Consider the following 114,722-nt stretch of genomic DNA (forward strand, 5'->3'; position numbering starts at 1 on the left):
ACGTTCTTTGTTAGGGTCAATCGTATGACACCTAAAACCTGTCGGTCAAGGAGCTCCCAATCATCATCCTCCATCTTTTCCGGTTTCTTTCCTGATAGAGGTTGATGCAGCTTCTTACTGTACAGATAATCTCTTATCTGTAACCGTCAGAACGAAAAATCTGTACCGTCGAACTTGTTGATTCCCGGTCCCGATCCATCATCTCCGGCCATCACTTCTCTAGCCTTAGCAAAAAATCTAAAAAATCTTTTCTGATGTGGAAGATCAGACAAAGCTGCAACCACAGAGCATACTCAGAATTCTTAAGAATTTTCACAACAAGACTCTGATACCAGTTGTTGGGGAATTACACCGAAGCGATGCCGATCAAGATGATAATAGTATCCCAAAACTTGCGGAATAAAATAACCAACAAGAACACAAAGATTTACGTGGTTTACCCAATATAGGCTACGTCCACGGAGCACTGCAACTTTTATAACTGGAAGAAATATTACAACAAGTGTATACACCAATACACTCAATATTTCTCACACTCTCAACCCGAGTATACCGAGAAAATAATTTCTCTAACTCACACAAGAGAATTCCCGCACTCAAGAATAAAATACACACTTTTTTTCTATGCACTCTCTATTTATCAAAGCTAAAAAGCTTTTGATTTGGGATACAATAACTGAAGGAATCGAGTTCTATTTATAACTAAGTTCTTCCTGCAGTTTTTGTAAACCTTCCGATGTGGGATAAAATATTCTGAATATTTTATTTGCGTGGGTCCCTCCATTTGCCTAACGAACAGTGGTGCGGAGCAAGGTTTGTTGGGTCGAGTCCATGTGGACCACCAAAGTTGCCCATTCCAACAAGAGCTCCGAATTGGATGGGAAATTACCCTAATTGAAACAATTGTAACCATAATTTATATAAAAAAATATATAATTTTAATATGTTGTCCATCAATCGTGTTTACCTCTTTGTTCATCTTATACTACATATACATGTACATCCACAAAGTGAGCATAGTTGGTTATACATACATACATACACACACGTATATAAATGTGTGTGTGTGGCCTTGGTACTGAAATAGCACAATCAATTTTGTTTATTTGAGTAAATAAATTAAAATAAAACGTGTAATAATTATGAAAAAAAACATGCTAAATATAACAAACATCTCATGGCTCTATCTGAGATTATTATAATGTGATTAAATATTAATTCTTAAATTATCTACTTATTCCTCAACTTTTAAAAAAATATGAGAAATTCACAAAAAACACTCCACGTAACATAAACTAACTTCATTTTTTGTTCAAAATATAAGGATTCCACCCTTTTTAACATAAATTCTTAAAACTGACACGAATGATGTCTCCATGAATCTCGGGGGTCGGCGAAAAACCCGTCACAAATATGTTCAACAAAACACAATGGAAGATTTATAATTAAAAAATCATGAAACAAAAAACAAAATTTGGTCTGGAATAGTATAGATGGCCATAAAGAAAGGAAAATACATAGCAAGACAACAAAGGTATGGTACACATTACCAGACCCACTACTTACAAAACTAAATGTGGAATGACAAAATCTACTTAACTCTCTCTTCTAGATAAAAAAAAATGGAAATTCCAAAAGCTTCAAGATAGACAGTGTAATACACATATGCTGCGGCAGCATGCTTAGAAGTTAGAACCCGTAGAAAAGAGACCAAAGTAACCTGCACATAGTAGAAAATGACAGTGTAAAATGTCGAGATATTGCCATCAAATTAAGAAGCAGAAATGGTCGTCTATCCACACGAAATGCTGGATATGGTTTCATAGTAATGACAGAAAAACGAGGTAACACTAGTTGATGAGAGTGAAATGGTTTAATATATTCATGACCTTTACAGTGAAAAGCACAGGACGCAGCACGCACACATATGATGACATGGGAATGTTGAATACAAAATTGCAACTTTAGGTTCACTTGACGCTTAAGCAGGCGCACCTGGAATTAAGTAAAACGGAGTGTTTTAACTCGTCATTCATCTGAGTGTACACGTTTAATGGGTTGTTTTAACTCATCACTCATCTGAGTGTCCACGTTCGAGTGTCCACGTTTAGCCTTCCTACGTGAATGTTTGGAGTTACCATTGTGAATAGGCTTCCTCCTCTTGTTGCTGCAATCAAAAGATTATTTCATAATCACAAAAAAAACAGGCGTTGGATAAGTAAATTTTAAGAAACAAGTTCCACACATAGAGACTCAAAAAAAACATATGCTCAAATATCAAAAGAGAAAATAAAGCACGATTCGTGGACCAGATGACTAACCAGAAAATGGCTGAACATATTTTCCACATAAAAAAGATGGGCAGAGCCAGTAGTGCAGAGGCCTACATTATTAAAGGTCAATTTAACAGTACTGAGCAACATTTTTGGCTTTTGCACTAAAATATTGGAAACATAGACACAAAAGTCTTGTCAAATTCTTACAAGAAACCAAATCAACTCTTTAGTCGCAAGAGGTTTAGTAAGCTCGTGACTCTTCAGTCTCTCTTGTACTGTATCTTGAACCTTCATCACAGATGAGAAATATATGTCGAGATCATGAACCAAATGTAGTATATCTATGGATAAAGAAAACAGTTAATAATCCATTCAATTTTGGAGGAGTCCCCTACCATTAACGAGCCACAAGAAAAAAGGCTCTTGTATGGTTCAACTATGCCCATCATCGACGAAAACACTCAATAATCCTCTCATCGTGGCAACTGCAGAACGCATAACTTGAAGGGAATAAATTTACATACCTGATGATGGTAAGTTGTTGCTGACTCGAGGAATTTCCCATAGGCAAGAATCGCCTCCTTAGTATAAAGCTTCAGCATAACACGTACGTTATCAACATAAGGTCTAGTAGCAGTGGCAGCCTGATCAATATACGGTTTGCTGAATTTCTTCAATTCCTGCATGGTAAGCATATGATTGTGTCACACTGCAGAAATAGAAAAAGATAGCAAGAAAAATAATTGAACCATCTCACCTGAAAATAGGGATTCGTAAGCTCCTGAACTTTAATGACATGGGGAGTAACAGCAACCCTAGAAGCTTCATATATTTCAATACTTTTTTCAGTTATTGATTTGAAATGCGGTTCAACATTGGTAGATATCACCACCCACTGTTCCTTTACCGCTGGTACCCATTTCTTCATAAGATGATACAAAATAGAATAAACAACAAGTTACAATTAATCTAAGAAACAATATAGGTAAAGCATAACAATAAACCAAGACATAAATAAACAAATTGCACCACTATTAACAGTACACAATGCTGAAAGGAATTGAAAACAAAATAGGTCTCCCAGACCACAAAATACAATTCAAAGTAAAATACAATTCAAAGTATATAAAACACACAGCAGATAATCATCAATTTAGGATTGAAACAAGTATATATAAGAAAAAAGTTTCATTAAAATTTAATCACATGAAGGTCAACTTCCCTTTCCCGCCTGAAAAACCGATCAGAACGAATCAAACAGGATATATGAGTGCCTGTGAGACTTACAGTTTTAATTGTTTCCACATGTGGTGCAGCCCATTCTTCAGCTTGTGTCTTCTTCTCTACAGCCTGAGTTGAGAAAAAAGGGTGAAAGCTGAATTCCAAATGTTCCCAAAGAAGAGCACGAGCCATCACATATGTCACATCAATGCCTACAAATAAGAATATGCCGTTCAAAAAACAATGACCTTCTGCATCATCATTTCCAGAGCAGGCTTCCCATGCAGTTTCCAGTTCTTCTCCAAACGTGACTGGAAATAGAAAGTCAGTCAACTACATAAATAGATAGAGCACATATATCGGGGTGATTATAGAAACAATACAAACAAATACCTGATATTGAATTAAATGTTCTGCGAGCCAAGGTGGAAACCACAAACCACGAGCCTGATGACAGTTCAGATATTGAAGAGGTATATAGTATGAAATAAATCCCCAAATTGGTTTTTACTTGCTATGAAATGAAAATACATGAAATTTATTCAAAATACAAACTAAAAGAAAAATAGCAGGAATGTGAATTACACGCTCTTTCCCTTTTTTCCAGCAGATCATTCAATTTGGTCAAATTAATTGTCAGAAGTAATACTGATGAGAACTGAATATGAAGTTCATTGCTGTTTTTACCATAATTCAAATTCCCTTGAGCGGCTTGTAATTCTAAATCAAGTTGTCCAGTATCTATATCCTATGCATTTCACAACTTATCTGATTGGTGACAATTATCAATCATAAATAATCCAAATGGTGTTAGCTGGAGAAGGACTTAAAACAACTCTGTTACAACACGATACTACAATAAATTGATAATTAAAAGATTGGAACTAAAATAACAAATCATATAGTCCATTTTCCACTAGATAATTATTGTGTGTGCGATATTAAGTCAATCTTGTTTTAGAACATATTTACTACATAAAAATGTGTTCAATGGGACAACAATTACCCTCCTCTAATGATTAAATAAACAGTTAAGGACTTCATCAATGAATGCATTTGCTAGTATGTCAGGCTTGGGTATTACATATTTGTCACTTCTGAATATATGCAGGACTTCGATACACAACTACATTCGATAGAAGAAATCTCAAGTGTTTTTAGTGAATATAAAAAATAACACTTAACAAATATATGGATGTGCATCACGAAATTAGAGTGCATATCATTAATTAAATATTCACGTCCAGAGCTGTACAAACAGAAAATATTACAATTAAACTATACCTCCATCAACTCCTTGGTTCTGGATGTAGCTTCAAACTTTGCCGTCATCATTTCTTCCTATACACATTTGATACAGAAAAAATCAGTATTCAGTCATACGAATTAATTCGTTATATTTAACGCCTTATTATATTGTCAACTCGATACCTCAGCAATTTGACGAGCTCGTTCTGTTTTGTGCAACTTTGTTTTCTGTTCTTCATAAATCTTTTGAAGCTATAAAGACAAAAAAAGTCACGGAAATAACAAATTATAAACAGAATGTTATTATATTCTAACCATATTAATTAGAAAATTACATTAATTTTTTTTTGATAACTCATGAAATGCAATAAATAACTATCGTTAAGTCCATGCACTTCTCAAGGCTCAACACTTATCCACGAAGATTCAGGTTGAGCACATGACTGCCCAAGATGCAGCTATCAGGAGGCAAAAAACATGAAAATTCTCAAATAGTTTCAACTTTATACACATATGTAACTCTTCGGATACATGTGACTTACATTCTCAACTTTAGAATTCAATTCTGATGCCTTCTTTTCAGCTTCGGCAGTCCGGGTTTCCAATAGATCTTTTTCCTTATTTCTCAAAGCAATATCGGTTTTGAGTTTCTCCACCTCCTTCTCCAATTCATCAGCTTTTGCATGTGCCTTCCCCATTTGTTCTGCAACATCTAACTTTCCCTTTTTCTAAGAAGTAAAAAAAGCACCTTAGATACATAAAGCTTGTACCCAACCATTTCTTGAGATGGTAGTTCATCCAATATATTAAGCTTTATACATAATGACTCACCTGTAGAGAAGAAATTTCTCTCTCCAATGATGCAATGCTATCTAATTTTTCTTTTATTATCTTCTCCTTCACAGCAATCACCTCATCCTTGAGTTTGGTTTCTCGAGCTTTCTCATCAACAAGGAACTCTAGATACCAAACGAACGTAAGCTAACAGAATACAGTGACCAAAATAGCAAATAAAACAGAAATATGTTATTTTGCTCCATTTATGGCAGGAGAAGGCAGTAAGAAGGGTTATACACTTGTCTGTTCTAAAAAATTGAATAAAGGAATAAATTATAAACTTTGCAACTATGCGCACGAGATGAAGAGAGGGATCACAAAAATCCTGATGGGTTTTACATTCTAACGGGATATTTAATTAGCCTTCATTCACCAAGGCCTGTAGCAATAGTGATATCCTATGAATCTAACAGGTACTAAATTTCACTTTCAAGAATCATGAATCTGACTAAATGATAAATGTATGCGCTATGCGTACTTGGCATTGGTAAGGGAGTTCTTTTAAACAAAAACTACTATATTTCACAAAATTAAAATTTCAGAGAAACCAGCCAAATCTGATTGCCTGCTGACGCAACCCCTGCCACTACCACAAAAAATTCAAACATATAAAATTCCATTCATTCAAACTAGCATTTGCCGTTAGTTTTAGTTTAATACACAATTGAACGCAAACAAGGAGAAATAAGGCCAGTTACACAAAGCATTCCACCAAGTTACACAATTTTCCAAAGAATCTGCATGAATGCTCTTCAAATGGATAATTTCATATGTTGCAAAATATACGGAAGGTAATAGCCGAAACCGAATATTTCTTTCATACCTTCCAAAAATTATAATTATTTTTCTAAGGTTTTCTTTTCATTAGTAAAACAATCGTGGCTCTAAACATAAGGTTCCACAGTAAGGACGAAGGAATAACATAGTCTGCTCTTCTTCTTTATCATTCATGCTTCCTTTTGCGTTAAATAAAAACTTGAAAATAATCTTTAACCACCACGAAATATAAAGACTAGATCCAAAATCATCCCGATAAAACAGGTCAAAATCAAGGGCTTTCCACGTTGAACGATAAAACTAACCAAGAGCATGGATCTTGGACTTGAAATGCTCTACGACATCTGATTCATGGCCGTCCGATCTAGAAACGCCATCGGCGTCCGAAATCGGCACATCAGCATCGGCAGCGATGCGGCCAACAATCAGCGAAAGAAATACGGTAAATATGAGCATATTTAACACCGCCATAGAGCCACAAGTCCAGGCTACGGCGCTCCGGTGACTGAATATCGAGCAATTTATTCGTTTGTTTCGAAATCTAAGACGATTTGTCTTCAGTCTGTCGTGTGTTGTGTCTGTTGACGATGGGCACGAGGAAGTCTTTCATCATATTTTATAAACTTTAAATATCTTTCTCAACGATTAATTTCTGAGCTAATTGACACTAATGCCCTTGGCGGCAAACAATACCTGAAATACCATGTTTGCCCTTTATAGTTGCAGCGATATCTCGTGGCCTGAATTTGAACAACGAGATGTTGCTGTTAAGAACAATAAAATTTGTAAGCTCCAAATTTATAATTGATAGAGTTGGTTATAATTATTATATATATATATATATATATCTATATCTTTCAAGATTTTAGACATTTTAAATTCAAAATCTCATATTACTCACATGTCTTTTGTCTAAATGCTGATGATATTTATATTGTTGCTATTAACTTTTTTTATGAAATTAGAACTCGCACATGTTATTTTTCGATGTGTAATGAGTAAGCTTTGAAATAACACGATAATCTGAAAACCAAGTTAGTCGGGTAAACCATGTTGAACAAGTCATGTATAATAAGCTCATTAAAAAAAATATTGATATGGATAATCGAACTCCTGAATATTAATTAAAAACTAACATCCATCACCAACTCTTACCCCCTTTGAAAATATATTATTAATATTATTGATACTATTGTCATTATATATACACGTTTATAGAAAATATATTGATTTATTTTTGTATTACGGATCAAAGAAAATGGGACGTGACAATTTAGTCAATTTATGTGCAAGGAGACGTGTCCTTTTGGGTTTTCTATTAAAATTAATGTATAATACTTTTTGGTAAATAAATAAATTAATCATTTATGTGGTGGTAGGGGTTGTTGGCTTCCACGTGTCGTTTTGCTTTGGCATCAAAGACCCAAACTCCACCTGGACTTTCTGGTGTACAACTATTGCAGCAAAATGTATAATCGCTACACGATGTAATAATATAATATATCCAGTCTTTTAATTTATTTTTATTTTTTTTGTAGAATTGGCTTAATTTGACGTATTATACACCAAAAGTATGTATTTTTGTAGAAAAGATGAAAGATATTTTCAGATTTAAAGTGCCATAACATGAATCTATTGTGCATCACTTGCGGAATGTGCGTAAAAGATCGTAATTTTGAGTTTTGTGTTTTCTCGAATTTTCGATTTATATTCATAAAATGAGATAAATCACATTCAAATTTTTTGAACCTTGAAATTGAGACATACACCAAGGAGAGATGGTCAACAAAGTAGAAAAATATTAAAGGTCAAAAGTCACAAAGCGTGTAAATCTCTTACTTTTCTTTCCAAAATTTGAAATAAAAAAGATAGGAAAGCAACAAAGTTTTGTTTTTGAAAGAAAAAAAAACATTTAACACAAAATTAAGTCTAGCTATTTTTTTTTTATAAATCTCATTTATTTATTTATTTATTTTAGTATAAATCTCATTTAAATATCTTATACAAAGTAATAAAAACAAAAAAGCTTTTATTATGGTTCAAGAAAAGGTATATATAACTTTTTTTTTTAATCAACCATGCTCATCATATAACAATATAATATACATTTTTTAAAATTAATTAATTAATTATACAACCCAGATTATAATTCGAGGTTACACACTTTGTTCCAAAGGTACCCATCATGACAGCATTGGACTCCATTAATAATACATGGATGATTCTAGACATTATTAACGGGTCGGTTTCGACTTATAACTGGATCGGAATCGACCCATTAAACCTAGAATTGGAACATGTTTCAATCCATTAATGAATGGATTAGTGTGGTTTTTCATGTATAGAACCGAAACCTATTTGGACCAGTTCTTACATGTTCCGACACCGTTAGATCCGGAATATGCATGCCGCCTAGATGATTCCGTCAAAAAAAATATGTTGAATTATGACTATTTGTCGGTCAATAAACCATGTTCCCAAAGCAAATATATTGTTGTTTGATGTAGCTTTGATAATTGCTTTGTGTAATAAATGTCAATAATTATTATATGTAAAAAAAAGTAGTCTTGGAAGGTGCGGAGCTATTAACGACATCCTTTAATGAGATCTCATTGAGGGGGGCTGTAGACGAATTCAGGCAAGGTCTGGTAGGAAAATTAAGATATAGGTGTAGTCTGGGTTCCTAGGAGCTGGGATATAAGTTGTTAATCGAACGAACTGAATCAAACTGCATCATTATATCTGATATTTTTTTAAAAAAAATAAACCATAATTTTGAATATTTCTGCTTCACAGAGTTTGAATTCATAGTTGATTATTTTGCTAATAGTTGTTTTGGATGCACTTTGATCTTTTGATGTATTAAGAGAACTAGTTTTTAGCAGTCACTAGTATTGTTTTTGTGTAAACTGAAAGTATTTTTTCTAGTGTTTTGTCAGGAGACAACGCACAAGTTTGTTCACTTAGACATAATTATTTGTGTTTTGATTTATTGACGTAAAGTTTTGTTTGTTGAATTATTGCACTTACATATTGTGTTAAATGTTATAATATTATAGACAACACTTATTTTTGAAATACACCTTGTGAATCTTTTGGGCGATTTGGCTTGAGAAGTGGGTTTGGCAGAGGGAAGAAAAAGGTTTGCTGTGGTACGAGAAAAAATAATGGTCCAAGTTATGGATCATTTCGTCGGATTTGTTGGGATTTCGAAGCAGACGGAATTCATTGGTCGTTGAGAAGGTGATGCCTGGGTGTGTGAACTGTATGCTAACGTGGCGTTTTGCTAGCCATTGAGAGTTTGGGCTGATCAATTTTGGGATTTGTGGTCTGAATCTGGAAATTAGCAAATTAATTAAAATTTCTTATGTTGTGATGCAAATGGGTCCTTAAACAAGTTTATACATACAGTTGACAAATTTAAAATTAAATTTATCAAAGAAACATTAATTGATTTATATAAAATTAAAGTCATAAATTATTATGTTATCTATTTATAAATTTATATTATATCATCTTATTATTTAAAAATTCATCGATCTAAATACAATTTTAGTATATCGAGTTTTAGAGTAGAAAATACCCTTTTTTATTGGGAAAATTTGTAAAATAACTTCGATAAATTATGACATACAAGATCATTTCCTTAATTAAATTAAATAGTTGATCGAGGTTAAAAAAACAAAATAGTCCTGATTTATTTTATGAAAGCAAAAACAGAATTAATTTTAATAGGGGAGCTCCGAATTTGCAGGAGGCGAGAACTCTTAGTCGTCATTGTCATCCATGACCAACGTCTTCGTCTACGGCAGCCTCATCTCGGACGACGTCGTATCCGCGCTATTGAGTCGCGTCCCTCCTTCTCACCCTGCTATCCTACCCAACTAGTCAGTCTCTGTCAATATCTTACTGCAAACATATACACACATCTGTCCGTGTGCTTATTTCTCGTAGTTAGCTATTGCTTTTGTTTTTCTGATCTGGGTTGTTTCTGTTTTTTGTGGAGATTTAGTGGATGGTGATCAACTCAGCTTCTGATGCATGATTTATATTATATCCTATTAGAAATTTTGAATAATTATTATGTTGTGATGATGAAAGTGAAGGAATATATAATTCAGAAATTTTGTGTCTCTGTTCTGGATGTTTGAATTGTTTCTTGATGTTAACTTGCATAATTCTGTCATTTTTGTTTCCTTGTCTGTATTTTGAATAGCCATAGGTTTAGCATCAAGGAGCGGGTTTACCCTGCAATCATTCCTGTCGAAAATAACAAAGTTGTCGGGAAGGTACTGTGTTGTTGCGTATTACATATTCAATCTTTGGAACTTTCTTTGTTGTAGCATATTTTGTAATACCTGGTCTCCAGGTGCTCGTGCATTTTCTAATGACTGCAAATTGGTTACAGGTACTCATTGGCATCACCCCACCTGAACTTTATATTTTCGATACATTTGAGGATGCCGAATATGAGAGGAAGACTGTCGATGTTTTCTTGATTGTAAGTCACCTTGTCTGGGATCTTTATCATCTTGTTCTATATTAGTGGTTAATTCGATGGCTTGAGCTTTCAAACTTTTGCGACCGAAAGACATTAATTTGCTTTTCTCCCTGACTTGGGACCTTTACATTCTGACAAGTTCAAAAGTAGAAGAAGGATTAAGAGAATAGGCTCGTGCCTTTTGGGGAGAAGTTTCAGCTTGCTATACTGTAGTTATGTGCATATCTATGCAGCTATCGCATACTGCAATTTATGGCACTTACATATAGAACGGCTTTTGGTTGCCAAAAAAAAGTTAGGAACTTGATATAAATGTTCTTTGGCTGCTCAACTTTTAATGTGTTACATGTGTGTGTATTCTAAACTTTGCTGATTTCTTGAATCTGCAGGATAGCTCTGAGAAGTTGCAAGTGGAAACATATGTTTGGCAAAATAAAACGGATCCAAACCTCTATGGCGAGTGGGATTTTGAGGTAACTCTTTGTATTTCTTTCAAACACAAATAGGAATTTTGCTAAGTAATCAAGCCAAGTTTGAATTCAAAGCACATAATTTTTTAATTATAAACACGTGTTGAGTTGTCAAAAATTGTTAGGTTTGATTATGCATGCAATTATGTATATTTTTTTTTGTTTTCTTATCTAAATTTCACCTATAAATACTCATTCGTTCTGCATTCCAAAATTACACCAAAACACAAAAATCATCTCATCTAATGAATGTTTTATCCTTGGAAGGAATATGATTAATAGAGAGAAAGTTAGTGTTAAAATCAGAGTGTTCTGAGTGAAATAGTTTGTATTCTTAATTCTCTTGTCTTTTTTGTTATTAATAAAAGAGTGATCTCCTTGAGAGGTTTAGAGTGAACGTAGTCCAATTTTGGTGTAAAGCACTATAAATATTGGTGTTCATCTTATTCAATTGTTGATATTACTTGTGATGTTCCGAGGAGATGTTACCTCGTTTATTTCCCTATATCCCAATAACTATCAGAGCAAGGTTCTCAAATACAATAGAAAGTCTTCGTATGCTCTGTGATTGCAGTTTAGTCTGAATTTCCACATCAGAAAAGGTTTTACAGACATTATGAGGGAATCAATTCTTTTGTGTTCAGGCTTTGACGATTAATTCGTTGGTAGCAATCATAAAATATGGAGGTGCGTACAAGTAAGATTATTAGTCTTAATGGCTCTAATTATCAACTTTGGAAAAATAAGATGAATGATCTTATATTCATCACGAAGATGCACTTACCAGTGTTCACGAGTCTAAACCAGAAGATAAATCAGATGTTGAATGGAACTTTGAGCACTAGCAAGTTTGCGGGTAACATCCGAAAATTTGTCAATGACAATGTGTATAATCACATTTGTAATGAGACACATGCTCGTACATTTTGGACGAAGTTGGAGACACTGTTTACCTCCAAAAACGGCAACAACAAATTGTTCTATTTGAGCAAGCTTGTTCATGTTTGATACAAAGAATGAACTTTGATCGCAGATCATCTGAACGAGATTCAAGGATTGGTGGAACTGTTATCAAGTATGAGCATAAAACTTGATGACGAGGTGATAGGTCTGATTGTGCTAACTTCATTACCAAAGTCTTGGGAGATTCTGAAGATATCACTCATGAACACAACATTAGGAGGAGTCGTGAGTACGAACTTCATCAAGAGTGACATCTTGAATGAAGAGATGAGGCGGAGATCTCGAGGAGCCTCTATTTAACAGTCAGATGCTTTGGCTGCTGAGTCAGGGGGGAAGCAAGATTAAGAAAAATACAAATGAGAAGCCAAGGAGAAGCAAGTCATCGGAGAGATATGCCAACATAAAGTGTTATCACTGTGGAGAAAAAAAACATATTTAAAATACTATCGGCAGCAGAAGTACAAACATGAAACCGGTAATGAGCTAACAAATGCCATTGACAAATTCAATATCGTTCACGAGCCAGAGCAGGAGTCCGTAAATTTGACAACTCAAGGAACTATTGGTTGATCAATAGTGGAACAACAATCCACGTCACATCTCGAAGCGAATGCTTTACATCCTACACATAAGGGGACTTTGGTGAGCCCAAGATAGGAATAACAACTTTGGAGATGTGAGCATGACTACCGTGGATGGCTCTACACTGATCTTGAAAGACTTCAGGCATGTGCCAGATATGCGTCTGAGTCTGATATCAGTCGAAAGGCTCGATGAAGAAGGTTTTTTCACAACCTTCCGAAATTGGGTTTGTAAGATTTCAAGAGGATCATTTGTGGTGGCAAAGGGATTAAAGAAGGCGAAGATGTATATAGTTCAGGAAAATCATTTTGAAGGTGTGTACTACGCATAGGAAGAAAACTCAAGAGAGTTGTGGCACCAACGTCTTTGCCACATAAGTGAAAGAAATCTTACACGCTTGTGAGAAAACAAGTTCTACTAGATATAAAGCGGGTTCATATAAAACAATGTACAAACTACTTAGTTGGAAAACAAAATAGGATATCATTCAAAAGTTCACCTCTTAGTAGAGTCGATAAAATTCTAGATCTGGTGTACTCAGATCTATATGGGCCGATGTCATTGTGGCTCGGTGGAGAAATGTAGTAATTTTTATTGATGATCATTCTCGGAAAATTTGGGTATGGACACTCAAAATCAAGGACCAAGTAGCGGAAATATTCGACAATTTTCTAAACTTTATTGAACACAAACATGTATAAAACTCAAATGTATCCGGACAGATAATGGAGGAGAATACATTGGATCCTTTGATGAGATATGCAAAATGAATAAAATTAGACATCAAACGACACCACAACTCAATACATTAGCTGAGAGGAAGAATAAAACTTTGGCAGAAAGAGTTAGAAGCATGCTCTCACATGCAAAGCCGACTAAAGAATTTTGGGGTGAGGTCGTGGTTGCTACTGCATATATATTGAATTGATCACCTTGTGTTCCTCTCAATTATGATGTCCCAGAGAAGGTGTGGTAAACTAAAGAAGTTTTCTATTATCATTTATGGGTATTTGAGTGTGTTTATTATGTTCACATACAAAGGATGAAAAACAGAAGTTGGATGTCAAAACAAGAAAATGCATATATATATATATATATATATATATATAGGTTATGACGAGGATCAACTCGGTTACAATTTTTATAATATAGATTGTTGTGTATTTTCCGCTCGCAAGCGCACGGTTGTCAAGTTTTAATATACGAGAGTAAAATAGCGTTCTCACGAGGAGTGTGTATGTAAAAATATATTAGTGCTTGTAATTAAAATAGCTATGACTTTATTTAGAAAAATCAATAAATGATTTGGTTTACTTAGAACGAATAAATTGCAAATAAATATTAATTTAATCACCGAGTTGAGAAAATATCTAGATGATTGATTTCACTTAGTTTACACGATAACTATTCCCGGTTGCATCTATATTTATGAATTCCACTCATTTAATTGCCAAGAACACTTAATTGTTCTATTTCCCCTTTCCCAAATGACGAATAAATTATATCATTCAAACTTCGATTCAAACGTTCCTAATAAAAATCTAAGTTTAAATGATATATGCAGACGATGATTTTACCTAGGTCTCGCTAAAGTTATACGCCTTCCGAATGATATAAACATTCAACGACGTGTCTCTAATGATCTATAATCTTAGTCTCTCTCCCGAGTTGTAGAGTTAATCAGATAACAATCAATTTATGGTCAGTAAATTGAAATCGAATAAAAACTAGAAAAGACAATTAAACCAAAGGGAATTCAATCATATGCACAATTGAGTCATAATTATCATGTCAACAAAGCTATGTCATCATCTAGAATGGAACATTTAGTTCACAACGAAATCTAAACGAAAACAAAGGATGTTTGAAAGTCTACACATCTCAACACAAGAAATAAAAAGGGCGAAAGATTAGATGACAAATCAGAAGTGGCGTCTCTGTCTCTAGATTCGTCGTTCTTCGTTGTTGCGAGCAAGTCTTGCTCATAAATTCTTTGTCTCGTCTGTGTGCTCTCGTCTCTCGCTCTTTTTCTCTCCAAAATGGTTTTCCCCTTCTGAAAACCAATTTTTCCTTTTTATATTTCGTCCGAGCCCGTCTATGAAAGCCCAATTGTTGAGTCTTCGTAGGTACTAGCGCCACGGCGCTGCTCAGACGCCTGCTTGGTCGAGAGTTAGTGTCGCGGCGCTTCTTTGTGGCGCTAGTGGTTCGAATGTCCTGGCGCTGCGGCTCTAGTTCATCAACATTTCGCAATAAAAAAATGTCCTTAATCGTCATCAATCCTCCAGTAGTTGTTCATTTCCTGCACTACATAAAAACAACAAATATCAAGTATAATTTTGTCCAAAACTAACGCAATTCAAATGGATTCTCGTATAAAATAAGTGCAATACTTGCACTTATCATAGATCTAAAAAAGTCTATAAGAAGTCGTGATGCCATATTTCAAGAGAATGATTCTTGGAGACTGTGGGAAAGGAAAATTTTGGATCTGAACAAGATCTGAAATGTTGGCATTCAATGCTAAATCCACAACCAGTTGAATATGAAGAATTACAGAGCAATAAAGAGGATGATGATGAGATCCATGTTCCCTGTGAACCACCAGCAGAAATTTCTCGTGGTATGATGACCACACGTTCTAAAAGAGAATTGTGACCCTCATCCAGATATTCCTCAAATGAATATATCCTGCTAACTTATGGGAGAAAACCAGAGAGCTTCAAGGAAGCTATTTTAATGAACAAAAGTATGAGTGGATGGAGGCCATGCAAAATGAAATGCAATCTTTGCATGAGAATGAGACATTTGACCTGGTGGAGTTGCCGAAAAGCAAGAAAGTTTTGAAGAATAAGTGAGTGTTTAGGTTGAAGTACGAAGAAAACAGTAGTCAACCAAGATTCAAATATAGGATTGTCGTCAAAGGTTTTAGACATAAACATGGGGTCGACTTTGATGAAATATTTTCACCTCTGGCGAAGATGACATCTATCCGGATTGTGCTAGGATTAGCAGCTGAACTTGAACTAGAGGTGGAACAAATGGATGTCAAGACTGCATTCCTTCGTGGGTATTTGAAGGAAGAAATATACCTGGAGCAACCAGAGGGGGTTTGTAGAGAAGATGAAAGAGAACCTCATGTGCAGATTAAAGAAGATTTTGTACGGTCTCAAACAAGAACCAAGACATGAGTACAAGCACTTTGAATATGTAATAATTCAACAAGGATTCAAGAAAACCACAGCAGAACATTGAGTGTTTGTCATGAATACCTCTGATGATGATTTGATGGCGCTTATGCTCTATGTAAATGATATGTTGATTGTTCGAAAAGATGCTTCTGAAATCAAAGCCTTAAAGAAGCAACGAAGAGAGACTTTTTCTATGAAAGACTTGGTGCCAACAAAAAGAGTTATTGGCATGGAAATCCATTAAGACTGGTATTCCAAAAAGACCATGTTGTTGGAGGAGAAGTTTATTGAGAAGGTACTTCAAAGGTTCAACATAGACCATGCCAAAACGGTTGGATTTCCTCTTCCTAACAACTTCAAGTTGAATCCAAAGCAGAATCTTATTACGGAAGACGAGGAAGAAGAAATGAAAAATGTTCCATATGCTTCAGCTATTGGAATTCTGATGTATGTCGTGGTATGTAATCGGCCGGATTTAGCTCATTCTGTAGGTATAGTGAGTAGATTCTTTTCAAAACGGGGAAATGAACATTGGACTGCTGTAAAATGGATATACAGATATCTATGAGGTACATGTAAACATAGAATAAATTTTGGAAGATACAGACTTGAGCTTGTAGGCTACGCAGATGCAGTTATGACAGAAGATGTTGATTTCTGAAAATCCACATCAGGATACATGATTACATTTTCAGGGGAGCTGTGTCATATAAGTCAAATTTGCAAAAATGTGTAATATTGTCAACCACTAAAACGGAGTTCATTATTGCAAATGAGGCATGCAAGGAGTTGTTATAAATAAAAAGGTTCTTAGAGGAATTAAGTTTTGTGCAAGATTAAAAAAAAACTATTTCGTGACAGTCAAAGTGCAATTCATCTTAGGAATAATCATTCAATACATTCAAGATCTAAGCATATTGATATTCGCTATAATTGGATATGAGAAGTATTGGAGAAAAACTTGTTAAATCTCGAAAATATTCACACAAATGAAAATGAATCTGATATGATGACAAGGACATTGCCGAAATGGAAGCTGAAATACTGTAGAGTTGTTGCTGCTTTGATTGAATTCATAAAATGAGTTTGAAGGGAGAATCGCTAAGTAATCAAGTGAATTTTGAATTCAAAACAAGCCTAATTTTAATTCAAAGCACACCATTTTTGAATTATAAACACGTGTTGAGTTAGTAAAAAATTGTTGGGTTTGATCACGTATGCAGTTATATATAATTTTTTGCTTTCTTCCATGAACTTCACATGTAAATATTCATCCCATGTTCATTCCGAAATCACACCAGAATACAAAATCATACCATCTACAATCACAATGTAGAAGTGAAATAGAGGACTTAGTGTGAGAGTTCTTGAGGAGTATTATTTTATCATTGGAAAGAATATGATTAGTACATAAAAAACGATTATTAAAATCAAAGTGTTCTGAGTGAAAACTTTATATTCTCAATTATCTTGTTTCTTTGCTATTAATTAATAATTGATCTCCTTGAGAGGTTTAGAATATACGTAGCCTAATTTTTGGGTAAATCACTATAAATATTGGTCTTATTCAATTTTTAATATTATTTGTGATGTTCAGCTACGATGTACATCATTTATTTTCCTGATATCCCAAAAAATTTCACTTCATATCACGCTGCACACATTTAAAAAAATTTGTTGTATCACAAAAGAAACTTTTTGTATGATGATTATCTGCTCAAGACTTGAATGGGGACGACATATCTTGAATAATTGTTATGACCTCAATTCCTATCCTCATCACAGGCATGGAAGCAACTGCACTTGAAAGACTTCTTGAAGATGACGACAGAATTCAAGGAAGAAATGGAGCTACCCGATTCAAAGACAAGGGTTGCAACTTATTAATCCTCAAACATTGAAGCAGATGCATAGCTAATCTATGAACGACTTGATTATATTTGTATGGAAGTCATTTCCTCTTATGCCCGTGGTGTAAAAGACTCACTTTTATGGCTTAAAAGAAAAGGTCACTTTTACGCACCTTATTTGTGAAGCCAGTTAGGTCATCCAAAGAAAAGTTGGTTAGGTAGGCAGGGAAAGAAAAAGTAAAAAAAAAATTTACGAAAGAAGGAAAAAAAAAAAAGGCAAAAACTTGTGTGAGACGGTCTCACGGCTCGTATTTTGTGAGACGGATCTCTTATTTGGGTCATCCATGAAAAAATATTACTTTTTATGCTAAGAGTAATATTTTTTATTGTAAATATCGGTAGGGTTGATTCGTCTCACATATAAAGATTCGTGAGACCGTCTTACAAGAGACCTATTCGAAAGAAAATTAGTAGAAATCTTTTTTTATCCCTTCTTTCCCTTGGCCAATTAGAGAGGTGAGCAGACATAATTTCATTATTTTTTTAAATGGAAAATAATGCATTTTTAAAAAGTTAAATGACGTTTCATTTAATTTTCAGACCATATTTTCGAAGTTCCAAAAGTATAAAAGATACTCCTATCTTATTTAGGTTTCTTTCGCTTGAAATGCTCCTTTACTAACAAATTTTCATGTCATAACCATCCGGGTAAAAACAAAAATTTCTCATTCAAAACAAAAGAAAATATATGTTATGTTTTATTACTCAATTTTCTAATATATCTTTAAAAAATACTCTATTATAAAACTGAGAAAGAAAAAGAAAATAAAACATGCACAACCATAAATTTATGGATGAGTGTATGTTATACCGAAAATTCTACTTTCAGTGTATTTGTATAAGGTGATTGATCAACCATCTCACTGTAAAATAAAAAAATATTGATATACTCACGTTAAGTTTATATATAAGATTTAAAATATATCATATAATTATTTTATATTGATACACCAAATCATGATTATTTCTTAGTCAAGAATTAAAAATGTATATATTAAAATGTTGATTGTCACAAGTCACAAATGTGTGATGATACATACATTTGGAAAAACCAATTAGACTTTTGAAGGAATCTATGGGTTTGGTCTTTATACGGCAGCCATATAGACCCTAGACTTAGAGGCTATGATGTCCAAATATGTTCGAATATTTTCAAGTCGAACTGGAACTTGCTCGCGTGTTTTAATATTGACATAATATAATTATTTATTAAATAAATATAGTTCAAGTCTTTATTTTCAAGTAGTTCTCAAATATGTTCGAATAGTTCGAGTCGAACTTGAGTCTTGGTTCTAACCAAATCCTGGCAAAAAAAATTAATATTTTGGAGCTTTGAATCAAATTCAAGCTTTAAAGTTTTCTTCGTATTCAGCTCGATTCGATTCATTTATACGTCTAATTTTAATTTGGCTTTATATTCCGTAATATAACAATCCTAAAATATATTATGGAACTTTTGTACATAAGAAACTCTTAATATGCAAAAAGAAGTTGATTGATTCAATAAACACATTACCAATAACTTGTTAAAAATGTCCAAATAAACACATTATCAATAACTTGTTAAAAATAGTATAATTATATATACTTATAGATATTAAGCAAAGTTTTTTTTTGGTATTTGGTAACTTGCATCCTCTAATCTAATCATTTTGGCACACTCCACTATTAAATTATATTTTTGACAAATCACACCCTCAAATCAAATTAAAACAATACATTTATACCTTTTTATATTTTCAATTGAAACAATTCACATAATAATAAAATTTAAAAAATTGTTACTTTTAGAGTAATAGAAATAAATAAATATAAGTGTGTAGAACGTATTTTTTAATTCTTAAATCAATGGTAAAAAATATAATTAAAAAGTATCCGTTATTATTAAAGTTATTTTCAGTCATAATTAAAATATGATTTATTTGTGCTAGATTATTAAACTCTTAAAGATAATAAATTCAAATATAATATGAAAATTTTATAGAACAATTATTTAAGAATGAATATTATGATTCCGTAGAAAAAAGTTTTAATTTTCACATAGAATAAGGGAAATTAACTTTTTTTTATAAAAAATAAATAAATATCATATTTTTTTACAAGTTGCTTTCGTTTTTAGTAACTTTTTAAAACAGATTTCACTGTTTGTCTTTAATTAAATTTAACGTAGTAAATTAGTTGTATTTAAATTAATATGTTTTCCCTTCTATTAAATTTTTTAAAATTTCACGTCTTACTATTTTATTATTATTATTATCTATAAATGTGTGCTAGTACATAAATTTCAATTTTACATTAGATATTATATGAAACATTATATTCCACAAATAAATTCAAATTTAATATTTTATTTTTTGAATTCTTAGAACAATCGCCTCATTATTGGTTAAATTTTTAAAATTTAAAATTTTAACATCATTTCTCTAAATATGTAATCTCAAATATTTTTTCTAAATTGTTTTCAAATTTTATTCAAAGTAATTGTCCTTTTTAATTTTTCTTATCTCCAATACATTATATTTTTAATGTTTGAAAATAACTTTAATAATAATATATGTTTTTAAAATATATTTTCAAATATTTTTACTATTAATTTAATAATAAAAATATATCATACAATTTGTTGGGTCGTATAAACGCTAGCAATCTTGATTTTTATAATAACAAAACTTCTTATTATGTTTCTAATATATTTACTCAAACGTGAAGTTGTTAGTTCAAGTTGGAAGCTGAAACTCTAACTTAGCAAATAGCTAGACTATGACGAGCTGCATTGTTTTGATGATATCTCACAAACTAGTTATCTAAATGACAATCCGCCAAAATCCAACTCAATTTTCAACAAGTCATATTCAGTCAGTCAGATTAGTTCGGACATTATCTATACTAATTGAACGTCTCAATGTCCAGCTGAAGGTCACATATATTGCAAACGGCTAGACTTGAGCAGTAATGATATTTTAGTCATATCTCTTATCTCAATTATTGTAATAGAATGATTAAGCATGTATTAGAAATCTAAAACAATGATATACAAATCACATTTCAAAGTCAAAGTCTGAATCGAAGCTTAAAAAGATAATAAATTTTGATGAAGTTGATGGTTCTGCAACACGGATACAGCTGTCGGCTAAACATGAGCAGTTATGGTATTTTGAGCACAACGCTCTTATAAAAACTTAGAATTGAGTTATTATTAATTCCATGAAAAGATTAAAAAAAAAAGAGCTACAACTTTTAAGTTTATCGCTTTGCCCAACAATCGATGAACCAATAGTTATAATCAAGAGAACTGGCCAGCTAGACTTGCACTAGCTTGTATATATTTTGGTATTTTGAGCATATCTCTATCATAAAAAATTGAAATCCATTGATTCTTAATTCTTGGGAAATATAAAAGAAAGAACTACAACTTTCATATTTATCATTTTACACATAAAATCGACGAATTAAGAGTTGTAGTCAAGAAAAGAGACCAGCTAGAGTCGGTGACCAGCTAGAGTCGGACCACCAACTCTAGCCATTAAACTTCGAATTTACTTACTTTTGATATTTTTTTAAGATGTATTGTTGTTACATTTTATGTATTCTTTAAGTACTAATATATTGCATACATAGTTTTTGATAAAATGTTCCAACCAAACCGTTTTTATATATCAACTTGCATATATTTAAATACTTTTCAAAATATTTAATCCGTTTTAGAGATATTATTGTGAGTGTATTCCATTTGGTTTGAAACCAAACTCGATTTAATTATCGGTGTTCAGTTCGTTTTTAAACATTTCAACAACGGGCTATTGGAGCTCTTTAATCAGAAAATATTTTTAAAGTGTTTATTCACTCTCATCTAAACTCTAACCCGATCCCAACAAGTGGTATCAGAGCGGGTTGTTCTTGAAAGAGTATTTGAAGCTGATTTTGATATTTAAAAATTGAATTTTAAGATTTTTTTTAACACATATATGTATAGTTGAAAATTCTGGTAGCTTGCAACAAACTTGGAAAAAATGGCACAACTCCTTGCTCAATTATCAAAATGACAAACCACTTTTTCATGACAAAGTAGATTTTGTAGAGGATCGCAGTGGTATAAAATTTTCAGCATGTTCAAGCATGAAAAAACATAGTTTATTTGTTGATTTGAACTATATGTGATACATCATAAATTAGGGCACTGACAAAGTTGTTGTTTTTGTCAAGAAGTTCAAAGACGTTGCAATCATCAATGAAATAATAAAAAAAATTTTCAAATTTAAGTCACACATCATCAAGAAAACTCGATACACTCGTTCTAAAACTTTCATTAAATTTGCAATAAGTACTTGATTTTGTTGCCAATATGATATACTTTATGTTAGCATCGCTTTGGGTGTTTAGAAAAATCTCTTATATTTATGATTGTGCTTAGTATTTAACAAAAAAAATCTCTGAAGTGTTTAATGCATATTTGAGTGGCAAATATATCTTGATTTGTGTTCTTTGAAATTTTGAGTTAATATTGTATATTTTTGGTGAAACCTGTTTACTCAAACTGATATATTTATGTGTCAAATTTATTTCAATTTGAGTTGAGATTGGATATTTTGTGCTATTATTTGAGCATTTCATATTTTGAAATTTTAGTATTGGTTAGTCACCCTCAACTTTTATCAATTTCAAACTTTAAAAAATATAAGGAGAGAGCTAATTATGATTATAAGAGGGAGTTGATTTTAAATCTTGAAGGGGAGAAAATTTTTGTGCTTAATTTGTTTAAAATATTTTTTTTATTCACACAAAAAAAGAAGAAATATGTTGGATAAAATTCTTTTTATCCAAGTTTTGTGATCATTAAAAAAGGGAGATTGTTGAGTCGCCTAAATGTTAATAATTTTGATTTTGATGATAAAAAAATTTGTTATTGTATTTCTAACATATTTACTCTAGTATGGAGTTGTTAGTTCAAGTTGGAAGCTTAAACTCGAATTTAGCAAACACCTAGACTCTGACGAGCAGCAGTGTTTTGATGATATCTCACAAACCAGTAATCAAAATGACAATCCGCCAAAACGGTTGGAAAGCCAACTCATATTTATAGTCGTACAATGGCTGGTCAAGTTATTTCGTACAATATCTTGCTAAATGGAAGCCATAATGTACAGCTGGAGGTCACAAATGCAACAAACGGCTAGACTTGAATAGTTTTGATATTTTGGACACTTCTCTCAAATCAATTATCATAATCATTAGAAATGTAAGACAATGATATATTGTCCAAAGTCAAATTCTCAATCAGAGTTTAAAAAGCTAATAAATCGCGATGATTTTGTTGGTTATGCAACACAAATACATCTGCTGGCTAGACATGAGTAGTTATGATATTTCGAGCATAACTCTCCATATGGACTCGGAATTGAGTGATTCTTGATTATGTGGAAATATAAGAAAAACGGATAAAACTTTTATGTTCGTTACCTATCCCAGAAATCGATGAACCAAGAGCTATAACGAAGAGAACTGTCCAGTTATACTTTCATCAGCTTGTATATAGTATGATATTTTGAGCATATCTCTCTCATATAAACTTGAAAATCAAGTGTTTTTTGAATTTTTTGGAAAGCTAACAGAAAGATCTACAACTTTTATGTTTATTACTTTGCTTAGAAATCGACGAATCAAGAGAAAAGACCAGCTAGAGTTATACCGCCATCTCCAGCCGTTGAAATCCAGCTGCTACACATCAGACTGCCAACTCTAGTCGCTCCAAAACAGCCCGATATCAGAAAATTGCCACCAAGTAAAATATGACCGTTTTAATGTCAGAAACAATATAATACCTTTCCAAACGGTCGCATTATTATTTTAAATATTCATTTCATTCTTGAAGACCATAAATATAACACTTTAAAAAATAAACAACTTTGATGAAGATTAAAAACATCTGCATATTATACAAGAAAAATAAGCTAGAATGAGAGCAGTTGTAACAAAGGAAGTCTAAATAGATATATTAGTTTAGTGAGAGTTATCCCCTATGTGTAACGATATATTTGAGAGATAAATACACTATAAATTATTAAATCCTCATACACACAATTACTCATATATATACATGAGAGTTGAGCTTCAAAGTTTAGATAATTGATAGTATTTATGCAAAGCCATAAAACATTATCTTTGTTGTCTTGACATAAGAGATGATAAATATGCAAATTGTGAGGTTACGGTTTACAATCGATAATGTGTTAGGAGTTTCGATTAGGCAAGAGATAAGTCCTAAGTCGAAATAAGTTTGTACAAACGATCGTATAAATCAAAGTCTTCTAGTGAATCCTTCATAAGTGGAAGAAGATGTGATGTAGGAGTTATTAATCTCCGAACATCAATAAACAAATTTTTATATATTTATTTATGTCATTTACTTAGTATTACTATTGTTTTTAAGATGCATTGTTGAAACATTCTAAGTGTAATTCAAATACCAAAATATTGCATACAAAATATTTGATAAAATGCTTCAATCAAATCATTTTTATATATTCAACTTGCATATATTTTAAATATTTTTCAAGATGTTTAATCAAATTTTAGAAATATTATTTTTGTTGTCTTTAACTTGGCTTCGAACCAAACTCGATTTAATTTATCGGTGCTCGGTTAATTTTTGAACATTTCAAAAACGAGCTATTATGGCTCTTTTAATCGCAAAATATTTTTTAATTATTTATTCACCTCGTTCTAAACACAATTTCGATCCCAACACAAGTTTATACATATATATATATATGCATTACTTCAAAATTTAGACAATGAAAACCAATTTTATTAAATAATTTATTTTCATTGAAAAAATTACTCATTTAATTTCGATTCGGAGGAAATATTTCGATTGAAAATATAAAATTATCTTAAATTTTGATATTTGAGGAAAATATTTATATCGAAAATATAAAAATGTGCAAAGTGATTGTTTTAATATTTGAGGAATGTAATCTGTCGAAAAAATAATTTAATTGTTAAGTGTACCAAAAAAATTATAAAGACGGGCGCAGATTTTCAAATACCTTTTTTTAAAACTAAAATTCTTAATACAATTTTTTATCTATCAAGAAATATGTGAGTAAGAGATACTTGAGTTTATCGCAATTATTTTTTTCATAAATAAATTATTCAGAGACAGTAAAATTTAAACTAGGTAATACAATCATGGTCCAGATGGTAATTTCAATTGTTTGAAGGGTATGGAAGTGAATTCACAGTCATAGGCTCATAGCTCCAGCTAGGGGTGTTCAAACTTCGGATAAAAAACGAACACTGAATCGAACCGAAAATCGAATTTTATAATTCGAATATAAATTTTCAAACCGAAATTTATTTGGTTCGGTTTCGGATTATATATGTCAAAATCGAACCGATCGAAAAAACCAAAATTTCATTAAATTAATACTTTTATTTTTATTATATATTTTTTGATATGATATAAGTGAATGTTGAATTATTTTGAATAATATTTAGCTGATTGTTGTTTATGTAATTCATTCAAATTTTATATTTAAATGTTTTATTAAGAAATCCGGTAAAAAGATATTATATTATATTTTACAATATATTTATCTTATTAATTTAAATAATTATATCAAAACCGAAATAATCGACTGAAATAACCGAATACTTTCGGTAGAAAACAGAAACGAACAGAAGAAAAATAGTTCAGATATCAGATTATATATTTATAAAATCGAAAACCGAAAAAATCGAAATAAAAAATCGACAATCGAACCAAACTGACGGATGAACACCCTAGTTCCAAAGGTTAGGTGTTCATGAATAATGCAAATGATTCTTCGGCTTTTTCATCAATCCAAAAGCCACTTTGGCTTCTTGTTCCTCTTCACTTCAGTTCACCTAAATTCCGATTATATATATATAACTCAAATCCCACGCGTAATCCTTCCCTCTCCTCTCTCTTCTCCACCCACAGGTTTTTATTAGCTCAGAATAAATTTAAAAAAATCAAGAAATCTGCAAATGGAAAGTAATAAACCAGTCTTTAATGGTGGTTCTGTCTTTGGAGGTTGCAGTAACATGAAAAAAAGCGATTCTTTATTGGCGCTTCGGGAGCTCTTTGTATTAGAAGATGAGAAGAAAATACCCCACAAAGTTGGGATCTTTGGAGGGTCGGATCACGGTTTCTTTGATATGGAAAATACTGACCATAACATCCCGCTTCCTTTCCGGAGTTCGGTAATCAGTCGCACATAAATTCCTTTCATTTATGATATAGTTCTTGTGCCTTTCTTTTTATTAATCGGCTTATATGATCCCTGTTTCTTGGCATATTTGGGTGGAATTTATTGCAGTTTGCTTTCGTTTCAGCTAGTTTTTTTTAGTTTTGCTGTTGCAGATTTGATGAATTTATTTGGTGACTCTATATTATATGTTCTTTGGATTGAATTATTGAAGAAGTAATGTTAAAGTAAATATTGCTGTTTTCTTTTTGGTGAAAATGTTAAAAGTTAGCTGTAACGAGGGGGTCTGCTATATGATGTTTTTGTCTTATAGTTTGGTTCTTGGAAAGCTAAAATGTTTATTTACATGAGGGGGCAGACCCAATATTTGTGAGAGGTGGCGAGGTGTAGGTGCCAGGGATGATTATTTTTGAGCCAATCCGGCTGTTACATAAAATTTAAAAAAATAACTATGAATTTCGGTTATTTATTGTTTTAGGTGGTCATTAGTTCTTTGCTTGCTCACACCAAAAGATCGCTAAGATCCTCTTTGCTTGCTGATATAACATATATACCAAAATAATGTCAGTTTGAATTGTAATATTTAGCATTTCTTTGAACCACGATTATGTTGGAATATAAACTCTTCTAGGCATTTCCTTTTGTTGAAAGTGGATTTCGCATAAAGTTTCATGGAGTTTTGATCTTGAGGTGATTCTTCAACTAAAGAAATGCAGATGTAGCGTAAAGGTGCTTTAGTAAATGCCACTGCTTTATTCATCACCTTGAAATATTTTGTGGCTTTATTCTCCTATTGCTTCTTGTTTCATAGTGTTTGTGATATTTGTGACTGGGTGTGTATATTTCGATCCAATTTGAAACATGTAAGAAACAAGCTAGGCGTTTGGCAGAAATGATTATTATACCCGCCATGTATCAAATAGATTTCATTCGAAATGTTCTAGTCATACTGTTTCTTTATTAACCAGGTGCACTAGTTTTTGTCACAAATTTCTTGTTGCTAAATCTTTGCAGAAGCGGGCGAGGAGTTTGCTGGCAGAAAAATGGTTGCCCCGTTCCTCATTATTTTTCAGTAGATATTTATGGCTTTTATATCCATGATTTAAAAACATGATTTGACTCCCCGGAGGATGTAAAGAAAGGTCTTTGATCATTTCGCCCCCTATCCACTATTCTGCCTCCACCATTGGCTTTTGGTCTAAATGAGATCTGTTTAAGTATTAGTCGTTGGAAACTGGCAATCAGTGTTGTAACATGGTTTGAGCGACAAGAATTGTAATGACATGTTAGAAATACTGAGTAATCATAATAACCAATATTAATACAGGAATTTGCCATGGCAAAATCAGCTTCTCCCGTGTGATCTTTCCTTTTTGGTGTTTTCTCTTCCGGGGCCTGCATCTAGTAAACAAGTTTCACGTATGGATCACTGAATTTCTTGAGAAAAAGTTGTGGATATTTGAAGTTGGTAGAATATCTTCTTATCAAGTTAAAACCTTTTCCTTCTGTATCCTTACTGTCTACCTTTATCATTTTTGAACTTCAGGAAATTTTAAGGGAGTTCTCAGGTTCCAACTCTTTGGCAGACACCTCGTTCTGGTCTCAGAATCTTTATCCTAACCCGTCTAATGCTTCAGCAACAATTGACTCCAAGTCAGCATATAGTAAGTGAATCCCATGAAATTCCAACCAATTCGGAGCCCAGTCTTTTATATTTGCATATAGCTACTAGTCATCAAATTCTATGCAAGTTTGTTAAATTTATATACGTAAAAATTTGTAAAATTCGATGAATAAATTTTCTGGTAATTTCCAGTTGATAGTCCATTATCCGCCAGTAATCCCAAGGGTGGGGGTAATGAAGCAGTTGGACCAAGCAGTGGTTCCTCACATGAGCAATCGGATGACGATGATCTAGAGACAGAAGCTGGACCTTGTGTACAAAGCACGGATCATGTAGACATTAAGCGCATGAAAAGGTATATATACTTCACTTCAGAAATTGTGGGAAGAAAAGTAGAGCATCGAAGCTAATCTAATCTGAGTTGAGAATGTGATTTCAGGATGGTTTCCAACAGGGAATCAGCTCAGCGTTCTAGAAAAAGAAAGCAAGCTCATTTATCCGAGCTTGAACAACAGGTAGATGTATATGTTTCTCTCAAGTTAAGAATCACCTCTGAGTTTCTCTCAATGCTAATTGGGCTTTATTCACGCAGGTCGAACAACTGCGAGGTGAGAAATCGTCTTTGTTCAAACAACTGGCAGATGCTTCTCAGGAGTTTAAAGACTCCACCACAAACAATCGAGTGCTTAAATCCGATGTAGAAGCTCTAAGAGCAAAGGTATAAGTTCTAAGTGCTTAAATCCTCGCTTCCTTGCTGGATACCCGCGGATAGATTAGAATTTCAAAGTTTTATTTTATTTCGTATTTGCTAGTATATTGAACCGAATTCTACCTCCAATCTAGGTGAAACTAGCCGAAGATCTTGTTGCTCGAGGCTCGCTGACCTCAAGTTTAAGCCATCTTCTTCAAAATTATCTGAACGCTACGCCACAAGGATATGTCCACAACCACATGAATCGGATGGATAACCTCTCCTCAATACTGACTGCTAGTGGAGAAGAAAATTCTCATTACAGAACCATTACAGATTCACACATTGGGTTCGAAAATGCTGAGACGCTCAGCGCAAATACCACCAATGGAGTCATCGGGGACCCTGCTAGCCATGTGCCGGATATATGGTCTTGGCCATCTCATGTTGTTCCAGTGTCTAAATGAGGAATTGATGTTGTTTTAGACCCTTTTGTTTATTGGATGTGATAATTTTCTTCTCTCTGTACTAAGATTATTGTGTCTCATATTGAATTCTTGTTAAGGTTTCTCGATGCCTTCTTTGTTTTACCATAATGGAAATTTAGTTTCAAAACACTGTCAACTTTGTGTCGGGTGGGCTTGAGGTTGCCCCCATTCGTTGCGCACAAGTAAATGTTTACGATCATTAAAAATTTGTGTGAGACGGTATTACGGATCATATTTTGTAAGACGAATCTCTTATTTGGGTCATCCATGAAAAAATATTACTTTTTATGTTAAGAGTATTACTTTTTATTGTGAATATCGGTAGGGTTAAGATTCGTGAGACTGTCTCACAAGAGACCTACTCAAAAAGCTATTATTGGCTTTTGATTTTAAAAAACTAGTTTTGTATGTTAAAGTTAGATTCTACTTTAGCTTTTGTTTAATGCATAATTTAATTTGATAGGTCTCATGTGAGACCGACGGGTCAACCCTATCCATATTCACAATAAAAAGTAATACGTTTAGCATAAAAAGTAATACATTTTCATGGATGACCCAAATAAGGGATCCGTCTCACAAATACGACCCGTGAGACCGTCTCACACAAGTTTTTGCCATTTAATTTAATTTAAAAAATTGTTGGGATGTTAGATTCTTTTTCTACAAAAATGATTCTAATAACAAATTAATATTATAATCAATTACTTCGTAACTTATAAATTTAATAACTTCTTTAAAAACATAATCAATTGCAAACACTCCTTAATAATGTTACTAAGTTGAATATTTAGTCAGACTAATATAAGTTCATATTGTATTTTTAAGTCGCGCATATACATATATATGTAAAGCTCGACCAAATGAAATGAGTAACCTTTTCTGAATTCCATGAAATGAAGATTTGTCTAACTATTCAAATGATAGTTCTTTTAACTCACTCACCCTTTATACAATTTCAAACTGAGAAGATATATATTTTGGCAGTAACTTGTTCGTTTTTCATTTTTGTCATTTCTTCGGTTAATTTACGATGTTATGTCCATTAATTTGCACGGTTTTTTATTTTAATTATTTTGTAAAATTGAAAATTTGTTCAAATTAATAGGTTAAGATAGTAAATTAATGAACACAATAAAAATGAAAAAAAAAAAAAAAAAAAAAAAAAAAAAAAAAAAAAAAAAAAAAAATAAAAAAAAAAAAAAAAAAAGGTGAGTCACAAGAAAGAAAATATAGTTTTCCACCATTCAATGGGTGGGTGATGATTAGATTGTGGGGAGGAGGAATTGACCTCTTAATTACTAAACCTATTTAACTTAATTCAAAATCTTTATTTGAGAGAGTGTTTGCAATCACTAATGACTTTTGGCTTAAAAAAATCAACTTTTATGTTTCTTACATTCAGATTATGAGTTAGCTTCTGTTTAGCTTAATTGAAATCCATAAGATAGTGATCAGATGTTGATTTTGCTTCTAAAAAGTGAGTTGGTGTTATAATCAATTATTAATCAAACACTACCACTTTTGATTTCCAGCTTTTCAATTTTATTTTCAAACACTACTCACTTCTGATTTTTCTTCATTTCACTATGATCTATAAATTTAGAGATTGTATTAGTTGCAAATATTTGAAGAAATTTTTTAAATAAGACTTATGCGAAGTCGATATATTTCTACTGGTTTTTGTAGAATCTCACATAATTCTATAATTTTTCACAAAATCTTGTTTTTTTATTTTGCTGGAGTTTTATTGACATTTGTAGACTTTTCATAGAACTCCATGAATTTTGTAATTTATGATTGTACTTTTTAAAATAGCAATAAGCATGAATAAATTTTATTTATTTAAAATCCATCAATACAAATATTTTTTTACTTATAGATTTAATTTAAGAAAAAAGATAAATAAGTCAGTATTAAATTTATTAAAATTAAAATTAAATTATTCAAATCAATTCAACATGTTTGTCTAATTAATAATTATTTTAAAAAAAATACGTAACAATAATTTTTTGTATTAATAAATAAGAAAACTTAAAAAATCCTTCATTTAAAGCAAATTTGTATGAAAAATTTATAAATATTATTGGACAATATGTCTAACAAAAAAATAAATANAGAAAAATAATACATGATATACCGAACGGTGCAGATCCTGATTCGAGTGAAAATAAATAGACGGCCTAGATCTCAAGGCGGCTCGGTTTCCGAGGTGATTGTACGTCTCCTCAAGAAAATCCAGACCCTTGATTTCATGTTGATAGTACGAATATCATGAAATTTCTCCCAGTATAAATAGAAGAATATTTTCCCCTTATTCTTATGTTTATTCTCTTTGAGTCGCTATTCTATCAAAATTCCGAGAGCTTTCCTGGATAGCATGACTCACTCCTGATCACTAAACCTCCGACCCTCCTATGTAAGTTCATTCGCTCTAACTAGACCTAAGCCTTAGGATGTCTTCTCCTGATGAATCTGTCGTACAAGAATTACTGGATTATTTATATGAGACCATGTCCCGAGCAGATGAGCCCGGATCTTTCAGAGCCGAACAGGGCCCTTCCGAGCCCTTTTAACCTGAAATCGAAATTTGGCTAAGTAATTAGATAAAAACTCGAACCGGATGGCTGTCCGAGCCCTTTTAACTTGAAACCCAAATTTGGCCAAGTAATGAAATAAAAACCCGAACGAGATGGCTATCCAAGCCCTTTTAACTTGAAACTAAAATTTTGCTAAGTAATTAGATAAAAACCTAAACACGATGGCTGTCTGATCCCTTTTAACTTGAAATCCAAATTTGGCTAAGTAATGAAATAAAAACTCGAACCAGATAGCTGTCCGAGCTCTTTTAACTTGAAACCAAAATTTGGCTAAATAGTTAGATAAAAAGCTCGAACAGGATGGCTATCCGAGCCCTTTTACTTTGAAACCCAGATTTGGATAAATAGTGAAATAAAAACCCAAACCAAATGGCTGTCCGAGCCCTTTTAACTTGAAACCAAAATTTGGTTAAGTAATTAGATAAAAACCCGAACAGAATGGCTGTCTGAGCCCTTTTAACTTGAAACCAAAATTTGGCTAAGTAATTAGATAAAAACCCGAACAAGATGGTTGTCCGAGCCCTTTCACTTGCAACCAAAATTTTGGGCTTTGTTTTTATAAAGGCTACATTCGTGAGCTTACATATGCCGAGCTATATTTCTTTTTTTTAGATGCATGCCATGTTCGCGGGTTTTGCTTTTATGAATGGCACATTCGTGTGCTTACATAGTGCCGAGCTGGTGGTCAGGCTTTTAGATGCATACCACCTTTGTGGTCTTACATAGTATCGAGCTGGGGTCGGGCTTTTGAATGTGTATCACATTCGTGGGATTTGTCGTTATGAATGCTACATTCGTGGTTTTACTTAGTGCCGAGCTGGGGTCAGGCTTTTGGATGTGTGCCACATTCGTGGGCTTTGTCGTTATGAATGCCACGTTCGTTGTCTTACATAGGGCCGAGCTAAGGTCTGACTTTTGGATGTGTGTCACATTCGTGGGCTTTGTCATTATAAATATCACATTCATGGTTTTACATTGTGCTGAACTGATTTCGGGCTTTTGGATGTGTACCACATTCGTGGGCTTTGTTGTTATGAATGTCCACATTCGTGGTCTTACATAGTGTCGAGCTGGGGTCGGGCTTTGATAAATGCCACATTCGTGGACTGTTGGGAGTTTTTCTGTCCGGATACGTCTTTGTAAGATGACCAAACAATGTTGGGCTTACATTTTAAGTTGTTGGATGACTTTCCCACATCAGACGTTTAAAAAATAATTGTATGACCAATGTAATAAAGTATATTGATGAGAGAGATCTTAAGGAATATTGTCTTTTGAAAGTGATAAGGATCGGCTCTTACAAGGGTAACCATGATGAGCCCTTCAAGATTTGCCTTTGCGGGAAAGACCAGAATGTGCTCTTCCGTGGAAGAGCATGATGAGATGTTCGGAGTAAGACCATGATGTGCTCTTCCAAAGAAGACAAAGATGTGATCTTCCCTGGAAAACCAGGATGTGCTCTTTTGGGTTAGACCAGAATGCGCTCTTATGGGTAAGACCAAAATGTGACCTTATGAGCTGTTCGGAGGAAGACCAAAGGCCCTTCCATTGAAGATAAAAAGCACTCTCGAGAAAAATAAGGGTTTTTCCGTAGAATACCAGGGTGTGCTCGGAAGCAGACCAAAGGCTTTTTCGAGGAAGGCTCTTCCCAAGAAGACCAGAAACTATTTCAGGGAAGAATAGGGGCTCTTCCATGAAAGACCAGAAATTGTTCGAACGAAAACCAAGGGCTCTTCTGCGGAAGACCAAGATGCACTCTTGTGTGGAAGAGAATAAAATGTTAGGATGACTCGGTTCCCCAGGAGAATGTTCTTCATGGTATTTCTCTTCGTGGTGCTTATCCTCACGATTCTCATTTCCTAGGTTCTCTCGACGATGAAACGTATTTCTTCTTCCTTTTTGATTTACCATCTTATCTCTTTTACTTCAGTTTCTCATAGATGGCGCCAATTGAAGATACCAAAATTTTAACTCGAGTTCGGTCTGGAGAACGGATCTTCAAATCTTCACAGCTGATTGGGGTCGGGTCGGAACTCTGAGTTCTGCACAGACAGAAATAGGGTTAGGGGGCGCCAGAGAGTTTTCCGGCGTGACACCTCCGATGCTTAAGTCAGTCCGAAGAGAAAAATTAAGAGAGATATATATTAATGCTAAATGAACAAGAGAAAGTGAGAACTAAATCTGTGACCAATACCTGGTATTTATATAAAGTAAAAATTAGGTATCTTTTTGGAGTAGGACTCTTGCTGTTATAGAATCATACCTGAGATAGGAGACCTCAAACATCAGGACTCTGTGACCATGGCGGCTGAGATTCTTACATTATCTTGATTAGATCTAACCGAATCCTGCATTTATCGGAACACTTTATCTATGAGAATGTCTTCACCTTCCTGACCCTTTTGTGAGCTAGGATTTGTAATTTTATGGCTCTTTGGTGGGTTTGGATTTCCCAGCCCTTGGTGGGCTTGGACTTCTAACTGTATGATCCTTTGGTGGGTTCGGATTTTGAAACCCTTTGGTGGGCTCGAACTTCTATCAGTATGGCCCTTTGATGGACTCGGATTTTCCAGCTTCTTGGTAGGCTCGGATTTCAAACTGTATGGCTTCTTGGTGAGCTCGGATTTCCTGGCCCCTTGGTGGGCTCAGACTTCTAGCTATATGTCCCCTTGGTTGGCTCAGATTTCTGATAGTGCTAGGGTTGTGAGCTTGGACTCCTGATAAGGCGAGGGATTGTCTTGATATGGGCTCGGATCCGCCCACGTGTACCAAATTGAGAGGGCATCAACCACTAAACTTTTATAGAGTCTAAATTGAATATTTTTAAAGTTTTAAACTTCATAAAAATAATTAAAAATATAGAAACAATACATTCCCTTTAAAAAAGAATCATTTGCAAACAAACATGATTTAGGGAGACGGTAATAATGAAATGATGATTATGCTAATCACTTGGAANTCTAGACTTTAGAAAATGTGAAAAAAAATTTACATGGGAATTTTGTTCAGTATCTGTTATATTATTTGGCAATGGTTGTGTTGTGGTGTCATATTGTGGGAGTACACACACACACTTTTTCTAGCTTTATCGTATCTCGAATCATCTAATGTCCAATGATTGGCTATTTATTTATTTATATTATTTATTGTCGTGTCCATTAGATTTATTCGTCTGTTTATGTAGTGCACTTCGAGTCGGGAAAGCACTAAAACAAATTTCTCAACTTTATATTATAAAATTGTAATTTAGCTTTCTAAGTTGGTTTATTTTATATATTAATTATGTATGTGATTTTTAAATTTTTTTTTTTCATTAAATTTATTGAATATTTTTTATTTAGTATTGATGCTCTCATATATAACTCATATAATGAGAACAAACATATATTGTACATATTAAAATATATCTAAGAAAAAAATAAGGGAAGACAACAAGCTTTTTTTTACCATTTTAAAATTTTGTTTCGTTTTTTTTTTATTTTTCTATTTAGATTTATTTTAATGTGTATACTATATTTTTGGTCTAGCTACATGAACTACGTGAGAGAGCATCAATGTCAAATAAATAATATTTGACGAGATTAGTGGCTTTTCGCGAAAAAAACCGAAGAAAAAAAATTCAAATTACTGGATGAAAATCAAATATTGACAAACTAACTAAAATCGTAATTTTTTATTTTAAAATAAAAGTTTGAGGATAACCTATTATTTATTTTCTTTTTTTCCCCATCGGCTCAAGCACACAAAACCACAAGGCTTGTTTAAAAACCGCCAAAGTAGTTTTTGGTTTTGATTTATTTTATATTACCTTCACTCAATTACATTAATAGAAAGATCTCTTCCTTCTCATGCACCGATTCGGACGTGATGAGATTCGAGGGGAAAATTACAATTTTAGTTTTGTAATTTGGTTTATTTTGAGTTTTAGCAATGTAACTTGTCAATATTTTGTTTTTATCCACTATTCATTAATTTTTTTTAAATCTTTTTTGGGCCAAAAGTCACAACTCATTCGAATATTATTTATCCGACGTCGATGCTCTTCTACGTAACTCATATAACAAGAATAAAACCATATTACACACATCAAAATAAACCTAAACAAAAACAAAAGGGAAATTTAAAGAGTAGGTCTCTTGTGAGACGGTCTCACGAATCTTTATATCTGAGACATGTCAACCCTACCGATATTCATAATAAAAAATAATATCTTAGCATAAAAAGTAATACTTTTTCATGGATGACCCAAATAAGAGATCCATCTCACAAAATATGACTCGTGAGACCGTCTCACACAAGTTTTTGGCAAAAAAAAAAACAACACCCAATAATTCAAAATGAGAGAAAAAATTATATTTTCCTTTTATTTTTGCTTAGTTATATTTTAATATGTATAATATATATTTTCTCCTTGCTATATATGAATAGGCAATATTTATAGATTTAGTGATTTCGGGTGGCAAAAAAATCAAGTTAACGAATGAAAATCAAACATTGACAAGTTACAAGAGTATTAAAACAAAAAACAGACCAATTTATAATATTAAAATTGCAATTTTTCTGGATTCGAACAATAGAAAATATTTTAAAAAATATTTTTTTTAATCTCTTAAAGTATCAATTAATCTCCAGAATACAAATTCTTTTCATTTAATTTGTCATTTTAATGTTATGAAATTTATCATTTAGCAATATGAATTTTGTTCTTAATATTTTCTGTTTTAAATGCTTTCATGTAGTGAAATTTTTTTAGGTTCATTTGGATATGAGGATTTGAAATTGATTGATATTTGAACGGAGAATTTGAAATAACTGTATAAAATAAATAGTTATGATTTGAAATTAATTGTCAAATGAATTTTGACAGACAAACGAATGAATTTCTTATGTTGGATTTAAAATCTCTAACCTCAAATCCATCTTCAGATATTCATGAATGATATTGTATCAAAATAAAATTAGTAAAATATATATGTACCATCAAGCACATTAAAAAATCTAAGACTTATGATCATGCAAGATCTGCTCCAGATGCATGGCTATTCCCGTTCTCAGCCCCAAATTTTCTCTTCTCGCCGGAGAACACAAAATCCAAATTATACAGCACCGGCACCATGGTCACTGAGCACAAGAAAACCAGAACGGGCCCAAAAATCCACAAAAGAAGGGGCAACGCGGCGTAGAACAACCTGTTACCCACCGTGTTCAGCAGGAAGCCCCTCTCCAGCAACTCCGACACGTACCCTGCCGTCACTATGCCGCCGCTCTCGTTCCCTGGAGGGCAATTGATGAGGAAGTTGACCTGGTTGATGAAGCGTATGGAGAGGGAGTGGCATAGGAAGGAGAAGAGGAGGATGAGGAGTAGGGTGACGTATTTTAAGGCCACCATGAACTCGCCGTGGGCGCCGTAGACGACGTCGTTTAAGGGTTTTTTGATGCTGTAAGTGCTGCTGATCACCGCGGCTAGGCCAGAGCAGAGGAGGATGGAGGTGGTGGCCATCAGGGTGGCGCCCATGATCGTGTTCCGGAGGGTTTGGACGGCCAGGATGTTTTTCTTCTCATTGTCCTGGATCAATCAATTCAAAATATTATTATAAATCAAAATGAAGAAATTACATTATAATTAATTGTCAAATAAGTTAGTTATTTAGTCCGTAGGTCTTTTGTGAGACGTGTCAGCCTTTTCTTCATATTTCCATGAGTGACCTAAATAGCAAATCCACCTCACAAAATTGAATCGTGAGACAGTCTCACAAATTTTTGTATGTTAATTCAAATTCAAACTCCTAGAATCTTGCTCAACTTTGATAAATATTTCTCTACGGTCAAGAAAATTCTTATCCGTTAATTTATATGTGCATTAAGTTGAAATGAATTAGGGTATTTATAAATTTGAGAAGAATCGAATTAACTTAATTATTTATATAGTAGATTAATTTCATGCATGTTGCTCCTCCTGATTATATAATATTAATTACGATCAGGTTACGACTAGTAACATACATGAATCTTTAATAATAAACAAATTAGGTTTTTTTTTTAAAAAAAAAAAACCGACAAATTAAGTCATCATTCAATGATTGTGGAACAAATCGTCATAACGCAGTCATGCAAAATTTGTGGAGGAAGTGCATGGAAACAATTTGCATTAAAAAAAATTAAATAGATAATCAATTCAATTTACAAAATATTGAATTTTATACCATAATTCAAATTATGAATTATATTTTATACTTATAAAAAAAATTTTAAAAAGTAAAATGATGCAGCATACTACGTTGTCCCATAAAAGGAATATGCCTCGAATGAATCAGTTTTGCACACATTATTAGGACATACTATTTAAGGAAACGGGAAGCGACATTAGTTGTTGGCACACATGAAACGCATTAAGAGACTTTTTTTCCCTCCTTTGCGTGTCAAATTCATGTAGGAAATAAAAGTGACTTTTCGATTTTGGTGGATTATTAGGTATCACCATTAATTATTTTTATATATATAAATACATACATACATACATATATATATATATATATATATATATATTCTTTTTTATATAAATATTATATCCTTTAATGGAATAAAAAGGAAGCGTGAGTTAACAAAAAATCGTATGGTTGTTTACATAAATTAATTTCCTTAAACCAATCAAATCCAAGATCGAACTTTCCGCCTCTTGTCCAACTTCTAATGTTGAGAAATTATTTATTTTTAGATTATTAATTATAAGAATATTAGGCATAAAATAACAAAATATCGATACTTAATTACTCTAGAAATATTTCTAAATAAATCTAGTTTTTTTTTTCAAAACTCTTAGTTCTTTTTTTAAAAGATTTTTGGGATTGGAACTACCTCCTAATGCAATATATAAAATCTGATTATAAGGTGTCAATTGGCGACATTTCAAAGATTTAATACATGTGTTTTTTTTTTTTTTTTTTTTGTAAAACAAGAACACTATATATGAGAAAATCAATGTACATATGATAAAACGTGCTTACCTTCATGATGGAGGCGACCCAAAATCTCCGGCCACGGGCATTAGTTCCGATGATTGTCGAAAAGGGTTGAGTCCGAACCATATGCCATAGCCATACATGATAAGATATGGATACTAGCAACCCTAATGGAACAAGAATCACATCCAAATAGCACTTCTTCCACTCCATTTTCTTTGGTGTGTTATTAACGTGTTTGATGGTTTGTTTTCTTTCTTAATTCATGCTAGATAGCTAGCTGAATAAGTAGTACCGGATAGCACTTATATATAGGGAGAAGCGTGTGTATGGCCAAAATGAAATGAACAGACTTGTTTGCATGCAAAATGCGACTTCTCAACAAATTCAAAGCCCAAAAAAGCGAGTTCCGCACTTTGTGATAAAATAAAAAAATAAAAAAACAGATATTTTATGTAATGTGGGTCTGTTCATGTGGGAGTTATGTGCAGTTTGTTTCCCTTGTTTTTCATTTTTTGATTGGTGTGAACGTATACATACACATAAGAACATCTGTAAATTAATGATATTGAGATAATAAAATTTCATTAATTTAAAAAGGTATTAATTAATCAAGAAATTAAAATTTATTATTCGAAAGAGTATTTTTTTTATCCAACCAACATAAATTTAATTACATAAAATAAACGCTTGTATCATATAATATTCATTGGATTGATATATAAAAATTTCATTATACATATATATATTTATAAAAAAAGTAAGTAATATATTCATTTATTTTATAATTAAATAATATTCATTTTATTAATTAATAAAATAGAATTCACCATATAAACAAAATCAAAAATTGAAATATTTACGTAAAAACAAGATGTTCTAATAATTTTTAGGCTGTTAAAATAAGTATCCTTGAACGACTAGCTTCACTGGATCACATAAAAGTGAAAAGTTCGAAACGGTCCGACTAAGCTAGTGATAAGATATATATACATTATAGACATCAGTTAATAATGAACTGCTGGAAAATGAAAGGAGTGAGAAACGTAAATGTTTCAAGTAAATAACACATGGATTTTATAGATGTTCGGAGACAAAAACTCCTATTTCTCCCCTTTTTCCAATTTAAAAAGAAAATGTTTCAAGTAAATAACACATGGATTTTATGGATATTCGGAGACAAAAACTCCAATGTCTCCCCTTTTTCCAATTAAAAAATATTTCACTAAAAGATTTTGGTTTTACAATTGTTTGCAAACACTCACTATAACAAAGATTTATATATGCCTAAGTTATAACTTTTAGTGATCACTTTACAAATTTGGCTTGTTTATGAACCCTTGATTCACCAGACAACACAACCTTGTAACGGTTTAAGTTGGTGAAGTAGCACAAAGATGATCCTTGATGATCATATATGAACTTTAAGGCGTGTGCTTGATGAGCAGCTTGAAGTTAGAAAGATTTGAACTCTCAAAGATCTTGGAATGCAGATTGAAATGTGCAGAGTTTCAGTAGTTCTTCATTCTTGAATCTTCATATTCATAGGTGAAAAGGTCTCAACGGTTGGAATAACTTTTCAACAACCATCTGTACTTGTATCCGATATAATGACATTCTCTCTCATCCATCGTATACTCATCATTAAATGCCTACTTGATTTTTTAGCTTTAATCTCTGCCGCTTCTGAAAATTTGCTTAACTTAGGACATTTTAGGATGCATTTCTATCACATCAGTTGTAGGTAGATTACTGTGCCATGCATTTATTTGATTTGCTTGAGTTTGAAAGTTTCCTTTATTTTGCTCTTATCTGACCGATGCAGAACAGTTGGATAATAAATTTTGATCACGTGTCCTGCATTAACTTTTTTGAACCGATCAGAAGACATATGATCTTTGTGACTTGGAATCTTATATGTCTTGAGCGGTCAGACTTTGATTCAGCTGTCAGAGAAACCTGAAAAACAAAGAGAAACAGTTGGATCTTTTGACAGCTCGATGCTGTTAATTTGTCAATGACCAAAACTTAGGGTAATTGAAATATTCTAATAATTTCTCCTTCTTTGGTGCTGACAAAACCGAGCTATAACTTTATACACAGTATTACATGAAAGCGGTTAAAACGAGATAGAATAAAAGAATGAATTTCAAGGATCGTATTCCCCCTCTAAACTCTATTTCAAGGAAAAACCCGCTCTGATACCATTTGTTTTGAGTGAAATAGAGTTTAGAGGGGGGGATACGATCTTGAAAATATTTATGTAGAAGAGTTGTTCTAACAATTTTTAGACTGCTAAAACAAGTATCTGACTAGCTTCGCTGGACCACTTAAAAGTGAACAAGTACAAAAACAGTCCGGCTAAGTTAGTGATAAGATATATATTCAATAAAGACAACAATTAATAGTGAAATGCTGGAAAAAGAAATGAGTAAGAAAAGTAAATTCTTCAAGTAAATAACACAGAGATTTTATGAATATTTGAAGATTAAAGCTCATATGTCACCCCTTATTCTACTTAAAAATGATTCCACTAAAATACTTTGGTTTTAAAATTTCTTATAAATGCCCACTATAGCCGGGACTTATAAATGCTTAAGTTGTAATTTGTAATGATCACTTTACAATTCTAGCTTGTTTAAAAATCATTGGTTTACTAGACAACACAACCAATAAACAACGCTTATCTTGTAACAGCTTGAGTTAGTAAAGTAGCACAAAGATGATCCTTGATGATCAGATATAAACTGTAATACGTGTACTTGATGAGCAGCTTGAAGTTAGAAATATTTGAGTTCTCAAAGATATTGTAATGCAGATTGTAATGTGCAGAGTTTCGGTAGTTCTTCATTCTTGAATTTGCATATTTATAGGTTAAAAAGCCTCAACAATAGAAAATTACTTTTCAACAATCATCTATACTTGTATCCGGCATAATGACATTCTCTCTCATCCATCGTATCGTCATTAAATGTCACTTAACATCTCCTTAATTTTTCTAGCTTTAGTCCCTTTAGCTTCTAAAAATTTGGGTAACTTAGGATATTTTAGGAAGCATTTCTATCACATCAACGGTAGGTTGGATACCTATCCATGAATTTTATCTGATTTCTTGAGTTTGAAATCATCCCTTGTTTTTCTATTATCTGACATGTGCAGAACAGTTGGATAATAACTTTTGATTACGTGTCATGTATTTACTTCTTGGGATATGTCAGAAGACATATGATCTTTGCGGCTTAGAATATGATATGTCATGAGCGGTCAGACTTTGATCCAGCTGTCCGAGAAACCAAAAATACAAAGAGCAAGTGGTTGGATCATGTAATAGCTCGATGTTATTACCAAAACTTACGGTAATAGAAATATTCTAACAAAACATACCTAGATTTCCTGAAAAACAAACAATAATAGAATCATATTGTACTATGAGAGTGTTTGCAACATCTAAAAATAAGTGATCATATATTCTTTTTTACCCAAACACTCCCTAAATTGTCCTAGTTATGTATTTGATGCATGTAATTTTAGATAATTATTATACTTCATGATATTGATGGTAGCATAATTTTATCCAAAGTTTTTTCGAAAAATTATTATCTTATTAATTTATCTAAATATTAATTTAGCACATTGACCCAAATATGAACTGACAAATATAATCTCAGATGATATGATATTAATTTATCGAGCAGTAGTTTATAGAGGTTATATATATACACACACGTGTATACCTTGTTTTTTATAACAGAAATTGATTCATCTTAATATATCAAATTAAGCAGTGTTTGAATCGCTTTACTACTACAAAATGGCAAACGACGTAGCCATTTTAAAACTGTTGTAACTGAGGGGGTTGTTGAAAGTCCGTTCAACGACAACGGTTTTTATCCGTTGTGGTTGATCAAATTTGCGACGGATTTTAAAAACCGTCGCAAATAAAAATAGCGACGGGTTTGAATAAAACCGTCGCTAATTCAAATTTAGTGACGGTTACATAAACCGTCGCTAGTTCAAATTAGCGACGATTGATTAATTTTAATGAAGTCCGTCGCTAATAATAGCGACGGTCAGTAATCAAGATTTCCGTCGCTAATTTGTTTCGAAAAATAAAAAAAATACTTTTAATAATTTAATAAATCTAAAAAAAACTAATAATCCAAACTAAAATCGTGTAAAAGAAAAAAAATTTAAGTGTTGTGAAGTAGAAAAATCGTGTAAAAGAGAAAAATTTTAAGTGTTATGAAGTGGTTAGAAAAATTTTACGTGTTGTATGAAATTGATAAAATTGCGTAAGAGAGAAAAATTTTAAATGTTGTGTGAAGTGATAAAATTGTGTAAGAGAGAAAAATTTTAAGTGTTGTGTGAAGTGATAAAATGGTGTAAGAGAAAAAAATTTTAAGTGTTATGAAGTGGTGAGAAAAATTTTAAATGTTGTGTGAAGTGATAAAATGGTGTAAAAGAGAAAAAATTTAAGTGTTGGGGAGGAAAATGGATCGAAAATAGAGATATTTATAGACAGTTTGAGACGGGTTTTGGTTAAACAGTCGCTATTGGTGACGGTAAATGTTAAACCGTCACATTTTTTTTATTTGGCAACGGTTTGGATTTAAACCGTCGCTAAAATTAGCGACGGTTGTAAAACAATGTCGCTAATTTTAGCGACGGTTTTTATTAAACCGTCGCGAAATTTAAAGATGCGACGGGTTTTTTTAAAACAGTCGCTAAAATTAGCGACGGTTATTTCAAAACCGTCGCTAATTTAAAATTAGCGACGGTTTTGATAAACTGTCAACCGTCGCTAAATATTGCAACGTTTTCCAAAACCGTTGTTGTTTGTCAAAAAACCACGCTAATCGACAACGATTTCTTCAAACCGTTGTCAATTGTCCAAAAAAACGCGCTAATAGACAACGGTCGTTGACCCTAAAAAAACGCTCAATGACAACGGTTTTAGATCCCAAAAATCGTTGTCTTTGACCCCAAAAAGACAACGGTTTTTAAAAACCGTTGTCTTTGCCCCCCAAAACACAACGGTTTTCGATAAAACCGTTGTTAAAAAACATACGACAAAGGTTTTTGTGAAAAACCGTTGTCGTATGTGCGTTGTTGTATGCAGAATTTCTTGTTGTGCTTAGATCTATTTCCACAATAATAGCAATTGTGATATGTGAGCTAGGAACGATGAAAATGTGATTGTTTAATTAACGCTCGATTATATATACAAGCTTGGAGGAGGCATGGGAATGCTTAGACCACCTAAGCCATGAGAACCTCCACCGTCGTCGCGAGAACGAAAATTTCACAAAAAGGACTAAAGAGGAACTGCAGTGCCTAGAAGACAGTTTTGAAGCTATGAAGGCTAAAGTCGTTTTTCAATTATTAGGATCGGAGGAGCGTAGACGAAGTGAACTCCTCCGGTCAATTCTTTGCTTTCTTACACTCCTCGATATTGGAAATCGGGCAACTAAAAAGCAAGGTTATCCGCCTTTTCTATACTTTATTTTCTCCATGGCTAACACCACAAGTAGCAGGAAAACAGAATTATAAGGAATCCAAAAATGAAAAAAAAAAATTGATCTATCAAACAATTATTCAACGTGTGATTAATGAATAATCTTAAAATATCACAAGAATAGTACAAAAGGTAAGGGAAAAAAAGTAAATATAATATAAAAACAGCCAAATATATATTTCTTCCACTTATTTAAATACACCCTACTAGCTAGTAACAAGTAAAGATAGTCAATTTTTACTCAATTAAAACTATTTGAAACCTTACTTAAAAACGTGTATATTAATATAGATCGCCTAAAGATCATTATTTTACTTAAATATTGAATATTTTTTGACAATATAAATGGAAAGTTTGGGTAATGTGCATTAAATATTTGGCCAAATTATTTATTTAGATTGCTTAATCTAATGGTAGTCCCAATTTCTACATTTAGTAGTGGTGGTGCTTTAGAGATCATTTCCCACTATAAAAATTTAAATACTAAATAAATATATGGTAGCTAGCTTATTGAATTGATTTTATTTAATTCTGAAATTAGATTAAAGATTGAGTGGGGAAAAAGTTATTTATTATTTTTTTGTCCTAATTTGAACCATTAAATATTTTGACTCACCATCATAGAAATGCAAAATGGTCGGCAATGGAAGCCACCTTATTTGGTTGTGCCTATTAATTAATTGGATTAAAAATCTATGAATTAAATAATAAATTTTAAAAATAAATCGTTTGCATAAGAAATATTAATAATGATAAATGTATTCACTTATTCTAATTCTTTTTTCTATTCATTTCTATATATTCAATAAAAATTTATGGTTTTTTCGTGATTGACCCAAATAAAATATTTAGGGTCACATAACTGACTCATGAAACTATTTCACATAAATTTTTATAAATAAATAAATATATAATTGCGCCGTAATTGTACCAACAGCAATGTGGGTTGGTGGGGGTGAGAAAAAGTAAATTATCTCTCAATCTTTAAAATATATTAGTGTTATGGTGCAAGCGTAGTATGTTTGTACATTATTTTTTAATTAATTTGATTTATATTAAAATATGAGTAATATCATAATTGTAAAAATTGATAATGTGTCATACTACAGTTTCTGAACGTGATCACACCAACCTACAAATTATTTTTTGTCTCTATTCAGCTAATTCTTTGAACGACAAATACGTAATGTGTATGAAAAATAATGATTATTACATATATAAATCATGATCATGATTAATAGATCGAGTTGATTCATAAAATTTTGTTATCGTTTTATTATATTTAGATAAAATAATACAATTATATTAAATATGTAGATATAATAATATATATAAAATAACATAGTGAGAATCTGAGTGTACATTTGTTCTGGGACAAATCTTTTAGGTCTAGCTCATGCTTCAACATAATTTATTCACTTTTATGTAGCATAACTTTTGTGAAGTATATGTTATGTGTATATATAATCTGATCTAGCATTTTCTTTTTTCATGGACAAATTTTATTATATTATAATAAATAAAATGTGTGAGAAATATTTAAAATGATTATAGAAAAAAAAATATGTATTATCAACCGACCAATCGCATATAATATAAATAATATAGCAAAATAAAAAATCAGAAGAATCTGAAAGGCCAAATAATGTAATTGGTATTTGGTGGCCAACAAAGAATAAACGGACATGCATTCCTCATGACTCATGACCCAACAACTTTCTTTAGCAGCAAACACCACACGATAATTAATACTGTAAATTCAATTTTCATACAATATTAAATAAAAAATGGGGGAGCGCAAACATAAATTATGAATAAAATCCAAAAAAATCAAAGTTCGCACAGCCAAGTCGAGTCGAATGGTACTATTAATCGGTAAATACGGAAGGAAAATAAAATTTCTGTATTAAATTTATTTTTTAAGATTAATTTACTTAAAGTCAATTTGTATTACAAACTTATATATGTGTAACATTTCACGTAACACTTAATTTTGGTAAACACAAATTTATAGTCACATACAATCTTACTTGTTTTGCTGTTAAACAAAATACATCTCATATCTTACAAATACGTTCTTTAATTTGAATGTTGTGTACCCAACTGAATGACAACTTGCTCCTAGATAATCTTAAATATACATTTTATGCGATGCTTCGATAGGAAAATACGTGATTTTCCCCCTTTAAATTGTTTTTAGGAGTTGTCCCCCACCGCATGCATTTCATGACTTGTAAGTGTACCATACGTGGTTTCAACTAAATTCTATTAATAATCAAAACACCCACTAATTTGTCTCTATCATACTCAAATCTTAATATATAGTGTAAGATACTAAAAAATCAAATAAAGGATATTTTAAGCAAGACACTAATCTTAGCTAGTATGTAGTATAAGAGAGATTTGATACGTCGACAGTGCACAATTATATTAATTAGCATTGATGCAGTGACACTCATTTTATCGATGTAATTAAACATCTCATCGGTACTCACATAAGATTGCATGGTAAGTATGCGTCGTATCAAAAATGTAGTATAAGATATCAAAAAAAAAAAGAAGAAATAAATGCTCTTTTAGAATTCTAAAAAATATAGCAAGACACTATAATCTTAGTATACAGTATAGGATACTAAAAAAGAAATAAAGGATATTAGAATTCTAAAAAATATAGCAAGACACTAGTTTGTCTTGATTAGATGAAACCTTATATAGTATAAGATACTAAAAAAAGAAACAATGGATATTTAAAAAAGTTAAAAATTTGTATGAGACGGTCTCACGGATCGTATTTTGTGAGACATGTATCTTATTTGGGTCATCCATGAAAAATTATTAATTTTTATTCTAAATATCAATAGAGTTGACCGGTCTCACAGATAAAGATTCGTGAGACTGTCTCACTAGAGAACTACTCTTTGAAAAAAATATATTAAGACACTAATTTGTCTCTAATAGGATCAACCGTAGTATGTAGTACTAACACTTACATAGTATAGAGAAGATATCTTACAAAACCAGAGAATAATTTTTTTAATTTAGATAATTTCATACTGTAAAAAATTTAATCCGGGTATTAAGATAATTAAATTTTAAGATAATTAAATTTTAGAAAATGACTAACTATAACATATTAAATTGATTTTGTTTAAATTTGAATATAATATGGTTATATATTCAAATTCATTTATTTTAATTTAATGAATCTAAACACTACAAAAAAAAAGGGGGATTAGCGACGGTTGTCGCTAAAAGAGTAAGGCGACGGTTGTAGCGACGGTTTGAAGATCCGTAACAGGAGGTCGCGTCGCTATCTATCAGCGACGGTTTCTCAAAAACCGTCGCTATATTATTGAACAAGACCGTCGCTATTTTAGCGACGGTTAACGAAGAAACCGTCGCCACTTTAGCGACGGTTATAAACACACCGTCGCTAATATAACCGTCGCTGCATAAAAGCGACGGGTTTCGAAAAAACCGCGCTATATGAAGCGACGGTTTAAAAATCGTTGCTATATTAAGCAACGGTTTTTAAAAAAACCGTAGCTTAATGAAGCGACGGTTTTTGGTAGATAAGAAATTAAAATTAATCAAAATACTACACCAAATTTCATAGATACAATACACCGAAAAAATTAAAATTAAATATTAAGTTTTCTGTAAAAAAACGCTTTAAAAACTTAACTCGCGTGAAGATATGCAGATCCACGTAACGCTGGAAGATCACACCGACGAACAAATCTACGAAATTAATTAATACAAAAATATGCTAGTACAAAGTAAAAAAAACCGATAATGCGAAAAAATCGATAGACTTTCGCTATAAAGTAAAAAAAACCGAAAAGGCGAAAATCGCTGAAGTAAAAATGTTCGAGAACTTCGGTTTATAAAGAATCATAACGACGGTTATTGAAACAACCGTTGCCATTAGCAACGGTGTTGAGTTAACGCGACGGTTTTGTGAAAAACCGTCGCCGATCTAGATCGGCGACGGTTGTTGTTCAAATGTTGCTATTAGCGACGGACAAGAATAACCGTCGCCACATATGGCGACGGTTTTTTATTATACCATCGTTCATATAATATGAAACGTCCTGCCCTTTTTATTGCTTTAAAAGTGCTAGAAATTTTTTTTTTAAAACCCTTACATAGCATCGGCCGAATCATACACATTAGCATAAAAATATTTTAGAACCATTTTAAAATTAAAACAACCAACTATATATTTGAGAAATACAGCTCATACTATAATTCTCTCAAAAAATCATTCAAAGCATAAATAAAAAGCGTAAAAATCTTTAACATAAATCATAAACATAATTGCTGAAAGCTAGAAGCGCCGGTCCTCGGGTCGTGTGCACCTTCAGTCCAGTCAAGTCAACCATCCAGACCTCCATAAACATTATTATCATAATCACCTGCATCAATCACACCTAGTAAGTCTAAAGACTCAACACGTCATATTCTTGATAACAAGTAATACGTATAAAACCACAAGCAACAATGAAAAATACTTGTACTTAAAATATCGTTGTCATGAAGATGCATAAACTTCAAACATGACATTTTCGTAAACATTTTCATGATGCATAAAATTTAAATAAAAACATTTTCATGACATGCATAACATAAACCTTAACATTTTCCTTTTTCCTCAACATGACATAACATAAAACATTTTTCATGATCATAAACATTTTTCCTTTTCCTTTTCCTTTGTTGAATTCAGATCGTAATTGTGACTTTCCTGACATGGCATGACATGACGATGGATCCATCTATAAATAACCACAGTACTGGGCGGCGGAGGACACCAGCAACACTCTCACCGGTCAACTGGGCCCTTGGCCTATCATGATCGAATAGAAATACGATCGTCGGGGCTCCCTCTGGGGCCTTTTCCCATAAATGGGCTCCCTCTGGGGCCTTTTCCCCTCACGATATTCCCATTCTTCCGTTACCACAAAACCGTTACCACATAACCGTTACCACATATTCGCAATGATGGAAACACGATCGTCGGGCTCCCACTGGGACCATAACCCTCACGACGTCGCCAACATTAACGAATTAGTCACAATCACTTCACATCCTTCAACATTTTTCATTCACATCACTTTAGAAAAATCCTGAATAATATTTACATTTTCCATTTTGAAACCAAGCATGCAACATGTATTTTAAATGTCTTCCTTAAATCATAAAAATCAAATAGACATTTAAAAATCATCATTTAATCATGAACATTTCATAATCAATTAAAAATAATCATAATATCATAAAAATAGCATTTAGGGCACTGCCATGACCTTTACTAATTTTTAGGTGTAAAAAGACCGTTTTACCCCTAGACGTAAAATTTTACGTTTTTGACGTTTTCTTGAATTCATTGACTCTAACATGTCCCAAATAATTATTTAAGCCTACATGAATTTTCTCAAATTTTTATTTAGCCTAAAACGAGGACTTTTAAATTAATCTTTAAATGTGACGTATTAAAGCGTTTAAATCCCGAATTAAACCAAACCTTAATATAAAATTACCAAATTAAAAACTTAGACTTATAATAATTATTTAAGCTTAAACCTAATTTTTCATAATTTTATAAAGCTTGAAACTAGGCGTTTTCATTAACTCGTTAATTAGCGTTTCGTGTGGCGATTAAATCCCGAATAAATCCAAAACTCATTATTTTGATCCCAAATTTTAAACATAACATTTTTATGATTTATTCTACCCTTCCAAGTCATGAGCCATACCCGTGGACCCTTGGATCAATTTTTAGCTTTATAAATTTCGTTTTTGACACCTTATCGAACACACCGAACCATCTCCTAATTTACCCGAGCCACCTTGAACCAAAACTTAGCCAAACCATCTAGGGACCCTACTGTGCAAGCCCAGGCCAAATAACATGACCCTAACCCCCTCAAAAAGCCTACTGAACTTGACCCAATTCTGCACTATCCTAGAACTCGCGCCTATAGATTCCTAGTGACACTAGGACACCTCCAGTCGAGCCACCACCGATCCCAGCACACCCTGACCTTCCCTGGACCAAGCCCAGACCCTGCCCAGACCAGCCCAAGCCCCTGGACCCCGCGCCCGAGCCACCTGAACAACACAGCAGCCTCAGGCGATTGTGATGCTTCCCTCACGATTTCCACTTCCAGCAGAGCCAGCACCAAACCCAGCCGCACCAAGCCCTGGCCCGACCCATGCCCATCTCCCTTGGACCCTAACAGACCACTCTGGCTCGCCACCAGGCCAGCTGCAAGCCCCCTAGCCGTGACTCTTTTGCTCGCGCATGGGGAAGAGTCCCAACTCCCATGGACTCTTCCCTAGCGTTTTCCGTCGACCCTAGCCGCCCTAGGACCCTGCCTAGCCTTCGACCCTGACCCCGGCCGAGCCCCCTACCAGTCCTGGCCAGCCCCTAGACCCCATGCAAAGAAGACGAGCCACGTGAATATACATAACTTACGTTTCCTTGTCCTGGCTATTCCCTCGTTTTCCAGCTTTGGTATAACAGGTTGTGCAGCATGTTTCGTGTTTTCTAAGGCCTCTAAATTTGTGTAAAACTATCCCTTTTCAATTCCTAATCATGGCAGCCTCTTATATACATGTAAATCATGATTTTTGGATCAAATTACATGTTTTTAAAACCATATAATATACATATACGAAAATAATAAGGTTGTGCCTTGTTTTTCATGCAAAACAATTTTTAATGATTACTATGGTATGAAAGATGAGAAAAAGAAGAAATATAGTGTGCCTTTGCGTTTTAAATGCACGATTATTTGTTGACGATTGACGAAGAACGGGGCAAGAACCTCGGCTTGAACTCTACCTTGAAATTCTCGATTTTCTTCTTTAAATTGTGGTGTGTGTGAGCCGTGCACTTTGAGGAGTTTTGGGAGAGAAAAATATAAGATTTGAGGCGTGTAGCAAAGTGTAGGGTTGGGGTGATTATCTTATTTAAATACTAATTAATTCTCTAAATAAGGATTAGGCCTATTAAGCTAATAAATTAGGCCCAATAGTAATTAATTAAAATATTTAAAAGATTTAAAAATAATTTTGATTAATAAACCTTGTGAATTTATTAGCCGGGTTGTCAAAACGTTCGTATTTTTGTTGAAAATCCAACACCGATAAAAATTACGGCCCGGCGTATAAAATCACCTAAAAACCCCTTATTTTCAAAAATAAGAAAAAGTATCACCCATATTTTAAATAATTTAAAACAATTATTTAATAAAATCATTTCTATTTTTCAGCCATCGGTCTCCGTTCCTCGATCGCAACTTGAATATTTCTTAAAAAATACATTTTAATACAACCATGTAAAAAATATAATTTTAAACATGTCAAAATGCAAAACATAATTAATTAATGCAATTAAAACATTTAATTAAAATAAAAGAATTTAATAATTCAAATGCATGTGGTTTGCGTGGACCTTAAAATTTTCGGGGCGTTACATAATATGTGACGACGGTTTTTTATTATACCGTCGTTCATATAACCCGTCGCACAAAATAGCGACGGGTTTTGACAAATGGTCGCTAATATAGCGACGGTTAATGTCAAACCATCGCTACAATAGCGACCGTTTTTGATAAACTGTCGCATACTTTTGTAGGCGACGATTTAATGAAACACCGTCGCTATTATAGCGCGGTGTATCAAAAACCGTCGCCATATAAGCGACGGTTTTTGTAGCGACGGTTTATCTAAAACCGTCGCTATATCAAGGGAGCGACGGAACCGTCACTATTCTCACTTTTTTTTTGTAGTGAAATTTTATTTCAGTATAACATTAATTTTTTAAGATTTTATTCTTCATGTGAATATGTAAAAAATAAGTCATTAGGGTTTTGATTATTTTATCTAAAATGAAATTACGAAATGATTAAAATTCCATTTATTCCGACAAATGAACGACACACAAGTGCGGGGTGTCTGTATATTTTAATTCACTATTTTATTGATTGTGAGACCTTAGTGGTATGAAATATTTACTTTAATTAGATTTTAAAATAATATCATCATCAAATTACAAATAAAATATATTCATTTGATAAAAAAAATAAGTAAAATACTTATTTTAATTTATAACTCAAACATAACTACTATATCTCATCGATCTACTTCCCAAAATTTTTAAAATCATTATAAAATATTTCTTTATTTTTGTCTATACTTGTGAGCTTATAAAACCGAGCACATTTCCAGTGAGGTAGTTTCACGGATTTATATATGTGAGAACATGTCGATCCAATTTATATTTAAAATAAATTTTTTTTATATACAGATATAAAAATTAATATTTTTTTATTAAACAAATGATGTTGAATATCCCTGTCACAAAATTGATACGTGAAACTGTCTTATAAGAGTTTCGTGTATAAAAATACATGATACATTTTTCATAAAATTTTAAAATCGTTAAAAAATAATTATTTTGAATGAATAGCTAGTAATAATTATTTTTTTGTGTAGGAAAAATGTATAAATGTGAATTTTTTGATGTGGAAATAAATAAAAAATACAAAACTATCATCCTTGCTGAAATTGTGAATGCTAATTCGAGATATCTATGTCCAATATTACGAACACGGTAATGAATTAAAATATCGAATTTTGTACCACATATACTTTGGTGTATACGGTACACTTTGTGGATAAAGATTTCCAAGTATAAAATATCACATACCATATTAAATTTGAATGATTGGTTTAAGTAGAATCGAGTATTTGTCGATTATGAGCTATCTCGATTTGAGTTCTTTATGGTATATTCTTCTTTAATCAGAGGGGATATTACACACATAATCCCAGAATCCACCTTTTCCAAGCAAAAACAAAGATCAACGAAATGTCACAATCAATAGTCCGCGGAGAGGACAAAACGAATAGAAGGGCGAATTCAGAACCAAAAAAAAAAAAACACACACCAATGAACAAGAACATAATAGTTCACATTCAAGCAAGTAAAACTTAGTGCAATTTATCTGTGACTTTTACCTGTTGCTTAACCGGGATGCATCCAGCCAGTTTAAGGTCGAGACGGGCTTTTGAGTTGGAATGGCGATGGCTTATTGCTTGAAGGGAAGTTGAGGTTCAAGTTACTACTGGAAGCAACAGCCATTTTCGTAGCAAGTGCGCAGCCTATTTTCCGTCAAGAATTCAACCACAGCTGCTACCAGATCCATACATTTATCTCCTATGTGGGGTTCAAATCTGCCTCAAAATGATATCTTTTATCACAAAATTGTCATCAAATAGCATAGGATTCACTTCAAATTCTTCAAGTAGCCCGTTTCGTGACTGATTAAAATGCAACCTTAAATCTTGCACACAAGTTCTTTGATTGAGTTAAAATAACAAACTTAAGTTCTTGGAAATGTAACCGTTCGCCACGAAGTTTTAAAATTTTAGCAATTTTATGCAAATCGTGACCCGATTTTGGAATCCAACTTTGCTTGACGTCTTATTTGGCCTTTAAATAGTTCATTCAAGAAATGGCCAAATTTGCAAAATCTGTAAAAATCAAATTACAAACAAAGCCAAGATTCTAATGGGCATTGTAACTCTACCTTTCTTACTAGCCGCAATTATCTTCTTCCCTCTGCCCCTTTTGGTCATTTCACTTCGAACATACCCGAATTCCCAGACTCCGCCCTGCAATAAGCCCGACCCGAAATCACTCAGATCCGACCGACTGACTGTGGTAATCAACGGCTACTCGGAGCACCGTATTCCATTGCTTCAATCAATCGCCGAAGCCTACTCCGTCGCGCCACAAGTCGCCGGTGTAGTCATCCTCTGGTGCAACCCTTCCACCTCCTCCAGAACCCTCTCCCGCCTTTCACAAAACGTCTCCGCCTTTGTCCACCTGTCGCCGTCGTCCAGCCTAAATTCCAGATTCTACCCCTGGGAAATCATCAATACCCGAGCCGTCCTCATCTGCGACGATGACATCATGCCCGCCACGACCTCCGTGTCCTTCGCGTTCACCGTCTGGAAATCGGATCCGGATCGGATCGTCGGATTTTTCGCCAGATCGCACGCTTACGACATAGCTTCGAGATCCTGGATCTACACCATGGAGAGGGATAAGTACTCGATAATCCTCACCAAATTAATGATCCTTGACATCAAATACCTCGAGAAATACTCGTGCAGTGAAGAATACGCCGCTGCCAGACAAATAGTGGATAAAATCAATAATTGCGAAGATATCTTGATGAATTTTGTGGTGGCTGATGAAATTGGAAGGGGCCCATTAATGGTGGGGGCTAAAGGAGGCGGAATTAGAGATCATGGAGACTCAAGAAACGAGGACGTATCGGGTGGAGTGGCAGAAGTGGGGTTGAGTAGCAGAAGAAGGGAGCATAGAAAGAGGAGAGGGGAGTGTATAAGGGAATTTCATAGGATATTGGGAAGGATGCCATTGAAGTACAGCTATGGGAAGGTGGTGGATGATGTTGGAGAACAGGGGTTATGCGTGAAGGCAGGGAAGGTGGTTCTCTGTGATCAACAACAAGATTTCAGGTGGGTGAAAGATTCATCCTTTCATTCATATTTTTATGGGTTTCTTTTTTCTTTTTTTATTTCATTTCTCTTGGACTGCACGATTAGATTACAAAGTTTGACAGATTTTCTTGGTTTTGAATTTTGAGGTCTCTGCAATTTTAATTCTCAGTTTTCAGGGTTCTGGATCTTGAATCAATTGTTTTATTGAGAAATGAATGATGATACATCAAATCTTTTTTTTTTAAATACATTAAATCTTTTCGCCCTAAAGATGCTGCTCCATTTGCACATCCACATGGAGGAGAGGGTTGCTTCTTAGTTGTAATTTTCCTATCGTGCTTAATCAAGTAGAAACTGAATTTTTGTTTTGTCAAGAATCTGAAAAAAACTGGATCATCAAGAAAGGAATTTTTTTTTGAATTCACTGGTAGCATTTTACTTAAAAAAGTGAAAGATATAGTATTTCCGTCATTTTTAATGCTTGTTGATTCATGCTAAGTTCATATTTCTAGTCCTCTCTCTACCTCTGTATGTGTAGCTTCTCTATTTATTTCTTGTGATTCATTCCTTTTAGTATCAAATCCAGTCAAGATTCAATTTGAATAGATGTTCACATTCTCTCAGATATACATAGAGGAAAGAGGTAGACTTGCATTTCATAGATAATCTGGAGATTCTGTTCTGCTTATTTTATGTGGTGAACATAGTTATATTTACAAGATTCTTTTTCTAGTCCTGATAATCACGGTAAACTTTTTCAGGACGGCTTAAATATCCACCATCTTCAAATCAAGTATGGGAAGCTGAAGTGTTGTTAAGATATGTAGATTGACTGAAAACGCTTCTCGAGTGTATGTAGAAGGATACACAAATTTTAATTGTTCACCTTTATCTTTAGTACAGCTTCCGGTTATAAATACTTTTCTACTTCTGGAACATATTTTCATTGACCTTTACATATGTTGTTGAGTAGAGATGGAGATAAAAAAGGCTAGTATTTCTTGTATTGAAAAACCAAACATAGCATCCATGTTGTTCAAAGTACACGAGCAAACTTGCAAAGAACCGCAAATTTAACCATAAACCAAGGTTGAACTGCATATTTACCTATCCATTGTGCAGAAAGTATGTATAGATTAAAAGGCAGTCGCGTCTACTAGCTTCTCAAAATTTTCATGCCTTCGAAAATGAGAAAGCGTCATCAGTCATTGCTCTAGAAGAATACACCACATCAACTTCGCTTGTGTAAGATGAAAAGTGATCATCGCTATCCTTTTCCTCCAACTCTTCTATTTTCTCAATAGCCTCCTTCAAATCCCGCCGTTTATCCACATCCCACTCGCAGCAACACATTCCAATTTTGAGTAGTCGAAACATCTGCCCATCACCACGCCTTGCTAAGTTCATGTCCTTATCAAACACCTCACTTGTCCACTCTTCTCTTACAACAGAGTTAACTCAGGTTGCCAAGTCTGCGCTAGGTCCTTTTCCTTGTTTAAGATAGTTTGCAGGAAACTTGCCAGTCAACAACTCGAGTATGAGAATTCCGATGCTCCAAACGTCAGTCTTCCTCGTAACAGAGTCATTTCGAGAGGATTCTGGTGACTTGTAAGCTACCATAAATTTTTTAGCATGATCCTTGTTGATTACTGGTACTAGTGCATATTCACCTAGAAGGGGTTCAAATGTGCTTTCGAGAAGGACATTTGAAGATTTGAGATGGCCACGAGGAAGAGCTAATATTGGAAGTTCCTAGTAGAGGTACACCAGTCCTTTTGAAACACCTTTGATGATTCTTAAGCTTGTTGGCCAGTCAAGACCTGGTTGGTTCGTGCTCCTTTTGCCTTCTCAAGAGAATTTAAACATGTTAAGATCATGTTATATAACAAATCCCACTTTTTTAAAATAGAAATGTAGATTCCGTGTTCTGTATGTTTCCATTTTCTGATCAGGTTATAGATACATAGAGATATATATCCGAACTTAATCTGGAAATAAAAAACTTACTGTGAAGATGACTAGCCAAACTCCCATTTTCTGCAAAATCAGCGATCAAAAGCTTTTCTTCTTTCCTGTGATAGAAAGCAACCAAAGGCAACAGATTAGGGTGTGACAGCCTTCCTAGCTTTCTCATATGTTCTTGAAACTCTTCTTTTCCAACATTACTCATTTGTCTGAAACTCCTTACAACATAAGGCTGGCCGCTAAAAAGCACAGCTTTATAAGACGAACCGAAGCTTCCACTACCCAACACTTCAGCTGATGCCCTTAGCAACTCTTCCAACTCAAATCTTTGTCTATCGTTTCTAACAAATTGTAGTTTTCCATGTTCACTTTTCTTGAATGTCCCACTCCGGCTAAAAATTGGCTCTTCTTTGTGGGGTTTGTCTATTGATTTTTGATATTTTAGCGACTTTACACGCCTGCGTAATATGACGAAGAGTATGATAATAGCAGCTAATGCATGTCCCACTGCAACTGCTATGATTAAGCCGATTTTCTAGGTCAATATATTTGGTTTGCATGTGTCTAATGGCATACCACATAGCTTATTTCCTGCTAGATAAAAAAAAAAAAAAAAAAAAAAAAAGAATTTGCTACTTAAAAATAAAAAAATGAAATTAACCAAATAAAAAATGAAAACTTTATGGAGGGACAACTGCTTTGCTTGAAAACTTAATGGCGCCTGATAGACAAGGGATTAGTTGGAGCAACAATAAGTCTGTTTGGCTGTCGTTAGTAGCATATTAAACGTGCATGTCATGAGTTACAGTTCTTCCTTGGGAGCATAACAAAATATTGAAAACAAAGCTATCGGAAATTATTGGACACCATTATCAAATATTTTATTTCCTCTTTTGAATTAGTAGTCCCTTAATATTACTAATAATAATCAGAGGACTGATTTTTATCATCAAACCAATTCTGATTATCGAACTAAATTGGACACAAAAACAAGTCAAGAACGATATGTTCAAGAAACTTATAACGAGATAAAATAAATCGATATAATCTTAGACAATCAACGACTTTGAAAACCAAGAAAATTACCATAAATTAGCTTGCATTGTGGCTGCGGAGTGTAGCAGGTATAGATCCTTCTAGCTTATTGTAGGAGAAATTTATTGTCAAATTGATCCCCGTCAAACAAATTATTCTGAAGCTGCAAATCCACAAGCTTCGGCAGTTGAAGCAAAGACATAGGAATGTTTCCGGTGAATTCATTATTTCCTAGCACCATTCTCCTCATACCCTTCTTTCCTGAAAAAGCTTTATCCGGTATTTCGCCGTTGAATTTGTTATCTGCCAGTTACAAACTTCTCAGGTTTCGGAGCTTGTTCAAATTACTTGGAAATGGCCCTGAAAAACTGTTCATGACACTTAGGCTGTAAAATAATGGCAAGTTTGATAGGGATTCTATGTCGATTCTTCCGCCGAGCCCCATCCCTTCGAGTCTTAATCTTGTTAAGACACCAGCTGTGCAGACACAGCCTTTCCAAACAGGATTAGAACACATGTTAGCAACTGATTCTTTCCAATCACTAAGCATGGTGGCATTGGTTAGCGATTCTTTGAACTTGAGGAGGGATTTACCCGAGGCCATATCATCACCTGGTAATAATTGTATAGCGCAAAGTAACATGACACAAAACACGACCAAGCAAGGACGAGAGTCACGATCCATGTTCAACACTTATCTTGTGGGAATTTCTTTGCTGCACAAAGGTTAGAAATTGTGTACAATTAAGATGGCTTTTGCTTGCATGAATGTCAAAGTATTTCGGTATAATTTCTTGATTGTTTGAGGAAGGCATGTTGGATGATTTGAAGATGGCAAAGGGAGATATGATGGGATTGACAAAGTATGATGGGATTAACAAAGTAAGCCATATACAAAGGGATTAGCTGTGCTTTGGCCGGCTTTATCTTTTTGTGTTATTGGGACTTTAGTGGATTATATTTCTTGTTGGGTGGTCATTACTAGCAAGAATACGTGGGATTTTGACCTTTTCATGGAAACTGTGTTGCTTTATTTCGTATCGGTTGTCACCTTGTATTTATTCTGCGATTATGAATCCTGATCAAACATCTTTTTGCAAACACTTCAAATAAATATAATTTACCCCAGACGATATATATTTCATCACAGAAATTGCCATGCGAAGCGGGCCGATACATAGGTTACTAAATTGGGAAACTTGAGGAGAATAAGAACATTCAACGAGTAAACCATCGACATTAGATTGATTGCTGGAAAATACTTACTAGACTAAACCCGATACATAGGCTACTAAAATCGTCGCACCCTACAAATTGCGAGACTACATTGATCTTTCGCCTTTACAAAAAGCAAGAAAAACTAAGAATTAATCCCTCACAATTACATCATTTGAATTGTTCAACCAGATCAGAAAAATCCTTCAGGGTTCTCGAAATCTTTTCGAGATAAACGATAAGCTTATCGCCCTGTTGTCTATTTAAATCTGTTTGTACGGCCTCAGTATTTTTCAGATTAGCCAATTTGTAATCTGCATCATCAGCAATGTTGCATTCAAGTAATGCATTTATCTGGAGTGCATTTTCTCGAAGGATTGTACACATAATTTGCTCCTTCGTTTCAATAGTGCTCTCAGGCATACTTTCAACGTTGCTGTTTGTGTCTTCCAACTTCCCATTTATGTCGCTCGACTCTTCAAGCTTTACCTTTGGGCTTGTGAAGTATCCCCATGGGTTCAACTTTTCAATTCTTCGTTTTTTGCGCTTCGTCCTACGGTTTTGTTTCTTGGAACCTTTGTCGTATGAAAAAAAACACCTAGATTCAGTATATGTTATGTGACTTAAGAACGCAGTTCCTTGATCAATATTCAATTGTGCGCCACTGTTTTTGATAAGGTACAAAAGCTCAACCTCAATATATATGCTAATATCTACAGAAAGGATATTGATTACCAAAAAAAAATTCAAAAAAGATACTGGTGAATATCAGAACTGCATAAGGGAAATGTAATACCCCCATCCCACATCTGGGAATGATTTCATAAGGTTCCAAGACTACTTAACGGATTTTAGCAACTTGAGTTGATATTTTTGTGTGCAAGGGATTGGTGACAAGTGATTGCCAGCGGAATCATTCGTGTAGTGTGTCACTTGCAAAGGCCATAAGCGTGACGGGAACAACCTTATTCTTTTTTTCTCCCATATGAAAATGCCGTTCCCACTTCCCCCTCATACAACACATACAGCGGTAGCCTGTGTCTCAGACTCTCAAAAGTTTCCTTCCATATGGCCAAAAAATCATAAATATCAAATTATTACTCTTTCCCTCGATCGTAAAAAGCAGACTAAACGATCCAAAATGTTCGCTTTCGTAAGAAGCAACATTTCGCGTTGAATCCTACAGTTTCCCACAAGTGAACTAATCTTACACCACAATCTGTTCTCTAAAGATATGCTTTACAGTCTACAGATATCAGAATCTCAAGATTTAAGCACCCGAATACAAAGTTTCTCACTCTATGATACACTCCGTGTTCCATTCCGTCACTAACCATTTTCGTATGATCTTTTGATAAATCGGAATCGAGGCAATAATGAGTAAGCCTAGACAAAGATGTGAAGCTCCGTATTTGATATGCAAATAATCAAGCACTCAACCTCAGTTCTATCTGAAAAATCTCTCCCCCAAGCCTCTATATATATTCGTGATTGCACGCTCCAAAAGTATAGACTTTTAGTTTTAATTCGTCCCGCAAATAGCCACTATGTTTTACTAAAATAGGCAAAAATAAAATCTTACCAGTTTCGAAGAATTTAGTCACTCGGCCCTGAGCCTCCGCGTCTGAATCCGGGTCGGTATCCATAACCGCCTGCTCCTCCTCATCCTCCACCAGCTTCGCCGCCTCAAGTCCATCAATCCCCTCATCCTCCACCTCGTCACCACCACTCCTTTTCCCCTTGGCACTAACACACTGATCAATGGCATCGAATAGCTCACCACGAAGAGACCCATTTCCCCCAGAACCGTTTTTCACCCTCCTGTACTCACTGAAGAGCTCGTCCCACTTACGACGGCACTGATTCAAGTTCCGGTTGACGTCAAGGGAATTGCAGTTGTCGACAATCTGCTTCCATTTCTGGTAGGAAGGCAGCGCGGCGCCCCACTCCGATTCGATGGCGTTGATTTCGTTAATGAGAATTAAGGACTCTTCTGCCGACCAATCTGGGGCGGCTTTTGATCGCGTCCGGTGGGATACTCTCGGTTCCGCCATTATCAGTGATTTTCACGAGAAATTGAGAATCGAAGGCTTGTCGTCTGTGGACATACGTAGCGATGACAATTTTCGTCTACTCATCTCGATATAATAATATTAATATTATGAATAATAACAATAGTAATAATAAATTTGGGTTTGGATAATCTGCCCCGTTTCGTTATTTTTTTGATCTCAACGAATTTGAGTTCGGGGATTTCTTGAACCCAAAAAATGAGGATGAAAACGGAGATGAAATATAGGGATGGGACGAGGGAAACAAACTCGCGCTGTCCGTCGTGTTACCATCTTTATATGTATAGCACTATAAAACTAAAAATGTAGTAAAAAATAAATGTATTTCTCTATTCTAAATGAATAAATTGTTGATTTTTAAAAAGCTTTCATTCTTTATCTTAATTTCAAACAATGATTTCATTAACATGTTCATAAATTAATATAAAGCTAAGTGCGTACAAGAATGCAAGCAGAAGGATAAATGAATCGAAATCTCTTTGTATTAATCTGATTACTAGTCATTTCTATATATAAAACATCAAATTTAACAGAAACTTAAACTCTGCCCACTGCCTTTACTCCGAAAATATGGAAACAAACCAAACAACTTTCTATAGCCATAAAGCCAAGACTCAACAATTCAACTAGTGCTAAAAACTCTTCAGCTAAAGTTAACTAAGCAACTTGAATAAATTCTCAACATCCTCCCTTAAACTGATTTTCTGCTTAAATACAATTTAGAGAGTACGAGCTTCAACTTCAACTATTCAGCAACACCCTCCCTTAAGTAGCACTCCTTCAAGAGCAAACTCCACGCATTGCTCTAAGCTTTTCAAACGTTACTTGCTTAAGTGGCTTAGTCAATATATCATCACTTGATTTTCATTTTTGCATAACATAAAATCAGTTGTTCCACATTACACAGATTGTGTAGGAAATGATATATAACATCAATGTGTATGCTCTTTCTATGAAGAACTGGTTTTTTTTTTGAAATTTTAATTGTTGGCTCCTTCCTGCTGGTATTGAAGCGTTTCAAGTAATGTTCTAAACCAAATTGTTTTATTTGAACATGTTGTGGCCACATATTTTGCGTTTGTAGTTGGCAAATAACAATTTGTTGTTTTTCTCACTACCATGAACGACTCCAGGGCTCACCATGAAAACAAATCCGGATGTGCTCGTTCTATCCTCACAATCTCCTGCATAATCACTATTAGAAAAAGCCATGCGTATTTTCTTTTGAACCTGCTTTATACAAGATTAGAAAATCAATTGTCCCTTTCAAATAACGAAAGATCTTTTTTTGCTGCTAAGAGATGATTTTCCGTTGGATTCTCCATGTATCTCCTAATTAAGCTACCACCATGCATGATGTCTGTTGGAACATTTAATGTTCACAATCTTGATTTTGATGATAACAAAACTTGTTATTTTTTTTTCTAATGATATACTTTAGTGCACAGGAAGCTGAAATTGATCAGGCTTCTAACTGATCAGTTATCGAGCCTAAATTGATGCTTTCAAAGAACAAAATGAAGGTGCCAACTGATTGCCCAAACTGAATCAATCCAACTGATGTATCAAAGATCAGTTGATGAAGAGCTCAACTGACCAGTTCAACTGAATCAGTGAAATCAGTTCAGCTGACGAGCCAACTGATTTCATCAAACCAGTTCAGAGCATCCGTTAGGAATCAATCAATTTGCAGAACACGACAAGCTTACTCAATGGAATCCAGTTGTGGGTAAAGCATCTGTACTGTGGATAGTACAATAATGGGCGTTGCATCAAAGGTTAATTCGAAATGTCCCTAAATGAGTGTCGGAAAAGTCGAGACACAAATTTCAAGGAACACGTTCAAGCTACAACAGATACAATAATTGAGTATCATTATACGATCAAGCCTTCAAGCCTATAAATAGAAGATCGGTGAAGACCAAAGAATATAAGTGAGAAAAAGAATAGAGGGCGTGCTTACTGCTTATCAGCTTATAAGAAGCATTAAGCCTAGAGGGAATACACAAGTCATATTAGCTTAGTGTAGAAGCTATTTTCCCTCAGTGTGTGAGAACATCTTTATGAGGTATTCATTGTTCAGTTCTCACACATACTCACTCACCACCTCCACCCAAAATACAGTATTGCACAAAGACATTAAACTTGTGTATGTAGTCTTTGACACACAGACGTTAAAGATGTGTTGGTTGAAAAGTGCTGCTTTCAGTCTAAGCTAGGAGTTCAGATTAGGCAGTAGCGTAAGTCTTAAGCTGGGTAGGTTTGTACAAAGTATTGTATAAATCAAAGTCTTCTATAGAAAATGAATTCAAGGAGTTGAATTTATATAAAATATTGAGATAATGAATTCAAGGAGTTGAATTTATAGAAAATATTGAGAAATAAATTCAAGAGGTTGAATTTATGACTATTAAATTTTGGATGTGATAAATTCAAGAAGTTGAATTTATGATTTAAATATTAAATTCAAATGATGAATTTATTAAAGATTTAAATTAAATGTAATATGTATATGTATAATGAGCTTGTATGAGTAATAGACCAACATACATATTATTAACGTTCTTAATTGAACTTTAGAAGATTAATTAATTAATTAAACTAGTTGGACTAGAATAATTAATTGATTAAGTCTATTAAGTATTTAATTTAATTAATGGGCTTTAAGCTTATTTATTTGGGTGTTAGGTTTATGGTTAAACATAATTTTTGACTCAAATTTTTTTCCAAAAACCCTAGCCTCCGCCACTTGATTTTTCGAAAATAATCCTCCAAAAGTCCTCTCAATTTCGGCCACCTTGAATAATTTTCAATGTCTTGAGCCACCTCTCATTTCTTCTCCAACGTTAAAATCCTTCTATACTTTCTAGTGCAAGTTGAAAGATGAACTAGTAATCCAGTCGTGGACCAGATTCGAAGATTGAAGAAAGGAGATTTGAAGAACGTACATAGGATTTATAACAAGAGTTACGTTCACTTACACCAGTGTTGTTGGAGCCAAATGAAAATTCACTAAGATAAAAGTTTTAAACATCGTATGTACGTTTATTCTATTAAAACCATACGAGTGCTCAAAACAATATCTTGAATGTCAAGAATTAAAAAATTTTAAAACTTCCGCTGCGTTTGAGAATGAGATAACACGATTCACAACAGTTATGACATAACCCTTCTCTTGCAATTGACCAACACTTGACAAATTACACTTACGAACATAAAAGAGATTAGAAATTGTTTCTTCAAAACCATTTATAGTTTTTATTTTTACGTTTCTTTTTCTCATAACTTCACAGCAGACTGATCACCCAAAATAATAGAAGAATGAAAATCTTCATTTAAATGAGAAAAATGGACTTATTACCACACATGTGGTTGCTGCAGCCTGTGTCCACATATCGAATATCCGGTTCACAATCTTCTTTGACATTACAAGCCATTAACAGAGTCTCTACTACTCTTTTTTTCTGCAAAATTCAAACTGATCTCTCCTTTATCTTGAGGTAACTTAGCGTAACATTCAAAACGATAGTGACCAAGGTGGTGACATCTATGGCAGTGGCACTCTATTTTGGATTTGTCAAACTGGTGATAATGTCTTCTTCCTCTGCTTTGAAAATGTGATGGATCATTATCAATCTTGAATTTTGAAATTGTCGGCTTTCATTGCCTCGTCCTCCTCCATCCCTGTTACCAGCTTCTACACTAGCTCAAAGATATCACGGTCCAATTCCACTCTCTTTCTTTCTGGTGCTATTAAATCTGCCACCCGCAAATTCTGTAACAGGTTTAAAATACCGGGGTGGATGGGTCGCCGCAACATCCTTAAAATATAATTATTATTTCCCGATCCAACACAAAGGATTCCATCTCATTCAGTCAATGCGCCTCCCTGTCCCCAACCAAAAATTCTTTAAAATTTTGTTTTTACTTTTTCAATCAAAATTTAAAAATTCGTTCACCAAATATATAAGAATTAGTTGATCGAAATATGGAGAAAAATTGACGAGTTACATAGAATGTTGCGTAGGACATCCATGTTTATAATAATAATAAATTTGATGTCAATTGAAAATATAAATTACATTTAAGATATTATATTATTTCATTTGATTTTGATTACAATTTAGAGTTTTTGTTACTTTTATTTATTTAATCTTACTATTATCCGTCATATTAAATAAAATATAAATTTTTTATTATATTATATTACGTTTTCATCTATTTAAAAATTATTAAAAAGACTAAAATCCTTTCTGTTACGATTTATGATGTGTTATANCGTAATACATGTCAATTTTGTCTATATTTGACATAAAAAGTAATACTTTTATATGAGTGATCCAAATAGAATAACTATCGCATAAAATTGACTCGTGAGACTATCTAACATGAGTTTTTGTGTTATTTCAATTATGTAAATATCTATTTGCTAAACAATAAAATTACGGATCAATTACAACATATAAATTTACAAACAAAAAGATATAGTTTTTATGTGAAATGTTATGCAACACCAGTCCAGTAAACTACTAATTAAAACACGTGTCTTTCATTGATTAAAATTTTATTTCACAAAACAATTAGCTTTAAAGAAAAAACCAATCTTCAGCAAAAAGCAATACCCATCCATCTATTCCACACATCCAATTTCAACAATGAACACCATTTCAAGCAATAGTCAAAATTGGAGGCAAGCATTAACCACATCACAACAATATCTTCCAGCCTAGTAATATTAACATAAAAACTTTCGTGAAAGGATATCACGAGTTAATTTCGTGAGACGAATTTCCAACTCATATAAAAATAAAATTATTTATGCAAAAAATATTGGTTTAAATGTAAGTTACTCGTCAGAATTATATATTAATTTCTGATGCATATAACTACATTATTCCACAAGTCAGTCAAACATTGATTTAAGAGTCATAATAAATAGCAATAATTATTAAGTCCTATAGGTAATTTGTTGAGTAACTTGTCTAGATTCAATGGATCTAATCCCCCCAATTTTCTTTCTAAGGTTTTAAATGAAGTTTGATCTTATAGGTGTCGACCACACGCTCGGTCCCCATAAATTAGGTGAGAAAGATTTTAGCAGAAACTGAAGTCGTCTAGGTTCAATGAACCTAGAATTTTGTGCTTGAAACATCTAGAAAATTTGTTTTTCACATGGAACATGGAATGGATGTGTTATAATAGATTTTATGTACCTGTCAAAGATGTCATCCACATCCATTACATTGAATTCAAACGTACAAAAGATTTGCGACCGACACCATAACTAGATTCCAACGGTTTCCTCGTCTTCATGTATAAATGTCTTGGATATGATCCCTTCAGCTAAAATTCACATACAAAGAGAGAGATTCAGAGAATCAAAAACAAGAAATCCGATATTCTCTCTTTTCTCTCTTCCTGTTTTGAATAAGAGACTTCCATGTAAGTCATGTTTAAATTTCTGCTGTTTTTTGTTCATTGGTATGGCAATGAGAGTGAGTTGACGTGTTTTTATATGATTTCGGGGCAGATATTTTTTGAGAGGAGAAAGATGGTTTTCTGGGTTTTTGGCTACGGTTCTTTGGTGTGGAACCCAGGATTCGAATTTGATGAGAAAGTTATTGGGTTCGTGAAGGGTTACAGGCGTGTCTTCGATCTGGGTATGCTATCCCAGTGTCTGTTTGTATCTTTGATCTACGTTTCAAATGATTTTTGAATATCTATCGTTAATTATTCACCTAAAAATCGTGATTAATTACTTCGGTTGTGTTTCAGCCTGTATAGATCACAGAGGAACCCCCGACCACCCTGCAAGAACCTGCACCTTGGAAGAAAATGACGGATCCATCTGCGTAAGTTCCAACTCCGAGTTCTGTTCCTACCTTTTTTTTATTTTTTTATGTGTTTTGAGAAGCGGGCTCGAGCTGACTTGGATGATTTTATTTTACTTTTTTAGTGGGGAGCTGCGTATTGTGTGCGGGGAGGGCCAAAGAAAGAAAAGGCAGTAATGGCGGTATGTCCCTTTGATTCTTTGCTAGTTATTTATTTAAATTCAAGGTCACAAACTAGAAGCCAGGAAGATATAGTTACCTGAAATTTAGTATCTTTGCCTCCTTTGTCTGTCTACCCATTCAATTCAATATGATAATATATGGGAGCTAAGATTCGATTTCTTGTGCTGTTTCAGTATCTGGAACGAAGAGAATGCGAGTACGATCGAAAAACCTTGGTTAATTTTTACAAAGTGAGTTACTTACCTTTGAACATCTTGGTAGTTGGTTCCATTTGGTTTTCACGAAAATCTCAACTTTTTCGCTCAAAATTCTTTACTGCAGGAAGATGAATCGGAGCAACCCTTTGTAGCTGGTGCGATAGTGTAAGTAATCTTGTCTGTTTCTTTACATTTTTCGTGCATGTCTTTGATGCAAGACTAATGTACCGTAATTGCCAACAGGTTCACGTCGACTCCAGACAAGATAAGGAACAAGTACTATTTAGGACCAACCCCTTTGGAGCACATGGCTACTCAAATAGCAACAGCATTTGGCCCTTGTGGAAACAACAGGGATTATCTCTTCCTCTTGGAGAAGGCCATGTTCGATATCGGTAACTTTGCTCCGTTCCAACTCTCTGTGCTGTGATAACTTTTCCGAATTAAAACTCGAAATATCTTGACCTTTTTGAGATTATGATCGAACAGGCCACGAAGACGAGTATGTGATTGAGCTTGCAAATGAAGTGAGGAAGGTACTTGGTGGGTTGCAGAAGGAGAAATTGATCGGTGAATCCCATATGTCGCCTCTCAAATTGAAGGCCAATATTGTCTGAACCAATTGCAATTGCAATTGCCTGGGATTCTTGACATTTGACTCACAACAACGGCAAACTTACTTTCCTCTAACAAAGTCTACTATCTCTTGGAGTTTCACTTTTTTTCCATTTGATTTACTTCATTTCTTACCACACAATTGATATTTGAGAGTAAGAGCGCGCTGTAACACTCGGCATATTGAATGAAATATTCATCCTTGTTATTTCTTTATACCAAATACTGAGGTTATTAAGACAAAGTGGCACTCTGTTTCTTGATCACAGAGGAATGGATAATTTTACAGAAAAACATATATTTGGTGGACACGCATTTTATTTGTAATAAATAAATGCTGTCAAATTGATAACTGAATGATGTGGAAAATGAAGAATAAAATGAAATTTGTAAATTCAACAATTTGCTACACTCAAATGAAGAACAATTTGCCTCCGACAAATTGTGATACGAATTGAACATCTAATTGTTCCCTTCGCTTCTTGAAACTATTTCAAAACAAATTTTGGTGAAAAGGGTTCTCAAAAGTTTTGAAAAGGGACCTCTTCACAAATCAAAAGATGATCAAAATAGGCAACTGTTATGTTATACCCATACATTGGATTTGACAAGGCTCATCACAGATGTATCTTCATGTTCAATCTGATCCATCACATCCCTGATACCAAGGACAAACGAAAGTATCAGAAACAAATAATACACCATTTTGGGAGATACGAAATGAGAGAGAACTTATAAAACGACGAATCGTTCAGGCGTTGCTAGGAGTGAGGATTATATGGAGAAAAAGAAATACTCTGGCCGGCTTATTTTAAGGATCGTGTCAGGGTGACCTAATGGCCACTCTCACATTTGTTGGATGGTAATAGACGCGAATTTCTCAAGCTGGACACACACATCACAATTTAAACCTCCACAAATATTTACTTTTCGGTACTATTTTGATCCAAAGAACAGGAAGTTCAGTTACACTGGTGGACTAGATCAAATCAAGGGATAACCATAAAAGCAACATAAACTGGTCTATTTATAACACTAGTAGTTGCACGTGGGTAACGAACTTAAGTACGTTATGAATATTGATTCTAAATTTGTAAATGAACGTAGAAACATAATTTTTCAATGATTATTCAATAATAGATATTATTTCACAGCTTATTTATCATTTTAAACAACCATGATTTAGTTTCTTCAATCCTTTTCTCGCATGATTTTCGAAGTTTTCAGTATCTTTTTCATATTTTTATTTTATTTTTTCTACTTTTTTCTTCGATTAAATTCAACAATCATAACATCATATTTAATTTTTATGTTTGTTTTCATCGTCAAATTTGATTTTGATTAATCTCTTTGATGCTTGTGTGTTTTTTACTATGATCTTCCTGTTTTGTTTATTTGAGTCGTTCACGATTTGGGTCTAAAAAAAATTGGGAAAAATGGAGTGATTAAAATAGATATGATATATATATTAATTTTAAAATTATTGATATAATTACTTGAAATAAAAATTATGAGAAATACAAAAAAATTCAAGAGCAGATAATATATTAGAAAAAAACTCTCTCGAGATAAGGGATGTAGATATATATTTTATTAAGGAGGCAAAAAAAATTCAAAATAATTCATAATCGAAAAAGTCCAAAATATAACGGTATTTTTTCCTTTAAAAAAAACTAATGGGACACATCGTAATTTTTAGATACAAATATTAATATTTCAAATGTTACTAAATGTTTTTAAAAAATTTAAGTCATAACATCATAAAAATATAAAAAAGAATATGCATATATTCACATAATTCTAAAACTAATTTAGAATGTATTTATATCACACACAAAATATATATAATCATTAAAAAGTAATATATAGCAAAACAATATTTTGAATACTGTCGAATATTACAAAAAAACAATTAAGCTACAAAAAATATGCCGCATTACCAAAAGTTATAACTGGGGTAACAATGTAACGTTAACTAAAATATTTTAAAATCGTAAAACAACTCAAACGTCACATTTCGATTGTTCTACCTTGCATAAACAATTATTGTACCTAACAAATATGATATGGATGTTATTTTACATTCTAGAAATCATTTATCTAAATCAAATTTATTCTCACTTATCAAATAATTTCATCGAACACAGTNCAGAAAAGAAAAAAAATTATTTTTTTATGTATGTAATGTAAAGCGAGTTATATATCCATACATGGTACAAGGTTTTCTACCTCCGCAATGAGAGGTACAAGTAGCAAAATCACAATTAAANGACTTAGTAAATTTAATAAGTGGGTAATATTAAATAACAATTTTGTTATTTTGAAATGTGAAAAATAGTTTTTATATATATAAATTCATCATATATAATGATAAATTAATTAATACGCAGAAAAGAAAAAAAATTATTTTTTTATGTATGTAATGTAAAGCGAGTTATATATCCATACATGGTACAAGGTTTTCTACCTCCGCAATGAGAGGTACAAGTAGCAAAATCACAATTAAAAAATAATTTGAGAAAAATATTGAAAAAATGCAATCACATAATAATTTTACGTTAAAAAAATATTCTTAGAAATAATCTTTAACATATTTCAATATCTATAACATATATGATGCTTCTTAGTTCATATTTTAAAATCAACTTATTATAAAATTGACATATTTATATGTAAAATAAAAGATAAGATAAGATATAAATATTAAATATTCATTAGCAATCATCAAAAAATACACTCATTTTAGTAACAAATTTTAGTAGCAACAAAGAAAAATAATGGGTAAATTGATAAATTCAATATGCATTAATATTCAAAGACATTTAAGATAGACAATAAATTACAAAAGAACCCATAAAAAACTATTGATTTAATTTGCATTGAAAATGTGTACATTTTAAAGCAGGAGTCATTTTGTCATTTTTATTTTTGAAACCTAATTACAGAAGCAACTAATTCCTCAAACTAATTAAGTTATCAGACTGAAGCCAATATTTATTACATTGAAGTTCTTCAGTACATGAAAGCATATTTAGTGTATGACGGATCTTTGATCAACCTGTGTAGCGCTCTTGAATTTTGATCAAACTGTGTAGTGCTGTTGAATTGTGTCAATATCCAGTCCTTTCAACTTCACCACAGATTCGACGTGCCCCTTCAGCGTATGCACCTCTCTTAGCCTGCACCAAGAATTCATTTATCCATATCAGAAAACAAAACTTGTGCTGTGACAAAAGATTATAGGAATCTGATTCAGTTGCGATATAAAAACCAGCTCAAGAAACTGAAATGCACCATAGTATTCATTAAACTTGGTCAAAATTCGAGAAACAGGTTGAATACCTAGCAACTTCTGCACGTCGTTTGGCTTGCTCCGCAATCTCAGAAAGCTCCCTGTAGCTACTTTTGTCAGCAAAAATGTTAGAAATTTCCCGCGGTTGAAGACCATGAAGAGTCCTCTGTGCAGCAGCCCATTGTGCTTCTCGTTCTTCTATGCCATAGTTGGACTTAGTTGTAAAGGCAGTCTATCAACAGATTCAATTAAATATTAGCCAAATGGAATCAAGAAAGTTCGGTTTCAGATATTGGATGATTATTGTATTGAAAATGTACCCTTTTTTCCAGAACATTATCCCAAGCCTTTCCACTCAAAATGTATCGAATGCAGAACTTAAGGATGTCAAGTGGCACATATGTTACTACACTATAAAGCCATATAACACCGGCCCAACCCCAACCACATCCTTTGATATTTGCAAATCTCCAGTTAGCATAAACAGCAATTATTGTGGCAACCTGTGGCATTAAAATGGTAGTTTTTACCAGAACAATAGACATTCGATTTACTATAAAATGCACTTCATTGGCACAAGTTCCTTACCAACTGAGCTATTATAAAAGCACCAAGCAAGAACATTCCGGGGCGTTCAGCAAAAGACCAGCTTCGGGACCTTGTCACGAATATGAGTGCCTGACTCACAATACTGACTTGCAGGTACAATGCTGCCATCATTTCCCTCGGATTTTCTCTCAGAGATCTTATGCCAAATGTGTTCTACAGTGGCAAAAATAAATCAAAAGATTAACAGATAAATAAAAGACTTGGTTTCATATGAGGAATGGTTAAAGAGGGAATGATTCAACGTAAATAAGGAATTCGATCCCTACAGAAAAAAAATTGGTATCTTTCATGGCCCAGAAAAACAATACAGTTCCAAATGCCAAGTAACCTCCCAACACAATCCCAGTGGCAAATATTTCTTTAAGTTTCCAGCTGTCAGGTAGCGGAGATGGCTGAACTCGATCCTTTGAAATTGTCATGATAGTTCCTGGAGGTATCAAACATCAATCAAAATTTGTAATATTTTTTTATTTATTTATATGACATGTTGATTGTTGGAACTCATCTCACCGTCATTCAAGATAGCAATGATAAGAACCATGAATGGAGCAAAGTCAAATTTCCATATCAAAGCAATGAGCATGAATCCAAACTACATGAGTAAAAATATCAGACAAATTATTCCATTAAGAATATGGTATAGATGAAGTTTCAGTGTTTCCAAAATGCTCACCACAATACGGATTGTAATTGAAACAGCATATATCTGAAAAAAGATGCAACAAAAAGGTTGTAAATGCTGGGCTCTTCCAAAGAGGATCAAGCTGAATATAATTAAAGAAGGCTGGCTCGCTCACTGTATAATTTTTCATTCTTTGGAAAATAGCCCTGCTAGTTAGCACGGCACTTATTATGACACTCAGCCCAGGTTCTGTCAAAACAATGTCAGATGCACCTCTAGCGGCATCAGTTGCATCAGCAACAGCAATGCCTATATCTGCCTTCTTCAGAGCAGGAGCATCGTTTACGCCATCACCAGTCATACCACAGATGTGTTTCCTTTCCTGAAGTCTCTTCACAATTTCATACTTGTGCTCTACAAGAAAATATATTGAATCATGGAAAACCAGAATTACTGCGTCATTAAACTCTAGAAAGAAGTTTAGCTTGTTTAATAGAGAATATCTAATATGATAGAAACAGAAAATTTTTAAAGTTGATCTTCAACTATGGTTCCATCGAGAGATTGGCTAAAGAGGAAAATACTCAAAGTTCTTTAATAAAAACTAAAACAGTGTCTAATACTCATAGAAGCATAAAAGCAAACTCACCTGGAAATACTCCAGCAAAACCATCGGCTTTCTCGATTAACTCATCTACTGGAAGTCCTGTAACAGATTCATCTCTATCTTGGCCAAGCAATGAGGAAGATGGATACATATTTGTCCCCATTCCAAGCCTGCGACCTGTTTCTTTAGCTATGGCTAGTTGATCACCTAAACAAGAACAAAAAAAATTGTATTATAAATACAGCATCTAACATAATGATAAGCAGAGGGCTAAATGACACTGTTCGTTACCAGTGATCATCTTAACATTCACTCCAAGATTCAGTGCTCTTCTAATAGTTTCTGCACTATCATGCCTAGGTGGATCAAACAACGGCAATAGCCCAAGGAGTTGCCATGGTTCGCCGAGACTCTCTTTTGTTCTCTCTGGAACTTCCTGCATGAGACAAAAATGAAGATAAAATATCTAGAAAAATCATCTTGGATAAATGAATTAAGGATATATACGCAAACCTGTCGGGCAACTCCTAAAGAACGAAGCCCGCGCTCCGCAAACTTTTCAATAACAGCGTGAACCTTTTTTCGAACATCTTCCTTGCTGTTGCAAAGTTCTAATATCTGTAAGGAGGACAATATTATTGTCGTCTCGATAAGTCTCCAACCAAAGTCTTCATATTTTTGAGAAGAAAAATAAACAAATGTCACATTTTTTTCAGCTATAATTTTGAGATGGAAAGGAGGTATACCTGTTCAGGGGCACCTTTGCTGGCACGATGCCAATTTCCATTAGAATCTATGTATGTTAATGCGGTCCTCTTGTCCACAGGGTTGAAAGGTAGGAAATGAACCTCCCTAATACCAGCTCTTGCCTGTCAACAAAAATGTGAGTGAAGAAAAATTTCGAAAAAATTATTTATTCATATACGTGTAAAAGTTCAAACACTGAGGAAAAATATGCAAATAAGTACTAAAAATAAAATTGAACTAATTTTTTTGATATATGAATAATGACTTACCTCCTTTGGATCAGCTAGCATCCCAACAATGGCAGCATCAATCGCATCCTGATTTTCAGTTCTTGAAGCCCGTGCTGCATATAATACAACCTGATCTTTATCTAATCCCTTCACAAACACTTCTATGAGGTTTTTGTCAACAGTCAGCTTATTCAATGTAAGAGTTCCAGTTTTGTCGCTACATAGAACATCCATTCCTGCCATTTCCTCTATGGCAGTCATTCTTTTAGTTATTGCACCCTGTTGTGCTAGCCTGTGGGAACCAATAGCCATTGTAACAGACAAAACGGTTGGCATAGCAATTGGAATTCCTCCAATTAAGAGAACCAACAAATTGTCAATTCCATCCCTATACTTCCGGTGCTGTATTGGATACATGACTATGATCTCAATGAGTATCCCAATAAAAATTGAGCAGATGCAAAAGTTACCAATGGAAGTCAGAACCTTTTGGAAATGTCCAACTTGGTTGGTGCTATCCACTAGATGAGCAGCCTTACCAAAGAAAGTATGAACACCAGTTGCTATCACAACTGCTTCAATCTCTCCTTGTTTACATGTTGATCCAGAGAAAACTTCATCCGATGGGTTCTTGGTGACTGGAAGAGATTCTCCAGTTAAAGCAGATTGATCAACTTTTAAGGGATCTCCATCAAGAAGTCGAGCATCAGCAGGGATGATGTCTCCCAGTTTTATGCTTATAATGTCCCCTGGAACAAGGATAGATGCATCCTGCTCACTCCATCGATTGTCTCTCAGAACCTACATTACATGCAATTTTTAAGCACTTACATTCCCTATATTCTGAAATCTTTTGGAGCATTATTAGTTCTATAACCTTGGTTTTGGGAGCGAGTCCAGCCATAAGAGCTGCTGCAGCATTACCAGCATTGTTTTCTTCAATGAAACTTATCGTAGAGTTGATAACCAATAAGGCAACAATACCCACAAAATCCTGCCAATCTGGGGGCCTTCCATCTCCATTTGCTAGGACGATAGCCATCAATGCAGCAGCTTCCATAACCCACGACAAAGGGTTCCACATAAAGCCCAAAAACTTGAGGACCTTGCTCTCCTGATGAGAATATCACGAAGCACCATTACCGACATTCTTTTGAAATAAGATATAGACGAAACTATTTATATTTTCAGTTCTCACACCTTTTTCTCCTCCAATTTGTTTGGACCAAATATTTTGAGCCTGTTCTCTCCTTCCTCCGATGACAAACCTTCTCTTGTACATTTCAACTGCTCAAACACCTCCTCAATAGGAATTCTTTCCTGTACATTGACATTTTAAAACAATTCAGAAGAAAAACTTGCTTTATGACCTTTTTCTCTCTTCACATTTGTCGGTCATTTTCTTATGTTAATTAACATGTTATAGCAACTAGGAGACTAAAAGATATCCCAAGTTTTGTCGACGGGGAAGCATAGGATTTACTGAAATCCACCGTGCATATCATTTACCAAGACAGCACCATAGAAAAGTTAGAGTCAATGAACAGATAGATTTTACATTCACCAGGTGAAGATTTTGGCCATTGAAACCATTCAACAATCCCAACTCCGCAGATATTTGAAGTTTGTTCACTTGTATGTGTGTATGCTAGCGAAGATCATGGTTTTATTATTGTTACACATTTCTTCAAACAAAAAAAGTTGTGAAAAAATTTAAAATTTCAAAGTACATTAGAACAGAAAAACACTGACAATTGCTGCAATATTGTCATTCTCTACCATTTAACTGCTTTTGGAAGCATAATAAACTGATAAAATATCCCTTAACTTTCAGTATTATTGGTGTAATAAATTTTGGCTGTCAATGGCTCCTATATCTAAACTTGAGCCAGTTTCTGTATACAGTTTTCTCTACCAAGCCTGAAAGATGATGTGATGAAAGCATGTCTAATCTGTTAGGTTTAAAAGTCCAAAAGCTATTTTCTTTCGTATCACTGCCTTGAAAAGACAAAACTATGCACGTGATTCATCATTTACATATAAAATTTAAAAGAATACAATTTCAAGAGTTCGATTATTAAGAAATAAGTACCAACATGAAATAGTTAAAAATTATTATGGTCATATAAAAAAGTATCTCACATAATTTTTTCCCTGTATAATCATTAGAAACTCATACAAAGTATTAGCAGTTCAAATTTTCAAGAATTGCACACCCTGATGTGATATACAAACATAGTTTGCCAATTTTATTAAGCAAACAGTTTTGGTAGAATCACTGGTTGGCTATCATTATTAATTACACTGTAATAAGTGAATCTTTTTCTTCTTTCTTCAATTTGGAATTAGAAACAAATCAACGATCATCCACGTGCAGACACTTATGGGTCGCAATAACAAATCAATCGACGCAAGAAGACCAAACACAATCCTCAAAGAAGAAGAATACCAAACGCAAACAGTCGCTCATAGTGTATGAAGAATGAACTTGACGATTTATGAATTTATGAAAATCCAGGAATTTGGTCACTCAAATTTTCAATATTTCTTAGTATTTCTCATCAAATGAACGACTGTCTTGATCACTGGTTTCCATGTTTCCTGTTCCGAAAATGAAAGAAAAACGCACTTTTCTACCAATTTTACCAACCGACTTGCACTACAGTGGATGTTCGGAATATGAAAAACACAAAAAAATTACAGAAGATACATGTTCTTAGTTTTTACCTATAGTACTTCAGGATGGATGAAAGGGAAATCATGGAAAACAAAGAAAGGCCTGCCTTTTAGGCAGACACATACGACTGTGTGAGTTTTTTCTTTAAGTAGAGACTAGCCAAGGAATCAATGCAACCACGCATAAAAACATGCATTATGATTTGACTCTGAAATCAATCAAACCCACCATTTCTTGGAAATGAAATCACACAAAAAACACAATAATCATGCACACTTAACGTAAAATATAAAACAAAAGGGAATAAAAAATAATATACAAAAAGCATTCTCAATATATATATATATATATATATATATACACACACACACACACACAAAAACGAACCAGATCAACAGCTTCATTTTTTATCTCTTCAAGACTGAGAGGCTTGGTACTACCCATCTCGAAAGACGCTGAAAAAGTGGAAAGGAATTCAGAAGCTTATTTTAACCCCCAAGAAACCAACAACAATGGCTCAAATGGAACAAAAACTGGTCAAGAACACACCGTCTCTTATATAGAAGAGAAAAACAGAAGAAAAGGTTTTCGAGAAAAGACAGGATTTTTTATAGTGAAAAGAGAAAAAATTTGAACTTTGTTCTTGATGGAGTGGAGAAATGGAACGGATGACTGCTAGGGATGGTAATGGGTAGGGTATGGGTCGGATTTCATACATCTATCCCCATATCCATTTATTAAATTCATACCCATACCCATACCCATCGGGTATTGAATTTCATCCCCATCCCCATACCCATCGGATTATCGGATACCCATACCCTACCCAAATACCCAATTATCATATACAATTGAATTTTTTCAAATTTAAATTGTTTCAATGAAGTTATGAATATTTAAAAAATTATTTAAATGAACAATAAGAAAAATTATTCANTATCAAACCCGCCTCCATACCCGAACCCGAAAATCCCCATACCCGATTACCCAATTATTTAATCGGGTCTAAAAATCCCTCCATACCCTCTTCTATTCGGATCGGGTATCGGATCCTCCAACGGGTTCGGATGAAATTGCCATCCCTAATGACTGCTCCGCTACGAGTCTAAAGCTTTACCAAGAGTCCCTTATAAATCCTACGAAATAAAAGGAAAAGAATCATTTATTTTATCATTTATTATAATCTCACTTTTTAAAGGGATATGACCTACACTACTTTAAATTTTTTTTTTTTAAAAATACATGATTAAAATTATTTAAAAAATATATAAAAACTCATATAAAATCGTCTTACTAGTCAATTTTGTGAGATAGATCTTCGACTCGAACCAATTATATGAAAAAATATCATTTTTATATAAAATAATAACTTTTTAATTTAGTTATTGCTGAGTGAACCGTGAGATCGTCTTTCTTTCAAGAGTTTGAAAAATATCTTTGCATGGAGGAGATGATTATATTTGTGTCGCCTAAACCGGAGAGTAAATGTAAGTTTTGATGTAAAATTTGATTTTTTTTTATTATAGGAAATGAATATTTATTTTCTTTCCAAACTTTTTCCACGACTTCAACACGTTGGTAACAATGTATCTAACCTTAATTGCATTTCCAACATTTATTTGGAATTAAACTTGTCATTTCATGATTAACGTAAGAATCCATTTATGGTATATTAATTTTAATCATTGGATCAATTTAAATTCATCAACCCTTGTCCGTTTGTGGAGTTTTCTATCAATCAATTGAATTTGGTCGGTATTTTATAAAAAAAATTAGTTAATCTTCATTTTTATCGATTAGAAACATGGAACATCCTTCAATTCCGCATTCATTACACACAAGATATATGTCTAGGTCTCCTATGGGACGTTCCGTGACACAAAATAGATCGATCCAGTTAATATTTATAGGGAAAAATAATAATTCTGAAATAAAAAAATATTTTTCAGTCAAATCAACATATATTATATAATATATTTTTAACATAAAAAGTAAAATTTTACGCTCAAATCAGCATATGTTACACTATATTTATTAATCTTTGGCACATAAAAATTAAATCGAAAATTCATTTCGTAAAATTGACATATGAAATAAATCTAAAAATATATTCTTCCTTTATTTAAATATATATCTACTCATGTCCACTCTTTCTTCAATTTTTTTTTTCAAATTTAAGATTGGCAAAAACTTGTTTGAGACAGTCTCACGGGTCATATTTTGTGAGATGAATATCTTATTTGTGTCATCCATAAAAAATATTACTTTTTATGCTAAGAGTATTAATTTTTATTGTGAATATCGGTAGGACTGACCAGTCTCACAGATAAAGATTCGTGAGATCGTCTCACGAGAGACCTACTCTTGAAAATTTAAGAATACACACTCTATTTTCAAATTGAAAATTAAGAATACATATTTCTTAATTATAAAAAGGAAATATCATTTTTTTTAAATTACCATATATATAGTTTTGATATGTTGATCATCAATAATGCTCAATTCTGTAATTATCGATGAGGTGACACTCATATATCGTATGTACAATTTGAATATACTTCATCACATCCAAAATATGATTGTTATCTCATTAATGAACACAAATTGAACACAATGAATAGGTAATATATCAAAACTATATATATTATGCATTTGTAATATCTTTTTGCATGATAAATATTTATATAAAACAAATATATGGAGATCGAGGAATGACCTGAATTTCAGGAAGATCGCCACCGAACAACTGTCACCCATTATTACTCACCACAAAAAAAAAAGGAGAAAAAAAAGAACCCAAAGTTTTGAATTAGGTTCATAACTTCACATGCAAGAAGCAGTAGCCTCCTAATTTTGATTATTCCCCCCTTTTTGTGTCACTATTTATTGATACAAATGGTTGGGTTGGCGAAGTTAGAAATGGGTCGATTTAGTACATATATATTTCGTTTTTAGCTTAGAACTTTTATTCGTATTCTATCAAGAGTAGATATCTTGTGAGACGGTCTCTCGAATCTTTATCTGTAAGACGGGTCAGCTCTACCGATATTCACAATAAAAAGTAATACTCTTAGCATAAAAAATAATACTTTTTCATTGATGACCCAAATAAAATATCTGTCTCATAAATTACGACCCGTGAGACCGTCTCAAACAAGTTGTTGCCTTCTATATCAAAATGTAGCTTGATTACTTGTTGATCAAGAAAGGTTTCATTATTAGGGGAGCTATTAATAAATTTTATGCTCTTTTATGTGCGCTAAATTTAGTGTCACCTTCAATTTACATGACAACTTAACTTTGGGGCGAATATGAATTATGCTCACTTTTTCAATTGCTCAATATTCACAAATTAACGAATGTGCTTCAATAATCATGATCACAAGTTTTTTTTAAAAAAAATTTATCGATATTATAATATAATAAAAAAAACTTAAAACATATTTTTTTTATGAGTGAGTTAAATGTTTAATTCAACTTGTACTAAAAATCATGCTTTTCTTGAATCATCCAATCCCTTCTCCGCCAGTGCTTGGATTGGATGCATTTCAGAAAAAGTTTGAAATTTTTTCACAAGAAAAATATAGTCCAAGAAATGCGTAGGTTTACCCTTTTCGGATCATCAACTTTAACATCACCTTTTGATAAAATTCACGTGAGAATTTATTAATCGCCACCATCATATCACAAACATGTGAATATATATGTGATTAATTACTTTATTGATTTATTTTTTTAAAAAAAATTGTAGAAAAAGTTGTCCGATTCAAAATTTGAAAAATAATAATAACGTTATTTGGATCTTTCTACAGAAATAATCTGCATCACTCTCCATTAAAATTTTTGCATATGATTTCCGATTTCAAATCCAATGTTTTTTTTTGCGGATAATCCGTATTTTACGTGTTGCTCGAACATTTTGTTTCCCATAATTATATATATATATATATATTTTTGAAAGCGAAGATGATTCCGTAATTGTATATTGATGCATGAAAAAATGGAAGAACATATGGGTTTCTCTAGTTGATTGCACCGTAAGAATTTCCCAACATTTCTCTTTTGGCAAATAATGGGAAATTAATTTCTACATAAAAAGAACATTTTCTAGTGAATTTGAGCCAATAACATTGAATATTTGATTATCCCTCGTGGGATTTGGCAAAAAAATTCATCTCAAGGTATCTTACATATGATCGAGTTTACATTATTACATGTATAAAACTAAAGATTCTTACACGAAATTGAAGACTAATTGACAATTATGTATGCATTCAATGGAATGTAAGCACGAATATATACCCACACAACATCAAGTTTGCGTGATTTATTTGACAAAGAAAAGAAACGAAAAAATGAATCGAATAAAGAAGAGTATAGGGCAAAAATGACATGTTAATGGTAACATGAAAACAACCCTTTATTCTAAATAAGAAATTTATGTAATAACTGAAAGGGGATCGGTTACGGTGACCGGAAACGCAACGGAAGCACAAAAATATTGATTTTAGCATAAAATTTTCGGCCACTAACATTCTTGTGTAGCAAATACAATAAACACAAAATGACATTCATAGTGTGTTAAGAAATGTACCTATCAATCACAAGGATTGATGTATGGCTCCAACTAAGGTGTAAACACCTTAGCTCTTGTATGGCAAGAACTTCTACAAGCTTCCAAAGAGCACTCCTTGCTCTAAAAAAAAGCCCACCACCAACTAGGTAGATCCCCTCATATTTTGCACTAGAAAAATATGAGGATTTTTCCTTGAGAAGTGGATGTTTTCTCCAACCATTGAAGTACACAAAAATGGAGAGAATGAATAGTATTTTCGGCCACTATTCATGCTAGGAGAGAAGGAGAGACATTTTTTTGGTTGTGGGAAAAGTTAAAGTAAAAAAGTTGCATGCCAAGCCTTGGTTATACAAAAAGTTGTCTCCCAACCTTTCACCTCCCATACATGCAAATATTATATGGTTTTTAACAAATTAAAACCTCATGGACTTAATTTAATTATCTCAAACATTTTTGAGACTAATTAAACATTACTTGAATTTACTCAAGTCCACTAGTTAAATAATTTATTTAAATTGAGCTCTACAAGACTCAATATGATTTAATCAATTTAACACTTGAATTAATTTAATTTAGTCCATAATAATGTTTATGAAAATCACAGTTTTCAAATACATTATTTATTTGGCCAAATTTTAATTTAAGAACACATTCATAAATTAAAATTACATTTCTCTCATAGAATTCATACTTCTATTTTTCCTTACGCCTATAAACTCATTTATAAGCCGTTCTACACATTGAACTATTTTACTTCTCAACGGGATCTAGAAAGCTAGTACTTGTGTGACCATCAATGGTTCATTGATACAACTAGCCGTGGGTTCACATCTCCATGTGATTCGGACTAAACATGTCCTTATATTAGCATACCCCAATTGCTCCATTCTTATTTATCAACTCCTTGATAATAAGAACGTCAGAACTCAAGTCTGATAGTACCCAGCCAATCATGTTAAACGCCTAGCAGCATCGCTTACATGATTCCCTAGGTATCAAATGATAGTGCCTGCAAGAACCATTCAATTCTGGTTAGCGTACAGTACGGTCCCTTCATCTCATATATCCCGACCGATTCGACAACCATTGGTTTATCGAGAGTTGTCAATGAATCGATACTATGTGTCATGTCGTAGTTGCATCGATGGTGTAATCTATGAAACCCCTTTCATAATTACCACCATACTCTGATCAGAGATTTCAAACTACATATACATGAAAAACACATAGGATATCCATACCCGTAGGTAAGCGGTGAATCCCCGACTACAATGCATCGACTCCTATATGTTTCGACAGAACACCCAACCTTGCCACCTGATGACCCCATGAGAGTCGGTAAACAAGTCAAAGTGTAATTCTAGCACATAGAGTCTCAATGTTGTCCCGGGTCATAAGGACTAATGGTGTACAACCATAAACTAGGACTTTTCCACTCGATAAGTGAGAACCACTTGGAAGGTCCTTTAATGGAGGGTTGTTCAGTGCACTCTACCAGGAGCACCTATCTGCATGCTCGGACATCATAATGTCCCTTACCAATGAAACATGGTACTCACATCGCAGATACTAGTCTCAAGCTCGAGCGGCCTATATCCTTCTTAGCGGCGGCTGAATCGACTACGAACCGTTTAGAATATACAGTATTCCAAATATGAGTTTCATGATACTCATCATATGAGCATCTCATATTCTTTCTACTATTTGTATATTCAAGGACTTTATCTATGCAACTAGCATGGGTATATAGATAAAGATGTGCCAAAACAATAATTTCAAATATTATTAAAATAAAGATTGCTTATACATAGAGTTTCATTGTGAACACTCGGCCAACACTTGGCTCGACGTGCACCTACTCTAACAATAACAATCATAGTAATAATGGAATTTTTCAAATATATATATATATATACATTTCATATTTTCTGATTGGAAATAAACTCACGAGGTATGTCCATATACTTGGGCAAAAAAGTTTCATGGATTAACAAAAAATTTAATACAGCGCCAAGAACTGATCTTACGCTGGACCCAACATTTTGAACAGAAGAACTGGCCAAATTCCCTTTTCTTAAACCAGATGTGGTATGTGTTGTATGTTAATGAGAGTGGAATGATTCAACTTCAGCACTCATTCAAGAAAAAGCATTTGGTTTGTAGCTGATAGGAGGCTTCTGCAATAATTAAGTTTAGTCTAAGTTGATCAAGAAGTCATATTCCTCTTAACATTTAGTGCCATCACACCTAAATCTTTCTTTTTTATACGCTGCCTTGATATAACTTTCAAACAGAAGATAGATGTAAACAAGGATAATGGATGTTTACCACATATGCATGCCTCTATTCGAGATTCTGTGATGGCATAGGTTTCTTCATATTTGTGTTAGTATGTGTCTAGCGAGTCAACTTGTGACTTGAACTTTATTGATTCTTATGTAAAAACAATATTTATTTTAATAATATTTTACGATTTTATTTAAGTAAGACATTTACTTTATTTGTATACTTATGCAAGCCGCATAGATAAAGTTCTTGAATATATAATAGGTATTATGAAGTCAGCTACCTAAAATAAGGATAAAGGTCGTTTGAACTTGAGACTAGCATATGTGATGTAAACTTCATCCTTAATTGGTATGGGCAGAGAGATGTCCATTCATACAGATGAGTGATCATTTGATGATGAACTGAATCATCTTCATCGGAATTTTCAAGTGGTTATCACATATCGAGTGAAATAGTGCGTAGTTATGGTTGTACATCATTAGTCCTTTGACCAGGGACAACGTGGAGGCTCTACGTACTAGGATGTACTGTAATTCATTTACCGACTCTATTGAGAGTCATAAGGTGGAGAAGTTGGGTGCAATTTCGAAATATGTTGGAGTCAATACATTGTAGTAAGAGATTCGCCGCTCGTCTATGGGTGTTGATACCTATGGGATCTGATGAGTTAATAGTGCAAGGAATATCTGACCAGAGTATGACATGTACATTTTGGAAAGTTGCTTCCTCAATTGTACATGTCATGTCACTGTTATTACTCAAATATATATCACATAATTATCAAATTCATTTGCAATTCTCGATATATCAATGGTTGTATATTTGATTGTAATATATGACTTTAAGAGACCGTATTGTAGGCTAATCATAACTTAATGTTCTTGAATGTACTATCACTGATAGCTAGGGAATCATGAGACGATGCTACTAGACGCTCTTATCATGATCCGATGAGTGCAATAAGACTTGAGTTCTAACGTTCTTTATCAAGGGGTTAATGAAAAGAATAATGCTAATTAGGGTATGTAAGTCCGAATAGAGACAAATATTGTTCTGACTCACATGAAGTTGTGAACTCACGGTTAGATGTATTCTTGAACCATTGAGGGTCACACAAGTATTGGATTTTGTGTTTCCTTTGTGACAATTAAATTCAAGGTGTTGAATTTGACGACTGTATTTTGATGGACATCAACGGATAGCTTATAAATGAGTTTATATGCTGATTCCATGTAATGAAAATTAGCTTAATTGCTAATTAAGTGAGGAAAGTGAAACAGTCTCTTTTAATGAAAGAGTTCATAAAACTAGTAGTTGCAAAAAATAGATTAGTGAAAATTTGTCTTTCGAAATTTTCATTTTTTATTATACGAATGAAATTTGTACTCTCGATACTTCAACTATGTCTGATCATCAATCAGGATTTTAATGAGTTCACAATTTTTTTTTAATAAATTTAGAATTTACTAATTAAATAATTTTATTATTAGTAGTTGTGACTACTAAGGACAAAATTTTTGTGAAACAATCTAGAATAGATNTCGGAAGATTTCGGTCACTCCTGATTTTTGAAAAAATAAATTGGTCACCTTTCTTCCACTCTGCGCCGTCGCCGCCGCTTTCTGGAATTTTGAAATTCTGGCGATCAACTCTCGACGCAAATTTAGTTTAGATCTCTTGTGCAATTTATACAAAGAACAAAATTCCTGATTAGGAAACTAGAGAAAGTTTGTAGGAATTTATTTACAAGAAAAGCTATTAACGCCTAAACACCGGGATAGGTGGAGCAAGCATTCTTAAATGCAAAGGTAAATCAAATTCTTACACCATATGAATGATTTAAATCATAATACGCTCAAGAACATTTTAAACGTCAAAAAAAAATTTTAAAACTTCCGTTACGTCTTCACCAACAATTTGTTGTATTGCACCGTGCCTAGCTCCTATTAATCATAGATTTAAGGGCTTTAGAATAGAGATATGAGGTTAAATGTAGTTGCTGGAATAGTCATCGAACATATATATGCTCGCGTGTCCTCAGAATCAAAGAAAAAAAAATGTATTCCACAAGCAAAACAGCACATACACTGAACTGTTATACTTTCAGTCAATTGGTGAAATAAATATAGGAAATTCAGAGTTCCTTTCAAATTGAAATGACTACACAATAACTATATTACAAGTTACGGAGTATATTGTCATGTAAGAGATGCATACTCTGTACACAAATATTATCGACGAGCCATCAGCTTGAGAATTCTGGAGGATTAAACCCTTTTAAGTGATAATATAGAGGACAAATGCTCCAAATATAATCTCAAATCCATTTTAACTCAAACAAGCTATTTTGTAGAAAATTTGATCCAGAAAATAATGTTATTGAAGGGTGGATTTCCTTTTTTCGCCATCTTCGAAATAAAAAACAACTTCTCGAATGATATCAGCCACAGAAAATAGTAGAATCATATCAAATCATGTTGGTCTCGGGTGCGACATCTTTAGAGAATTCAATCTACTGAATCTGATACATTAAATGATAAAGTAATAAGGCAACATATATAATTGATGCAAAACCACATTTGTTATTTACTATGAATGACGTGAACTAAAACAAGGAAACTCGGTGTTGATGTACACTTCACAGTATAATTTTCTGTTGCATGGTTTTGGCTAACAAAATATTAATCATAAATTCACACCTTCTCGCAATATCCCCTCTTTTCACAAGACTTACGTTACATCCAACAAAAGAAATACAAAAGTCCAAAAGAAGCCGTACATGCAAACTTAAAAGGGGTGGAAGAATTAAAAAAAGAGCATGTCTATTGTGAGAAGGTATCACGAATCTTTATCTGTGAGACGGGTCAACCCTACCGATATTCACAATAAAAAGTAATACTCTTAGCATAAAAGTAATATTTTTTCATGGATAACTCAAATAAGATATCTGTCTCACAAAATACGATCCGTGAGACTATCTCACACAAATTTTTGACTTAAGAAAAAGTGAATATGCTGACAAACTTTGTTTTCAAAGCATCGTGAATATATAGAACTATATTGGTAATAGATAATAAGAAAAAAAAATTGAATGTATAGTAAATATTTATATCCGTGATCTTCCAATTTTTATTTTATATCAAAAATTTCATTTTTCAAATTTAATATAAAAATAAAAATATCAACGTAAATTTAATTGTAAAAATAATTAAATTTAACATATATTTCTTAATTTAAAATAGTTTAAAATTCTTATATTAATTTTTAAGCCAAGTTAAATTATATTTAAAAAAAAATTTGATAGAATATAAATGTCAATCAACGAAATTCATAATTAATATCGGAACTTTTTTTTCCCAATCTTTTTCCTATGTTGATTGACTTTATTCAATAAAAAATTACTAAAAACGAAACTATAAAACTAAAAAATTCGTCTAAAATCTCAAGTTTGGAAAGGATTTTTTCTTCCAACAATAAAAATTTAAAGTCACAAATTTACTATTTTCCTGTAATTTTTCAAATGTGTATGGTATCAAATCAACCATTAAAAGTAGTTAGACTTGTCAAATTGGGTTGAACTTGTCGAGTTGGTATGCCCCACCATAAAAATGGGACGAGCCGGGTTGAGAAAATATCAATTCATTTGAAGACGGGCCAAACGAATTGAGTCCACTTGAGTTGTAGGTCAGGATGGGATGGGTTAACCTGTCAGAATATGATTTAATTTTTATTTTTTTAATAAAATTGTATTTTAAAGTTTTTTTAAAGTTGTATTTGACTTAATTGAATAAATTTTAATGAAATTTATTTTATAATATTTATTTGGTTTTCTCTTTTTTGTTTAACTAATTAATTTCATACATTCTTAATTTCTTATTATCGTAATGCATCTAAACATTAGTTGAACTATTTGATTAAGGATTATTTTTCATTTTCTTAGCATTTTTTTATTAAAAAAATTCCATAGCATTTTTTCCGGTTTTTATTTTAAAATTAGGTTGGCCGGCTCACATAACGGGCGACCCAAGGTGAGTTGAGCTGGGTTGGCCATTTATTGACCCGCGCAACCACAACTTTTTATCATAATATTTTATCAGAGGCTTACATAATTTAATTTGATGAAAAAACGAATTCACAAATTAATCATATCACACTTTCACATATTGGAAGTTAAAATCTGGGCATATTTTCAAATTTTATATCAACCAAGCTTGTCTCAATGAGGCTCAAGTCACTAAATATTATCAGAAAAAGATTTGCCGGTAACTTATTTTACCAAATAAAGAAATTTGTTTGCCTCAACACATGAGCAAGAGATTCGACAACCATAATATATTTAAATCCAGAAGAAGAACTTCATCAAATTCTGAGAAAGGTTCTGTACCATCCATCAATTTGCGTTGTGCATAAAAAGGCAGCCAGCGACCATATAATACAACCAAATGCCTAGATATCTATCACTAAAATCCAAGAAAAGAGGGGAGGGACTTTTCACTAAGAAGACGACGATTCCGATGGGGCCGCAGCAACCTTGCAAATGGGGCACCAATTCTTAAGCCGCAACCACTGGTTAATGCATGTAATATGATACCCGTGCTCACATTCCACCAATGCACCAATCTCATCCCCGAGAGCAAAATCCTCCTGAAAATTATGGTGGTTGTGTTAAGAGTGTCATCTTCACTCTGTTTCTACAACTTTAAAATTCGAAGAGTAGATGCATGCTCTCCCGGAGCTCTTACAATCAATTGAATCAGAGAATAGTGATCGTATTGTAACACATGGTCATACCAAGAGATTAAGATGGTTTAATCATCTAGTGATATAAATTTTCAAGTACAAGTAACTCACCTTTCTTTTACATATATTTTTAATCTCTACCAACTAAGCATGGAGCAGGTTAATATCCTCCAAGATTTAGGTTTCAAACAAGATATTCAAGAAGTGTTCCAAGTTAAATTGTCTATTCTTTAACTTCATAATGTTTCCTCGGAGCTGTGGTGAGGAAAGTACAATGATCACCGTGAAATAACTAACAAAAAATTGATCACCTGACAAATACTGCATTTGATGTTGTCTCCATCTTCATCCATTCCGGAAGCTTGTAATTCTGATGAGGTAACCTGATATATGCTCCTCCTGAGGCATTTTGTCAGTGCCTCTTCAGGAACTGCTGTGCTCACTGAGCCCATCCTATCTTCTAGAGCTAACAGTTCCTGTCAGATGTCATGCATATTGAACTCCATTAAAACTGATGCAAAAATTCATTGCAAGATATAAGATCATGACTCAACAAGGCATGGTAGAAGTGCATTAAGGCAAAACCAACCTCATATGACATATTATCGATATCCAGTCTCATATCTCTGTGTTGGTCATGGATGTTCAAACTACCCAGGAACAAACTGGAATCCAGGGCAAGGATTTGCTGTAAAAGAGAGGCATGCTCATTAATAAATATTTCAATTTGATGTTATGGAGAGAAAGGGAGATAAGAAACCTCATGTGTCAGCTCCTCGTCTCGTTCAATCCTCTCAAGAGCTAATAATAACTGCACCATGATTTTATAATGTTTAAAATGATTATAGTTCAGGAAAACAAAATGCTTAGAAAATTTGATGAACTATAAGAACTATACCTCAGTGATTCCATCAATGTTATATCGCTGCAATGCATCATGACTCATGAATTGAGTAAAACCGAGTTCACCCGAAGTGAGAGGCATTAAAGTGGATTGGTAATCATCATTGCTGCTGGAAAGACTATAGGAGCTTGAACCACTAGAAAAGCCGTTTGCTGAAAAGTGCTGTGAAGAACTTGAGCCACCATTATTGATAGGTGTTCCAGATTGAGAAAACTGAAGGCTACCTGAAACAGGTTTCCTAGCAGAGGAACTGTTCCTCATATTTGGTCTGGTAGAAAGCCTTGTCCTGTTGTTTATATTCACTGCCCTCTGAGTCCTGAAGGAAGTGACACCTTTGTTAACCTCTCCAGAAGCTCGACTACTATTTCTTGAATCACGGATGGAGATACTACAATTTGAAGGGGATATATTCCCATCAATGGATGATGCAGCAGTTGTTTTTCTACGAGACAATAAGCCTTCCCTTTCTAGGATTTTCTTATCCATCAGATTCTTTCTGACTGGCTTTGAAAATGATGATGAACTTGATGGCATGACATCGGGTATGGAATTGCATTTCAGACTCTTGAGTCCATACCTGCTCCCACAACCATCCTTAGATGGGCCTTGGTTTGGGCTTTTAGAAACGGATGGAATAGAGGAAGCTGGCAAAGCAATTGGCTTGTGCAAACCTGATCTGATCTGAGATATTTTTTGAGGTCTAATGCTCGATGATGCACTAGAACTTCCAGTTTCGATCACAGTGAGTTTTCCAGTTTGACTCGTAATGGGTAAAGGCGTTGGCTCTAGAGCTTTTGAACCACCAGAAAGACCACCACCTGATGGATAAGATTCCAACTTTGAAGACACCTTTCTCGTTGAATCAGAATTCAACTCTTTTGCACTGGTTATCACATAATTGCCCCTGGAGGAATCTCCATATGTTTTGTTCCTATTCAAAGAACGTAAAGAAGGCTTAGGACATTTGGATATATCTGAGGTTCCAAGTTTTGTATTCTGACTATACTTAATTCTGCCACTGCATCCTATTCGGTAACAAAATTGAATATTTTGATCCCTTTCAGCAGCTGCATCTTTTAAACCGACATTATATCCTTTCTTGGATTTCGTAAGCCCACCTGCACTTCTTTTACCAGAGCATGCATCCATGGCTATTTGTTGTACTGAGATTCTATCCTGTTCCAGCAAAAGATTCGCAACCTTCATATAAAAAAATCTACAGCCCACCTTAGACATTAAGAGTGTATCCCAACATGATTAATATTTACAAACATACTCTACAGAAATATACCATATACACAAGATGGGACAAAATGGAAAGAATATACGGAAAAACGAGACAGAAGAGGTCTTATTGTCGAAGTTGTATTGCCTATGGAGTTGTCAAATTTTAGAACTCCATGAGAGGCGGATTTCGTTCTTCTTTCTTTCAAGTAAGTAAATTATCTGATTTGATTGCTTCATACTTTTCAATTCCTCGAGAAATACTTAATCAGAATCGCGCCGTCACAAATTTCAAGCAAATATGACTTTGCACTCTCTTCAATAACAGGCAAACGATACAAGCTGGAAAAGAGAACAAAAGGTGTGTTTTTCTACAAGAAAATCATCAAACTAAACACAGGAAATCGATGTAAAAACAGTCCCCTATGATCGAACAAAAGCAAAACAAATTTTAATTTTAAAAACATTAAAAATTAAATCCCTCGGCAAGGCTGAGGGAAGAAGTCAAATTCCCAATTGAAATAAGAGGCCGCCCAGTCAATATTGTAAGACTCTATCAACCTTGGCTCAATAACAACCAATGAAATTTTTTTAAAAAAAAAAAAAGCACTGCACCAATTGTTAAAACAAAAACCATGTCGGAAAATCAAGCATGGACTCAAAATTTAAACCACCCAAAAAAACTCAAGAAACCTTTTAAAAAATATGGATTCCCCAATCGAATTCAAAACTCTGAAAGACACTGACCATCTAACAAGAATCAATCAAGAAAACAAACAAGAACTGATCGCAGCACAACCAAATAGATAATCCAACAAAACCAATCAACAATCAGACCGATGGCAATCAAGAAACCAATAAAATTCAAACATATCGATCAAAATGCCACCAAACTATATCTTTTCCTCCCTTTACCTTTCTTCCTCCTTTTCCACAGTTCTCCCTTTTCTCACACCACCAGAAAAGAGAAGGTTCCAACTACTACACGATCAGGAGAGGGTGGGTCTTGGCCTATATTCACATATACATACAGAAATAGGCTCTCAAAGGAAGAGGTCTATCTATGGTCAGATATACGTAAATTTATGTATTTGTATCCATATATATATATCTATTTATCTTTTATACGTATTTGCACGTATGTATGTATGTATGTATAGTGTTAACGATCCGAGGGTAACGGGAGACCGAGTTTTATGCAATTTGGGAAGCCATTAAACATAAACAAATCCTCAACAAATCACCGCTGAAATGCCGTCCACCCTTTTATGTCTCGCGAACAGATTGCAGCCGTTGGATATGGATACGCACATATGGAAGGTCAACGATTAAGGGCGAGTCCACTGCCCCTCCCATTATTGTCTTCCCACTCGTGCAAATGTGTCTACGAGTCGCGTGGCGTCAAGCAATTATACTCTAATCAAACTTGTTTTTACTTAATTTTTAGGAAATAGTTAACACAAAAAATGTGTCAACGACCCGTAAGATCGTCGTATACAAATTTTTGTCTAAATTTTAAAGTATAGATAAAGATAAAGAGATATTTAATTGATTTTAAATTTTTTTTTAAAAAAAAATAGATGAGATAAGGTAGTTATAATTAAATTACAAATTTATTAAGATTGATTTTATCTTAAAATAATGATATAAGAGATGAGATTTATTTTTCGGAGTTCCAAAATTAGTTATTCTAAGATCTTCAATCTTATTCGTTATATAGCAAAAAAGAAACAATTATGTATGTATATAATTGTAATTTAAACAATTTGTTTCGAATTTAAATGATTAGAAGTTTACCAATGAAGACATGTAAATTAGTGGAGATAAAATAAGGTTTTTTAGGCCCACAAATTTACATAAAACCTAAAAGCCAACCATAAATAGATAGACACCAAATATACAATTTATTAATATTCATCAAAACCCACTGCCAACCTCGGAGTTGCAACACTTGGCCTCCTCCAAACCAATAAAACATGCACCCCTTTTTCTTTGTTTTAATTCTAACATTTTGAAATTATAAATTTTTTTATTTAAAAAAAACGAATATCAATATTATAATAAGGATAGAATAATGTAGAGGAAATTTATTGGCACTGAAAATGACATTTTATAAGCACTTTTAACTTGTAAAAAATAAAATAAATATTAAGTAATATATTTCATAAAACCTATAAAATACATTGACTTCCCTATAGATGGTCGGTAAGGTATATCATACCGAATTTCGGATACCGTACTGAAAATATTGGTATGAGAAAAATGATACCGTTACCGTATCGACTTCCCGGTACGGTATCGGTAAAATAACGTCATACCAAAAGTATATATAAAAAAATTCATTATCTTGTAATTCCAAGACCAGTGATTACCAATGCTAAACAAATCTCTCAAGATAATCAAAGAGACAAGTAAAGATATATACAAAACAAATCCATCAAGACAATAAACACCAACCAGAACATGTGTTTGGAGATTTAAGACATCAATGAACACCAATAAACTTCAACCACAATATGTACGACTTCTTCATCCGTTATCTTTGCAACAATATCTGAGGTCCTGTGATTTCTGAAGCCTGTCAGTTTTTTAATAAGTCGAAGCTCATCATCTGGTCTTCTAGCTAGCTGTAAAGTTAGGCTACAGAGATAAGACTTCTCAACAGTTTAAATTTTCAACTATGAGTCGAGTTGTTTCACTGAACTTTAATTTAGACTATTCCAACATGATGAGTCCAAACAAAAATTAAATTCTTTATTTTGGTACGGTATCTATATATATTGTTTTATTAAAAAAAATACCTTATATTTTTAAAAATTTCAAATTTATTATTTAAAAATATTATATATTTTTAATTTATATATATTATTTCGGTATATACCGAAAAATTCAAATTACATACCGTTACCATATCGAATATCTCGGTATCGATATCATACCGTATCGAAAATTTCGGTATATCAAAAATTTCGATAAATTCGATATTTTTTGATACGGTAACTTCGATATACCGAAAATTCAATATTTCGCCACCCCTAGACTTCCCCTTCCATTGTGCATCCACCAATCCACGAATCGAATTCTTTTTATGGAGCCTCTAGAAGATGTAATATATTTTAGCTCACCTTGTATACATGTTGCATGTATGTCAGTCAATTTTTTTTATATAAATAAGTTTATTAAAAAATTAAATTCAATTTGAAAAATTAAACTTTAAGATTTTTAGTGAATTGTTTAGTTTTTTTTAAAAACATAAATACACTTTTTCATGCCAAAAAAATAATTAATATGGGACTAAAAAAGAGAAAGAGGTTTATTTTGAAGATTATAAAAATTAAACTAAGACACTATTTTGTCTATTTTATGACTCAAATATTATATATTATTATACATTATTGATATATTAGTGTTTCGCAAATGAATTGTATGCTTGTACAAATTTTTTTGTAATTAATTTGATTTATAGTAAATTGAGATAATATTATAATTATTATAAAAATCAATAAGAGACACCAATACAATTTGGAAAAGACCATCTAAAAAACAAGTAGAAAAACCAAATGAGACTCCAAAATTGATGACACACCGTATTTGTCGGTCTAACCCCTTTAGCTTAAGAAAATATATATACTAATCATATATTGTACGTGTTAAATGCTTGTACAATATTTTTTTGTAATAATTTTTTTATATTAAAACAAAGTCAATATTATAATTATAAAAATTAATGAGTGAACATAACAATCAAAAATTTAAGTTGAAAAGCCACGCGAAACACCAAAATTGATGTCGGTCTAATCCTCTCGTTTAATGTAACATATCCATTTTTTACACGTATTACGTGCTTATACAGTTAAAATATTGAATCTAAATATGATAGCTTTTATTATAATTTTCAAATTAATGATTTTTTTCATTCTTTTTGTTTGTTAAGAGTGATACAATATTTAAAATTTTGAAGATTTTTGTGAAAAAGTAAAAATTTACGGTAAAAAGTAAAAATCTCAAACTCTCAAAATTATCACAATACACACTTTATAATATTTTTCTCTCAACTCAGTTGTCTCAAATCTTTACAAATGGAGACCTATTTATAGGATTTCTTTGGAAAACAATTCAAAAATAATTTCATCATTACATACATCATCACACACTAATTTTCAATATTCAACACCTAATTTTCAACATTCAACATTATAATTTTCAAGACAAATATTTCACATTTTCAACACTCCTCTTTGTGATGACGATCATAATACAATAATTGTCTTCATTACGTGTTTTTATAATGCCTTGTTAAAAACCTTACTAGGAAAAACCCATTGAGATAAAAACCATAGTAAGGGAAAAAGAGTGCAGTCACTTAAACTCCCCCTCATTATGACATGAACAATTCTTCACAAATTTCGTAGATTGCGCATCTCAATATTATATATGTGCTTTCTGAATATTGTCGTATGAAGTGCCTTTGTGAAAAGATCTGATGAATTTTTACTTGATTGAAAGTGACGAACATCAATATATTTATTCATCTCAAGCTCCTTGGTGAATGCGAAGAACTTAGAAGGAATATGTTTAGTTCTGTCGCTTTTTATGTATCTTTCTTTCATTTGAGCAACACATGCAGCATTATCTTCACATAGTATCACAGGCTTCTCGTCGAATGATAATCCGCATGAGATTTGGATATGTTGGGTCATTGATTTTAATCACACATATTCACGGCTTGCTTCATGTAGTGCAATAATCTCGGCATGATTTGAAGAAGTTACGAGCGTTTGTTTCTGTGAACGCCAAGAAATTGCAGTGCTTCCACGAGTAAATACATATCCAATTTGGGAACGTGCCTTGTGTGGATCAGATAAGTATCTAGCATCGGCATAACCAAATATACTTGGATTAGCATCTTTTGAATACAAAAGTCCCAAGTCTGTCGTTTCTCGTAGATAACGGAATATATGTTTAATTCCGTTCCAGTGTCTCTTTGTTGGATATGTACTAAATATTGCCAATAAATTTACGGCAAAAGATATATCAGACCTTGTACAATTTGTAAGATATATAAGGGCACCGATAGCACTTAAATATGGTACTTCTGGACCAAGAATATCTTCATCATCTTCACATGGACGGAATGGATCCTTTTCTATGTTTAATGATCTAACAACCATTGGAGTACTTAAAGGATTTGATTTATCCATATTAAAACGTTTAAGGATCTTTTCTGTATAATTTGTTCGGTGAACAAATATTCCACAATCTTTTTGTTCAATTTGTAAACCCAGACAATACTTTGTTTTTCCAAAATCCTTCATTTCAAATTCTTCCTTCAAGTATGACACAACTTCTTGAATTTCTTTATTTGTTCTAATGATATTTAAATCATCAACATATACAGCAATAATTATGCATCCGTATGTTGTTTTCTTAATGAAAACACAAGGGCATATTGCATTATTCACATATCCCTTTTTCATCAAGTGATCACTTAGCCGATTATGCCACATTCGGCCGGATTGCTTTAACCTATATAATGATCTTTGTAATTTCACAGAATAACATTCTCTGGGTTTTGAACTTTGTGCTTCAGACATCTTAAATCCTTCAAAGATTTCATATATATATTAATATCAAGTGATCCATATAAATAAGCTGTAACAACATTCATAAGACGCATTTCTAAATTTTCAGATACCGCCAAGCTAATCAAATACCGAAACGTAATTGCATCCATCACGGGAGAATACGTTTCTTCATAATCAATTCCAGGCCTTTCAGAAAAACCTTGTGCAACAAGTCGAGCTTTATATCTTACTATTTCATTTTTCTCATTTCGCTTTCGAATAAAAACTCATTTGCATCAAACAGGTTTTACGCCTTCAGGTGTAAGAACTATAGGTCCAAAAACATTACGTTTATTTAGCGAATCCAATTCAACCTGGATGACATCTTTCCATTTTATCCAATCATGTCGATTTTTACATTCACCAAAAAATTTTGGTTCATGATCTTCATTATCATTTATGATGTCTATTGCCACATTATAAGAAAATATATCATCAATTTCTTCTATATCTTTTTGATTTCATATTTTTCCAGTATTAATATAATTGATAGAGATTTCACGATTCTCGTCAGTTTGTGGTTCTGACAGAACATTTTCATCATCATGTGTTTCTTCAGGAACATCATTCTTTATTTTGTGATCATCATGTGTTTCTTCAAGAACATCATTCTTTATTTTGTGATCATCGTGTTTCTCTATGAATTTTTTTTTCGAGGATTTTTATCCTTGGAACCGACTGGCCTTCCACACTTCAGGCGTTTAATGACATCATGAGTATCTTCAATTTGTTTCTTCGGAATTTCAATTCCAGCAGGGGCATTTGCAGCATGTATATATGATTTAGTTACCCTTTTTGTGTCTGCAAATGCATCTGGTATTTGATTTGCTATTCTTTTTTTGTGCACAATTTGTTGTACATCTTTTTCACATTGTTTTGTTCTTGGATCCAGATGTAACAATGATGATACATACCATGTAATTTCTTTTTCGGTATGTTTTTGTTCTCCCCCTAACATTGGGAAGATTTCCTCATTAAAATGACAATCAGCAAAACATGCTGTGAACACGTCGCCTGTCTGAGGTTCAAGATATCGAATGATTGATGGACTATCATAACTGATATAAATTTCAATCTTTCTTTGAGGTCCCATTTTCTTTCGTTGGGGTGGTGCAATAGGCACATACACCATACATCCAAAAATTCTCAGATGAGAAATGTCTTGTTCTTTACCAAATGCAAGCTGCAATGGGGAGTATTTATGATATACACTTGGTCTGATGCGAATTAATGCAGCAACATGTAATATTGCATGTCCCCATATAGAAATAGAGAGCTTTGTTTTCATAATCATTGGTATAGCAATCATTTGCAGGCGTTTAATCAATGATTCAGCTAATACATTATGTGTATGTACATGAGCAACAGGATGCTCAAAAATGATTCCCATAGACATACAATAATCATTGAAAGTCTGGGAAGTAAATTCAACAGCATTATCAAGTCTAATTTTCTTGATTGTATAATCGAGAAATTGATTCTTCAATTTTATTATTTGAGCAAGTAATCTTGCAAATACAACATTTCGAGTTGACAATAAACATACATGTGACCATCTGCTGGAGGCATCAATCAATACCATAAAGTATCTGAATGGTTCACATGGTGGATGGATTGGTCCACAAATATCACATTGAATACGTTCAAGAAACATTGGTGATTCAGTTTGGATTTTGGCTGGTGATGGTCTTATAATAAGTTTTCCAAGAGAACATTCTTTACATTGAAACTTATTATTCTGAAAGATATTCTGGTCTTTCAAAGGATGACCATGTGTATTTTCTATAATTCTTCGCATCATTGTTGAACTAGGATGTCCTAATCGATCATGCCAATTAGTTAATATTGAGGAATTATCAACTACCATGTTTGATTCAATGAGACTTATATGTGTATAATGCAATCCAGTAGGGAGCATTGGTAGTTTTTCAATCACATATTTCTTTCCTGATTTATATATGATAAGACACATATATTTCTCATTCCCTTCATTTATTGTTTGAGTATCATACCCATGGGAATATATATCGTTAAAACTCAACAAATTTCTTTTCGATTGTGGTGAATACAAAGCATAATTGATCAAAAATTTTGTACCAATATGTAACAAAAATTGTGCTTTACCACAACCTTTAATCAAGTCTACATGACCTGATATTGTATTCACCATTGTTTTTGTTGGTTTTAATTCCAATAAAATATCTTTTATCTCGGAGAATAGTGTGCGTTGTACCACTATCAGGTATGCAAACTTTCATGAGATTAGTTCCTTTTTTAGCTTTATTCATGGCATTTTTCATATTTGAACTTAAAAAATATGCAATGAAAAAAAATTACTGACAATACATATGTAAATATAACACATATCATAATTGAATAATAAAACATTATCATATGAATACAAGAAAAATAAATTATTGTACATTTATATTCCACCAGTATATTGTTCATTTTCAGAGAAATCATTAAGAAAATCTACAGCATCAATATTTTTCATTTCTATCCCACCAACATATTGATCATTTCCAGAGAAATCATTCAGAAAATCAGCAGCATCAAAATGAGTTGAATTACTCAAACGGTAACTGCGTTCAGTGAAGTTGGTCTCTTTTTTTTCCCCTTTATCGATTCTTTATAGAGCTTGTAAAGGTGCTCGGGGCCTCGACAAATACGAGACCAATGTCCTGGAGTGCCGCATCTGAAACAAGAACTTTTCAAATCTTTTCGAATGATTTTCATTAACACTCATGTTCTCTTGATGCCTTTTCAGTGGGTGGTTCGTGACGCCCTTTTGAGATGAGTTATAAAAATATCTATCTCGATTGTTTTCAAAACCACGGCCTCGACCACGACCACGACCACGACCACGACCAATTCCACGTCCACGTCCACGACCTCGACCAAAACCTTGTCTTTGAATTTGATTTTGGTTTTCAGGTTTAAATTCATTTTTACTTACAGCATTTACTTCTGGAAATGCTGTTGATCCAGTGGGTCGGGACTGATGATTTCTCATTAATAGCTCGTTGTTCTTTTCCGTCACAAGAAGACAGGCGATAAGTTCAGAATATCTCGCAAATCCACGCACTCTATATTGTTGCTATAGAGTTATATTTGATGCGTGAAATGTGGAAAATATTTTTTCAAGCATTTCCGATTCCGTAACCTCATGTCCACAAAATTTTAATTGTGAGATTATTCGATACATCGCCGAATTGTAATCACTTACTTTCTTAAAATCTTGGAATCTCAACATATTCCATTCATCACAGGCGGTCGGAAGTATAACTTCCCTTATATGTTCAAATCTTTCTTTTAATCCTTTCCACAGAGCCATGTGATCTTTTTCGATGAGATATTCTCATTTCAAACCTTCATCAAGATGTCGACGCAAAAATATTATAGCTTTTTCTTTTTCTTGTGATGAAGATATATCATTTTCTTTAATAGTCTAGCTTAGACTCAATGACTCAAGATGCATTTCTACATCTAGAGTCCATGACATATAATTTTTCCCCGTAATGTCGAGTGCAACAAATTCGAGCTCTGCCAAGTTTGACATGGTGGTAGTAAAAAAATTATGATGCATTTTATTAGTTAATGAATATTGCAATACAAAGTAATGGATAAACAACAAATACAAGCATTCATAAAAATAAAGAAAACACACGAGGATGATATTCTCCGATAAATACAAGATTCGTGAGTATTATAACCAAAATAATTAAAAATAATCTTGAGAAAGCCATCTTCTTTTTTCTTCAAAAATTTGATAAAGAATAATTTTTAGAGAAGAAGAGAAAGTTGGAGTGATTGAATGTGTTTGTGATATCATATTTATAGGACAAAAACTAGCCGTTTTGTTACCGTTTATGACCGTTGGTGTACAAAAAAATAAATGTATGTATTTGTATAATTTTATGGTAATAATATGGTGTATATAATATTAGTCATGTTTAAATAATTATGTATATCATATCATATTATTATAATGATGTGAAATATTTTGTTTAAAAATCTTATAGGCTTTTATACTTGTCGTATCCCTTACCGGGAGTGTGGGATGTCGTCTTAACATCCTCCCAGGATTTATAACAAGTTTTTTTAAAAATTTTATTTTTATTATTTCTGATCTTTATTATATAATAACATTATATTATATATTAAATATATACATAATAAATAAATAAACAATAAAATAAATATTATTACTTTTGTTACCTTTTTCTTCTGTTTTGGAGCTTGGAAAAATATGGAGAACTTTTAGAGCTTCGTGCTGATAGCGTGTTGTGAAAAAGTAAAAATTTACGGTAAAAAGTAAAAATCTCAAACTCTCAAAATTATCACACTACACCCTTTATAATATTTTTCTCTCAACTCAATTGTCTCAAATCTTTGCAAATGGAGACCTATTTATAGGATTTCTTTGGAAAACAATCCAAAAATAATTTCATAATTACATACATCATCACACACTAATTTTCAATATTCAACACCTAATTTTCAACATTCGACAGTATAATTTTCAACACAAATATTTCACATTTTCAAAAAAATACAGATATACATATTAATTTATTTATTGTCACCATCTTAATTTTTTGGTCATATGATATCCACAGCTATTTTTCTTCGAGAATGGATAATAATAATAAGTTAAAAAAATATAAAGGATTGGGTTTTTTTTTTTTTTTTTTTTTGAATGGATATTATTTTATTATGTAACTTTGAATGGATATTATTTTATGTACATATATATAGTAATTTGTTAAAAAAGGGAAGGAAAAAAAAGTCTACGTGCTCACCTTGCCTGTTGGAATCTTAGGCTGTGCATGATTTACGCATTCATTCTACCCAACAAACCCAACATCCAAAAGCCTCTCTTCGCCAACCATTCATCTCTTGTAATTTCTTCATATATCAATCTTTAATATCACAATAACTATCCATGTTCTTGCTCTTCGACATTCAATGGGGAAGGCATTCATCATTTTGCATTATATAAGGTACGACATTTATTTGTTGCTTGTTTTTGTCTGCAGGTATTTAAATGTGAATTAATACGAATTTGTTGGTGATATCAATGACTTTACATGCATTGGGAGTTATGAAGAGCCCCAAATTATAATTTTGTTGGAGCTCGAGTTATACAGAATTGACCATCGTGATAGGTGTATGTGCGGAGTGGGTCTCATATGAGACCGTCTCACGGATCTTAATCTGTGAGACTGGTCAACCCTACCCATATTCACAACAAAAAGTAATACTCTTAGCATAAAAAGTAATACTTTTTCATGGATGACTCAAATAAGAGATCCGTCTCACAAATACGACCCGTGAGACCGTCTCACATAACTTTTTGCCGTATGTGCATGTATGTTAAATTTGAAGATTTTCTTTGTTAAACGGGGCACCATTTTTCTGTTGGCGAGCAGTGGGTTTATATTCACAAGCATATATATATATATATATATGTTCCCCAATGCAGGTAGAATATAAAGTGTTAGTTATAGATGGCAACAAGAACAAAAGACAGTGCACCTGCGAGGGAGAAGAGGGGAACATCCCCTTCAAATTCTCCTCAAACTGGAACCGCACCGCAAGGCAGGAGCCGCCCCAGCCCTTCCAAGACAATCTCTCCTGGAAAAAACCGAGATCCAACTACATCAGAAAAGCAAATTCCAAGCTATCTCAGGCCCACCCTAAGTTCTGGTAACGAGATCAGGCCCACCCTATGTTCTGGTAACGAGATTTCGAAGCAACAAGGAAAGAAACCGGTTGCCAGTGAAACTGCCCACAAGCCCAGTCTTTCAAGAAGAAGATCATTTGACAGGCCCCCATCGGCTTCTAGCACACAAAAAACACGGATTTCACCAAGTCCTACTCTTCGATCTTCCTCGTTTTCCAGCAAAACTAGTACGGCACAAAAGACAAAGAATGCTGGAAAACAGAGTTCCATGTATGTCAGGACAGTAAGTAATGTGAAGAAGAGTGGAACTTACGTTAAAAAGCAGGACGTCGGAAGTGGTACTGCCATAGTGAAGGAGCAAGTCACTAGCCCTTCTGAGAAAATGGAGGCTTCCAATGCTTATGTCGTCCCGCAACCTGAGACAAAACAAGAAGATGAAGAATCTGCCGTTGCTAGAGCTGAAGAAGAGGCACCTCAAGTCGAGAGCAACAATGAGATGGAAACTGAAATTTTGGAACTGGAACACTCGGAGAAGACTAAAGAGGAGAAAGGTGAGGAGGTCAAGGTTGAGACTGAAGAGGCGTATACCGTTTCTGAACAAGATGATGCCTCTTTCGGTATCAAGACAGAAGAGCCAGAATGCGAGTCACATATTGAAGAAACCGGCAGCAAACATCAGGAATTAGAAGAACACACTTCGAAAGAAAGTGATAACAATCAAACTGAAGAAAGTGTTTCAGATATTCCCGCCGTTGAAGTTGAAGAAAAGGATGAAGAACATGGACAAAAGAATGGAGAACATATGGATATTCCCCAGGAAGCAATCGACCTATGCACCAAGGAAGCAGCAGCCAGTGGAAATGAAGCAACCGAGTCTAAAGAAACGGAAGTGCAGGAAATCGCAGGGGGAAAAAAGCAGGAGACAGAAAGTGTGGCAGTTAAAAAACAAGTACCGCAAGGAAAGAAGGATTCTGCAGTTTCAAATGATGTGATCGAGGAAACTGCAAGTAAGCTTCGGGAGCAGAGGAAAAACAAGGTGAAAGCGCTTGCAGGGGCATTTGAAACTGTCATATCCTTTCAGGAGCCTAAGTCAAGCAACACATAGATAAAGTTCGGAAATTAAAAATATATACATTATACCTACTGGTACTGACAGAGGAATGGTTGGCAGAATGCTTTTACTTGAATTTGTTTTCACAGTTTAACTTCTTGTCTTAAATACTGCAGAGAATGATATGACAATCAATACGTACTTTCCTCATTTTGCTTTCTTGTTTTTTATTTTTCAGTTCTCTGTACAAAGGCGCTAGCATACTATGTGCAATAGCAAGACACTCACTGATTATAGTTACTGAAAAATTTACATTTCCAATTGATGTTTCCTTAAGCTGTCACCCGGAATCTCAGTTGAGTCCTTGACATTTAACATCTATCAAGCACGTTTCAAGGGATTGCATGTTGCCACTGTGTTTACTGCATGGAATTTCTGCACATCATCTAAAATTGAGGACCACTGTACAAGTTTCCCGTCAACTTCTATTAATATTTCATACAAAAATAATAATGGTCTCTTCTATTTTCTAACAGAATGCCTTCACAGAAATGAGACGACAAAACAAGATTAGCCATATTTTGAGCTTTGCAACAAGGAAAACAAGAAGCAAGTTCTTTTTCTCTTCAAAATTGAAAAGAAAAGACTTCAGAAATCATACTTACAAATAAATACTGCAGCTACCAAGTTGCATCATCAGAAATTTGCACTGAAGTCTTCCAAAAAAAAACCTGATATATTGAATGAGTTATTGAACTTGCACTTGCCAGTTATCCCATGAAACAATCACCACTCCAAAACATTCCAGCCGCAGAAAGCTGAAGATGATCATGGGCTTTTGTGCTAGGTCTTCTTCCACTGAATCTCCATCATTAGCAAGTAGCATTGTGGCATTCAAGTGTTGGATCTGCAATCTTAAACATGTTTTGATGTATAGAAATTGCATCCATTTTTCAATGTTTTAGCTATGAGGTAACAAGCCTGATTGCGATGACCCAATTTTTGCTCCCAAAAGCTCAAAAAGTGCAAGTCGAGGTATTTCAATATTGTCAACTCATGATATATCAAACTTTCACCTCATGGACCCGGATTTCAGCTCCATTAGCTCGAACCAATTTCAATCAGCGCAAGCCAAGAAATTTCAATATTTCTAGCTCATGAAGCAACAAAACCTTCAGCTCATGGACCCTTAATTTCAGCTCCAATAGCTCAAAAATAAGCTGTCTTTTTAAGCTAGAATTTGGGCACATTTATGGTGTAAGAATAACCTTTTAGTTAACACATGTGACCCTTAGTTTTGCTCAACTTTGACCACATTAATAAGGGATTTTGGGGGCTCTCAAAACGTGTGGAATGGGCAGCCAATCAGCCAAAAAATACCCCTCAAATCTGAAACAAAATGATACACAAAAGCCTTCAAAAACACTCCAAGAAATCGAGCCATTTGGTGTTGCTAAACTCGTTCTAGCTTAGGTTGATTTTGGAAGCAGCAAGGCCATATTCTAAAGGGTTATTCTTCTCAAACTCCTACTTGAATTCGAGTTATAAAGTGTCCGAAGTTGTGTCCAAATTCTGTCTGAAGTTCTGTCCAAGATCTGTACAAGTTCTGACCAAGTTATGTGATTCTGTCGGGATTCAGACCTCTCCTCAATTTTTTCATCCTTTATCCCAATCGCTGCCTGTGGGCAACCAACACTAATATATCATATTTGGCAACTTAACTGTATGCGTATAACCCTTGGAATTGTCGAACATCAAGGGCTTAACCCACAGTAGAAGATTAAGAGTTACCTTTATCAATAGGTTCAAACTCGGAATGGATGGTTTTCCACCTTCTTGAAGCACATGGCGGTCCCTTGCAAGAAGACCATTTGCACGGCGGAGATCCCCTGCACTAGATCGTGGAAGACAGAGAGGCAGTGTCAGTAACCAGGGAAATGAAACCGGAGACAAGTCGATACGGTATACCGTATTGAAATTTCGGATACCGTATATCGTATCGAAAATATAGGTATGAGAAAAATGATACCGTCATCTTATCGATTTTTCGGTATACTGAAAATCGACATACCGAAAAGTCGGTACGATATGGGTAAAATACCGTCATACCGAAAATATATTAAAAAAAATTCATTCTCTTGTCATTTCAAGGCCAATCATTACCAATACTTAACAAATCCCCCAAGACAGTCAAAGAGACCAGGAAAGATATATACAAAACAAATCCATAAAGACAATAAATACCAACCGCAACATGTGTCTGGAGATCCAAGACATCAATAAACACCAATAAACTTCAACCGCAACATGTGCTACTTCTTCATCCGCTATCTTTGCAACAATGTCTGAGGTCCTGTGATTTCTGAAGCCTGTCAGCTTTTCAACAAGTCGAGGATCAGCGTCCAGTCTTCTAGCTAGCTGTAAGATTAGGCTATAAAGATAAGACTTCTCAACAGTTTAAATTCGCTACTATGAGTGGAGTTGCTTCACTTCACTTTGATTTGGACTATTCCAACATGATGCCCTTATTAGTCATGCCTTTCACCTCGAAAAATTAAAGGTAGAACTTAAAGTTTCTACTTATCACCGCTTTGATCAAACTTCATCTTTTCGTAAAACTTTACTCTTTTCTTGGTGTAGAATATGCTTCCCGGCCTCATTTTACTCGAGTAGTTGTGACATGATGAGAAAATGGGATGAGATTGTCTCGAGCAAAGGATCATGTGAATTGGATGTGTGGCCTTATCTTCAAACATTGACAAGCTGCATTCGGCAATAACTATGAAGAAGGAAGAAAGATATTTGAGCTTCAAAAAGAACAAGCCGGACATTTCTCGAATGCGGGTCAGCTCCTTTGCATTCCCGGATGGAGGTAAGATTATGTTACTTGATTTTCTTCATTGTTGAGTGTAGCATCGAGTATCTCGATACCAGATTATTGTTTCATCACATGTTCGAATGATGTATGCAGATATTTGCCACCAAAGACAAACAGACGGATGAAAGAAATTGTGAGGGAAGTAGAATCGTCGATACTAAGAATCATTGATAAGAGAATGAAAGTGATAGAATATGGGGAAGGTAATGCAGATGATCTGTTGAGTATATTGTTGGAACCTAATTTTCAAGAGATTCAACAAAATGGGAAAGTTTCTGGGATGAGTTTGCAGGAGGTGATTGAAGAATGTAGGCTTTTCTACATCGCTGGGCAGGAAACATCCTCGTCCTTGCTTGTGTGGACGAATTTAATTCCTTGTATATATCTCTCTTTTATTTATTTGTTTGTGTCAGTTTTATTTACGTTACTTATAAGGCTACATTCATTGCCCTCCTCATCACATTTAATTGTAAGCAATTACACGGTATATTGAATATTTTAAATTGCTTATTAGTGGCTGGTCATTTGAACTTCCTTGCATGCATCTCTTTTTTTGTTTCATTCTCTTCTTGGTAACTTGAGTTTACATTTGATTATAATTCCTTATTTTCTATTGGGAGCCAATAAGTAACAATTTTATTTTTAATCATTTTCTTATCTGATGTTCTGTTGGTGGACGTTGATCAATATGTGCCTTTCATGTTTTCCTTGTCTGTCTGTAGGATTACATCTTTAATCTCGGTATATAGCTTATTTGTGAAGCCAAGTAAAATTTTGCACTCGGTTTTCTTGAATTCGGATCTGGATATTGATATTCATATGCAGATCAAAAACTCAATTAAATTGTTGGCAGTGGGTGTTATGTTGCACTAGAAGTTTTACACAGATCATAAGGTAGAGAAGCCGATCAATGGATCGTATGTGCTTTATTATATATTTTTTCTCTGTTGTAGCCACCCTTTTTGTGCTCGAACCAAATCTGGTATTTTTCGGGAGGTCCTGAAAGATAACCCAAGTTTCGATGAAAATTTGTGGCCATTTTTTCCTTCTGAGTTGAAGGACTTTATCAAGAGATTATTGGATGAAAATCATATGAGAAGGCTAACAACTCCTCATGCTCTGTGCACGCCATTTTCTTAACTACGAATTTTTGTATTTTTTGGTTTCAGATTGGCTAAAATTTTCTGTCTCGGGTCATCCATGGAGTCGGGATCATAGCCAAGTGAATATCTAGCTTGACATTCATGTATTCAGTCAAATGGAATCTTACATGTGAACCCCAGCTTTGCGTAGTTCTGTTGGTGGACGTTGCTCAATAGTTGCCTTTCAAGCTTTGCTTGTATGTCCGTAGGATTGCTTTTTTTAATCTCGTTATATAGCGTATTTGATTTAGTCATTGATCACACTTTGTAATGTGCGGTCGGCGTGCCTCTGCAATTTCCTCATATGTTGCAAGGTATGTGCTTAATTAATTTTGTTTATCTATGGGTGTCGACTTCGATTATATGGTGTTATCAGTGAGTTTAATGATTGCATCAGCTGTCCTGTTGTTGAGTCTGGTGATGCACATGGTGATCGGGCCGTCTCTATCTCCGTTGATGAGTTAACTTGTTTATCTTTACCCTTACCATCTTTTTTAGAGTTCAGTTTTTCCGGTTATGCTTTTGTGAGAAGTATTCTAATTATTAATTTTATCGAAAAAGAAGTTTTTTTTTATTAAACAGTACGTTTGATTTAAAAATTGAAAAGAAAAATAAGAATTCTATTTTTTTGCAAAAATTTACATTATGAATCGGTTGAGCTTTCAAAAAAATTAGGTGCTTTTAAAGAAAAGTATAATTAATGTCATATATATGATTAGCTATATACGAATATTATAAATTGTGTCTTAATTTTTAATCAATTAAAGCTTGGACGTACTATTTGAACACTAAACTTTTGAGGGACAAAAATGTCTACAATCAAATTGTTGATATTACCATTAACTTGCTAACTACTTCTAAGTGTACCGATTCAGAAATGGTGAATTATATATTTTTCTTTAAAATTTTAAAGTTATTATGGAACAAAACAATTACTTTCGAAAATTATATATACATATTCAGATACTTGCATAAGACTTACATTCACAACAACTAATTTTAAAATTATATACTCCTTATTCGAAACATATGTCAATCTTACAATTTCCTCCATAGTATATTAGATTTGAAGAATCGGTTATAATTACTCTAATTTTATATATGTAAAAGAAAAAATTTAAATAAATATTAAAATAAAACAACCCACAAATTAAAAAATCGTTTTGTCAATACATTTTGGTTACGTTATGACTATTTTAGTTTCACAATGTATCACGGGAGCGAGGGAAAATGTGGATGTCTTCAAGCACATAAATTGTGGTTATAAGCTATACGCCACATTCAAAATTTAAAAAAATTGTATTGGTTAATTTTTTAACTCATATTTATGTTCCTTATCATAAGAGATTTTTGAATGCTCATATTATTTAACTTATGAATGAGATCAGTTGACAATTGCAATTATATGAAACCTTTGAAAAATAGTATGTTTAATTTTAAAGTTAACGGATGTTGTCATATACATGCTTATAATAATATAATATATTATTTTTTAAGTAAAATAAAAGAATAAATTATGTGTATATTTTTTTAAACTTATTTATATCCTCATCATTGTAGTTATGTTTTAATTCGATATAAGCATAATATTATGATTATCTGTATGCTTTAAAGCTCGTGCCGACTTAGATCAAGATTTAAACTTAGCAGTGACTTGATGATTATTTGTCATCATGTGACGTTTAAAGAAAAAATATGGGGTGAAAATATACTAAACGTAAATATTTGAAATACAAACAATTTAGTTATAAATTACATGGACCAACCGTTTTGTCCACAACATTCATAGTTTCATGTCATCATGTAAGAAGAAATATTGTTGTAGCTAGCTTTTAATTGAATATTTATGGTGTCAGGTGTTGCTTCCGATGCCTTGTTGCGGCTGGCTTGCTTGCCTGTTTGTGAGTAATTTGTTGCGCAGGCTTTTCTTTAAAGATCATTTATCTTTTCTGGTCTCCATTTCTAACGTCAATCTATTCGTTTCATTTCTCTTGTTTTATTTCAGTCACAGAGTTGCAATTAGATTATGTTAATACACTCTCTGCACTTCCAACATGTCAATTTTGTGGGGCGTTCAGATTTCCACATGAACCCCCTACATTTTGTTGTGACCGTGGCAAAATTCGTCTTGTATCACCTATTGCACACGTGGATTTGGTTAATCTTTTCGTCGATCCTTCTTCTCCGATGGCTGTATCATTCCGTCATAAAATACGCTTGTATAATAGTATATTTTCATTTACATCATTCGCTATACGGATTGACAAAAGTATAGTATATCTTAATCATGGGGTGTACACCTTCCGTGCTGCTGGACAAGTGTTTCATGCATTGCCTCCACTTGTGCCTCAAGAGGGAAGGCCTAAGTATTTTCAGCTTTATTTCTGGGATAATAACAATGAGTTACATAATAGAATGTCTGCAGTAAATGAGGATGATGTTGATGAGGGCACTGTGATATTATTTATGGATGTCATGAAACATAATCCTTATGCAGAGCCCCTTCGAAGAATAAATGAATGTGCTTCTATCCGAGATATATGACTGCACATAAGCAAGAATGTTCCTGTTGATCAGAGGTGTTATAATTGTCCTTCAGCTGATCAGGTTGCCGCGATTTGGGTTGAGGGCAATGATAACACTAATATCCCTTATGATAGAGATATAGTTGTGCGATCGAATGATGGTGTGACGACCCATCAAATCAGACCCTATTTTGGTTGTTACGATCCACTACAGTATCCTCTTTTTTTCCCTTATGGTGATTGTGGTTGGCAACAACATATTCTAAAATTTTCAGGAGACTTGCACAGTACACTTATGGGCGCAGCTGTGTTGCCATCTGAACGTTTTTCTTCATTTGATCAAATTGTTGCACGCGAAAGTAATGGTAAGGTTTGGTTTTATGTAATTTTTTTCCCAAAATGAGTGTGTTATGCATGTACATTGTTTTAATGTATGTTTGTTATTATTTTACATTTTCTCAGTCATTCGTGTGAAAAATGATAGTATGGTATCATGTCGGGAATATTATTGTTATAGGCTTCAAATTCGAGAAAATTCATCTTCACTGTTGTTGTATGGTGGCCGTTTATTGCAACAGTTTGTTGTCGACATGTATATTAAGCTGGAAACTACTAGACTTGATTACTACAGGCGGAATCAAATAGAAATTAGATCCGAACTATATCAAGGCATTGTTGATAGTGTGGTAAATGGAGAAACACATGGTCGGGAGGTTGGTCATCGTGTGGTTCTTCTTTCTTCTTTCATTGGGGGTCCAAGGGATATGCGTAAGCGGTATCTTGATGCAATGGCGTTAGTAAGGTGTTTCGGAAAACCTGATTTATTCATTACAATGACTTGTAACCCTGAATGGCCCGAGATTAAGAATAACTTGTTTTGTGGTCAAACTTCCCATGACCGACCTGATTTGATTTCACGTGTATTTCGTGCAAAGTTGGTTGATCTGAGAGATCAAATAATTAAGAAAAAGATCTTTGGTTATGTTGCAGCATATGTTTATGTAATCGAATTCCAAAAGAGAGGTCTGCCGCACTGCCATTTTCTTGTTATATTGGACTCTGAGTGTAAAATTGCTTCACCAAATATATATGATAGATATGTTTCTGCAGAACTTCCCAACAAGGATTTCTTCCCACGCTTATTCGATTTGGTTCCACGGCATATGATGCATGGTCTCTGTGGATGATTGAATAGGAGGTGTCCTTGCATGGTTAATGGACGGTGCAAACATCACTATCCTCGAGCTCACTCAAATCAGACAATACAAAGGCATGATGGATACCCAATATATCGAAGAAGAGACAATGGCCTTTTCGTTGAGGTATGGGGTTGCCCACTAAATTCCCAATGGGTTATCCCTTATAATCCATACTTGTTGTATTGTTATGATTGTCATATCAATGTTGAAGTTTGCTCAGGCCTTACAGCAGTGGAATATCTCTACAAGTACATCTATAAAGGGCATGACAAGATATCTGTCCATGTCTCTCCTTCTGGCTCGGATACGTATATTGACGAAATCAAGAGCTTTCAGGATGCTCGATGGGTTTCTGCTCCCGAGGCAATGTGGAGAATTTTTGAGTTCAATATGAATGATGTTTCCCCTCCAGTTACTAATCTGCCTTTGCATCTACCCAATCAACAATGTGTTACGTTTTGGAACCATCAAAACTTGAGAAATGTGTTGGATTCTGAACATGTGCAGAAAACTATGTTAACTGAATATTTTTGGACTTGTTATGCAGACATTGATGCAAGGCAGTACCTGTATTCAGAGTTCCCTCGTTATTTTGTATGGGATAGTGGGAAGAAAGCATGGAATAGAAGAAAGCAACAGAAGGTAATCGGTCGGGTAAATGCTGCTAATCCAATAGAGGGTGAGAGATATTATTTACGTCTTTTGTTGCTTCACGTTCGAGGCCCTACATCTTTTGATGATTTATTAACGGTTGGCACAAAACTTTGTTGCACGTTCAAAGAATCGGCCCAGGTCAGAGGGCTACTAGAATGCGATGAGAGTAGTTTCCAATGTCTTAATGAATCCGTTGATTTCCACATGCCTTATGCTTTTCGTAGATTATTTGCAACAATACTTGTGCACTCCAACCAGCTGATGTCTGTAACTTATGGGACACTTTTTACCGATCTTTGTCTGAAGATTTTGAAAGCGGTGGTCTCGTAGATGAAGTTGAGATAATGTGTGAGACTCTCCGATCTGTAAGTAATTTTTTGGAAAGCATGGGAAAAAATGCAGATATGTATGATTTTCCGAAATTTCCAGCGATATCAAGACAACGTGCTTTGGTCAAATCCAGAGAAATAATGGATGAAAAGTCTGTTCCAATACCTTCAAGTGACATGCTTTCTCACCAATCTCTTAATCATGCTCAAGCGATAGCTTACGGCATGATCATGGATTGTGTTCTGGTAGAGTATTTTTTGTTAATGGACCTGGGGGAACTGGCAAGATGTACTTGTATCGTGCTGTACTTGCAACTGTTCACTCACGAGGAATGATTGCTCTTGCCACTGCTACATCTGGCGTCGCAGCTTCCATTCTACCAGGCGGCCGAACAGCACATTCACGATTTAAGAGCCCAATCGAGCTACATTAAAATAGTTATTATTCTATCTCGAAACAAAGTGGGCTCGCTGATCTACTACGTTTGACTAGGCTTATTGTTTGGGACGAAGCTCCGATGTGTAGACGATATACAATAGAAGCTGTTGATCGAACTTTGCAAGACCTTGTTGTCAATAAAGAACCGTTTGGCGGAAAAATAGTATTATTAGGAGGAGAGCAAGTTCTTCCTGTTATTCCTAAAGCAACAATTGAAGAAACTATCGACGGAAGCTTTATTCAATCGCATTTGTTTCCGTGTATGAAAATCATTCTTTTACATGAAAACATGCGCGCGAAAAATGATCCTGATTTTTGCGAGTTTTTGCTCAAAGTGGGTACAAGGGTGGAGCCTGTCGATAGTAATAGGAATATCAAAATCCCATCACATATGATAACTAAAGTATGTGAAGGAAGTATTGAGATGTCAGAAAATAAATTGATTGAAAATGTGTACCAAGGGTTATACGATAATGATAACTATCTTTCATCAACTTACATGACCGAGCGAGCAATTCTATCGACGAAAAATACCTATGTCGATGCGTTGAATGAAAAAATTATATCATTATTTCCGGGAGAAGCCATACATTTCCTTAACTTTGATGAAGCAATTGATGACATGCATAATTCATATCCAGAGGAGTTTTTGAATGGTCTAACCCCTAATGGTTTGCCACCTCACCGACTGGTCCTTAAAAAACATTGTCCTATAATGTTGCTCAGAAATTTAGATCCATTTGATGGCATGTGCAATGGTACTAGAATGGTATGCCGAGCATTTTGTGGTAATGTCATCCACACAGAGATTTCGGTTGGACAACATGCTGGAAAAATGATTTTGATACCTCGGATACCTCTATCTCCAGCAGAAAACGAAGGGCACCCATTTCAATTCAAACGGAAGCAATTTCCGATTCGCTTATGTTTTGCATTGACAATAAACAAATCACAAGGTCAAACAATTCCAATTGTTTGGGTTTATTTACCGGAACCTGTTTTCTCACATGGACAGCTTTATGTTGCTCTATCTAGAGGGATCTCGATGAAGAATACTCATGTGCTGATCAAACCAGACATTGCCAGTGGTAGTGATGAATCGCGAATAAAAAATGTTGTTTACAAAGATCTGCTTGATACTGTTTTTTTGTATAGTAATCGTTGACTAATTTTGTTTTTAACTCTTCGTTGACTTCTTGTTAATATTTGAGCATGTTTCTTTTTTTCCATTTTTGTATTTTATAACTTTCCTTTGTGTCGATAAATTGTTATATTGTTTAATTATGACTTAATACTCTTATGTTGTTGGAAAATTATACAAACACTAATAAATATAAGTTCAACAGTAATATATACTTAAATATCATTGTACAAACAATATATTCAAAGTTAACAATATACATTTGAACACGATATTATTTTTTTGTTTTTTTGAAAAACATAGCAGAGTGAACGGATTTATTCTTTTTTTTTTTTCTAAAACTTGTTACACCTCATAATTTATGGAGGATGCGAATGAATGTTTCCACCTCATGTCCTAAAAGAAAATCCCTATCAACTAAATTCTCTAACGAACTTATTTTAATATAAAAAAAACAAATCATACATCTTTTATCAAATTAGTATGTATAGTCCAATATGTTTTTATCATACAAGATATTTGAATTATACCCCATTGAGTAGTTGATGTGTTAAATGTTATGTCGATGCATGTTTTTATTTATAAATTTGTTAGTTCAGTGTCATTCTGTTTGTTTCCAAATACCACATTATAATATCGTGTTCAATTTTAAACTTTATGTAATAATATTAAAATTTTATTTAAAAATATTAGTGACGATTTAATAAAAATATCATCAAATTTAACAACCGTTATTTTACAATTTGTTGCTATAATTAGAAACGGTTATGTATAAAACAATGTTGCTAGCTTTAATGACATTTTAATAAAAAATCGTTGCAACAATTAACAGTTGTTTTCACATGAATCCGTCATTGCACACTAACAACAGTTTATGTAAATCATTGATAGCTTTTGCACCAGCATTGTTAGTCTGGCATGTTCCAAATAGTTACAAAATTGCCGAAACCTTTGTCACTTTACCACCCGGATGCTTATCCATTTTTTTCAACAATAAAAAAACGAACTAATGAAATTTTTTGTTTATTCTAACACGATTTACAAAAAAATTATCGGAAAAGTAAGAGACAAAATACACCATTCAAAAATATAATCGCAAAACTATCATTAATTTTAATCTTGTGAAGATTCTTCAACGATTTAAAACATCGTTGAGCATCAATTTTTCTTGTAGTGGATTTATTAAAAATATCGTTAAACTATAAGTTTTACGTTGATTCAAAAGTACAAAAGATTTGATTTACTTTATCCAATAAAAGTTGCATTAGTATATGCGTATGTTTTACACAAATAACTTAAGTTATTTTGGAAATTCCAATTGCTTTTTTTATATTTAACTTTTCCCATAACATACGTACGATAAATAAATCTATAATAGAACAGAAGAATTCGATTTTTTAAGTTGGATTTTCTATCTATGCTTATTATTATTGATTTAAATGAATCTTATCTTTGACTAAATGTATAACGAAAAAACGATTTTGAAATTCTGAAGTACAATTTTTTTTAAAAAAAATGTACAAACAAATAAAATTTCTATTTCATACAACACACATATCTTTATATGAAAAAAAACAAATCATCTAAATTATAGATGAATGTATTAAATTCATTTATTATAGTAAAATGGGGTTTTTTTAATTAATTTAAAAATAAAAAAAAATTTCAAAAATAATTTAAATTTTTTTTTTGCAAAACTACTTTAAACCGTGCTTACAAAGCGCGGACGCTCGTCCACGTGGACGAGCAATATATTATTATTATTATTATTATTATTATTATTATTATTATTATTTTATTA

The 114,722-nt window shown here is 33.4% G+C and overlaps 11 protein-coding genes, 1 long non-coding RNA gene and 1 pseudogene across 16 annotated transcripts; 6 read left to right on the forward strand and 7 right to left on the reverse strand.

Moving 5' to 3' along the window:
• Positions 1–1,463: 1,463 nt before the first annotated feature.
• Positions 1,464–6,964, reverse strand: LOC140981065 (uncharacterized). The gene is made up of 14 exons (XM_073447307.1): positions 6,665–6,964; positions 5,577–5,704; positions 5,288–5,473; positions 4,929–4,997; positions 4,782–4,838; positions 3,891–3,944; positions 3,746–3,808; positions 3,564–3,626; positions 3,034–3,198; positions 2,801–2,956; positions 2,484–2,564; positions 2,322–2,383; positions 1,996–2,167; positions 1,464–1,720 (listed from the first exon to the last, which is right to left on the reverse strand). The coding sequence occupies exons 1-13, from the start codon at positions 6,828–6,830 to the stop codon at positions 2,029–2,031; spliced, it is 1,389 nt and encodes a 462-aa protein (XP_073303408.1). The 5' UTR covers positions 6,831–6,964; the 3' UTR covers positions 1,464–1,720; positions 1,996–2,028.
• Positions 6,965–10,061: 3,097 nt separating this feature from the next.
• On the forward strand, positions 10,062–18,081 carry LOC140981154 (AIG2-like protein D). Of its 2 annotated transcripts, XM_073447448.1 has the most exons (6): positions 10,062–10,246; positions 10,576–10,648; positions 10,768–10,860; positions 11,250–11,333; positions 11,975–12,017; positions 12,105–12,190. In XM_073447448.1, exons 1-6 carry the CDS (start codon positions 10,146–10,148, stop codon positions 12,173–12,175), a joined length of 465 nt encoding a protein of 154 aa, XP_073303549.1. In that variant the 5' UTR covers positions 10,062–10,145; the 3' UTR covers positions 12,176–12,190. The 2 variants fall into 2 exon arrangements, with proteins under 2 accessions (XP_073303549.1, XP_073303550.1); XM_073447449.1 differs by lacking the exons at positions 11,975–12,017; positions 12,105–12,190 and adding an exon at positions 17,849–18,081.
• Positions 18,082–25,869: 7,788 nt separating this feature from the next.
• On the forward strand, positions 25,870–29,134 carry LOC140981500 (basic leucine zipper 9-like). Its single transcript, XM_073447916.1, has 6 exons — positions 25,870–26,199; positions 27,751–27,868; positions 28,021–28,183; positions 28,268–28,343; positions 28,421–28,546; positions 28,672–29,134. The coding sequence occupies exons 1-6, from the start codon at positions 25,984–25,986 to the stop codon at positions 28,984–28,986; spliced, it is 1,014 nt and encodes a 337-aa protein (XP_073304017.1). The 5' UTR covers positions 25,870–25,983; the 3' UTR covers positions 28,987–29,134.
• Positions 29,135–36,477: 7,343 nt separating this feature from the next.
• On the reverse strand, positions 36,478–38,906 carry LOC140980438 (uncharacterized). Its single transcript, XM_073446246.1, has 2 exons — positions 38,609–38,906; positions 36,478–37,170 (listed from the first exon to the last, which is right to left on the reverse strand). The coding sequence occupies exons 1-2, from the start codon at positions 38,774–38,776 to the stop codon at positions 36,616–36,618; spliced, it is 723 nt and encodes a 240-aa protein (XP_073302347.1). The 5' UTR covers positions 38,777–38,906; the 3' UTR covers positions 36,478–36,615.
• Positions 38,907–52,907: 14,001 nt separating this feature from the next.
• Positions 52,908–53,870, reverse strand: LOC140980915 (uncharacterized). Its single transcript, XR_012176007.1, has 3 exons — positions 53,681–53,870; positions 53,109–53,324; positions 52,908–52,929 (listed from the first exon to the last, which is right to left on the reverse strand). It is a non-coding gene; the product is annotated as an uncharacterized lncRNA (long non-coding RNA).
• LOC140980912 (glycosyltransferase family protein 64 C3) lies at positions 53,434–55,578 on the forward strand. 3 transcript variants are annotated; one of them, XM_073447030.1, is made up of 3 exons: positions 53,437–54,638; positions 55,245–55,280; positions 55,380–55,477. In XM_073447030.1, the coding sequence occupies exons 1-2, from the start codon at positions 53,662–53,664 to the stop codon at positions 55,252–55,254; spliced, it is 987 nt and encodes a 328-aa protein (XP_073303131.1). In that variant the 5' UTR covers positions 53,437–53,661; the 3' UTR covers positions 55,255–55,280; positions 55,380–55,477. The 3 variants fall into 3 exon arrangements, with proteins under 3 accessions (XP_073303129.1, XP_073303131.1, XP_073303130.1); XM_073447028.1 differs by lacking the exon at positions 55,380–55,477 and having other exon boundaries at positions 53,434–54,638; positions 55,207–55,271; XM_073447029.1 differs by lacking the exon at positions 55,245–55,280 and having other exon boundaries at positions 53,461–54,638; positions 55,382–55,578.
• Positions 55,579–55,709: 131 nt separating this feature from the next.
• Positions 55,710–58,750, reverse strand: LOC140980914 (probable LRR receptor-like serine/threonine-protein kinase At4g31250; annotated as a pseudogene).
• A 114-nt stretch (positions 58,751–58,864) lies between these two features.
• On the reverse strand, positions 58,865–60,999 carry LOC140980913 (uncharacterized). Its single transcript, XM_073447031.1, has 2 exons — positions 60,418–60,999; positions 58,865–59,410 (listed from the first exon to the last, which is right to left on the reverse strand). Exons 1-2 carry the CDS (start codon positions 60,887–60,889, stop codon positions 59,007–59,009), a joined length of 876 nt encoding a protein of 291 aa, XP_073303132.1. The 5' UTR covers positions 60,890–60,999; the 3' UTR covers positions 58,865–59,006.
• A 5,125-nt stretch (positions 61,000–66,124) lies between these two features.
• LOC140980496 (gamma-glutamylcyclotransferase 2-1-like) lies at positions 66,125–67,943 on the forward strand. The gene is made up of 8 exons (XM_073446338.1): positions 66,125–66,349; positions 66,438–66,567; positions 66,683–66,759; positions 66,864–66,920; positions 67,095–67,151; positions 67,243–67,283; positions 67,362–67,513; positions 67,608–67,943. Exons 2-8 carry the CDS (start codon positions 66,459–66,461, stop codon positions 67,733–67,735), a joined length of 621 nt encoding a protein of 206 aa, XP_073302439.1. The 5' UTR covers positions 66,125–66,349; positions 66,438–66,458; the 3' UTR covers positions 67,736–67,943.
• A 2,697-nt stretch (positions 67,944–70,640) lies between these two features.
• LOC140980495 (plasma membrane ATPase 4-like) lies at positions 70,641–77,188 on the reverse strand. 2 transcript variants are annotated; one of them, XM_073446336.1, is made up of 16 exons: positions 76,905–77,188; positions 75,041–75,160; positions 74,718–74,954; positions 73,880–74,641; positions 73,610–73,732; positions 73,377–73,481; positions 73,155–73,299; positions 72,906–73,070; positions 72,432–72,670; positions 72,308–72,340; positions 72,145–72,226; positions 71,901–72,061; positions 71,614–71,787; positions 71,346–71,528; positions 71,076–71,257; positions 70,641–70,912 (listed from the first exon to the last, which is right to left on the reverse strand). In XM_073446336.1, the coding sequence occupies exons 1-16, from the start codon at positions 76,959–76,961 to the stop codon at positions 70,816–70,818; spliced, it is 2,865 nt and encodes a 954-aa protein (XP_073302437.1). In that variant the 5' UTR covers positions 76,962–77,188; the 3' UTR covers positions 70,641–70,815. The 2 variants fall into 2 exon arrangements, with proteins under 2 accessions (XP_073302437.1, XP_073302438.1); XM_073446337.1 differs by lacking the exon at positions 71,346–71,528.
• A 10,553-nt stretch (positions 77,189–87,741) lies between these two features.
• Positions 87,742–91,508, reverse strand: LOC140981080 (uncharacterized). The gene is made up of 6 exons (XM_073447337.1): positions 91,166–91,508; positions 89,021–90,202; positions 88,883–88,933; positions 88,712–88,810; positions 88,434–88,598; positions 87,742–88,026 (listed from the first exon to the last, which is right to left on the reverse strand). The coding sequence occupies exons 2-6, from the start codon at positions 90,173–90,175 to the stop codon at positions 87,877–87,879; spliced, it is 1,620 nt and encodes a 539-aa protein (XP_073303438.1). The 5' UTR covers positions 90,176–90,202; positions 91,166–91,508; the 3' UTR covers positions 87,742–87,876.
• A 9,879-nt stretch (positions 91,509–101,387) lies between these two features.
• On the forward strand, positions 101,388–102,714 carry LOC140981777 (uncharacterized). Its single transcript, XM_073448241.1, has one exon. It carries the CDS (start codon positions 101,388–101,390, stop codon positions 102,666–102,668), a length of 1,281 nt encoding a protein of 426 aa, XP_073304342.1. The 3' UTR covers positions 102,669–102,714.
• Positions 102,715–109,182: 6,468 nt separating this feature from the next.
• Positions 109,183–110,346, forward strand: LOC140980427 (uncharacterized). Its single transcript, XM_073446235.1, has 2 exons — positions 109,183–109,524; positions 109,622–110,346. The coding sequence occupies exons 1-2, from the start codon at positions 109,455–109,457 to the stop codon at positions 110,344–110,346; spliced, it is 795 nt and encodes a 264-aa protein (XP_073302336.1). The 5' UTR covers positions 109,183–109,454.
• Positions 110,347–114,722: the final 4,376 nt, after the last annotated feature.

This window comes from Primulina huaijiensis, chromosome 7, assembly GCF_012295235.1.
Source record: "Primulina huaijiensis isolate GDHJ02 chromosome 7, ASM1229523v2, whole genome shotgun sequence".
Classification (NCBI taxonomy): Eukaryota; Viridiplantae; Streptophyta; class Magnoliopsida; order Lamiales; family Gesneriaceae; genus Primulina; species Primulina huaijiensis.

Excerpts from the sequence above, each read along its gene's own strand:
- LOC140981500 (XM_073447916.1), top strand. The coding sequence starts at position 25,984 with ATGGAAAGTAATAAACCAGTCTTTAATGGTGGTTCTGTCTTTGGAGGT. Across the intron at positions 28,344-28,420 it reads TATCCGAGCTTGAACAACAG|GTCGAACAACTGCGAGGTGA; the intron begins GTAGATGTATAT and ends TTATTCACGCAG. Across the intron at positions 28,547-28,671 it reads TAGAAGCTCTAAGAGCAAAG|GTGAAACTAGCCGAAGATCT; the intron begins GTATAAGTTCTA and ends CCTCCAATCTAG.
- LOC140980438 (XM_073446246.1), bottom strand. The coding sequence starts at position 38,776 with ATGGAGTGGAAGAAGTGCTATTTGGATGTGATTCTTGTTCCATTAGGG. Across the intron at positions 37,171-38,608 it reads GGGTCGCCTCCATCATGAAG|GACAATGAGAAGAAAAACAT; the intron begins GTAAGCACGTTT and ends TGATTGATCCAG.
- LOC140980496 (XM_073446338.1), top strand. The coding sequence starts at position 66,459 with ATGGTTTTCTGGGTTTTTGGCTACGGTTCTTTGGTGTGGAACCCAGGA. Across the intron at positions 66,568-66,682 it reads CAGGCGTGTCTTCGATCTGG|CCTGTATAGATCACAGAGGA; the intron begins GTATGCTATCCC and ends GTTGTGTTTCAG. Across the intron at positions 66,760-66,863 it reads AAAATGACGGATCCATCTGC|TGGGGAGCTGCGTATTGTGT; the intron begins GTAAGTTCCAAC and ends TTACTTTTTTAG.
- LOC140980495 (XM_073446336.1), bottom strand. The coding sequence starts at position 76,961 with ATGGGTAGTACCAAGCCTCTCAGTCTTGAAGAGATAAAAAATGAAGCT. Across the intron at positions 74,955-75,040 it reads ACAAATTGGAGGAGAAAAAG|GAGAGCAAGGTCCTCAAGTT; the intron begins GTGTGAGAACTG and ends TATTCTCATCAG. Across the intron at positions 73,071-73,154 it reads GAATGTTAAGATGATCACTG|GTGATCAACTAGCCATAGCT; the intron begins GTAACGAACAGT and ends GTTCTTGTTTAG.
- LOC140980913 (XM_073447031.1), bottom strand. The coding sequence starts at position 60,889 with ATGGCGGAACCGAGAGTATCCCACCGGACGCGATCAAAAGCCGCCCCA. Across the intron at positions 59,411-60,417 it reads GACTAAATTCTTCGAAACTG|GTTCCAAGAAACAAAACCGT; the intron begins GTAAGATTTTAT and ends CATACGACAAAG.
- LOC140980427 (XM_073446235.1), top strand. The coding sequence starts at position 109,455 with ATGGGCGCAGCTGTGTTGCCATCTGAACGTTTTTCTTCATTTGATCAA. Across the intron at positions 109,525-109,621 it reads TGTTGCACGCGAAAGTAATG|TCATTCGTGTGAAAAATGAT; the intron begins GTAAGGTTTGGT and ends ACATTTTCTCAG.
- LOC140981777 (XM_073448241.1), top strand. The coding sequence starts at position 101,388 with ATGGCAACAAGAACAAAAGACAGTGCACCTGCGAGGGAGAAGAGGGGA.
- LOC140981080 (XM_073447337.1), bottom strand. The coding sequence starts at position 90,175 with ATGGATGCATGCTCTGGTAAAAGAAGTGCAGGTGGGCTTACGAAATCC. Across the intron at positions 88,811-88,882 it reads ACGAGGAGCTGACACATGAG|CAAATCCTTGCCCTGGATTC; the intron begins GTTTCTTATCTC and ends TCTCTTTTACAG. Across the intron at positions 88,027-88,433 it reads TCAAATGCAGTATTTGTCAG|GAGGATTTTGCTCTCGGGGA; the intron begins GTGATCAATTTT and ends CATAATTTTCAG.
- LOC140981065 (XM_073447307.1), bottom strand. The coding sequence starts at position 6,830 with ATGGCGGTGTTAAATATGCTCATATTTACCGTATTTCTTTCGCTGATT. Across the intron at positions 3,809-3,890 it reads AACATTTAATTCAATATCAG|TCACGTTTGGAGAAGAACTG; the intron begins GTATTTGTTTGT and ends TTCTATTTCCAG. Across the intron at positions 2,957-3,033 it reads TTACGAATCCCTATTTTCAG|GAATTGAAGAAATTCAGCAA; the intron begins GTGAGATGGTTC and ends CTTACCATGCAG.
- LOC140980912 (XM_073447028.1), top strand. The coding sequence starts at position 53,662 with ATGGGCATTGTAACTCTACCTTTCTTACTAGCCGCAATTATCTTCTTC.
- LOC140981154 (XM_073447448.1), top strand. The coding sequence starts at position 10,146 with ATGACCAACGTCTTCGTCTACGGCAGCCTCATCTCGGACGACGTCGTA. Across the intron at positions 10,649-10,767 it reads ATAACAAAGTTGTCGGGAAG|GTACTCATTGGCATCACCCC; the intron begins GTACTGTGTTGT and ends AATTGGTTACAG. Across the intron at positions 11,334-11,974 it reads ATGGCGAGTGGGATTTTGAG|GCTTTGACGATTAATTCGTT; the intron begins GTAACTCTTTGT and ends TTTTGTGTTCAG.